The 141,948-nt window shown below is 46.5% G+C and overlaps 4 protein-coding genes across 7 annotated transcripts; 2 read left to right on the forward strand and 2 right to left on the reverse strand.

The window, feature by feature from the left end:
• The first annotated feature begins 2,835 nt into the window (after positions 1-2,835).
• SSU72 (SSU72 homolog, RNA polymerase II CTD phosphatase) lies at positions 2,836-31,693 on the forward strand. The gene is made up of 5 exons (XM_075773604.1): positions 2,836-3,077; positions 10,145-10,288; positions 28,389-28,528; positions 29,916-30,034; positions 31,098-31,693. Exons 1-5 carry the CDS (start codon positions 2,998-3,000, stop codon positions 31,197-31,199), a joined length of 585 nt encoding a protein of 194 aa, XP_075629719.1. The 5' UTR covers positions 2,836-2,997; the 3' UTR covers positions 31,200-31,693.
• A 6,406-nt stretch (positions 31,694-38,099) lies between these two features.
• TMEM240 (transmembrane protein 240) lies at positions 38,100-55,186 on the forward strand. Of its 3 annotated transcripts, none has more exons than XM_075773174.1 (5): positions 38,100-38,310; positions 38,873-39,162; positions 39,388-39,494; positions 51,187-51,395; positions 54,570-55,184. In XM_075773174.1, exons 2-5 carry the CDS (start codon positions 39,106-39,108, stop codon positions 54,716-54,718), a joined length of 522 nt encoding a protein of 173 aa, XP_075629289.1. In that variant the 5' UTR covers positions 38,100-38,310; positions 38,873-39,105; the 3' UTR covers positions 54,719-55,184. The 3 variants fall into 3 exon arrangements, with proteins under 3 accessions (XP_075629289.1, XP_075629290.1, XP_075629288.1); XM_075773175.1 differs by having other exon boundaries at positions 39,353-39,494; positions 54,570-55,183; XM_075773173.1 differs by lacking the exons at positions 38,100-38,310; positions 38,873-39,162 and having other exon boundaries at positions 39,295-39,494; positions 54,570-55,186.
• Positions 55,187-68,316: 13,130 nt separating this feature from the next.
• On the reverse strand, positions 68,317-95,697 carry LOC104633167 (ATPase family AAA domain containing 3A). Its single transcript, XM_075773011.1, has 16 exons — positions 95,404-95,697; positions 94,873-94,949; positions 94,305-94,406; positions 92,699-92,758; positions 92,261-92,330; positions 90,572-90,737; positions 89,793-89,862; positions 85,678-85,833; positions 85,415-85,471; positions 84,374-84,499; positions 83,195-83,319; positions 80,787-80,838; positions 79,810-79,880; positions 76,703-76,870; positions 75,988-76,096; positions 68,317-68,724 (listed from the first exon to the last, which is right to left on the reverse strand). Exons 1-16 carry the CDS (start codon positions 95,636-95,638, stop codon positions 68,545-68,547), a joined length of 1,824 nt encoding a protein of 607 aa, XP_075629126.1. The 5' UTR covers positions 95,639-95,697; the 3' UTR covers positions 68,317-68,544.
• Positions 95,698-97,691: 1,994 nt separating this feature from the next.
• VWA1 (von Willebrand factor A domain containing 1) lies at positions 97,692-118,231 on the reverse strand. 2 transcript variants are annotated; one of them, XM_010300289.2, is made up of 6 exons: positions 117,607-118,231; positions 109,038-109,601; positions 102,926-103,204; positions 101,640-101,912; positions 100,594-100,863; positions 97,692-99,926 (listed from the first exon to the last, which is right to left on the reverse strand). In XM_010300289.2, the coding sequence occupies exons 1-6, from the start codon at positions 117,677-117,679 to the stop codon at positions 99,886-99,888; spliced, it is 1,500 nt and encodes a 499-aa protein (XP_010298591.1). In that variant the 5' UTR covers positions 117,680-118,231; the 3' UTR covers positions 97,692-99,885. The 2 variants fall into 2 exon arrangements, with proteins under 2 accessions (XP_010298591.1, XP_075629052.1); XM_075772937.1 differs by having other exon boundaries at positions 97,692-99,920; positions 117,607-118,208.
• Positions 118,232-141,948: the final 23,717 nt, after the last annotated feature.

The following is a 141,948-nucleotide window of genomic DNA, read 5'->3' on the forward strand; positions in this document are numbered from 1 at the left end:
TTAGTCACTTGAATAGTATTGTTTAGGAATTTGTTTTTTACTTGCAGGCAGTATTGATCTATATGATCCTCTCCATCTCATAAAAATTCTTCATTGTCATTCTCTTTAGGAGCCTAAATCCTACGTAGTTTCTTCTGCTCCCCTTGTATATAACGCTCTTGTGATGTTACAAATTTCCTGTCACAGGAATACATGGCAAATAGCTCGACCTGCTGTGTGTGGTCTTGATGGCAATTTGTCTGGCCTGCTAGAATCATGACACTAATTTGGTATAGTGTAACTAAATTTGTTTCGCTTGTCATCTACTCCATTGTAATTGCTCCAGACGGGACTGAGATGGCACTTTTAAACTCAAAGGGTATGGTTGACACAGGAGTGGAAGAAGAGGGCTAGTGCATATGGTGCTCTGCCCATAGGCAGCCGTAGCAGTAGACATACCATCTGTCTTAGGCCGCTTTTGCAATCCAATTTGGGTGATGATTCAGAAGATTGCAGTTAGTTAGATACAAAATTTTCATATAAAATGGTGGTTAGCAGAAATTTTCTGTGAGAGGGGAGAATTCAGAATACCTGAAGTGAAGCACTTAAATGGAGTATCCCCCTAAAGATGAAACTTACAGAACAATAAAAACTTTCCCTTCCTGATAATTGTGCAGTGCCATCAAACAAATAACCCCAGGGGCCCCACACCAGCTGCAACCTGGTATTAACAAATCTAAATCTTTATTGCCTTCCCCACCTGTGGCCTGTGCACTCCTGATATGAATCATCTCAGTGCTAGAGGGAAACTCATCCGACTTCATGGCCAGAGCTCTTGGGGTTTCTGAGGTCTATGTGGAGTGATGACATAAGCGACTATCTTAAGAACATACTGGGGATTTAGACAGCAGCTCCCACATGATAATCAAGAAGTTTTTAATTACACCACTAGTTGTTTCATCTTGTATTCAGTGCAAGGTAGAAAGAAGATGAGGCCCCAGACGCCATTTTCGTATAGTTCCAAATTTCCTAAGTACTTTTTAAGACCCCATCCTGTAAAATATGCATTGTCCAATGGCTATATTGAATTCAGCAAGAATGTAAGAAAGATGCTTGTTCCCTTGGCAGGAAGCACTTAGCATCTTGATGGATCCATTTAACTTGCATCCATTTTAATATCAAATTGATTTTGTCACAGGATTGCTCTCAGGTCACAGTTCATAGCAGGCAGTCTATAAGAAATTCATTCTGTCTGAGTCCAGATAAATAGAGCTAGAGGGCTATGAGAAAAAGTCATTTCCAAGCATTTATCCTGCCTGTGATGCAGCTCAGGGCCTATGCAACTAAATCTGGCACAAAGTAGCATCAATTTTAGTAATGAGCATTCTTTCAACATTTCAGAATTGTCAGGAGCTGGGGAGCAGGTGTCTGCTTAATACGATCTCTCTTGTTACCACTATTCCCTTCCCTCCAATTGTGTTAATCATGGTGGCACCGAACAGCTTCTCAGCTCTGCTCTCGGCCCTGGACCTGCTAAGGGTGGGATCCGTGATGAGATGGACCAGACGTGTGCTTAGAGCCATTGTCATGGTCTCGAGTTTTAACACAGACAACTTTTGTACTTGGGAGTCTATGCACATTCAAACGGGAATTGGTTCCCTTTGTGTTCTGCACTGATGGAAAAAATGTCATTGTACACTCCAAGAGAGAAGCTTCCACCTCGCCAATGTCCTCTCACTGCTCTAAAAGGACCTTCTCTGGAGTGAAGGAGGAAACCTCTATGTCCTGTTGAAGCCTCGGTTTCTTATCTCTCCTGTCTCATTTCTCAAGCACTGAAGAGTACTGGAGTCAGCTGAAAGAGCACAAGTAAACCGAGGTGGAAAAGCACAATGATATGGAAAGGGGAAAAGATTATGAAAGCCTCAGACAAAATTGGAATTGGTCCCGGCTGAGCAAGGAGTGCCATTATAATTTTGACCTGTATGCAAGCAAAACAATTCTGAAATCAGTGCATTTGACCAGTGAGTGGGTACATAAATAACTCTTGGTTTTGGCCACTCTTATTTGAACAGTTCTCAGTAAAAGCATGGGAGTTTACTCCTAAAATGCAGAATTCCATGACTAAGCATAACAGAAAGCTTATGTCTGCCTCATCTTCACGACAGAGTCCTCAGCACAGAGTGTTCTGGGCACAGACGTGGAAACAGGATTGATCCCCGGTGTCAGACCCAATTTACTTCTTCTCAGGGGTGATTCAGCTCTCCACCCGAACGCTGCTCCTCCAGATCCATGGCCCAGCTCAGTGGACCCACTGCAACATTTGGCTGCCACCTACTGCCGAGAAAGAAAAGCAGCCAGAAGACTCTGCTTTTCAGGAAAAAAGTGATTGCCTTGAATCACATTCTTCTGAAAACGAGCTAATGGAGTCCGTGGCTTACATTGCCAGGCAAATGGGAATTATATGGAAGTATGAAAAAATGTTTCCATATGAAGTATGGAAATAGGGCATATTTGGGAAGAAGAGGGGAAGATCCAAGACAGTACATGGTAAATTTGGAGTAATTTCTTTCTGGATGTTGGAAAATTGCGGTCAGGGGCGGTCAGGGACTCGGCGGCCCAGGCCGCCCGTGAGCCCCGCGAAGCCGGTTCCGCGGCGCAGCAGAGAGGGTCAGGGTCGCCGCGCTCTGGGGACCGGCCTCTCTCCAGGCGAGAGCAGCCCGGGGCAGAGCGGCGCGGGGGAGCAGCCTGCGGAACCGGGCCCTCCGCTCGGCCGCCACTCCGGCTCTATGGTTGGCGGCGCGCTGTCTCCGCCGCTCCGCCTCCCTCTCGATGGTAGGCGGTGGCCTCCGCCCCCTGACGCCCGCTCCGCCGTTGGCCGCGGCGGGGCGGCGCGGCCCTGGTGACACGTCCCGGCACCGCCCGCTGCCGGGCTCCCGCCGCCATTTTGTGCGAGCCGCGGCCGGGGCTGAGAGGGTTTCGGAGTCGCGGGGAGGGAGCTGGGCTCTTCCCTGCGCCGCCATGCCTTCCTCGCCGCTCCGCGTGGCCGTGGTGTGCTCCAGCAACCAGAACCGCAGCATGGAGGCGCACAACATCCTCAGGTAACCAGGGCCTGCCCGCCCCCCTTCCTTCCTCCGGCCGCCAGCGGCGCGGCCTAGCCCGGCCCGCCGCCGTCGGGCCTCTCGAGTGCGTCCTAGGCCCTGGCGGCCGCCTTCCGTCGAGGGCCGCTCCTCCGGACCGCATCAGGGCCGCTTCCTTGGCTGCTGTAGCGCGAACGCTGGCTGCCGCGCCTGCCCTGGAGCTGGGCTGTCAAGGCAGCGGGGCGCCGTGCCGGCTGCGGTCCGAGGCCGCGCTCGGGGCCCGTGCCTGTCCCTGTTAGGCCCACGGGCTTGGGGACTTCATCCTGTCTCCTCCGGACTCTGCTCCAGGCTGGTTTCGCCGGAGTGGCCGGTGCGGTGGGGTCTGCTCCACCGTCGCTGGCGGGCCTCCGGATCCAGTGCTGCAAAACACGAGCTGGTGAATTCGACAGGCGCGGAACAGCTGCGGTGTATCTGAAAACTTAAATGCTCTTTTTATATATATATATATTTTTTTTTTTTTCCCCCCCTTTAATGCATCTGAAGACTGGATCTGCCCTGTGCACTGAAAGGGAACCTTTTCCTATTCCAGAAAAACTGGATGAAGTGTTTGGTTCAGAATATTAAATGTGTTTGGGATTATGAGGGTTCATCTATTTAGCTACAAGTATTTTCAGTTTGGCTGAATTCACAAGGGGAGATGGGAGACTGGGGATGGACTGACGGACAGGAGAGACCTCATCTGCCTGAAATCATGTTTGAGTCTTCCTTGTGCACTGCAGGAACATGATAAAGGCTTTTTTTGTTGTTGTTACGCAAAGTAACATTCACATTAAAATACACATACTGCTAGCACAGTAAGTCAAACAACTATGTGTAAATTGTATGCTACATTTAAATAAAAACAACAGCCTTTAAAGGGATAGATAATAGAAGCATCTGGTCTGGCAGCCATCTTACTGTGAGCAGCACATGATGATGCTTTTAGTGCTTAAACTTGGCATCAGATGTTACCAGTAGCTGCCTGGGGGGGAAGAATGCCGGTTTTCTGCTAATAATACTGGAACTGAGTTTAATTTAAGAAATCTGAGTACTAAGAACAAAGTTAAATTCACTTCTAATATCTAGCCTTTTTCTTCCTCTCTCTTTTTGCAGAAGAAACAAATCACTTCCGGTGTGACTGATGTTCTTCTGGCAAATGTGGCAGGGAAATGTTTTTTAAAAGTCTCTTCTCCCTTAAGATTTTAATTAAAAGATTAACAAAATGTATATGTTTGGAATATGTTTATTTTCAGCAGCATCCTGTGTAATTATAGCAAGAATAGCATAAATGGCAAAACAGAGATGAATTGCTGATGCTGTTCTGAAGAAATAACTAGTCCCCGCAATGAGAGCGGTCATTTGCCAGTAAACTTCAGGAAAATATTTGCATTGGCTCAGCGCCAGTCTGCTTTACCAGTTCAGGGTAATGTTTTGCTGTATGTTGTGCTGCACTTTCAAAGAACATGATTAAAAGAGGAAGAAGAGTTAGGAACAAATTGAGGTATTATGAAACTGTAAAGTATTTTGTGAAAGGGTTACAAGACTTTAAAGGATGCACATTCTACAGAACTGCAAGTGGCTGAAAACAATCTGGAATGAAACCTTCAGTTTGAACATCTTAATAAACATTCATAAACAATGCTTTATAATGTGTAGCCTAAGGTCTTGTATAAATATTTTAGGCTTTTTTTTAATATTTATGCTAGGAAATGTGTTTGAAATTAACATTTTTGATTGTTTGTCTTATATTTGATAAGTCTTTTAGATTTTTGTAATGCTGCCAGTCAGTGTTTCAGGATTAACTTCTATAGTCTATTCAGTGTTTTAATGAATTACAGGTTTTAGTTAAGCCAATTTTTTCATGTGGCGTTTTTATCAGTAACTTTGTTTATTCCATTCTTAAATTTGTAGAGAAAAATACCTATTGGTATGGCAAGCTTATTTTACTTTTCATATGTTAGGCCTATCTAGTGCCTACTAAAAATTGAACTGAATTGTATGCATCTTCCTTTTAAAGCAAAAACGATCTTGCAGAAATGTCTGAATTTTAACTTCTGATGTATTTGTAAGACATAAAATTTAGCCCTCTACATATAACATCTAGGTGAAATGTCCAGTTTACCTGGTACACTTTTTTTGGAAGTACCTGCAATCCATCACTTCTTGCTTTTGTTTCTTCTTTGCAGCTTATCCTTTTTAATACATGAAATTATAAAGTATTTTAAACAGGCTTGATTTAACATATTAATGTACTTACATGTTGGAACATCCTGGTGTTCTCTCTTTTACACTCAGAAAAGCAAAATTGTAATACATGCTTTCTTCTCACACTTCAGCAATTTGGGGGTGGTGGTAGTGTGTGTTTGGGTTTATTTTTTATTCTTTAAACTTAATGCATCAGATAATAAGAGGTCCTTTTAAATTGCAGTGGTTCATTCCAGAAGGGTTTGCAATGAGTCTCGCTTGCCAACCTGAATTTCTCATTCATCCTTCCTGTACTTGATATCTCTGTGCTGCCACTTGTGCCTCTGGAAAACAAATTATGCATCAGGTCCCTTTTGTATCTGAATAATCAATCTTACCAGTTTCTGGTGTAATCTTGGTTCAGTACAGTTTCCATTTGCTTTGTAGTGTGCTTGCATATTTTCTAACTAACCAGATTTTAAACATTGTGTTCTAATCTTCCAACAGAAGTCAGACTGAAGGTCTCTTAAAGTTTGTTAATAGAATAGTTACCATCACCGTAGGGATATTGTGAGATATTAAAGCAAAGGGAAAAGAGGAAGAGCAATAAGGACTGTGTGGAAAGACATAATCCTTCCTTAAAAGCTGTCAAACTGGGTGTCCATCTGTAACCAGTCCCTCAGTCAAATCTTACTCATCCTACTTTTTTTTTTTTTGCTTTTACAAATATTATTTGTGTATAGATCTTTTTTTTTCTTTTTTGCGCCATAGAGTATGCAGACTTAGGTCATGGTTCTCCTTCACACATAGAAGAGGAAGGTGGAAGTGTAATGCTTCTCTTATTACCAAACTTCATTATACAGCAACATCAACACTTCCGTTTGTGTATATTTATTTGGTAGTACACTGATGGCCTTTAAAAGGAAGTTATAGTTTCAAATTCTCCCAGCATATAGGAGGTATTCTGGTAACTTTGTATTTTCAGGCTCTTAGAATGTAAATACCCTGCCTCAGTCTCCTGAGTTCAGGGTCTGTGTTACTGCTGATAATGAAAACTTGTAGGATGCTGATACACACCTAAGCTATGTACATATATGTTCTTTTGTTTTAGAAAACTCAGTATGTTAAGAAGTTACCATGGATGCGAGATCTTAGTGGCAGTAACAGATTTAAATATTGAAACCCTAGTATCTGAAACTTAAATTTCATATTGATGTTATGATTTGTAGTTCAACAATGACCATGTCAGAGAACTTAAGTCGCACCCTCGCGGTTTACGTAAGTCGCTAGTCACAGCTTCTCTACTGTCGTTATCTGTCAGCAGCTAAATGCAACGAGGTATTGAAATTTGTATTGCTTAATTTAAGAAATTTTAATAAACCCTCAAGAAGAAGGAAATGTTTTAACTTTTTTATATTAAAGCACACTCATTTACAGCTTATCAGTGATAATGCAAATTACAACAAGTTGTTAAGTTTTAAAGATTTTGGAATCAAAATTAGTTAACAATGCTTGTGTTCCTGCTCTTTAACAGTGTGGGGGTTTTTGTGGGGGTGGCTTGGTTTTGTGTGTGTCTGGTTTTTGGGTTTTTTTTAATACTGATTGACAGGCATAAGATATTTTCAAGATGGTCTACAAGGGGAGCACTGTTGCTAGTTATTTTCCTGCTACATGGTGTGGAAGGGGATATATTAAAATTAGTGGTTTGTCCCTGAAAATCTTTACTACTACCAGCTGCAGTTGTACTGCAGAATTTATTGCATTTGCTTTAATGTTCAGTAATACTTAATACTGGCCATTGTAAGAAGAGAAGCTGTACTCTTATGACCTTACAGTAAGCTGAAAAATACATTCATGTAATAAGCATGTGTGAGATCCCAAAATAACAATGAAATAGAAGAAAGGTGTAGATAAAAGTTCATGTCTCCATCTGCATGGATCAATATTACTTCTCCTCTCAGTGCTTGAAACAGAGTGGTAACAACTGTCATGTGTTAGTGCTTTGTTAGTGTAGTCCCATGTTGATCTCTGCTTTCAGCAGCAGTTGTGTCCCAGATGAGAAGTAGTATTTGCAGTGAGCTCTGAGATTCTTTGGAGGGAAATGCAGTGACTGTTTTCAGGTTCTGCAATTAGAGGTCTATAAACTCATGGGCACATGATTAGTGTATGTAGTGATTGTAATGAGCTTTGGACGTAAACAGAGGTGAGCGTTCTTGCTGAAAATGAGATGCGTATACTGGCTTATATTTGTACTTAGTATATTGATAGTTTACATACATTAGTCTTAATAGTATTAATAGAAACAGCTTCCTGAAATTTCACAACGCTTACAGGTCTGTTAATGTTTAAGCTTCACATTTTTAGAGATCAGTGCTAGGATAGTATATTAGTGTCTCTTACCCTTTACTGTTTATGGTAAAGTTGAAGCTCATTATTTTCCATCTTCTGAGTAGTTTTACTAGGCTGAGAACAAATACTAGCTATACGTGGTCTTGTAGAAAATGTTCACTGTTAAAAGGCTGTGTCACATTACAACAAATACTTGATGACTCACTAAACTAGATCTGTCCAGCTGTTCAATAAAAGCAGGCTCTGTTGAATAGTGATTCTGTGCAGCCATTCTTCCCTCTCCCCATCCCCCAATTCTTGCAAAAAATATGTTGCAACACTTTCAGAATATTTCATAACAGTACAGCTGGTGCATAAATAGTGTAAAAGCTGTACCCTGGCAACTGCCAGTGTCAAAGCATGAAATTCCACGTGAGAAATGCGTATTCTGGCTTTTCAAGAAAGTAATTTTCAATGGGTCGTGTGCATTAATAAGAGTCACAAATTTTTGATGTGTGGAACTTCAGATGAAGATTTCTGTTTAGCTTTCTATGAGATCATGCAAACTTCAAGGACATTTCTTACAGTTGGAGATGGGCTTCTTAATGTGTGTGACCCAAGCAGACATATTTCAAAAAATTAAAAGTTAGGAGGAAAGCATAGAAGAAAATACTTTTCCATCATAACATTACTGCTTTGCAGTAATGTGGGAGAGAAAGAAAGAAGACAGAAAGTGCAAGGTGCCAAAGCCCACTATTTCTCAGTTGGTATTGAAATTCTTAGCAAAAATAGCTTCAGGTGGTAGATGCAGAAAGGAAGGAAGAAGGGTGAGACACCTGGAAGAAGGATCAATTTGAAACATTAGTATTTTAGCACTGCAGTTTCTTCTATATGTGTTGTGGCTCTCTTCACGTCCAGTAGAAGCAGTAGAATAAAAACTCAGATCTGGAAGTATTGCAGGGGAAATAAACTAAATGTAACTGGTGCAGTTATGAGTCACTGTTAATGTGATGATGGGCTGGGAGGGGGAAGGAATTGCACTTTTTTCCACTTATATCCGTTTTCAGTCATTAGTCCTGCAGAAAGAAGAAAAAAAATCATCATGTATCCTGTCTGTTTACAGAAATAGGAACCTATAAATAGTTGCTCAAAGAAAAAATGTAGTGAAGCAAGAAAAGATAAATTAAAGGAAATAATGCTATTGATAGTTGCATAGCAGTGTTTGAGCTTGGGGCAAAGCTTGATCACAGTTAGTGTCGGCGTAGAAGCTTTTTGGATAACTTCAAAAACACCATTTGAAGGCAAACATGCAATTTGAATTGGTGTGTCTTCTACTGAATATCCTTGCTATCCTGTATGTGAAGACCAAGGAGTCGAGATGTGACTTGTCTGTTGCTCAAAATGTGTAGTTGGGACTCTTTACACTGGTTCCCAGTCTCCTGTTTGCTCTTCTCAGCAGAAGGCTTTCCAACTTTTTTATTTTGTGGGGAGAGGGAGGTGGTTTGCTTGCTTTTTGTTTTAACATTGTTCTCTCTATTCAGTCTTTGAAATCATTGAAGCTGAAAGTGTGGGTCCTTTAAAAAAAAAAAAAAATTAAGCTGTGGTCTTCACCTGTTTCAGTTAGATTGTCATTATAAAGGAAAATGTTTTGGCATTCTGGACAATAACGACAGTATTTTACCATGTAACTTTGTCCATTACACCACCAGAAAACAGTCTCTCTTTGGTCCTGTTAATCAACAAATGTAATGTTTCTTAATATTACTGGAAGATTTGTTGAGATTCAGGTAGGTGTGTTTAGGTTAATCAGAACATTTTTGACATTACCCCTCAAGACAAGCAGGTTCCTGCCTCTTTTTTTAATTATAATTATTAAACAGGTAGTTGTTCATGAGAATGGAATGAAGCTATCCCTGGCTTACCCAAGAATTTTAGGTGCCAGCCAGCAGAATACGTGCCCCATTTCTGTAAAGGTAGTTACACAGTATGTTTTTCAGTCCACTTGAGAAGTGCCAGGCAGACAAGTGTTTGTACTAGGCTAATGAAATTACACTAGAGGTAGTTTTGGCAACACAGTGAGGGGCATAGTCTAGTTAGCCCAGCAACATTAGCAGAATACATAAGCATTGATCAGTTGCTATTGTTACTTACTTTCTTATATCAAGACAAAACCATCTTTGCTTATACTGTATTGTCCAAGAGTGAATATGGAACGCATGCTTGTTGCAAATCCAAGATGCTTGAAAGCACAAAAGAAATATGCAAAATGCTCCCTACCATAATTCTAAGAAAATACCTATATTTTATATGATGCTCCTTTAGAAATGGTGTATGAGTGTCAGTTATAACTGTGAGGAAGTATGCACGTTGGGTATGCTTGGCAACTTAGTCGATAAGAGTTGTCCAACTGTTTAGTTGTGATTTGGCTGATTGCTAAGAGGTGTTTTTAAAATTCGGTATGTGTTCTTCAGCACTTTGATATTTAAAGTTCATCCAATCTAATTGCCTTTCCCCCCCCTTTCCCCTCTGTCTTTCAGCAAACGAGGATTCAGCGTCCGATCCTTTGGAACAGGGACTCATGTGAAACTGCCAGGACCAGCACCGGACAAGCCGAATGTTTATGATTTCAAAACAACATATGATCAGATGTACAATGATCTGCTTAGGAAAGACAAAGAACTGTATCCCTGTGGCATGGCCTTTTTAAAAAAATCCAATATGGTTCATCAAAGGTGTAATTCATTATTTGGCATTATGCATTAGGAATACATAGTTGCTTGACCAGCAATCTTAAAATGTTTTAGGTTTATAGGAGGTTTTTTTACAATGGGCCTCTAATGCTCCCTTGTAAATTGCTATTGAGTTACAATGCACGCATTCAAAAAGCTCTTTTGTAGTATGTTAACGTGTTTAACTCTTGAATGAAAGCATATTAATATTATGACAGATTGTCCGTTACCTCCATGCACTGTGGCTCATATTTTCTCAGTGCAAAGACTGTCCTGATATCGGATATGCGAAGAGCGACCACCTCGACATTAATGTTGTATTTAGCTCAGACAAACTGACAGGTAAGGTTTACAGTATACTTTCTCTGGGAGAGAGGATATCTTTCATTAAAGAGTTCACCCTTCTCACTGAGAATTTCTTGATACCTGATTTGATCTGTGCACCGAAAAAAACCTCCACTCCTATAGTATATTATAAATCGTAGAATCATTTAGGTTGGAAAAGACCTTTAAGATCATCGAGTCCAGCTGTAAAAGAATGGACATAGGAGAGCCTGATAACATGTTTAACCCTGGAGAGCAGAGTTGATTGAGGTTATGCACACTACTTAAAACCATAACTGGGGTCAGACTGCATGATTTTAAAACATCTTAAATTAAAAGTCAACTTTAAATATGTTTTTAAGAATACCCACAAACCTATAAAATTGGGATACTCATTCTAGATATTCTTTTCTCAACAAGGGATCTGATTTTTATTTAATGTTAAATATGAAAGAGAAAACTTAACCTAAATAAGGAATTCAGTATATGCTGAATTTCTGCTTGAAAGATAGAGGACCCTTTAGAGTGAAGTATCCCAGAAATGAGTCTTGGTAATTCAATAGAGTAGTCTTTGCACGTTTTAGTGGTATAAGGTTTTTTCCAAAAATCTTGGGAATGGCCGTCTGAAGATCCAACAGGAATGTTACCATAGTTTAAATGTCTTCATTGTCTTCAAACAGCCCAGTTTTCTTGAATCTTTTGGAAAAAATTCAGATAAGACTGAACACATTGTCAGAGACTAGAAAACTTGGAACATGGTAGAAACTAGTTCAAACTGTTACCCAAGGAGTTAGCAAACTCAATAACTTTTTGAAAGATAGCTCTGCAGTTGCACAGATTATATTATGGCTTACTACTACTCAGCAAATTCTTTGTTGTATTTGCTGACCAGAAATAATAAATTTGAGCTCCCTGACACCCCAAGAGTGGCGCTTCTTTTGCATTGGGGATTGAAAGACTTGTTAAGAAGGGCTGGGCTGTTTGATTAAAGCTATACAGCACCATGAGGACTCATTAAACATTGGAGTACCTTTCTGCATGGTGTTCCACACAAATGGTATCCCTTGTCAGGGGTTTTGGTTTCCTAATATCTAGTTAGAGGTCCTTTTTTTTAAAAAAAAAAAAAAAAGGGTGTAGTCTTAATGAATCACACATGTGATGTGCTGGGGGTTTTTTTGTATCCCTCTGCCTAGAGAGAAAAGGAAAATCTTGCAACCCCATCTTAATGAGGTATGCCATATCTTGATTAAAAAAAAATGTTTTGAAAGAAAATTATTTGCATTGAGAAATAATTTTAACAAGCACTTACGACTTGTGATTTTCCTTGTTGCGTTCTTCATTGCTGCTGCTATACTGATTATGGCACTACTTTAAGATAAAACCAACAGAAAGCCTACCTCGTCCCCCCATTCAGCATACTTTGGAGTTCATTTTGGTTCTGCTCCCTGCTGGAGATGGCTGCTGTGTGGCCCAAATGTATTTGCAGTGTTACAGTTAAACCTTTTCTCAAGATAAAGCAAGTTCAAACAATAGCCATTGCAAGGGAAATAGAGCAAGAACAAGTTACCTCTACATCTTTGCATTTTTGATTCTTAGCTATTAGAAGTTAAGGTGTTCAGAGTAAGCATTGTCAGTGCAGAAAGCCACTCCATTTCCAGAAATGGGTTTTGAGGGTAAAGACTTTCAACTGAAACCAGACCTACTCTTGTCAGAGCTGTGGAGTAGTTTTTTGTGAACCAGGGTCATGTGGGCTCTCAGGTTTTTTTGGGTGAACATTACTACATAGAGGTCATGGGTATGCAAACATTACCTGCTGAGGGGTGGGAGGGCCTGCTCTTCTGATTGGCTTTGAGTGTAATTGGTATGGAAAAGCAAAAGAAGGTGTGGTTCTTCAAATGATTTAGCTGCTTGTTCTGTTTCCCAGCCTTGCTTTCATCAGCTAAACGGAGATGACTGTCATCTGTAGCCTTTCCATGGGGTTTGAAATAGTGTATCTTGGTGACAACTGTCTGCTTGTTCCCCTATTCCAGTGATGGCACACAGGAAGTTTGAGTGCTCAGCAGTCAGTATAGCCTTACTTAGATGCGGTGTCCTTCCTCCAGTTCTGTATGCCAGCAGGGGTCCAAAGCGTTACACTAGATACTCAGTGAAATTGTGGCTGTAAGGGACTTGGAACGTTTTCTGTTTGGCAGCCAAGTAAATGACCCCTTTTCCAGAAAGCAGTAGTCTCAAACAGAAATGTGCTTCTGCAGTGGCGGACATCGGTCAGAGCAAGGTTGAAAATGTGTTAGAGTGAAATGATCCATTGAAACTCTCTTACTCACTTGTGGAAGGGAGGGAGAACTATCAAAAACCTACTCTGCAGAGACTAAAAGCACCTTCATTGCAGTTAATTAGTGAAATACAGAGCACAAGCTCACATACCTTGAAGGCATATGTTGAATTTCAGAAGCATAAGGATTAATGGAGCCAGGCGCACAGATTCAGTTAAGTAGGTGGTTACAGTATATCTAAAATGGAAGTACTTCAAAGCTTTTTAAGATGTAGTAGTTAAAATTATAGTTAAAGTATGTATCCACATCTACTACTGCACTTTTAGAATATTGCATTTAAATTCCTTGAGTCCCAATAGAGGACTGCAACAAAACCATTTAAGGCTGTTCTGAATGTGGCTTTTGGTTGTTTTTTAAAATATTGCCCTATTTTTTCTAGGAGAACAGTAGAGGGTTCTACTAGTAATCTGTAGGAGACATGACCGATGCGGGGCTGTACATGTATAGTATAGATACACTACCTTGTTGTATTTGCATGTGTAACCAGACCTCTCAAAGATATTCCACTATGATTGCTCACACCTTACAACTGTGTGAAGGTGTTTAAGGACTTAGTTCTAATTATATGATGGTGACTTTAAAGATGAAACAAAAGTAGAAAAAAAACCTGGTGACCCCTGCCTTCAAGTGAACGCAAAAAACTAATCAAGGATGAAACTTTCTAAACGCCAATTTAAATGTTCAGCAGCAATTGCTTTTATGCCCAGGGATAGGAACTGGTCAAATGGAAATTTGACCAGAATTCTGCAGCAGTAGATCCTGTGTTCTTTATCAGTATTAACTAACTCCATGATTGAATGTTTCTTTCCTTTCCCAACATTGTGACCCTCAGATGGAAGATACCTAATAATTTCCATAGATAGGGGGTTTTTTAGTAGGATTTCTAGGCAGCCTACCTCTACTCTGCAAGCTTGGCCTACTCTGTTTCCTACTTCTTTTACCTTGTATTTTACTTTGACCTGCCCTCTAAGTGTAGATAGGATTCCAGCTTTAGCTCCATAGTTTTATGATGATATAAAACTGGGGGGGGGGGAGGGCACACAGAACATGTCCTCAAGAAGTTACTAAAGGTGTACTTCAGGCAGAAAGGGAAATGTTTTTGAAATTAAGGGGAAAAACTGGCTTGGTACATCTCAGAGAAGGACATAAGGATTATTTTCTGTCAAAAAAAAAAATAGTAGTGATAATCTAGGTGATTGGTATCTAGGGTTTTTTATCTGTGAACTCCATATTTAAGCTAGATGGCCATATGGTACTTTTTGTGCTATTGCTGATGTGGTGGTGGTTTTTGGTTTTGGTTTTTTGTTTTTTGTTTTTTAATAGTACCTTTCGCATTCAGAACAAGTGGAAACAGTTTCTTCTGCCATATACAGACCACTTTGCCAGTAAATATTCATAGCATTATGGTCTCCCCATAGCTGACGTTTATCCCTGATTTATCCCCCAGTCTCCTATCTGCCTGAGATGATGTGCTCTATTAACTGGTAAGATGCATTGTGGTAGAACATCAGTAAAGGAAAATGTGGTGGCTTTGGAGCAAGTGTAGGCTCAAGGGACTATGTATAGCAGTTCCAGAATTGAAGTGGGGAGCAGGGCGGGGCGGAGAATCAGAAGCAGGTTCTGACCTGCACAAGATCTTCACAGGGTCTAGATGAACAAAACTAAAATCTTCTCTTTCCCTACAGAAGATGAGGAAGGTCAACAGAAGTATATTGTTGAACTAAATTTGCTTCATTGTATAACTGTGTAGGAGGAGAAAGACGCTGTGCCTTTTCCAGAACTTTTCAGTCTCGCTTGAGACACCGTCTCCTGTGGCCGTGAAGAAGGATAAACGCAAAGAGGATTGGGACTAGCTGAGAAGAGGGGGCATACAGAAGCAGTGAGGTTGTATTGAGGATTATTTTTTTCTGTCTTTGTAGGTGATCAAGAAGGAGGTGCTGAAGTCTTAGTTGAGCATCTCTGCAGTTAGGCTATTCTCCCAGGAAAAACTGCATTTCCTGTCTTGGAGTTGAGCTTAGCTTCATGGGACAGTACAATTTGAGTATTAATAGTCATCTCTTCCAGAAGATTTCTTCTGCTTTCTTCCTCTCCTTAACACTGGTATGGGGAGAAAGAAAAGTTGAGTGTGTCTCAACTGTAGTAGAAGGTTACTTGGTATCAGCCACAGAATTGATAAGCTGATTGCTGAAATATTGCATATACATTGTAATGTGAGTGCATTGCTGGATTCTGCTTGAGGCAAGAAATAGAATTGCATGTCAGACCAAGATCAGACTATCCTACAAGTCAATAAGAAGTCATTCTCTATTCAGTCTGAAGGGTAGAGTCAATAAGCAATCAATATTTTTAAACTGGGGACTAAAACTGAAAAGGAATTTTCATAACACACCTCCTAATAAACTAAAATTCTCTAAGTATACAGCTAGTCCAGGATTACATCTACCACCTTTTCCCAGTTAGGTGTAGCATGTATTATAAGGATAGTAGTGTCTGGTTGTTACAGCCTTGGGTTTAGTTTTTTAGAATTCCTGGGTTCATGTAGTCAGGTTCTTGAGAATTCTTGCTCTTGAACTGATCAGTTTGCTCTAATATATCTTCTTAACATTGGAGTAAGCTGATGGGGAGTAAAGTGTGAAGCCAGTTACTAAGTAGTGGGTTTATTCCATTTTCTTAGCCTGGTAAGTAACAGAACAGATATAAGGATTTCGATTTCTGACATAGTTAATCTAAAGCATAAACCAGACTTTTCTGCACTTCAGATCTCTTAAATTGTTTGATTACGTAAGACCTTCCTTCAGCTGGGCTTAGACTTTCATTTTCTTGAGGGGGGTATAGTATCAAATAATAGCTTGGATCTTGCTGCTTAGTTGTGCTTTCCCACTTTCAAGAAGTGGCTTATGATACTCATACCCAGATGATTCATGGCCTGAGCTGATGACCGTGCAGGCATTGATGGGGAAAAGCTGTTGGAAGAAATGTTGGCGGTGACAGGAATATCTTGTTCTAAACCACTTCCCCAGTTTCTTTTGAATACCATTTGTTCACTGCAGAAACTTCTGCCACCTGTAACAAAGCTCTGGGATCCATGATACTAGTATACATGACAGTAGTAATTCCTGACACTTCTCGATCACTGAATTGCCCAAATACATGGGGCCTTTATATTGGACCACTTTACTGGAGGCCGTACAAAGCAACCTTGAGTTGCTTAATGGGGAAAGTTTCCACTGCATGGATGGGCAGGAGGACTAGTGAGATCTGCAGAGCATCTGCACCCTGCTTGTTGGGGCCATATAGCTCAATCTTGAGGAGTAACTTAATCAAATTCCACTTCAGGTAAGCTCTTCATGCTTGTATTTATCTTACCTTTTCATTTGGTTTTTTCATGGATTTTTGAATCGATAAACAGTTAGCTTCTGTTCTGAGCTGTTGTTCCAGTGGTCCAGTTTATCTCTCTAAACGACTTTGGAATGTTTTATTTTAGGTGTGTTTGGGGTTTTGTGGGTGGTGGTTAGTTGTTGGGTGTTTTTTTTTTTGAAGCCTGACCTTGCAAAAGCTAAAAATGGTTGAAATCATGGCCTGCTGCATGTTGGTGGCCAAACTTCTTTTGAATGCAGTGCATCAAAAGTCTTTGTTTCTTTCTTTCTTAACATGTCTTTCAAAGTACTTTAATACTCCTAGAAATTGAGGGAAGGGATGAGGATGCAAAGCAGTGTTTAAACTGGATTTTGAACAGTCTTCTAAGAGGCACATTTCTGTGAATCTGTATGCTTCCAGCCATAAGCTGAATTCCAATCCCTTTTTCTCCATGAAGGATCATGAGACCGAAACACTTCACAGAATCTCAGGCCTTTCAAAGACAGCAGTTTTCGGTACTTTTTAGTTTGGCTTCTGATCAGACTGCCATTAATCTTAGTTTCATTCATATTAAAAATGGAATAGTAAAAATTGTTAAGAAATACATAAACTGTAGAAATGTATATTATTTAAATATCATTTCCTCTGCATTTGAACTTCTGGGCTACAGTAGAAACTACAGACTCCAGTCTAATATTAAATGTTTTTCAGCATCTAAAGCATCCTCTGCCATCCTGTCTGTCTTCTAGGTAGTCTTTGGAAGATTTATTTCCTTAACCAAGGTGAGTCCTGAACACATTCTCTAAAGAATTCTGACTAAAGGATCCTGTCTGAGGCTGGTAACTATTGTAAAATCCATTTAGAATTTGAGTGATTTCACTGACTCCGTTTCAGTCATAACGTATCAACTCTTGTGAATGAACACATACGTTTGAATCTTTAAGTGTCTTTAAAAGGTCATTCTGGGCAGTAAAGGTGACTCTTGGATCTGAGACTTCACATATTTGAACGGACGTTAAAAATACGGCTACTTGAATGTCTAGCCAAAATATGTCCCTGCCATCTGCTGGCTTCCTGAAAGCACCATGCACAATTAGCATTGCTTAAATATGTTTTGCTGCATAAGCGGATCATAATGCATTGGCTCTGTTGTTTGAGATGCAGCATGGGAAGCTTTCCTAAGTAGTGTTAGCAGTAAATGCAGCAAGACATTCATATTGTTTGCTCTTTGCACAGCTGACTTCCTAGCATGGGCTTTCTTGGTTTATAGACTATCATCTTTGTAAGGGACTTTATACAAGGGTAAGTAAAAAAATTTGCTGCTTCCGCTCTTGGGTGTTGGCTTAAATCCCACTCAGTCCTGTTGTAATCTGTAGTTGATAAAACTTAAAAGCGGTCTGCAGCATAAAAATGAACGTAGCTACGTTTAGTCCTAGTTTGGCAATTTCATCCCAGCTTTGAATGAGGGGAGAGAAGTGACAGTGGACTACTGTTTCTTGCCTTGAAGAGGTTACCTCAGATTAACACAAAACTACTTCTGTGCCAATGTAAGGTGTGCTTATACATTATTTTTTTTCCCTATATTGATTCCAAAACAACTTCCACCTTCAGGGTAGTGAGTATGATTTCTTCCACTAGCATTAGTTGCAACACAGTAAAACCTCTGTGCCTGACTTCTGGGATGTTTATGCCATTTTTCTGGGATATGCCGAAAGATCATGAAAACGTTTAACAGATGGACCAAAGGCATAGTTCCACGCAAAGTTAGCAGATACATGTTTCCCCTTCTTGTTCTTTGCTCTTATGTTTGTAACTAAAGATACGGATTTTTTTTGCCAGAGCATTTTATCTTGCACGGTTTTCTGCTTAAACTTTTTGTGTGCAGTATTAGTGGCATGCTTGCCACCTTTTAAAAGCGTAGAGCTTTTAGGTGTAAATCACATTTCTTTCCATCTGGGCAAAGCTCGCGTTCTCTTGCTACCAGTATTGCTTCTTGCTGAAGTTCCAAGTTAAGCAACTCTAATTGAATCCTGTAGAATCATAGCTTCTACTTTTATTAAAGCATCTAGAAACTTGCAGCAAAACCAACAGCTTAAGTTATAGAAGATAGCTTTGAAAAATACTACTGTGAAGAAAGAAATCTGATTTAGTTTACTGGGAAGAAATAAATTTTCATAGTTCTAACAATTTTGATGCTTTTGAGTTTAGAGTGATCATGTTCATGTAACACAAACCTTTTAGCACTTGGGTATGGAAGAGCAAGTGAAAGTTTGATGCTTCATTTTTGTTTAATGACTGATCTTAAAAAAATTTCAGTACAAGTCATAGAAATTGGGTGAACTGTGTTGAATTTTTCTGATAATCTGTATCTGAGATTGATTATATGTCACCTACTTCCATGAAGCATTTTGAAAACTCACTTCTGTGTAGCTTGCCCCATGTCCACATAGTATGGCATAGAACATCTTTCAGCTGCTTAGAGGAGCATTTTGAAAACTTCTAGCAGATAGAAATGAAAGATTGTTTGGAAACCTTGGATGCATTTGGAAACACGATCAGTAACCTGCATCTTGATAGAAGGAAGATCAGAAAAATGTGAAAGGTAAGAGAAATCTGAGTAATGTGGCCATTGTACCATTTTCCGCTGGTCATACTCCTCCTGCTCTTAGAGTATACAAGAGTGCATGCAGGCATGTGCTTTGAGCATTGGTGGAATTACTCAGATCGCAGTGTTTTGTGAAGAATAGCGTATATCCTTCTACGTATTTCAAATATAATTGTTTTGGCACTTGGGGATCCAAGTGCCAGATTTCCTCAGCTAGAGTAAATATAGCAAGATTTCAGCAATGGACTAACATAAAGAAGTATTTAGCAGTGCAAATTAGATGTCTAGCATGGGAATGGCAGGAGAGGTGTGTGCCAGTTTCTTGATTTCCATCTCAGTAGAAACAAGTTGGCTGACCAATTGTACTTATAAAATCCCACTCAATATGGAGAATAGTTTCTGGTGTGGAATTCTTGTTGGAAGATCTTGTTCATGTATGCTGCTAGTGTACATGCAAGAAGTGTCTGAAGGGCTTTATATCCCAGATGGAGCTCAATCAGCCCTGAGAAATTCATGTACGTGAGAGCTCTTTTCCAAAAAACTCTGCAATAAATTTCTGAAAGTCAGCAAAAGCGAGAATCAAATAGAAATATGTATTTAGGCACTTACCTTTCCTGAATGTGACGCTGCTACTTTATGGGATACTTATTTTTGACTGATTTGATACAAAGTAGTGAAAGTAGTGTTAAAATTGGAAGTAGTATTAATTACTGAAGCCTTTGTTTTCAGGATGTGTGAAAGAAATTCTGACTGTCTTGCTGCCATACACTTCTAACTGGCAGAGCATAGATACCATTTCAGGAAGAACCCCCAAAGTGATTTAAGTACTGTGTTTTCAGGAGACAGTGAGTTGGGTTGGGGGTAAGGGAGAGAAGGGGTTCTAGCTTTGTTGCTGCCAAGTGACCGACTTGGAAATCTTCAGTATCTTTAGAATTTAATGCGAGCATCGAGATATACTAACAATGAGAGTGCGAAGGGCTTGTTTACCCAAGGCACACAAATTGTGTGTATGTAAGCTTTGCAAAATTGGTTGTTAATCAGACTGTGGATTAACCACATTCCTCTGTTCTTCAGTATCCTGTTTGTTGTGTTGTGCTAAGGAATGTTTGCTGCAGACCTCATCCGGCGTGTTTCTTGCTCTGCATGCTGCTGTTTAAAAGTGGTCCTGCTGTCTTTATGAATGTGTTCTCAGGTTTCCCAGATGTGTTAAATGAAATGGCTTAATTGATTTAAGCTTTGTAATACTTGTGTTTTGCTTTATCTGAATTACCCTATCCAGCTATAACTTTATTTAGTTGAAAATTACTTCTGATTTCTACAGTACAAAGCAGCGACAACAATGGAAAACAATTTGAAAACAGTTGTTGCAGACTCTGTTTCTCTGAGACGTTAAATGGACAGACCTCTCTCCTCACAGCTACCTCAAAGTACTTCCCCCCCCACCCAATCCTACATTTGCTGCTCATCTTCTGAAATCTGGCACTTGTTTCTAAGCCCAAGAAGAGCATCCAAAAGTAATGTGTGACACTCATAAATCCTCTTGTGATTCCCTCTTGCTTGCCTACTGGTCCTGAGAATGGTTTCTGTATTCCTTTGTTACATGTCCATGTCACTTACCGGACTTAATATTAGTTGGAGCTATCTTGGCCAGTGACCAAGATTCTGTGGATTCCAGCAATCAAAATCAAACTCCTCTTGAAGCACACACTTGGATGAAGTGCAAAGTCAACTGTTCGATGGCATAGTCAAAAATGCCGTATCTTTGAAGTTATCTTGTTGGGCTCTGTCTCTGGTATGTCTGTGATAGCCCCTTCTCCAACTCTTTGGCATTGGACTGTGCTCTTGCTCCCTTTCTTTTCCCCTTTGACAGCTTGTATCTGCCCAGTTTCATCCTCAAATACAGTTTCAGGTGTTCAGCACCAACAAGTCATTGTCTGGCACTTGAGCTCTAGGCGTCTTGCAGTGATGTGTGGGTGTGTAGCCCTCAGCTTTAGGGCTCAGCCAGGCTTGAGGAAATGAACATGGCTAGTGTGGTGTTATGTTTGGACCAACTACTGCGAGGATGCTCAGTTGAATTTTATCTATGCAGCATGTAGCTTAGAAATGCTACGTAGTTGTCCTTAGCAATGAAAAACAAGTGACGTTTCAGTTCTTTGCAAGTCATTAATGCAGGCACAAATGTTATCAGAAATGTTACTTAAATTAGTATTTTTGTGACATTTTGGGATGGCATATTCTCGGGGTTAACACTGTAAGTTACGCAGTGCCACAGAAGACTTGTGAACAAGCTCTGGTTAGTACTAAAACCACACAATTTCAATGACAAATGAAAGGCAATTTGCACTCTGGATGTGGAATGTAGGCAGTTCTTGCAATCATAATCACAGTTGCTTGGAAAGTAGAATTTGTAGTGCTGGTGCCCGTTTTCAGTCGTTTATTCCCCGTAAAAGGAAATGATTCTGAAGGTGGAAGAAGGTTGGGCAGTCTCACCCCACGCACACGCTTCCTTTCATGAAATGTCTAGTTCCTAGGCATTTTGCCTAGCAGGGTTTAACACAACATATCTTATGTTTATAATATATATACTAATAAATAAATTAAGATGATACGGAAGAGACCTCCAAATGCCATTTGTACTAGTGTGAGAAGTATTCTGCTCTGCTGTATTTTCACAAAGAAGAATTGCAGTATTTGAGTATGATGACAGCTGCACCAAAATGAATAATCAGCACGTCAGATTTGTTTGAAGACGTAGAAGCTTTGGGTGCCAGCCATTACTTAAAATGTTTTTTCCTAAAAAGCATGTATACATTTTAGCAAATGTAGTTTGCCCAATTATGTTTAATAAATTGATCTCTAGTAGATTTTAGATGACTATGTAATTAGTTTATATACCCCAAAACTTCCAGCTCAAATCACTTGTGGGTTTCAGTTTCACCTGGGAGTTAAAAATGAAACTTACTGAATACTTTAATGAGTAAGAGATCGTTTTTCTCTTATACAGGATTTTAACTTAAGTAGGTCAATATATTGGTATATAAATTGTATAAGGTAACATTTATCTAAGTTTAGTAATCTGCAGACTACTCATCTTGATGGGACCTGGTTGGATGCCCTTATGCCAAGAGGAGAGAAAGAGATATTTTAGATAATTTTTCTACCTTCTGTGAAAAAAAAAAAAAAAAAAAAAAAAGAGCAGCTAGGCCACAGATATGCCAGATTTGTTTCCACCATCAAGGAAGACTTTCTACCTTGATGACCTTAGATGTAAATGTTTACATACAGCCTTCTAAACCTGCATGGTGGAATGAATCTGAATTTCTTCTTAAGGTATGAAAAATACTTCTGAAAGTAAATTGCCTATGTGCAGTGATTGCCATAGCTAAAATGCAGCTCTGTAAGCAATAGTGGTAAGAAATTAAAACAAAGAAGCCTTTGTCTTAAAATGCAGCATCATATGCTGAACCATGTCAGTGTAAAGGAGTAGGCATGAAATTTAGTTTTGTTGCTTGCATTTCTTACGTGGTGCTTGGTATCCAGGTGATGTTTTACAAGTTCTGAAATACACAGTCTTTTATAAATATGCAACTTAGATGACCTAAGATGATGGTCATTTCTGTCTACTCATTCCTGAATATCAAGCCCTGCTGAATTCTGATTGCAGTTGGACACTGAGCTCTGCAAAACAATGATTTAGTGGGAAACACAACTCACCTGGCTATGTCCAACTCTGATTTTAGTCCATCCTTTTTCCCTGAATTTCTCATTCGGAATTTTGCAGTCTTGTATCTCAAAACTGAGATGGTAGGTGGGGGCCCCATGATCCTAGCTACTGGGAGAGAAACCTCACCATTAACTAGATTTATTCCCAATGAAGTTAATAGCTATTTTTGATTCCTACTGCTCTGGGAAAAGAAGCGGGGATCTTGTACTCTGACAGGTCTGAATGTGTCTGCTGTTGTGCAGTGTACCTCTTTCAACCTTTAACTGTCTGATCTTGGGATTTATCAAAGCCTCCTGGTTTTTTCTTTGCTAATCTGTTACTTTTTGTCAACCTCAAGTACAGGTTCTCTAAACATAATCCATAATAATCTCTGTGCAGGCTAGTTGCTTTCTGTACCCTGTATCTTGCCATATGCTTTGTGCCCTAACAAGAGTATCTGTTTTTATTTAATGCAAATAAAACTTGGTTTTCTTGCGTAAATTCCTATTAGCTTGTTTGGTGATAAAAATACTCCAGTTGCAGCCAGTACTTTATCTATTTCTGAGCTTGCTTTCTTTTGCTGTCCTCTTACACTTCTACTTGAGAAGCGTATTCAACATAAAACCTTGATGTCTGAAAGTGGCAGAAGGTCTAAGGCTGGGTTGGGTGTGACAGACACATAGAGAGGACTTCATACTGGATGGGAGGGGGGCAGAATTCTTGTTGATGGAAAGTCAAATCTGATGCATTTGGCTATTGTTTTAATGCAGATTATTTAGTACTCTTCCAGGTGCTGGCAGTCCACTTTAATATTGATGTATTGAGGGAATTAGTTTCAAGGTGTAGTTCTTCAGGGAATACACCCCATTTTATCCAGGAGCTATTAAAAAACCCCAAAACTGTCTATCCCTGCAGAGAAACTCCGTGTTGCTTTTCTACTAGATTCTGCTCTTTAGTGTGAAGAGAATGCCTAGACTCCCTTGAATTCTTCCTAGACAGATTTACAAGTTGTTCTAAAGACCATCTTAGTTTCCTAAAAAGTTGGCTTCTGAAATAGAACTTGGAATAACGGCTGTTCCCAAATATGGCTATGGAATGAGTGTATTGTTCACAGACATGGATGGGGAGATAGCGCTAACATTTAAGTCATTAAAAAAATTAATTATACTGTGAGTGGTTTTTGTCTAACTGTATGAGCATATCCAATACAACTTTAACAGCTGAAAAAAATACAGACCAGACCCTGGAAAACCTAATTAGGAGAGATTCTAAATGTACTAGAGTATGTGCTTGAGTGTTTGGGGTTTTTTTTCCAATTAATTTTCATAGTACCTGAATGGAATAATGTGTAGCATCCATAGGAGAAATTTTTATTGTCGTCATTGTTCTAAGTCTGCCTATCGCTTCTTTTTAACACGGTTACCCAGCTGACCTCTGACAGAGACAATCATCCTGCGATGTTAAGGGGCTGACTAATGTCAAAAAAAGCAGCTACTTGCATTTAATTTTTTTTCCCCTAGATTTTTTTTCTTAGTGAATTTCCAGCAATAGTTCTCATGAAATTATAGCCAGAAATATCTTTCAGGTTTGTAAGGATCCAATTTCCTAACAAAACCAGCAATCTACATTTTATTGAATTTCATAGTCTGGTAACCACCAAATCTTTGTCGCTCTATTCAGCTACACAAGAAACACTATCAGCAAAGCAGGAAGTTGGATATTGGTGAAAGCAATGCAATCGTTAGGGTTATCTTCCACTGTGGGAGTGGTGCATATGGTCATTGAAAAATAGTGTTCTGGGGTAGGGAAAACTTAATTTTTTTAAATTTTAGCCTCATTGTAGCCTTTATGACATACAGGGCAGGTTTGGGGAGATGAGAGCAAGAAATTAATCATTATCAATGTGTGAAGATAATAATGACAATATATTGAACAAGAAAACACTTCTGCTTCTCAGGATTATCTGCGTTATTTTATAGCCGTTCTCCCCTATGCCAGTTTCACTTCAAAAAAGCTCCTGTTCACAGTTTTTACCAAGACTTACTCATATCTTGCAAAGTGGACCTATTAAACAGATGCTTCAGTGCAGCGGTGGAAGATGGGTAAAACCAGCAAACAGACTTTCAGTTCTGTAAAACTTCTGAATATTACTAGTGTTTGGGGAGAATACTTTATACAGTATTAAATTGCAGTTGCTTTCAGTAGAGACTTTTGGAGAGGACTTGACAAACTCAGAAACATTTTGGTATTTTAGAACTTTTAAACTGTCCGGGAGGAGGGGGAAGGCAGTTAGAGAGGATACTGCGGATCATTGCTATTTTCTTTGTTATTGTTGCACCGATTGACTTCCTGTGTCCATCCTTTTGTCACATAATATTGGCCAGAGGTTTTGAAGTTTGAAGTGCCCAGTTCAAAGCAAACGTTCACATGAAAGGACATCAGCAAAAGCAAACACTGTATGTGTGAGAGGGAGGAGAGAATGCGTCAGTATTACTTGCTGATCTTCAGGCAGTTGGTAGAATCGGCTGGTTCTTGCCTAGTGATCGAGATTTCTGAACAAAACCAGACGGATCGCTTGTGGGCTGTTAGGTACTGTCACTGCTGGCTGGGCTGCGCTGAGGGAGGCGGGAGGAGACTGCTGGCTGGGCTGTGTGCATCTTTCAATTAGTGCTCACAGGGAAAAGTTCTTCTTGGGCCCTGGCAGTGAACAAACTACCGATGAGCTGGTTAGAGGGGTGAGGGATGGGTAGCCCTGTGTGTTGGGCAGAGACGGCAAGTGGATGCTAAAAGGCATTTCTAGTGTCTGGCATTTTAAATTTGGGTAGCATAAGCTATAAAAACTTTAGGGGTTTAATCTAAACACACAAGTCGTGGGTTTTTTTTTTAAAATACATATGTATCTTCATCACATATGTTATGGGATATCCTCATGTACAGGGAGAGAATGCACAGTCAGTAACAATAGAAATAGCTGGGTATAGCTGTCTCCATAAGAACGAACATCGATGCTGTGTCTATTGGAAAAACTCAACTTGTATTGCAACATCTCCTTTTTATATCAAGTCTTTCCATTACTGAGTTGTCATGCGTAATTTCATTCCATTGTAGATCTCTTTAGCATAGTTATTCCAATAAAGGTGATACCTAATTTGGACTCACGGTAAAAATGCAGCAGATTTACTATACCAATAGTTTGCAGTAGGTGAAGGCCTCTTAGATGTGTGCGTGTTGTGTTGACTTTCTGAGCATGGTAGCATTAAGAAGGCTGCTGTGGCCAGACCACAGCGCTGAAAGCCAGGTGAAAATTCTGTGGGTACCTTCTGAAGTGACTGCTGTAATGAAAGAGCAGAGATGCATAGGATAGGGAGCATGGAGTTGAAATGTGTTAGAAGAAAAGCAAAGTCTGACTTAAATGATCCAACATCTGGCAGTATGGTGGAAACCATTAATGAAGTTGTAGTATCTTTGCATTTGCCTGAGCTCACGGAGAGAAAGAAGCTGGGTTATGATTACGCGTTGAAAATAATCATGCAGATCACATCCCCCTGCTTGCTGAAAGGATGGTATGCTGGTTTTTTTCCGGGTGAAAGAGATTTCAGACAACCAGATATGAAGGTGTCATGAATCTTAACTGCTTATTTCAGTCTCCTTTTATAGGCAGATGGACCCTTGGAAAAAAAATAGCTGTAAGTTGGCAGCAGAAAGCTCGACTGTGTGAAGCAGAAAGCTTGACTGTGTGGGTTTTTTGAATATGCCTAATTCTGTCTCCAAGCTCAGTCAGGAGAGCTAGGGGACAGATGCCAGCAACATTTTATCCTAGAAAGGGAAAAAAAAGAACCCAAAAAAGTGTGTGGGATGTTGTGGATTTTTTTTTTCCTTGAACCTGCATGATGTAGAAATGAGGACTACAGAGCCCAAAAGGGCTAACCCTTCTAATTGAACAAAGCAATGCAGCCAGATGTTTAAAGTATTTGGAAAATGGCTGTCGCAGTCATTTTCATGCTTTGCAAATAACCAGAGGTCTGAAATGGCTACACGGAAGTGGATTTTTTTCCAAGCATGACAAACCCGAGGAGAGTTTACAGGGATGCTGGGAGGAAGCAGTGGTTGCTGGTGTACAAGAGCTGCTTGTGAGATAGCTCTGGGCTATAAAAGACAGTTCTTTCATTATACAGGGAGAAATCTTTCGGGAAAGAAAAATGGTAAAAGGCTTGGGAGTGACCTGAAGAAAAGAAATGCAGTAGTAGCCAGTTGGCTGGGAGAGAATTGACACCATATTTGTGATAAAAAAGTATCATTCAGTTTGTGATTCAAAATCAGAAAATTTCTTAAGTAGTTAGATGATGTAGACACATAAGAGAACTGAACATATCTTCCATATACAGTAGACTTCTAGGTAGAAAGATGAGTTGAATTTTTAATATAGTTTAAACACTTGAAAGACTGAAAAGCTTTGGAGGCTGTTTGCTTGAAAACTGTCCAAGAACGCTTTGAAACGTACAGATCAGCAGCGGTGGGTCTGGCTACGTAGGGCAGTAGAACTTGGAATACCAGAGGGCAACTGCAAAAAGGTAGGCAGAAAGCAGCTGGCCTTTGTTACAAAAGGTTAGGACTGTTCTCTGAAAAGAATTAAGATACTTGCTAGGTATGTATATGATGTTTTCAACAAGGACATAAGTCAAGATGACCTCTTACATACTTGCTACTGAAGATGGAATTTTTTTTGCTCAGAATCCTTCTGTTATCTCAAGAAATTATACACCGTTAGCCTTACTGCTATTTTAATTTAAAAATACGTACTTGGATGGCTAAAAGTACTGCTGCTTCAAAGCAAGGAAGAGATGCCTCAGTTTCAAGCCTTTCTTAATTCAGACCTTTCCTGATATTCCTAATTTACCCATAAAACTTTGCCTTCGGAGGGAGTTTGGTTTTAGTCAAGTGTGCGGATTTATGTGACAGTCAACCTTGGTGTGCTCCTAATGAAACTGCATATCCCAGAAGGCTGAGAAGACAGTGGGATGAGTGAATCCTGTCTGAAAGGGGGATACAGGATGTAAATTTGAGCCTCAAGGTTACAGCACCAGCATAAATATAGCTACCCAGCAGCATAACGGATTCCTTTCGCACAGTGACTGAAGTTCTGACAGGCATAAAGTCAGTGTTTTTTCTTCATTCCCATTTATATAGCTTGGCTATTTTTAAAGGATGATGCTTCAGTGATTTATTTCGTTTTCTTTGGAAGTTCAGTTGCGTAAACCCGAGGCCCGAGCGGGGCTTCATGCAGATGCGCGGGTGACACTAGAAGCGCCATGTAATTGACTTTCAAGAGAGAGGCCCCTGGAGCGAGGGGCAGTGACTTCAGTGAATGTAGGACATTCTGCTCACGCAAACAGCTAAGTCTGTGTGTTCTAAGCATTATGGATATAAAAATAGTTGTCCAAGAAAAATTGTCCTTCTGAGTAACTCGGCTCTTCTGAGGGCCTTTTAAAGCTGTCTCTGCCATTGTATTAACGACAGCGACAGGCCTCTGAAAACCAGAAAGTGCATGAATTACCCTGATCGGGGATCGTGCTGCCACCTTAGGAGTCTGTTTGGTGGTCACTGATCTTTATATTTGCAAACAGGAAGGATCTTATTTTAAAGACACAGTGATAATTTAACTTGTGCTGGTCATTTGCTCAAAACCACGACTTTTCTTAAAGTAAAGGTACTTAACTCAAGTGACTTCAGATACACACAGAATGGGATTTTACACATGTTGGACAGAAATAAGAGAATCAAGCCACGACCAGAAAGATTCCAGAACTGCAAAGATGTTTTTGATTTGATCCTAACGTGTGAAGAAAGAGTCTATGATCAAGTAGTAGAAGGTAAGGACCTTGAACTGATATGCCAAGTTAACTTTGAGTGCTTTTTTTTTTTTTTTTTCCCCCTTCCCCCTCAAGTTCTTCACAAATCTGGAAACGTCTCTGTCTCCTCTGACTACCACTGCTGGAACACCAGCAGGGACAAGAGCTCACAGTCCATTGGCGTAGACTTTATGTACCAGAGAAGTGATGGCTGAATGCTTATTTCTAAAACATGCTGGTGTTGGCAGCTACACAGAATGTGTCTGTATAGCAATTTTAAGGGCTTACGTAAGGAAATAGCAAGCATTTGGAGAAACTCAAATACACGTTTGGTTTGAAAATGCTCATGGATCTAGAAAACTAGCAGGTCGTATGTGATGAGCGTTTTTTCACCCTGGGTTGATGGAGAAACAAAGTCCAAACTGTCTTCCTTATGCAACTTGTCTTCCACAGAGAAGGGAAGGGTTCCTGTGCCCTACCAAGCAGTTTATCCACAACAAATACCACCAGTACAGGTGGAGAAACTCTTCTTGAGCACGGTTAACACTCTGCAAATGCGCTAGGACTTCATCCTTAAATGAGTCAGTGAGATAAGCCAGAAGAATCTCAGTTGGGGATTGGGTTCTGCATGAACACAATCCAGCAAGCTTGGTGTGAACTCAGTGGAAGTCCTGGGGTTTCAGCAATGACTCAGGGTTCTCCACCCAGGAGCTCTCCCTGGAAATGCTGGATTCAGGCTTATGTGAGGTTTAAGGTGTTTCCTTTACCTTGAAAGACCAGCCTCCTGCATTAGTATCATACAGATAATTTAAAAGGCTGCTGCCTTGCCTTTTCAGTCCTCAGTGGTCATGTCACGAGCAGTACAGAACATGATACGTTTGGGCTTCTGCAAGCGGAGCAATTAGTGTTCCGAATCTTAAGTGTTTGAAATGTATTGGTAAGTTCTGAGAGCAGCTGCCCTGGTACTTGAATGGATCTTCAGCATGTCTTGCATAGAAAGCAGCTTTCCTGCTGATGTGCAGGTGAGTATCCTGAGGAAGGGAGGTGAAGAGCAACCGCTTGCTAGTTTTCCAGTTGTGCATCTCTCTAACTTCATGGTAATGCCCTTCATAATTGACCAGTGAAAGGAAGAAGGCCTGAGGAACTTTTCTTGAGCAGGGCAAATAAACTGTCATGACCCTTCCACAAAACTTTACTCTTTTGTCTCCAAAATCCATCTCTCATTTTTTAAATAAGAGGGACTATTGTTTAAGACAATATTAAATAAGCAATTTTCTAAAAACAAATTTGGAAAAGGCAGAGGTGGACAATGTATATGTATTTTTAAAAATCTTACCAATACTCTGTGTAAAATATGATACCATTCCACCCAAAGTTTTGCTGTTATGTGTGTTTTGTTTTCAACTAGATTTAAATTCCAGAGAGCAGGAGACATGTCAGCCAGTACATGTGATCAATGTGGACATTCAGGATAACCACGAGGAGGCAACCCTGGGTGCTTTCCTTATCTGTGAGCTCTGCCAGTGTGTAAGTAGAGGCCTCATTGCCTATGGATACCTTGGATCCAGCTGACTGCCCCGGGGTTGGGGTTTGCTTAGTGCTACTTAAAGGTGCTACATGGTGCAAAAGTTGTTTTAAGTCAAGAGAGGTTTTAAGTTTCCAAATTCTTGTGGTTGTTTTCGGAGCTGTTGTGCAAACAGAGGAATTGTAACAGAGTTCATGGTTCCCGAAGTGGAGACTCTGTGTGTGCGTTCGAAACCAGTGCGTTGATGGCTTACGTGTCATGCGCAGTGCTCTGCAATACTGCTTTTCCATTACACGTGTCGAGCCCATGCTCAAAACACTGTTTATGGCAAAACCATCCGTTTCAAAAGCAGTTGTAATAGGGGGGATTTAAACATCAGCGTTGCATTCTGGATCACGATATACTTGAAAAACATCCTACGTAGGTGTATTTCATAGTTCCACCTTGTTGTGTGTGTGATGTGGAAATAAAACCTGGTGCCTTCTGTCATCCGCATTTGGGGGCCCGAGCGCTTGAAGTAAGACTGAAATAAGCTGTGCTCAGAACAGCCGACGTAACTGTCGAGAACAGAGAAAGGATCTGTGTCCTTTTACAGCGTGCAAGTTGATGAGTTCACCTAGTCCAGTGTGGTAACAGGCTTTTTTTTTTTTTTTTTTTTTGGTACTCTAGCCTGTGAGATCTATTCTGGTCTTAAATCCTTTCCCCGATTCAAAAAGCCTGAGAGGGTTCAAGGACTTGAAACTTTAGCCATCTGTTCGGTGTGCTTGTAACTATTCTGAAGCTTCCATTTGTTATCTAGTGAGGATGGATGTTGCCTACTCAACAAAGTACTAGTGAAGTGCCAGTTCAGTGGGTTGGAGAGGGAAGGATATGCAGGTAACCGTGATGCGGAAGATGCATACGTTTGGGAATGCTGGGAATCGCAATAAAGCACCCAGGGCTGCGCTATTTGGTACAGCCTGCTGGTTTAGATTTCACAGTGAGCCAAAAGCATTGAATTGTTACAGTTTGCTAAACTACATCATACCCTTGGAGTCTGGTTGCTTAGTATTTTTTCTCTTCTAGATACAGCACACAGAAGACATGGAAAATGAAATAGATGAGCTGTTACAGGAATTTGAAGAGAAAAGTGGAAGGACTTTTCTTCATACTGTCTGCTTTTATTAAAGCACATCTGTCTCTTAGGCCTTAATACAGATGAGGGAAGCATGTGTTTAAAGTTCTGATTATACTGTATTTTCCTGGAAAATGAATATTGATCTTTTTTGTTTAAAAACTCTTTTTCAGTGTCTTTTTGTTTTGTTTCAGGTATTCTGTCACAGGTAGGCAGAGATACTGGTGGGGCTTGTACATATGAGATGATTAAAAGTATACACAAAGGCCACCTATTTAAAAATGAAAATCAAGATTTCCTTTAAATCCTACTTTAATTATTACAAGTAGGTTTTTAATTATAAAGAGAATGTTTCTTGAATATAAGTTTATAATGTATTTTTCCAGCTTACAAATTTATTTTATTTCAGTTGTGCTTTTTTTTTTATTTTAATGTGACAGAATGGCTGAACCACGTGAGGATATGAATGGAACAATGAAAAACGAGTATCTGTATATTATTAGATATAAAGTTGGAAGCATCCAATAAAAATGAAAAAACCCTGTAAGTTTGTCTCTCTTCAAAATAGAAGCTAAGCGAGCGTGACTGAAGTAGCACAGGAATGCTCATTCACCCTAAGTGTCTTGGGGAGGGTAGTGACAGCAAGATGATCTTGGTAGGCATCAAAAGACCTGAACCATGTCCCTTGTTCAGAGAGGACAGCTGTGGGTTTGGGCAGCTCATAAGGACGTTTGGTCCTGTGTTGAACTAGGGTGAACTGCTTTCTGTGCATGAATTAGGGCACCACCGGGAAATCTTTTGGGGTCTCAATTGCTTTTGAGTTATCGTGTAAGATTAATAGGACTGAGGCTGTAACCACAGCAGTCACAGCCAGTTGTATATGGATGGGGAGAAATGGAAAACTCCACTGTCAATGGAAATGGTTTAAAGCTTTTTTTTTTAACTGAAGTGTCTTTTGAATAGAAGCATTCTCCTCCCATACAGCAATAATCAACACACTTGTCACAGCTCCAAATCCAGAAACTGAGTATGTATACAAACAGAGCAAAAGCTCAGACTTCTCTTTGTTCAAACTGGTAAGAGTTAAAAGTGAAAACAAAGCAAATTATTAGACATTCAGAATGTGAATGGTAAAGTGCTGCTGCTTGCAGGCAAGAGAAGATCTTAAAAGTTGTTTTGTAAAGGAACTTGTAAACGGTTTGGAGCAAATGAGGTCTGTGTGCTCTTTCATAGTTGGATATGTGAGGACAGCATTTTAAATACCATGTTAAAAGTGAAGTAGCATGAAATGGGGTTTGAGCTCCTGGCTTCTCTCTCATTCTGTCACTGACCTCTGACAGCTGACATGAATCACCTAATTTTCCTCACCTTTAATCATTTTGCACATGCAGGAAGTCAGTGCTGAGTACCTTCTCTCAGCTGAGGGCAACGTTACCCATCTATGCAGACAACTTTGGCTGTGTATGTAGAATGTCATATGGCAATGCTACTTAACCTCTTGCAGCGAACACCCGTGCATATATTAAAAGGCATCTGCTCCACGCCTCAGAACTGCAAGTCCACGTCTGAAAATACTTCTTTGCAGTTGCAAATTTTTGAAGTCTGTTGTCAGGCCCCTCTCTCTACTCCTGCGATGGGGGAGTTGGCTGTGGTTTCAGCTGCCTTGTGGGAGAACTTAGACCTCTGCCAGCTCAATCTGTGTCCTGGATGGTGTCCAAATGGGTCACTGCATCACACTCGGGTCCCAGGAATGTTTAATATCCCTGAATTACCTGTGCTGTTTTTTCTTGTCTGTTAAAAATACTTAAAGCAAAAATTTTGTGCAGAACGAAGGAATAGATGAGAACAATTAGGGGATGGGGAGTTCAAGCAGCAGCTGTGATAAGGTTTGCAGGGCGTATGTCTTCCGATTGGCTTGTCCTGTCCCATTTTGTTTCTGGAGACTCCGTATTTGAAGGATTTCATTCAGCCTCCTCATCTCTGCTCATGTGTCTGATACCATTGCTTGTTACCATGGGGATATTTACAGCCAAAGATGATGCTGTGAGGACTGAACTGCTTTAGTCGATCTCTTTAAAAGGCATTTCAAGCAAGCACAGTACCGAGTATTTTGAGCAGATTTCCTTCCCTATACAGTATCAGTACCAAGTCTACTCTGTGCCAAGGTGAAACTTGGAGAGTGTTTGAAAATGTTTTCTGCTTTCACTGTAATTCATCCTAAACGGAGTTCTCTGTTATTTTACAGAAAAGCAGTAAAAACCCAAACAGGATTTTTTTTAACCCATGCTTTGTGTGTATGTGGAGATTTACAGAAATGTCCTTTTATTGTGTAAAGATTATACTTTTCATGCGCATAATTGGCAGAGAATTCTGGTTGCTGTAGTGCTAAGAGTGGATTCATTAGTAGAACTTCAGTTCACTGTATCTCTTCAACTGAAACAAGAAGCCTTTTGGTCTGAAAACATGATATAGTATACAGGATGTCACAGAGCTGTTCTTTCCATCCTAAACATTCTGTCCAAAAGCAAAAGCAACCCTGGGAGTTGATCATTTGTAAGTTTATTTACCAGTGTGCAGAAGGATATTTGGATGGATGGATGGATGACTTACCTGGCTGGACAGAGTATTCTAAATGATCCACAGTCTGGTTCAAAGTAGTCAAATTTTTGTGGTCTGTGTCTTTTTAAGTCCAGTAGTTGGTCATCTTCCTATATAATGAAGGAAAGCAATGAAGAGTGAAGACCTTGTGAACACAGACTGTAAGTATTCAGAATTTGGCTGTGGTGGGAGATTTCCGCTGTAAATGAAAGTTCTCCGCTCTCTCGGCTGTTCTCCCAGTTTCCGTAAGGCCAGCAGAGGTGGTTTTAAAATGCAGGTTCCTCCCAGAGGTTTCCCCCCCACTTCCTAACTGCAGTGATTATGTTTTGTCAGCATTTCTCTCACTTTTTTTTTTTACTTTCTACAAAAGGCCATATTGATTAAAGAATAGTATCTATTGACGTGTGTTTATAAGGTTTTGCTCTCTTGCTGCCGTGAAGTTGATGCTGCCTCCTGTGTGGGCAGATCTTTGCCGAGAACTTCCTGAGGTTTCCATCCGTCACGTCTCAGCCCTCTGCAGATCCCATCCATAAGGCACAGAGCAGTGGAGCCCTGTTCACTTCTAGCTTGCGGTCTGTTTTTCTTTCACACAAGTCACTTTTGTGTCTGTTTTCTGTGTTTCTTGTCTTGCTTAAGACTTTCATAAAATTCTTTGTGAGAGACATCAGCATGTCTTTTGAATGTAAATAAAAACTGGTGATGAGAGCGCAATGCGTTTTCTCCCCTCTGCTCTGCTGGTGGCTTATCCCTGAAGTTCTCTGCTTGTTGGCTTCCTTCGCTTGCCTATGGGGCTCAGCGCTCAAAGTGCCGCAGATAATGCGATCAGACTGCATATGGTGGAAAAGAGCATTCTTCTCTAGGTTTGATATTGCTGGATCTGACTGTGCGAAGATCAATGATCCTAGCTAGATTTCCCCAATGCAGCAGCCTAACGAATGTGTTGCTAGGCAGATTATCCAGCGTCAACTTCTGTTTCTCGTACGTGTAGGAGCTTAGGAGAAGGTATCGATAAAGACAAACACAAATGCTTGTACCAGCACAGGAACCGTGAAAAGAAGAGGGGAATAAAACCCGGTGGAGTATAGGGAGGGTATGGGACAGCTGAGTGGGCTCTTGTGGAAGAGAAAAAGTTAAAAAGGATAAATGAGAGAATTGTTATGTTTAGTTGTTAGATTCTTCGATAAATTCTGACTTGTGTGAACACCGTGGAACACTCACTAGCTGAGGTCTCTGCTCCCCTCAGGAGGAAAGCGGAGGGAGTCAGTTCCTGTGAATCTGGCTTGTGATAATATTCCCCCCCGGAGCTGCATGCTGAGAGGGCGAACCCCCCTGAGGTGGTTCCCATGCAGAGATCTCTGCTCTTTTTTGTCATCTTAGCCAGTATTGCTGGGCTTTAAAAGATATTATAGAACGAGGGAAGGATACGTTCACTGTATGCCCTCCGGTGCTGTGAACTAATGGAGGCCGGATGACAGTACCGGGCCATGCAGCAGCGTTGGGTTAAACAAGGGAAGAGGCCAGCGGTCGCTTGATGAGGGATTAGCCAAAATGCCGCTGAGACCTGGTACTGCGGTCTTGGCTGCGTGAGGATGGTGGTGCCAGTACAACGTGAGGCTTGAAGCTGAACAGGAGCTGTAGGTACTGCGGATGCTTGTTTTCAAAATCAGTTCTAGCAATATTAAAGTAATTAGGAACAAGTTTATCAAACCCACTGTAAACTGTGGTGGTGGCAACTGGAAACTGTCTAAGCACCTGTTAGCACCTACATTAAAAAGACGGTCTTCACTCATACAAGTATAATGTCACTTTGCTCAAACGCAGACGGACCCTCCGTCTTTTCATTCGATGGAAGTCACTAGAGAAACTCTTCTTGGCCTTATTTCCCCGAGACACGCGGGTGAAAGGCCAGACTGGCTGCACGCCGTGCATGGCCTCGGGTTGTTCTTGGGTCTGTGAGCAGCCAAGAGTTCAATGTGTTCAGCGCACTGAGTGGGACAGAAATGGCGGTGACGGTTTGTTTCTGCAAGAACAGGCGGTTTGGGTTTTGGCCCAGGTTTGTCTCCTGTCTGATCCCTGCCGTGGCTGCGCAGAACTCCTTGTCCCCGCCGTGAGCTGCTGTGGAGAGCTGCTTCTCGAAAAACTCGGCGAGTCTGTAGCAAGGCTAGGGAGCAAACCTAGATGTTGTGGGGTCAGGAGGATGGGACGAGACAAGCCAAGTCTGGACATGTTGAAAATGGGCCAGCAAGAACAATGAGAAAACCCGTTTGACCGACGCGCTGCAGTAAAGCAAACGTGAGATGTTCCTCGCTGCAGAATGGCAGGTGTCACTTGGTACCCCTGCCAACTGAAGGAGGATGAAATGGAGAGAGGAGAAGGAATTTCTAATATAATTCAGTGCCACAGAAGATCGTTGACTCAAGGGTTCTGCGTGCCGACTGGATTAAATAAAGACTGTGATAATTTCATGACTGCTACCCGCATTTGCAGCCCTGGGAGCCTGTCAGATTTAGTGAGTCCCGTGCTCCGGGCAGTGCCAGTGGGTGCAAGGAAGGATTCCCCTACGCTGGCACCCTTCTGCCCAGACTAGGCTGAAGTTTGTTACCTGTCAGGCAGCTGTACTGCACTATGGCCACAGGCGGGAGGTAAAGGGCACTGGGTGCAACCGGGACTGCAGCGTACACCGAGCAAAACCATCAGAACAGCGATGTTTGGAATCCCCATCAGCAAGGGCTTTTGCTCCAAAAAGGCGAGAAGGGAAGACGGCTCCTGCGGAGTTACGCTGAGAAACCCGGCTTATACCTGAGCCAATGGCAAAATCCTTCCTTCGGCTGAGAGCTGACCCAGCCTAGTTTGTGGGCACGGCTGGGAGGTCAGGAACGCTGGCTGATGGCCAGGCACAACTTCAGTTACACAAAATTCCCTGAGACTTTTCTTCAAATTGCCTGTTCTCTCCTGTGATTTTTATTTGGCTGTTACTTTAAAAATGTGTATGTTTTCTACAACTAGCAGAGCAAGTAGCTGCGTTATCTCTGCGTTACTCTTACTGAGGTCTGCACAGAGATGGTAGAAACCATCTCCTAGCTGAAGAAGAAGTGAAAGCAGCTCGGGGCAGAGGGCTGTTGAGGAGGGAACCCTGATGTGTTGGGCAGGATCGTGACAAAAGGCGCCTTCCCAGCCTTGCTGCTCTTTTGCACGAAGTGCCTGGCTTATCAAATGTTTCATGGGTGTGGTTTAATTTAAAAAAAAAAAAAAAAAATCTGCAATGCAATCTGTGCTCTAATTTGAGGACACCATTTAGTGATTTTAATTGTGTGACAGTATTTTGGTATTTTCAATACCCAGTAGTAGGTTAATGACTGCTCCTTGAAGAATGGAGTTTATATAACACAAGTCATTACATAAGGAGGCTGATTGTGGCCTGAGGAACAGAAGGAAAACAAATAGACAAGAATGCAAAACCCAGAACAAGCAAACTCTGCTTTGATGGCCCTGAGAAGCCTAAGAAATAAATAATAATTGGGTTCCAGCAAGGTGAAACTAACCTTAAGGAAGGCTGAGGACTTGGAGGCGACAGCACTGCACGACACGACACGGCACAACAACCGTGGAGCTACGTGCTGCCATGCATTTCCCACGTGGTGGCTGTAATCTGTTCATCCAGATCGCACGGTTTGCATCAAAATGAACGACAAACGATGAGCTAGCAAGCAAAAAGTTATTGGCTGGTCGCTTTTTATTTTTGTTTTTCCCAGAAGCTCCTAAACATGGCCTGAGTCGGACGGACCAAATAGCAGGGTGAAATAAAACCGTGGGAGAACCTGGAGCACGACCTTTTGCTCGGACCTTAGATCTCAGGTTTGGTAGATGGGACAAAGTCGTACGGGGTAATTTTATTTCTGTCACAAAAGCGAGCGCATCTCCTGTGTACGCATCACCCCAGCTTTCCTTAGGGGGCCACGTCCGGGGGAGATACTTGGCAGAGGTGGGAGTCGCTCCCAGCTCTGCTGCCAGCGGGCTCGAAGAAGGACCGGGCGCCCACAGCCGCCTTCGGGTGCCCTTCGGGCATCTCCCCCGAGCCAGGAGGGCCCGGGCCGAGCTGGGGCGAAGGGCTGCAGACCCCCCCAGCAGGGCCGTCGCTCTCGGAGCGGGCAGCAGCCGGCGGAGGGAGGCGCCGTGGGAAGCGCCGGGGGCGCGGCGGAGTTCGGGGCTCCGGTGCCACCCGCCGCGGGCTGTGCCCGTGCCCCCGCACCCCCGGCCGCGGCCCCCCCCCAACACCACACACACACCCCCCCCCCCCCCCGCCCCCCCGGGCCCGCACACCCCCCCGGCCCGCCGTCCCTCCGGGATGCGAGGAGGAGGACGGGGCAGACCCCGGGCGGGAGGAAGGGCGGGGTGAGGACGGCGTGTGGGACTCAAAATGCGGCCAAGCGCCGCTGCCGGGGCTTCGCTCGGGAAAAGCGTGCGGCGGCGAGGCGGGGGGAAGCCCCGCAAGGGCAGGTCCGCAGAGCTGTCGCTGCTGCTGTCGCTCGCAATGAGCCGCTCTCGGAGCAGCGCCTCCCCACGTAGGTAAATGCCCGGGGTGGGGAGGGGGCGGCCGGCTCTGCCTGGGCGCATCTCCCCGCTGCATCCCGCATCCCTCCCCCGTGCGGAGCCGGCGGCGCGGAGCCACCCGGGCCCGGGAGGGGCTGGGCCGGGGGCTTCCAGCACGGAGCCGAGCAGCGGGGACACGCGGCCCCGAGCCGGGAGGGTTTGTGGGGTTTTGGGGAGGGGGTGGGCGGTTTGGGGTTTAGGATTTTTTTTTTTAAATTTTTTTTTTTTAAACCGATCGGGAGGGGGGGTGATTTTTGGGGAGGGTCGGGGAAGAAGATGCAATGAGGCTCCCCCGGACTGGGTGATTTTTGCAGCCTGCCTCCTCCTCCTCCCCCGGCCTCCCCCCCGGTTTTGGCTGGCTCGCTTTCCAGTTGCTGCATGAAGGGCTGTGCTTGTGGCGGTGTGTGCCCGCTCCCGGAGACGTGGCGCACCTCCCTCGGCTGAGGCCGGGGAGAGGCCGGGGGAAGGGGAATTTTTTTTTTTTTTATTATTATTATTATTTTTTATTTTTCTATTTTACCTGTCACGTTTGTCCTAGAAAAATAAAAAAATAAAACGGGCAGGGCGAGGGAGCCCGAGGCATCCCCGGCACGGGGGAGTGCGTGTGTGTGTGCGGGGGGCGCCCCGCCGCCCCGCCGCCCCCCGCCGCACCGCAGCGTGCGGGCACCGAGCGCGATGCGCCCCGGGCTGAGCTCTGCGGAATAGCGCGGCCGCCGCTCGCCGTCCGCGGGCTGGGGGCGGACGGACCCGACCGCTGGCAATTCCCTATTGATGTCCATGAATGCAAACACCATGATTTTCATGATCCTGGGCGCCTCTATCGTTATGGTAAGAGATTTTGCTTATTTCCCTCCCCTCCACCCCCCCCCACCGCACCGTCCCTCAGCCCGTGCACCTCTGTGTGTATGCGTGTGTGTGCATGTGCGTGTGCCCCATTAAACACCAAAGATTATTTTCTTTATGACTGCTTCAGTCTTTGGCAATCAAACTAGAGTCAATGTTTTATTCCATCATCCAGAGTTGACCAGATGCCTTGGTTATGGGCTCTTACAGGCAATAGCTTGCTTGATGGACATGAATGCGTTGTTGGACAGATTTCACAATTACATCTTGCCGCATCTGAGAGGGGAAGACCGAGTTTGTCACTGCAACTGTGGCAGGTAAGTTACCTGCATAAGCTCTGTCTCACCTGTCCCCCCCAGCCCCTTCCCACCTCCTCTCACTGGAAAGGCACAGCGAGGTGGTGGCCAGCGGCACAGTGCCTGCTGGCTGGACTACCATGTTTGCATTCTGGCTGTGTCTCACCTTCCTCAGCAGCTCCTGCGTGAACACAGGGTTTGGGGTGGTTTTTTTTTCTTGTTTTTCCGGAAGAGGAGTTTTCTGTGGACCTGGAAGTCCATTTTCCTTTGTGTGCATGCTTGTGTATAGGCATCTGCGAGCCCTGGGAAAGTGAGTAACTTTGATTTAAACGCTTGTCATTTTGCCTTTGTTGTCACTGGGCTGCGTTGCTCCTCAGGGGGTTTGTGGGCTGGGTGTTGCAGTTGGCGGTCGTGTGGCTGAAACAGCGGAGAACCCAGAGGATCTGTGGCCAGGAAGGAGTGTTGCTGTCTAGGACAGCGTCACTTTGAGGCTTTGTAACTTCGATCAGTTTTTAATTCTCTGTGGCTTTTCTCCTGAGAGTTGGAACGATGCTGGACAAAGCACACCGAGGTAGCAGGTCTGTGTTTTGTGGAACATTTAGTAAGCTGAGAGTGTCGGGGAGGATTCTATGCCAGGAGCAATGCCTTTGCTGTGAGCAAGTTTATGACTGGACAAATACCTGCCTCTCGCCATGGCTGTTTGGCAACGCTTAATTCTCCTAAACGTCGCGCTTCTGATGTCGCGTGTAATCGCTGAGGTGCTCGGCTTGTAACTGGGCTTTGGCTGCTCTCTGCGTTAGAGCTTTGAGGGGGTGCTTTTCTCTCTTCTCCATGGGACTGTTGTCGGCCCTCCTGACCCTGCGCTCCTGGAGGCCTCCTTGTCCTCCTGTGCCTGGTCACTCACTGCCTGCTGGAGAGGTTCTTGTCTGGGGAGGGGGGAGTAAAGCAGCATGAGGCTGTGCCAGCTAAAGGACATGCTGAGGGAGCCCTCCCCTGCCACATCCAACATTGAGATTGAGCTCTACTCCTCTTTGAGCTGCCTCTGGAGCCAGCTGCATCCTGTCTCCCGGGCGTCACATCCCTCTGGTGTCCCTGGTGTGGAAGCTAAGCCGAAACTGGGATGTGCACAGCGTAACGAAGGGAAACGGCTTTGCCCTTCCACTCTGCTTCATTCACAGAATGAAGGTGATCATCACCTTTCTCTCCACGGTTCCTCCTCAGACTCCTGTGGCAGAACAGCAAAGAAGGTACCAGCAGCACCTCGCGGGCCAAACGCAGCCAGGCCCTGAGCGATCTCGTAAGCGGCCCCTAAATACCCGGCTCCCTGGGCACCTCTGTGTTAAGGTCAATCGCGAAGACTCTGGGCAAGAAATGTCCACAGAGTCTTTGATTTTCTTTGGCAGGGATTGGCTTTTTCTTAGGCAATTTTTTGGAGTCTTCTTGATGTTTTTCACTAGTTTAAGAGTTTTTCTCTGCCTCTTCAACCAATTTTTTCTTTCTACTTGTCGCAGCTGTGTTCAGTGGTGGTGAAAATTGACTGCTGGTAATAGACTTTAACATCCTCTGAAGTGACTGAGAAGCATCAGGTCTCACTGGTGGTGTTGGCAGAGGGTCCCTTCTGCCCAAGTCTGAGAAGGTGGCAGGGGCACCCCTCTCTCCTCTGACTGCATGTCTGCAGAGATGCTGCCGAGGCAGATAAATTAGCCATGGCACTCTCCCCAGACACAGTTAGGTCATTTCTTAGAAAGTGAGAAAAACAGCTTCCAAACTGTCAAGCATGGATCTGAGGGGAGGCAAAAAGTGCAAGTTTACCAGTTGCCTTAGGTATGCAGAAGCAATGGCTCTTGCCACCAGAAATAGCATACCAGTCCCCGCTCCCGGGCACGGGCATGGGTCTCAACATGTTCCTGCTCTGATGTGGGAGACACCTGCACAAGGCATCCCCGTGCTATGGGACTTTGTGTGGCCTCATGCCATTTGGTGCGTGATCCTCACCCGCTCTCTGCGAGCCCTGACCTGCTGCCCGAATCCGAGTTCTCTGATTTAAAAGGCATGTGATGCTGAATGTGCCTTGTCCTTGTTGTCAGCTGTCCAAGTGCTCTGGGAGCACCTAGCACGAGCCAGAAGCAGTTCTGCCTTGCACTAAGCAAGGATGCATCCTGTGAGCAGTGGTACCAGAAATTGAGAAAGGATTCTTAATTTCCCAATAACCAAAGGGAGCCCTTGGAGGAGGGAACTGGCTGCAGTTCAGTGTGTTGCAGGGAGGAATGGGGAAAATGAGTAAATGTTGCAGAAATGGAAGGGAAGGAGGAATTGGAATAAATGAAGATTGGTGTGAAACAGGCTGAGCTGCTGCGATTACTGTTTTTCCCTCCTGCACTAGCCTAGGTTGTAGTGTCAGTCACACCAACTAATTCATTCAGAAATGTTTTCCTTCCACTCTGTGTCCTTCCTCAGCGTCCCAGAGTGGGCCCCTTCCCCAGGAATGGTCTACCACGTCTCAGCCCCCCAGGCTGGACTGTGAGTACCTGGCCTCGGGCATCCCGTGTAGTGCAGGACGTGCTCTCCGGAAGGAATCGGAATCTGCGCTGAGTTATGGCAGCGTGAGGGGCTGGGAACTGTTGCCTTGCTGCTGTTGTGGACAGTGAGGGCTGACGCTCGGTGTGTCTCACGCCAGCTGAAGCCAGGCGTGCCAGGGGATTTGGGGCTCTCTGCTCTGCCTCTTCCAGGCCTCTGTGTCCCACCTCGTCGCTCAAGGCTCCAGGGAAAAAGCCCAGACTTCAGCTCTTGGCTGTCCCTGCCGCTCTTTGATGCTAGCGTGCCCTTCCCAGACTGGGAAGACTGTGGGCAGCCCTGGCCGTTCGGCTCCTGGCTCAGACCGCAGCAGGCGAGGGGGCCAGAGGCAGACGTGTGCCATTAGTGCGTCTGCAGCCCGGACCTCCGCTCGCTTGGCAGTGGGATGGGGGCCTGGCTGTGTTTCCAGCTCCATCTCCTCACTTCTTTCCATCCACGCTTTCTGCTCCCTGGGGAGGGGCGGCTGGGACACCGTGAGTGTCCCTCCAGTGCTGGTCTCAGGCAGCAGCACGAGCCATCCCCAGGGGTGCCCCGGCTCTGCCCGCGTTTCGGTGGCTCTGGGCTCATTAGAGCCGCCTGGGTGCATGGCCAGCAGGGCAGACTGGTCCGGCTGTCTCCTCAAAGAGCTCTTTGGGTTGCGTGGAGGCTGTGGCTGTGGTGTCTCCTCAGGGGCAGCAATGTGTCTTTCCCTGGACCCTGCCTGTTCCCCTCTCCATGGGGGACCAGGCCTAGCAAGAAGGTCCCAGGACAAAGCGCTAGCTCATGGCACCCTGCCCACTTCTTCCTGAAATGCCCTCTGCCAGCCCTTGCCTTGCAGAGAGGGCCTCATTTCCTGCAGCCGGGGACTATACTTTGTTTTTTTCCCCATGTTCCTGAGCCCTCAGTGCGTTAGCAATGACTGGGGAGAGTCACTGCGGTCAAGACACTTGGGGAAGAAAACCAGCCCCATCTTCAGGCGCGGCTGAACGCTGGACTCTTGGCACTGCTGGGGCTGATCCCCACCCTCGCTGCGCACATCCCTGGGGGATCACGGTCACTGGGGCTATTTGAGGCTGAAGCTGTTGCTTGTCACTTGATGCCAGAAGCAGGGTAGCAATTTGGTGAGGCAAGAGTGACCTCGCTATGCTGGGCCCTGGCAGGTGCTTTTCGGGTCTGTGATGTCAGAAGGGAGTTGTGGCCTCTTGCTGGACACTGGAGAACTGAGAGGGTGCTTCAGAAGGCTGTGCTGTGCAAAGTGTTCGGTGACTGCCTGTGGCGGCAGGGACTGGACCCCATGGCTGACCGGCCGTGTGTGCTGTCTGGAGTAGCACACACAAGCTGCCCTTCCCTCCCACCCCAAGAAACACGTGGTCAAGGCTGACGCATATTTGCGGTCTGTGAAGTGGCAACGTTCACCGAGCCACTCTTTGCAGTTCGAGTGAGCCTGGGCCGGACGGTGCCTTTGCCATAGGAGCAGTCCTGCTCTGAGAGCTGAGACAGCCAGCGCTCTGGGCTGTGAGTGGGAGCAGATGTCCTTATCTGTGCAGGTGGGGTGTCGCTGTTAGGCTGGACTGGGGCTTTCCCGCTCGGCTGCCCTCCTGCCAGCGCTAGAACCAGGGAGGGCAAAGCTGCCAGAACCGCTGAGGCCAGTCAAAGGGCGTCTACAGCTGCTCGGTGGGAGAACAGTCCTGCCCGGTCCTTGGGAAGGGAAGCTGCTGTCGTGATGGTGCATGGAGAACATCAGCAGAGACCCAGGGCTGGCCCTGGCACCTGGTGCTGATGCTGAGCCTGCACAGACACGCCTGGTGCGACAGGGACTGGTCCTCTCTCAACATCTGCCTTCTTGCTGGAGGGAGAAGGGGTGACAGCCACATTTACACTCCCGCGGGCTCCTGCGGATGCCATGCAGGAATGTGCCTGCTAAAGCAGATCCCTGGGGAAGCTTGGCACTCTCTGTCCTCAGCATGTGGAGATACTCAGCCTGCCCAAGTCACCGTGTTGGGCCCTGCTTGCGTGCGGGCAGCCCAGCCCCTCTGGTCCTACCTCCTTGGGATGTACCTATTCCCAGGAAAGAGCAGGGCTATGGAGGACCGGAGGACTGCGGAAGCGTAGCGCTGCCCCAGTCCGAATGTCTCTGTCCCAGCCAGTAAAGGGTCCTCTCTGGAAGCAGAGAGCTGGCAGCAGATCAGGAGCTGGGTGATGTCATGCAAAGGAAAAACACCAAAGGGCGTCTGTGGAGACAGGGTGAATTGGAGAGAACAGATGACACCTGCATGGAGCAAGAACCCGTCGAAACAGCCTGGGGGGCTTGGAAATTCCCTGAATGGGAAAGGACAGGGACCTCAGGAGCTCTGGCACATATTCTCCTTGCCACTGACCTTCTGAGTGACCTTGGGTGAATCATTCCCTCCCAGGCAAAGTCTTCCCCCGTGAGCAGGGTTAGAAAGGACTGAGAGGGCTGTCAGCCCTACCTGAACACCAACACCCAGCAGCAGAGCTGGGGGGGATGGCCAGCCCTCAGGTCAGGTCTTCCTGTCCGAGGGATACTTCAGCCCTGCTCTCTCTAGGCTCTGATCCAGGAGCTAAAGTCTCAGGGCAAGGCTATGCTGGACCTCTCCAGAGCAAGTGGTGTGCATGGAGACCCTGCGGCGCGGTGGGCTGCTTCCCAGGAGGGTGGCTGGGCACAGGGTGGAAATGTGTGAGGTGGCTGCTGGCTGGGGCTCTGCCCGGATGCTGGGGTCACTGGTGCTGCCAGGGAGGATGGCCGGTGGTGCTGGAGCAGTGTCGTCTTGTGGCAGCATGGGCTCGAATAATGCTGCTCACTGGGCTGCGTGCGTGAGGGGCCAAATGCTGCCCGCCACACTCAGAGACCGGCCAACGCTTGTCCCGGGCTAGCCACGCTGCGTCAGGAGGTACACGGAGGGTACATTTTTGCTCTGTTTCCTCCTTTCCCAGCCACTCCGGAAAAGTCATTAAACCTCTCTGTCCCCAGATCCTCTGCGGATGTGCCGGGGGTGCTCCTTGCCTCGTGCTGGAGACCACCAGGCCTTTCTTGGGCTTCTGGAAGCTGCTGCAGTGCGAAGGGTCCCGGGAAGGTGTTCTCACCTGTGCAGTGGTGCCACCCACACTGGTCTGCAGACGGGCTTTGCTGGCGATGGCTCTGAGAGGCAGCGGGCTGGTTGGCGTGTTTTGGGAGAGGCTGCAAGGTCAGACAGGGGTGCAGGACAGGGAGGCTCGTTCCCTCTCTCTAGCTCTGCTCGGGGCACGCCGTGGTGGCTCTGCCTGGGGGCTGGCCAGCGAGGCAGGACGAGCCACGTTCCCCCAAATCCTGCTGCAGCTGGAGGTGGGGAATGGGGGCAGTCCATCCAGGTTGTGACAGCAGCAGCACGAGCCTGGGAGATGTGACATGTCTGCTACCGACTGACACCTGCCCAGGAGGGAGCCAAGCTGAGCCAGAGCATCAGCGTGCCACGTGCCCAGCGGAGGGGGGAGAAGTGGAAAGTGTAGAGGCGGTGACGGGCTCTTTGCATTTAAAACGACAGATCAGCGGCGCGTTTTTAAAGGCTCCCGTGCTGTGCTTTGGCTGCAGCAGCCAGCACACGCGCAAGGTCACTGGAAGGGACAATAGCGCTTTGGGCAGCTCGGTAGTGAAACTTCCCAGCCATGCCGGCCAAGGTTCTGCTCCAGCCCGCTGCACTGCTTGCCCTGGGAGGGAGGAGAGGAGGTCTTCCCCCTTTCTCACAAAGACTGGGAAAGGGGACGGGGATGCTACAGCTCAAGCACACGTGCTCAGACACAAACACTGTGCTCCCTTTGTCCGGCAGCTTCAGTTTCTCACCTGAGCCGGGTGCTGTCTAGCTGGGGACGGATCAGCAAATCCAGTCTCTCTCTTGCTTCAGGATTCAGGAGCTGGCAATCGGCAGACCCTCCTGCTTTCCGTGGTGTTTCTGGCTAGAAGTGTGGTTACGTTTCTTTTCCGATAATTACATCTGCTTCCTGTGGAAGCTCCTTCACATCGAGGGTGGCCATGGCTGCTAGGTGCAGCTGAAAGTGCATGGCACATGAGGGGAAGTGGCGCATGAGTAACCTGGTAGGAATAATTTGACCCGGATCTGTTACAACAACTGATACCAGTGTGAACTGCCCAGGAATTGGCCCTCAGGTTATTTGGTACATCTTTTTCTTGTAAAGAAACATGGTCAGGACATGGGTTTACCTTCTGAGGACCACGTGTACTTTGTCGCAGCTCTCTCACAGCTGAGGGTGCTGCGAACGGCAGAGGCCTCACACCCCACGGCAGGCGTCTGGCTGCTGGCTAAGGTGATGGAAGGCTGAAGGAGGTTTTTTTTGTCTCTTCTCAAAGGTCTTTGGTTAGTGAAAGAGGCACTGGCTGGAGGGTTATGTCAGCCCCTGGACGCCCACGTTTCTGAAAACAAGGTTTGGCCAAAAGCATCTGCTCTGAGGAGCTGCCCTGCCCGAACCGCGTCTCCAGCACTGTCTGCCCTCCCTGGGAGGGCACTGGTATGGAGCCGGCGGTGGCTTGCTGCACCCACAGCACGCTCAGCTTAGAGGTGATACGTTTCCTCATCGGATCCAGCCCCCAGAGCCATCCAGGCCACGTTCCAGTTTCAAATTCCCTTGATATGTGGTGGGGACCCCGGACCTTTGTGCACTATTAATAATATTCTTTGCTGATGTGCCGGTGTCTCTGAATCGCTCCTGTACCATCCCCAAGGACTTGAGCTGCAACAGAAAACTTCTGGGGGGGTCTGCTCCTGTTCTCCTCCCCATCTCAGTGGCACCACTCAATCCTGTTAAGCCGAAATAAAGCATAAAAATCCGCGCAGCCCAGCTCTCCCAACTGTTGCGCTAGGAGGAAAAATTCATCTTCCCTGAGCCTTGCTAAACCCTTTCCAGAAAACTCTGCAGAGTAGAAACCGAGCACTAGCATCTCCACTGCATGGAACTACTCGGGTAACTTAGGGTTCCCAAAACCCACGTGGAAGGTAGCACTGCAGGGCCTTGAGTGCTTTCCTGGCATGCTTTAGTGACAGGAGGCTTTTCTTTCAAGGAAATTTGCACCTGGGATCCATATTTGATGTTATTTGATGTTGATATATATATTTGGCAAGTTATTAACTTGCCAAATCCAGATAGGTCAGAGCTTTTTCTCTCTGTTGAATTTTCCCTCCCATGAATCACCTTCGGACTTCTTGGTGGCTCACCATACAACAGGACTAACTCCTTTCTCCCCGGGGCACAATTGTCCCGCAGCACTTCAGGCTGTACCGGCAAAGGGCAGGCACAGGGATACTGTGAGGACCAAATCCCACCTTATGGAATGCTGGAAGCCAATGGTGACTTTATGCGCCCGGCCCCAGCCCATGCATGAACAGAAGAAAGGGTCAACCAGCCATCCTTTCCTGGAGCTTCCTCCCACCGTTATCTGTCTGAGATGTGCCTTATGGCGCATGGGTACACAGAGATGTTGGTGCAGCCACGTTAGAGATACTGGGTTGAAAAGTGTTGTTGCCAACATCAGTTGCGAGCCAGGGCAGGTTATGATATCTGTTGGCCCCACTCCATCCGTAGCCTCTAGATGTAAATGACCTACAGACCTAGACTCATCGTGCTGGGGAGCCTGGAGAAGAGAAGGCTCAGAGGGATCTTATCAATGTATATAAATACATGAAGGGAGGATGTAAAGAAGGCAGAGCCAGGCTCTTTGCGCTGATGCCCAGTGACAGGACCAGGGGCAGTGGGCACAGACTGAAGCACAGGAGGTTCTGGTTGAACATCAGGAAACACTTTCTCACTGTGAGGGTGACCAAGCACTGCGACAGGTTGTCCAGAGAGGTTGTGGTTTCCCTCTTGGTGATATTTAAAAGCCGTCTGAACATGGTCCTGGGCAGCTGGCGCTGGGTGGCCCTGCTCAAGCAGGGGGTTGGACCAGATGACCTCCAGATGTCCTTTCTGACCTCAATGATTCTGTGATTTTATGGAAGCTACAGGGCAGAAACAGGGACTTCACCTCTGACTCTGGACTCTGAAATCATTGGGCTTTGGGGACAGTCCCCTGCACATGGAGAGGGAGCTGCAAACTCGAAAGGAGTGTCAGACCCTTACTGCTGCCCCCGAGGTGCTGTTCAGCCCAGTGATGACCAAAGGAAGGGAGGAGAGCTGGAGGAGATCCCACTGCAGTGTGCAGAGTCAGCCTGTGCTGAGGAGAGGGACGAGGCAAGGAAGAGGTGACTGTGTCCCTTCCCTCCGTGCCTTGCAAGCAGAGAACAAGAGCTGTGAAGCAAGCAGATGTATGGTAAGAAAAAAAAATTCTTGTGAAGCACATGAGAGGAGTGCCATGCGTGGAGAGGCTTTAGACAGCCCTGTGGGTTGTGACACCACAATGCAGAGGAGATATACATGCCAGCTCCTGCCGAGGCACCCAAGTTCTTGATCATTTCGAGGAGTCTAGGTTTCTGGAGGTGTTTGTGGACACAGCCCTTAGGCTGTTTCTGTACTCCTAGAAGCAAAAGGGAGTAGGTTAAGGACCAGCCAGGTATCCCTGGTAGTGGCTGGGGAAGCATGGCACATGGGAGGTACGTGTGAGCCTTGCCTTTTCCCCTTCTGCAAAGCTGCTTGGCTGTGTTTGTGAAATTAATGGGAGGCCTCCCATTCATGAATAAAGTTCCCTTTTTGGGACCCTCCCTCTCACACCCTCTGTCCCCTAGATTTTCCCTAGCCAGATGAGGGGAAAAAAAAAAACACCAAACCCTCTGGTTACAAACCAACCAGCAAAAGGAGGCATGAGCAGCGCCTGCCCTTAGCCTCAGAGGTCACTTTGAGCTGCCACCAGAGCATCTCATGTCTGCCCCTGCCCCAGTCTGGTCCCTAGTACTGGGGCCTTTGCTGAATGCACATGGAGAGCGGTACTAGACAGGAGGAGCATGGCTAGGTGGGCTTCCCATCCACGCAGCCTTTTCCACCCCCCCCCCCCCAATGCCGTGGCACCAGGTTGTACACCAGCCCTCCATGCCTTGATCTGCAGGAGCTGGTGCCTCTGGTGCAGGTGGCCTCCATTAAGTCATTGCTGAGATTAGGGCTGTTTTCAGTAGGTTCCTTTGAGTGGAGGTTTGTTTGTGTAAATATTTGGACGTTTCTCAGGCATGATTATTGAGCAACCTGCACCTCATGCATATTCAGAGGCCTCCAGCGAGATCCTCCTCTCCTGCATGTGGGAGCAGGGCTGGGTCCATGGCTGTGGGAGGGATGTGAGCGTAGGTGATGCTGGTGGGGGTGGCGGTGGGCAATGCTGGGGAGAGCCCGTGCAACTGTGCCCTGGCCTTGAGCTGGGAGCACTGGTGATGCATCTGTGCTGCACTGCCAGGACTGTTGTGGTGGTTTGGTGCATGTAACCTTGGCAGCGCTGGCAGGCGCGTGGGGCTGCGGAGTGCACCTCGCTGTGGCCGGCCGTTCCTGGGCTCCTGGCAGCGGTGGCAGCACCTGCCCAAGCAGTGCCTGCCTCTAAATCAGGCAGCGGGAGGAGGCAGGATGGCTAAGCACAGAGCCTGGGCAGCCTCATGGTGCCTGGCTGCTCTCAGGAGGGGTTAAGAGCCATGTAAAGCAGAGGCAGAAGCTCCAGAGCAGCTTGTTTCCAGTTTTGCTTTGCATCCCGCATCCCCCGTCTGCTGGGATCCTCCCATCCCAGACGCTCAGCTCACCTGTCACAGCAGGTCCCCCCCCCATTCAGCCCCCACAAACCCTCCTTACTTTTTCTACTCTACAACTCCCTCACTCCATCCTTGCCATTTTCCTTCCTTTCCCGAGTTACCAGGGTCTCTCAAGCCATTCAGCATCATCCCAAGTTTGGGCTCTACCCTCTCACTGCACAAACGAACCCAAGCGCCCTTCTGGCATGAGGCGCGGGGCCAGCCTCTCCAGAACCCCCCGGGAGAGACGTAAGCCTCTGAAAGCTCCAGAGCCCATGCTTTCCCTCCCTGCTGCGTGCCACCGTGCGTGTTGGCAGGCAGGGCATCTGCTGCGCTTCTGTGCTGCGCTGCTTGGGGACGGCACCAGACCGGTGGGTTTTTGTGGAGACTGGCTACAGTGCAAGGTCAGGCCAGACCTCTGGCCTTGTCCCCAGCAAGCGGTGACCGGTGGGATGAGACGGGAGCGGGCTGCAGGGTGCTGGCAGATTCTGCACCCGGAGGGTCAGGCTGGGAGCCCTTCCTGAGCCAGAAGAGCTGCAGGAGGGAGCGGGGTGGTTCAGCTGCAGGTGCCATTAACCCCAGGCGGTGTTCAGGGCACCAAGGGCAGGCTTGCCGGCTGCTCCTGTGCCGAGAGAGGGTTCTTGCTGTCTGCTACAGGCAGTAATTGCTGCCTGTTCCTTGAGGAGGCTGGGGGAGACGCCGCATGCCAAACCACCCCAGTCACGCAGTGAGAGAACCTGAGACGGTCTTAGAGCTTGCGTGACTTTTCCAGGAGTGATACGCTGCGGGGTCTCTGCCATCTGCTGTCTGAGGATGAATTCAAGGCAGGCGTTCAAGTGCTTCCTCCATGGCCGTAAACATGCTCTGCTCTAATATGCGAAAGATGTGAATGTCACTTCACTCCGAGCGCTGGGACAGAAAGCCAAACAGCACACCTCTGGAGAGGTGCCACGAAGCTGCTGGCGCTGGCAGTGCTGCACAGCAGAGGACTTTTCCAGCTCCTGCGAGGCAGGACGGTATGGTCGCACTCGCAGGGCTACACAGCTGCGCTCTCAGACCGTGTGTGCTCACAGGAGCAAAGTGTTCCTGACCTCTGCCCGCAGACATGCCCTTTACATCTCTGGGGGGTGACCGCTCCAACCTCATGTTGTCCTTAATATTATCTTCCGTTTTACAGACGATGAACTTGGGCACAGAGAGCCTGTGTCAGGAATGCGCCGCGACTTCCAGGCACGGGTTCAGGTTTCTGTACTTTTCTCCCTCGCTCTCTGCCAATTCCTCTGCTGACATAAGCACAAAAAGCCCAGACAGCACTTCTGCTCCCAGGGATGTTGGGCGAAACTTGACGGAATGGTGTTAAACCAGCCCCTGGCCACAAGAGCAGGCGCTGGATGGAAAAACGTGCTCCGCTCTTCTCCACTGATGCTTTTCCCTGTTTCTGTTCCCTGCAACAGGCATCATGTCCATTATGTTATTCCATATGACGGGGATCAGTCAGTGGTGGACTCCTCGGAGAATTACTTTGTGACTGACAATGTAACCAAGCAAGAGATTGATCTGATGCTGGGACTTTTGCTGGGCTTTTGTATAAGCTGGTTTCTGGTGTGGATGGATGGGGTTCTCCATTACGCGGTGCGAGCCTGGAGAACTAGCCGACGGTATGGTAAGTGCAGCCTCATGGGCTCCCTTCTCGTTCCTCATCCCTTGCCCTGTCCTCTGAGGCTGGTGGAGAGGGAGGAGGTGACCGGCGTCGCAGCATTTGGTCCACGTGGATTTGGCAGAGGGCTGACCAGCCGCATCCCGGCCCTCTTTCCGCAAACAGGGATGTTTATGTGGAAATAGCTGGCTGAGGATCCCAGCCTTGAGGGCTCTGCTTTGGAAAGTGTGAAGTATGTGTCGGTGCAAAGGGGTGTTTGATGGAAAGCAACATGTTTACCCGTAGGCAGGCTGGCAGATGGTGGTTGTATGTCTGCACATGTGGGCAGAATATTTTCAGGCCAGACAAAACTTCCCTGAAATCTGGATTTTTCTGTGCATATAATTTGCAGCCAGGCACATGCTTATGGAGTGCAGCCTCTTGTTGTTTGTATAAACTCGTGACAATGTGATGACAATGACAGACATTTCTGTGTTGTGTCAGGGATGCATCAGCTGAGGTTTCCCCATCCACTTTGCTGTTCCAGATGTGTCAAATTTTTTTCAGTAGTGACATCAGCCCCACAGGGAGAAGCATTAGCTATGCTGGTTAGTCTTTGGACCAGTTAGCTCAGCATCCTGAACTAACATCCTGAGAAGGACCGACAGACGCTCCTTCAGAGGCTCGCTCTGCCCCTCTTTGTCCTCTCAGCACGGACATCCCATGGACTTTAATTGTTGGAGGGGGAAAAAAGACAGAAAAACTGTTAAAACAGTGAATGACTTGAAATTCCATAATGGCATACCCACAAATCTCAGTCTCTCTAACTGTGACTGATGGTGTCTGCTAAATGACAACTCAGAGGAAAAGGAGGGTGAGCAAGAGAAAGATTTATCTGTAAACCTGTAAGAAATTCTAATTAGCGAAGTGGACTATCTCTTTCTAAAAACTCAGATCAAAATGATATTAATTTCTCATTAGTCTTCCCAAATCCTCAGCAGCCTGCTTGAGCAGTTTCCGACTCAGGACTCTCTTGAGGCTGTGTTGCTGTCATTTCCCAAGCAGAAGGCTAATTGTCAGAGTTTCCAGCGAGACCTAAGGTACGGAGCCAATCTTGAGGCTGTGACACCTGTTTTTGATCAGACCACCTGTGGCTGTGATCTCATCAGTGCTCATGAAGTCAGCAGGGCTGGCAAGCGCTGTCCTTGGGTGAGATGCTACAGTGAGTACAGCAATAGTGTTCTTCTGAGCTGCTGCCTTTTGTTATGGAGCGGTGAGCTACAGACGTGGTATCGCCATCTAACCTACCTTCTTGTGAGTGGATACTGTGTGGATTTTTATTTTTAGTAATTTAGTAATTTAAGTAATTAATTTAGTATTTAAGCAGAACAAATTTTTTTCTTTCCTTTTTTTTTTTTCTGAAAACTACAACTTTTCAGAAAATGAGCACATTCTTACTTTGCACCCAGCTTTTCCTTCCCTTAGCAGCCCCATGGGCAGTGCCCCTTTCATGATGCAGAAGGCTGACACCCCCCTGGCCTGAGACGTTGTCTCTTCGTGCCACCTTAGCGGTGTTGCACCAGCCACACGGGACCAGTCTGCTCTTAAACCAGGTTGGTTGTTCCACAGCTGTGTCCTTCACCGGTCCTGGCTCTGTTAGCAACCCTGTGTCCTCACAGTCAAATGTGTGACAGAAGAGCCCCTGGAAGCCCCCCACATCTAATCCATAGGTGAGGTTCCCAGTGCAATGGGACATGATGTCTCTTTCCAGGAAAGGTTTTGACGTGCCTTAACTGTGCTGTCCAAAGAGAAACCGGTGTGCTTGGGTGCCGTGCTGAGTACACTTCACTAAAGACAGGCTGAAAAAAAGTCTCTGGGGAATTTGGAGCAAAATAATGAATGTTGAGCTTTTAGGTATTTCCTATTCATTCAAATCAACTATGCAAATCTAGTCATTTTAAAGGCAGAAAGGATACCTAGTTCTTTGTTGAACGAGTACCTAAGCTAAAATTTCCTTCTAAAGAAAGAAATGGTGCCTGTGACTAGGAGAGATAGGGGTAGGGGTAATACAAAGTACCGTACTGGTACAGAGTGCGGAGCCCTCCCTGAAATACATGAGTGCCACTTAGCAGTGACTCAATGTCACATTGCAGCCTGATCAGCTTAAATTTTGGTCTATTAGAATAACCTATAGCTCCTTCCTGATGGAAGAGATTTCTTAAAATAGAAAATATTCTATAGAAACTCAGACATCAGATTGCACTTCATAGTAGCTGCAGTAATGGTCAGAGCAGTCACGTACCACCTCACCCGAGCTGCAGTAGTTCAACTTTATACAATCTATTGTTCTCTGGGACTTTCAAATTCTCCTTTGTGGGGTTGGGCTATGTGTAGTTCTCGGTGGAATGACCCAAAACTCATGAAACTGAATGGCAGCTGAAATATTGCTATAGGGAAAGGTTCATGGGCTGAGACCCGAAACACTGGATAAAAAAAATGACGTTGTGCAGCCTGCGTTGGCTGTGGGGCAGAGAGGGGTTTGTGCTGATGTTGGGTGAAAGTGGCCGATGTTTCAGAAGCCAGAAGAAAGGACCAGGGTTGACCAGGGCTGATACGCACGCAGCGGCGTGGTGCCGCTGTTTCCCCGGCAGCTTGGTCCCCAGAGCAGCTCCCGGCCAGCTGCAGGGATTAGCAGGGATCAGTGGGAGGTTACCGCCTCTGGCGAGCCTTGCCACACTGTCAGCCTGGCATTCGCAGAGTGAGTAAGGCGCAAAGAGGGCTGGAGGATAGGGCTCGTCACGAGGAGTGTGTGTCCTACTAAGAGCAGAAAGCTGGAGTTTGCCTCTTGTAACTCCCACCCCCGCTGTCATAGTCCGGCGCACCCGTCTGTGCCGCTCTTGAAACAAGCCGTTCCTACAGCAGATCATGTCTGAGGGGTGGGCGCGTGTCGGTTGTGGTCAGGGCACGGGCTGGTGCAAGGCCGGGAGAGGAGCGGGCGGTGCTCTGGCTACAGCCCAGGAACCATGTCCAGATGGGGAACAAGCATGGGCTGAAGGGAAGCGTCAAGGATGGCCTTGCCAAGGCCGTCACTAGGGCCTGGTTTCTGTGGGGCAGGCCAGGACCAGGGCTAGGCAAGGCAGGAGAACATGGGTCTCACCATTCCTGTAATATCTCATCTTCCTTCTCCTTTCTGCCTTGCAGACAATTCCTGGTCTTGGATTCCAAAATTTTGTAACTTAAAGGAGTTCAGAAAACGTCATCACAGGCAGTACGAGGAGGCGACTGGGAACATGGTGCACATCAAACAGAAGCTGTACCATAATGGGCACCCCAGCCCACGGCACCTCTGAGGAATGCCTTCCCCTCCAGAGACTGCAGTGAGGTTTTAAAAAGGACTTTGCTTTTCTTCCAGGGGAACAGCTACTAGTTTCCTCCTCTGTGGAAGCCAGCCGAGGACACAATTTTACTTATCCATCCCGTGTGTCCCTGTGGCACACCACAATGCACAACTAAGCCAGTCCTGGATGCTACGCAGCCAAGACATTGCACTGTGTTCCACATTTTATTGTCAGACTTGTGTATATATGTAAAAAGCAGACAAACAAACAAAAAGAAGAGAGATTTACATTATACTTTCACCTCCCTTTTCCTGGCATTCACGGCTGTCCTGCACATCGAGCTGCCCTCCGGGGAATGTTGGCCAAGGGTATGGAGGTGGGACAACATGAGGAAGACGCAGAGTTTCTCATCCAAGAGCTCAATCCCCCCGTTTCTTTGCTCCTTTGGCTTGGTTTTGCTCTGCTCTGTTCCTTCCATTGCTAGAATGGCTTGGCTGGTCACAGGTTTGGATGGGGACAGCTGCCAGCTGGTTGTGAAGGCACAGTGTCCCTTTTGCTTTGGTTCATGGTTTTGGGAGTTGCTGTGGGGGAAGGAAGTCCTGGGAAGATATAACTGATTGTTCTTTGCAGTACTATACACTGAAACCTGCCTTAAGCAATCCAAGAAATCTTAGTGCCAGGGGAACAGTACTGTAAGGTATCGGTCCGTTTAACAGGGCTGGTGCTGCCTGGTTTACGCCACTTTTCTACCGGTGGTAGCTTGCTGGTGTCAGTGCTGCCGTTCTTCACTAACGCTAGAGAGGAGTTGCTCCTGATACACGGGGAGAAGTGTATCGAGTTGAATGGTGATAGATCTGACTTGCACCCTGATCATACCCCTCTGCTGCATAAACACACCCTCCCTTACGTGGGAGGAAAGGAGCTGCTCCCCCCCTCCTTTTCGAGGGTGAGCCTGAGGGCCTGTTGAATCCCACCCTGGAAACACCGACAATGCAGTGAGCGGGACCTGCTGACAGTCCCGCTTTTCCTGCGCACAAACAGCCACTTCTTGTGTTACTGCTCCGAGCTGAAACGGCACTTACGCAGCAGGTTGGGCTTGGCTTGAGGAACATGGCAAGACGTGGGCCTGAAGCCAAACTCATCTAGCATCAAATGTCCCAGTAATGGGTTGAATCAAAGTACGAGGATGCTCTAACATGGTTTTGCCTTTGCTTCCCCTGGCTACAGCTTAGGTGCGGGTTTCAAGGTAGCCATCAAGTTTCTGAAACCAACCTCCACATCCAGACACCTCCTTCACTTCCAGAGTTGCCTGAAGGAGTTGCTAAAGCGCAGTGGCATCTGGTTCCTGTAGCAGTCATGTTCTGCCGGGGGAGAGAAGCAGTGTGCCCGGACGGCGTTGCTTTCGCACACGCTGGGCAGCAGTCAGCAGCAGCCCTGCTGTCTGCAGTGGGAAGGCAGAGAATTTTATTGAGAGGAACAAGGGAGGGACACACTAGCCTCAAGAATTTAAGGTGGTAGCCCTGAATCCAAATCATTTCCCCTTCATTCATCATTTTGTATTGAGTGGGCTTGTGCTTAAATGGGGAAAACATCCAGAACAAAAGGATGATGAATATTACCAGAAACTGCAGTTTTCCTCTATGGGTTCCTTGACTCTGTCAACGGCCTCCTGTTGTCTGACTGCAGTGTCTGGGGAGGGAAAAGGACACCATGACTCCCTGCTCTTCTCCTCCCTGCTTCAGCTGTGTCTTGTTGGGTTTTTTTTTCATTGTGTCCTACGCCCAGGATCAGTTCAGTTATTTACAAGCCCCAAAGCCGGCCAAAAGCCAAACGTACCTGTTTCTGTGCCGTTCCTACCTTCGCTATCCCCTAGTGCCTCTTGTTTTGGAGCCCCAGTTTCTGTCTGGGCCTAAACAGTTGCCTGGTCTATACCTACATCTGTCTGCTTGACTGTCTGTCATTCAGGATGTCCTCTGGTTGTAATGTCTGCAGCCACCTGTTAGTATCTAAAGAATGACTTTCCCTTGAGCAGCTCCTTTCCTTGCAACTTCCCTCACTGTATGAGCTTCGTGCGTTTGACCACATGGGCTCATCCTCAAGTGGCATAAGATGCTCACTTCAATGGAGTGTTACTCGTACAGCGCCAGATGAGAACCGGCCAAACAGCTGCTCTGTTTGCCCTTGTGCGATGGCACGTGCTCAGCGGACAGCGAAGAATAGGTACTGTATCTTAAACAGGTACATGTCCTAGACGTGTCTTCAGATAGGACAACATTTTGCAGGGGAGAAAATTCCATCACGATAAGGACAAATACTGAGTCTCTGGAACTAGTTATGGGGGGAAAAAAGCACTTTAAATAGTCTTTCCACTTGGAGTCTCTCACAAGAGAGACTTAAGGCAGCGACCTAAACTCAGACTGAATTGGCAGTCTGGTTCTGCTCTGCTCTAGCAACTGACCTGAGCTGAAATCTCATTAAATATGAAACTTATAACTGGAAAGAATGAAGTGATGGCTCACGCTGATAAGTCTGATCCATACCAGAATTTCAGAAGAAAATGAGGCTCTGGAAGAGGGAAAAAGTATAATCCTACATGGTACATATTCCCAATGTTTAAGAACAGACTTTTTTTTTTTTTAATCTGCTGTGTCTGCAGCTATTACCTGGTGAGCCTATCTCTTGTTTACACTTAGTCAAAAAATAAAACAAAAAATACTCTCAGCGCAATTAAATTTCCTGGGAGTAATTCACTGGTCTTAAACCCAAGGAAACCAGAAACACCCTCACAGAGCAAGGTTTGTCCCAGCACACGCTAAAGCAAGGGGATTAATCCTGATTCTCATCCTTAATAAATAAGGGGCAAAGTTCCTTCCCATGCAGTAAGGGCAGGTCCTCTTCCTGACCCGAGAGATCTGGTGCATCTTCTGGGCAGGCGTGATTCCAACCAGCCAGCTTCACGGAGACACGAGGTCAGATGCCTGGTGCGAGGCGCCTTTTTCCTCTGAGTCTAGGAAGAGTCTAGATTGGACCCTGCGTAGCAGAGATCAGAACATGCCTGTTGCTGGGACCAGGTAACCTTACACACCAAGTAAGGCTGCAGCGGTGAGAACTCCTGCACGGGAGCAGTCCAGGTCCCATGTGGCATCTACCCCGTGGTGGTGTGCAGAAGATGTCTCCATGGTGTCTGCCATGTCTCCTCTTTGGGGAACGAGATGACAAGCCCCCACAGAGGAGCAGGCGGTAAAAGAGGCGGCTGTGTTTTGAGTATCGCAGAATCCCAGTACCGGCGTTGTCTTGCCCCCAGTAGCACCCGCTCTCTCTCTGCTTGACATCAGCACTCTTGTCCCTATCCCCCTCGGCTGATCCTGCTCGAGGTGTGAGCCTTACCAACAATGTCTGACTTTGTGGTCTCTTGTTCCTCTGTCCGAGTGAGGTTGCTACTGTTGCTCGCAGCTCAGTTGTCTGTGAAGTCTGCCTTTGCACTGTTGTCTTCTCCTGTGCGCGTGTTCGTTTTGCTTTTGTCTGGTCGTGGGGGTGTTTTCTCCTTGTTTAATTGTCTGAGATGTACTAGTGTTGACTTGTTTGTTGTTCTCTTGCCTCTGATCCAGTCTTCACACACACACACACAAAAAAAAAAACCCTAAACAAAAAAACCCCGCAGATCGAAACAACAGCAACAAAACCCAAACCCAGCAACAACCCCAAAGAAAACGGGTTCAGCTGGGAGAAAGGGACTTTGGCATCGGGGAGTTGACACAACAAGGTCAGCGCTAGGCGAGATGCTGGGCAGAACCTGGGGAAGAGAAAACGTGGAGTTGCAAAGCTCGCAGCTGGCAGCTGTGTCTGTAACGGCAGCTCTGTAGGGACAAAGGAGTGGGAAGTGTGCACCATGTCTTAGCACTCATCCGCCAGATGCTTTGAGGGAGGCTTCTGCAGAAATACACAGTGGGGGGAATTTTGTGCCGCTCGAGAGAGGTTATTTTTAGAGCAGAGACAGAGCTTAAAACCGTAGTGCCAATTCTCCAGAGCTGGGATTGGCACTGGCAACATTCTCCCGCATTTTTGGTGTGAGGAGCCTAGGTTTGGCTGCCTGCACACCAAATGGGTGCGTGCTGGTGGTTGGGATCTCTTGCAAAGGAGCGGTGTGGAAAGAGAGAACAGCCGAGGCTTGTGAAATCCATTGCATCGACCAGTAACTCCTTTTTAAATTCAAGCAGCCACTTACCAGCTCTGCTGAATAAACCCCTTGCCCCTGAAGGTAGCTAACCCCATTTTATGCCGACCTTCTTTCCATTCTTACCATCTTCTTTCTTCTCAAGAGAGCCACACATTGAAGAGCAGGCCTGTCAAGCTGGTTGTCTCTTCTGCTTTGCTTCCTATCTGACATCTGTCGTTCCACCGCATTCGGTGGGTCACAAGAGGATGGGCATGGGGAAGGAAGAAGCGACAGGAGACCAAGTTCACCGTAGGCATAAGAAGTGCCATGCCAGGGAGGGGCTGCACATTGCTTCAGGAATGAGAGGAAAGGAAGAGCCAAAGCCACTACACATGGGATTTCAGGTGTAGTCCAGAGTAGATCCCAGTACCATGCATGCCTTCTTTGGCCTGCTGCTCTGACACAGTAAGGATGCTGTCCGTTTGAGGAACAGTTTGGGAAGGTGTCTCCTGTGATACCAGCCATCCATCCACCATGCCCTCTTACTGCTCAGCTAGCCCTTGAGCCAGCCAGGGACACATCAACTAGCCCGTCCTGGCTGAAGTATCTGGCAGGACCTATCAATAAACAGTGAAAGACCAGAAGAGAGCCCAGAATGCATGTCCCAGGCATTCATGGCATGGTGGGGTGGGTTTAGTTACTCTCACTGCTACGCTCTACCTCATTTTCCAGTTGCACTCAGCTAGGAGAAGAGAAGCCCTGATAAAAAGGGATGCTAAAACGAGCCACTAAGATGATTAAGGGACTGAGGCATCTCTTCTATGAGGAAAGGCTGAGCGAGCTGGGACTATTCAGCCTAGAGAAGAGAAAGCTCAGGGAGATCAATGTACAGAAATACCTGAAGGAAGGGTGCAAAGAAGATGGAGCCAGGCTCCTTTCAGTGGTGTCCAGTGACAGGACCAGAGGCAGTGGGCACAAACTGAAACACAGGACATTCTGTTGAACATCAGGAAACACTTTTTCACTGTGAGGGTGACCAAGCACTGGGACAGGTTGCTAGAGAAGTTGTGAAGTCTCCATCCTTGGAGACAGTCAAAAGCCAACTGAACATGGTCTTGGGCAGCCTGCTCTAGGTGGCTGTGCTTGAGAAAGGGGGTTGGACCAGATGAACTCCAGAGGCCTCTTCCAACCTCAACCATTCTGTGAAAAAGCAAGCCATGCAAATTGTGTCAGGTGAGCTGAAGCCCACTAGCTTTGCAAGAGACCATCAGTTGATACTTCAAGACCGCAGCAGGCAGTGCAAACACAAACATCAATAGCCTTTGCTTACCTTGGACAAGGTCTAGGTGAGCCCAGGCAGGAGAAAACCTCTGGATGTAAGGGAATAGAAGTACTTCTGTTACTAGAGCATACAGTATAAATAGAAAGATGTTTGAATTAAACACTTTGCAACCTGGATACACTGGTGAAACAGATGTGTGCTTCAGTGACAGGCAATGGGACGTAGAGTTGGGGACAGACAGGGCGTTACCTGTTAGGCAGGGACACAGGACTGCTGGTTCTACCTTCGGATGGAGTGAAGATGTCCTCTTAGGCCAGCCCAGCTCACTGTGGTGCCCAGGAGAGCATGGAGAAGCAAGTGAACTTACTGCAGAAAAAAAAATAACAAATAAAAACGCCTACAACCTCTGTGCACGTGGGCTGTTGGGGCAAGAGAGGAACAGAGGAGTGGGGCAACGCGGGCAGGCGTGAGGAGGAGCTCTACAGTGAGTCTGGGCTGCCAGTTCGCTGCATCCTGGCTAGGGTCTCCGGATACCCTTCCAGTTTTGTGTGTGTACGTGTGTCAGTGTGTCTGCGCGTTTCTATCCGTGTGTGTCATCACGTGCTCACTGCATGGAGCCTGTTCCTCTTCTTTAGTACCTCCCATTCATTTGCACTCGTTTCTTTTCCAATGGGGTTGCCAGCTTTAGTCCCCTCTTCAGGCTGATCCCTGGGATTTCCACGGAGGGGTGACGCTGGGAGGACGGCTCCATCCTGCGAGGCACTAAGCACCCTCAGCTCACGATGACTAAGGCAGTGGAAACCCTTGCAGGACAGAGCACACAGTTTAGGAAGATTTTTTTCAACAGTGCTCTGCAGTGAGAATACGAGAACAAAACTTGGAGTGCCGTTTTCCTTGATCGTTAATCCTTCTTTTCTTTTTCTTCTGCACTCAAACCAATTTTGCATGCATCAGACAGGAAGAGGTACAACACACATTGATACTAACAGAGAGAGAGAGAGAGATTATACTCTGCTCTGAGTCTAATCATAGAATAATCTCTACTGTGGTTGAAAAGCAATAATGGCTAATTTTTTTATTAAATACACTTGCACGGGCAAATGTCACCTACAGTTTGTGTTCTCCAGCGGCCGTGCTGGGAGCGGTGACGATGCTGTGCTGAAGCTAAGGGGAGCAGCTGAAGGCCGCAGAGAGCTTGGGGGTGGGGGAGGCAATAGAAAAAGCACACTGTGATTTTATTTGGGTCAATGAGTGAGTGTATTTCAGCCATTCCTTCCCTTTCAATAATATGTTTGTATAATAGATAACCGGTTCAGCTCCTGAAACTAAGCCCATCCTTTGCTGTTTGTCAGTAAAATAGTTTTTTGCATGTTTTGCATCTGAGTGTTTTTTCCAACTCTTTGAACCGAAAGATACTCCTGGGGCGCGAGGCCGGAGGCTTGCCAGGGGCACTGCAGAGTAGCGGGTCCCCAGTTTAAGAGAGGAAGAGGTACAGGCATGACTCGAATGGTGTGGGAGAAAGCTGTGCCCAGCTGTGATCTATGAAGGAGGGCTGTGCAATTTCCCCCAGGTTATGTGACATCACAGGACGCTGTCCCAGATTTTAGCCTGCTTGTCTCCCACTCACTGGGAACAGAGAAAAGCTCTAAGGTCCAAAACTGATTTAAAAAGAAGATAAATATTTTACTGTTAAAACCAAATTCTGCGTGCAAGCTACCTCCAGAGAGGAGCGTGGTCCTCTCTTGCCCATTGCCTGCAAGGGCGAGCAGGAAAGGCAGGGTGCGGGAAACGCGGGGCTTTGGCAGGGACGGGGAGAGCCGTGCTCGCCTCCCGTTCTAGCAGAACCGAAATCTGCCACCGTGAACCAGCCCTTTAACATTCTTCATTCTGCTCTCTTCTCTCCTGGAACAGGACCACTCATACACAAACAGAGCAAGTCTGACACTGAGTGGGACTTCAGTCCTTATGCGCAAAGATGCTGATGCACGAGTTGTTTCACAAGTCTGGGCAAATCTGGGCACATCTTACTGAGGCTTGGTGGAGACACTACTTGAAAGCAGAGCAGCAATTAAAAAACCCCAACACCCAAGCAAAGAAACCCCCACAACAAGAATAAAACCCACAGCAGCAGGAGAGAGAGGAAAAAAAGCCACCCAGGCAGCAAGGCAGGGAGCTGTTTTCATGGAACTGACTGATAGTTGCAGGTGCTGGCATCTCAAATTATGTCTGGGGGTAATAAACGGCCAGCAGAGACAGATGATCTGACTTCTGTTGAGGTGAGAACAATTAGAGATAGAGCAAGAGCTGGAGGACTGCCTGGGGACTCTGAGCTGCCCACATGCTGCTCCCCTTTGCGCATCTTAGAAAATAATAATGTCATGTAGCCTGGTAATGCTGCTAGAGCTTCATTCCAGGAGATGTCATATATCAGAAGATATCACCAATATTTGGTAAGGCTGTGCTGCCTTGAGGAATCAGGGGAAAGAGAAGGAAAACCAGCCAGCAAGGATACACTGTCCCAGGTCATTCAAAGCAAGATCTGACCAATACCTGTCCTTTACCAGGCACCCAGTCTCTGCTGTGGGTGCTCAGTAGGAAAAGATGATGGGTAAAGCAGCCTGGTGGCACTTGCTGAGTATCCAGTTGATTGAAGTCCTTTGGTTCCTCTTCCATTGCAGCTCAGATGGGCAAACTTTGCCTTATCCCAGTGCCTGCGTGGTTGATGTTTGCGGGAGAGATGCTGGCTGAATCACAAGGTCCAGCAGAGGAATCTGTGAAAGCACTGACTCAGGGATGCACATCATGAATGGCCGGGAGGTTGCAAGAGGAGCAGGGTGGAGAGGTAACCATTGGAGAAAGGCTTTTACTAATGTCATTTTTGACTTGTGAAACTCTTGTGGGACAGCTGACCTACAACTAGCCCTCAAACTGGATCCTAAGTCCTTGATCCCCAAGTCATGCAGTCACACAGCCGTGCTGCCTCTCAAGATACCCCAGGACCATATCTGCATTGTCTGCCAGAAGCTGACGCACTACAACACCCCCTCTGTGCAGTAATCCCTACTCTTGTTGCGGTCACGCTGTCTTCCAGCTCTTCACTTGCAGATGGGTTTGCTATGTACGACCTCCCGTGTTTCCTTTGGTTCCTTCTGTGGTGCTTGTGCTGTGGCCTCAAAGCTGCACTGGCACCAAAGGGCTGTGCGTGACTAAGGTGGGCCCAAGAGAGGACAACCCCTGGCACAGAAGGTGCAGACCTGGCAGGTTGCACACCAGATGAACACAGAGACAAGCTACCCACAGGAATTTGCAAACTCTGGCGTGTTTTTGTCAGGATGCCCCAACAGATCCCTATTACTTACATCCACGTGCCAACAGCACTCAGTCGCTGGCTGCAGAAGATGGGCTGCCTTCCATGGGCAAAGAACCTCCTGGAGCAGCAAGGCTTCCCAGGGCAGGCCGGTCACTGGCATTACAGGCTGGACAAATTAGTCAGATTTGCTACTTTTTAGAAAAAAAATATATAGGGAGAATAATAGGAAGTTGCAATAAAATGGAAACAGCCACAGACAATGCATTTCAAAAAGAATCTGAGTTTCTTCTCCATTCAAAACACGAACACAGGTTAGCAGGGAAATACTTCCTGGGGAGAATCCCGTCTCCCCTCAGTCCTCTAGCACGGGACGTGCACCGGTGAGAGTGCGCAGCGCTCACAGCCTTGTACTTGCACAATGGAACTTTCCTCCCAGCGTATCACATTCAAAAGTAAACACTTCAATGGATGGCAACTGAGAATGGATGACCACGTTGTAAATCTGTCTTCCAGCTGCAACGCTGAAGCACAGAGAAGGCGTTTCAGCCGGCAGTGGCAAAGACGGGGAGTGATGGATTGCTTGCTAATCCATCTGCTCTTAGATTTGTTCTCCAATACATAATACTATTTTAATAAAGCGCTATTAGCTCATAACTCACTGTCATGGAGAGGAGATAATCTCAGCCTGGGGTTGCCATCCTATACCCCTGCACGGAGTGTTAACAAATAGCTAGCTGGGTGCCACCTCCACAGGGACATCATTCGTCCTGCGAGTTGACAGCAAACCAACCTTACTGATGATGCTGGTAGAGGTGACAGAGGCCCTGCATTTAAATCTTTGATGAGGCAGGAGTTGAACAATGACAGGTGACTTTTTTTTTCTCCTTTCCTGTTGCATTGCACATGAGCAGCAGCAGCAGCGACGGGAACCGGCACAGCTATTCAGCGGGCAGGAGGGCATGAAATCACCTAGCTGGTGGCTAGTAGTGACACGCATAGCAAGAGGGACAAGGAATATCTTTTCAAAGGCAGGATTTAGAGAGCTGGTAGCAATAGTGCCTGGGACGCATCGAGAGAGCTGGCTTCATCAGCCCATGGCACATGATGTGAAGGAAAGAAGAGTGGTGTGCAAGCGTGAGGAATGAAGAACCTTATTTCCTGTGGAAATAAAAAAAAAAATGAAGTGTCAACACTGAGAAAAGCAGCACTTTCAAGCCTGATGGCTGTGGTTCCTGACTGCGCTAGGACTGACCAGACGCAGATCTGCAGAGTGCATCAGCTACCCATGTTCCCAGCGTTCCCCATGCCACAAACCAGAACACAAGGATGTTGAGCTCAAACAATGGGATTATTTGGCTGGAACCTACCCCACCAGTTTCCAAAACACTGTCAGGAAAGAACAAACGGCATCACCTTGTACAAGCAGAAGCCCATGCCACTCTTTCAGTGCAGTGGGAAGAGATGAAAACAACTGAGTTTTCAGCAAAACAAGCTGTCCACACCACCTTTGCCACTCCTTACCCACCTTACCTGACAGATGTAGCACCCCAAGCCTCCTCAAACCTCTTGAATCAGGCTCATCTCCAGCTTTTCTGTTCCATCTCCTCAGTGTTTCCCAGCCTAGATGCCACCTCCCTCTCTTCTTCACAGGTGGGAAGACATCCATCATTCAGCAAGAGTTTGATAAATGATGTATTCGTACTATTGGACTGGGTGCAACCAGTCCTTCTCCTGCTACCAAGGGTAGAAGTCATTGTGGACTTTCAGGCATGGTATTAATAGGGATCTCTCAGAAGGGGACTGGGGGACTTGCCTGCTCTGCCCAGAGCCACAAGCTTCTCTAGAAAGGATGATGAGAACTCACTGCAAATTTCAGACACATAGATGCTGTCACAACCTACCAGGTAGGGGTTGTGGAGGGGGATTGTGAACAGAGAGAAGAAAACAAGCGAGCCTTGAAGCGCTCCACTCCCGGGATTTCAGCTAGCAACAGGGTTTCACAAGAGCCTTGCACCACATTGCTAACAAAGCATGAAGAGCACAGATGTGCAAAGCTCTGAGCAGCTGACTGCTTGAGGATATTTGAGGGTGGAGGGACATTGAGACACATAGGACAAGTTCTGTAAATTAAAGAGCCCTGCTCCTACTATGGAGTACATAAATGTCCCTACTTATCTCTTATCTATTTTAAAGGAAAATAAACTAAAGAACAGGACTTCATTTAGTAGAGAGCGCATCATCTTCCGGGCTGCCCAAGAAGGGGAAAGAACTTTGCCCCTCGGGATACAAGCAGCACCAGCTAATGAGTCACGTCAGAACATCTCAGTACACCCCAGCAACGCCAAGGCATCCACGTGTTCTCAAAAGCACCCGTGTGTGTCTTCAAGACAGACAGTCCTTTCCATCCGTATGAAGCCCATACAGCAAAGCTCAGGTAAGGACTAGCGGCATCCATCGTTAAGAGTGGTCGTTAAAAGCCCTTAAAAGCTCACTGAGAAGTACTCCTGTTCTCAGGCAAACCTGAGAACCCTTGGGTTAGCCTACGCTTCCTGCCGTCTTCCCTGTACCAGCAAAAGGCTACTTCTAGCTCATTGTTCTCCCGCCGCAATTAATCCCTGCCGCACAGCACAGAAGCGCGGAGTGTAGCTGCGTTACAAGCACCGTGCTCCCTCTGCTTCCATGGAGGGACCTGATGCAATCTGAAGGAGGAATCGCACGGAACAGCTGAGACAGCAACTGCTGTGCCTTTCACACAGCCTTACAGCAGGACTCTCTTCCCAGCTATCCGTATCAGCAAAAGCACAGTCAGACAGCATAAGGACAAGACAGAGTACCTTCCCCCTCCCCCAGCTCCTTTTGTGCTGCCTGGGGATGATCGCAGAAGAGAGGAGAAGTATTGAAGGTGTATGTCACAATTCAGAGATTTTAATCACACAATATCACTGCTCCCTCACACACTTCATTAGCAAGGGTTTTTTGGCAGAGGGTGGCTCTGCTTAGCTCCCATCTCTTGGGGCTTAACAGAAATATAATTCTAGTAAAATCTTAACAGGAAAGGGAAAGCCTAGAATAGCTAATCCTCTAGTAAAATCAGTGGACTAAAGGACAACTACACCTAGGCTGAGGGAAGGAAAAAAAAAACCAGTATTCCAGTTTATTTCAGTCTTTCAGAACATAAAGCATGCAGTTTCAGTTTATACAATGATTCCTCCTTTTCCCCTCCAGCATGCTTCCCACAGCCACGTACCCTGCAACAAGTGTAAGTGGGGCATGCAAGTCTGGGCACACACTGCTGCTGTGGGACACCTGTCCTCAAAGGAGCAGCTTCTAAAACGCACCTTCAAAACCTCCCGTGGCATCCAGGGGAAAATATCAGAGACTCTTTTGAGAGAAGATGGCAGCCCAAGACAGCCAAAGCTTGCAGCCTCAAGAAGTATTTCTTTTCTGGTGTCCCACAAGGCTGCCTGTTCTGAGGACCCTGGTGACCAGCCCTGTTCTGCTCCCATGCTCACAAGCTCTTGTCAGAGTGCATCTCCCAAAGCTCACTAACAGCCACCAGCAAAATGGACAAAGTAGAGATTCCTGTCAGCTCCTGTCAGAGGAGAACATCTCAGCAAGGTACTCAAGGGCAGATTTAGGTCAGACAAATGTGCTTGCATAGTGTAGTTACAGAAGGGGACTTGGAGCAGAGCACCAAGTTCAAATCCAGTTCAAACTCGGGGAAAAAAAAAAGAAAAAACCACAACCAAATTTTCTGACCTCTTATATGCATACAGAACAAATGTCATCTGATTGAGACAGGCTTGTGTTCATGACTTGACAATGGCACATTTCTCAACTGTTCCACAAACAGAGCAAAAGACTCTGCAGCAAGAGCAGCTTGATGGCAGCAGCCAGCAGCAAACAAGCCCCCCTCATACCTCTCTCTCTTCAGACCTTGCTGGACACCTGTATGGCAGACAGACTTACTGAGCCTTGCCTACGCACCTCCTTAAAGAGAGCACTGAGGTACTGGGGGGCAAAAATATCTATGGCTGCTCTAAGAGCAGCTGCAGCCACAAATACCTGGCTGGAGAAAGCAAAGGAAGCATTGTGGGCTGTACAGTCAGAACAGACACATCAGATCCTGGGAAGCAGCGGTTCCTGCTGCAGCTCAGCAGTGTCTGAAGGGCCACCTAGCACCCTGCGCAGTGCTTTCACTTGCTCCACTGCAGTTCAAATAACCTTTTGTGATCCAGGGAGTGTGTGCAGTTATTCTACGCTGCTACAGCGGAGGGCAATAAAAGCTCTCGTGCTTGGAACACTTAGCGCTTCAGCAAGGCATTGTCACGATCCAGAACTTTTAGTCCCTTGCAGTGTACGACTGTTGACTGGCTCTACAACCATCCTCCAGGAGACCCAAACATAGAGAAGACAAAAGCCAGCAGCCAGGCACCAGCAGGTGTAGTCACAAAGAGAGTCCCAGTGCTTATCAGCCAACCCACCGCATAGCAGTAACTTATCCTAAGTGTTGACTCCAGTTTAACCAGGTGCAGCTGGGAACCACACCTAATACACCTCTGTAACACAAACTCTACCCTGAGTCTGTGAAAGGGTGACAAGAAGAGAACAAGGAGCGATGCCATACAGAGACGTGAGGAAGGAGGAATGTCATGGGCAGGATCCATGGAACAAAGATGAGAAATCACTCTGCTGGAGCTTAAACCCTGTGAAGTTAAATATATGAGAGTAGCAGGCTTGGACAGGGGAACCCAGGGCCATGTCACTGGGACACCCCAGAACAGTGTCGAATGGCTGAAAAGGATTTGGAGTTCAGGCCTTTCTAGCAGGACAGGCCATACAGAGTAACACAGTCAATGGTGTTTCAGCAAGGGGGTCCTTTAATACAGTTGCTTCTGCCTTAAACCAATTTTTTCTGGTGCACTCTAAAAACATGAAATCAAAGGCAGACTGAGGCAGTACCCCCTCCCTTGCACCAATGGACACATTTCTCTCAACACATGATTCCATCAAACATTGCCCAAAAGACCCTCCCAGCGTTCTACCCTGCCCACTTCCCCACACATGCTGGTCTGAAGCCTGCAGACTTCTCACACTGGTGTTCCTTTGGGGAAAGGCAGGAGCAGGTTTCTGCCAGCCCCTTTGCTTGCTTCAGCACCCTCTGTTTTCAGCCACTCCATCTTCTGTTTATGTTGCTGCACAGCATCAGCTACCCGGGCATCGATCATGGCCTCTGTAAGGACACCGTCCTCTGACGCGTAAGCTGCAGCCTGGAGAGGCAAAGGCAGGAGAGACATAAGTTAGTGATGGCAATTCCCAGGATCAGTGAAGATCTGAGACTGGTCCCTCTCTTTTGTTTTTTTTTCTCCATGCAGGTTTGCCCCCACACTACCTAGCACAACACCCAGTCTTGTTCTAAGTCAGTGGTGGTACCCAGAGCCATCTGGCATATCACCATCGGAAAGGTTTTCCTTGATGCAGCTGTACCAGGGACTGAAACACATCAACTGCCCAAGCACAGAGAAACATTCACAGCTACACAGAAGTCTCTGTCTCTGAGCTACTAACAAGCACCTCTGCCTACCTGCCTTTGGATTGCCTGGGAGGCAAGATCTTAGCATTTGGAAGAGACAAGGCTGCAGGTTCATAATGCTGAACATAGCCAGTATGGTCAGGCTGCAGTCATACTTGGCTTGTTTACATTTCCTCCCCTGCTTTAAAAGCGCTGCACATATGAAGCCAATAAGGTAAAGAGTAATAGGTGCATATGGTGATTGAATTACTCCACCCAAGACAACACAAAGTGTTTTAAACGCTTACACAGGAGAACTAACATCAGTGCTAGGATGAATATGGGCAATGTGGCACCTCTAAAATGGTATCTGACATGCCCTAATCTTGCTTTCCTCGTGCTTTCTGCTAGGAATCTCCCCTGCATCACTTCTGTGCTGTGGCAGCTCCCACACCATACTCATCTGCCCGTGGGACCTTCCCTTTTCTCCCCCTACCATTCACACCCCAACTCCTGTCTCTCCAATTCTGTTTGGTAAATTAACACTTGGTCCTCTTGCTGCTTCAAGAGGCAGTACAAATTTGATCATAGATCCTTGCAGAAAGGTTCGAAAACTACTGACATCCTTGCCAAACAGCCCACAAGATTTCCAGCGGCGGCTTAGGGGAAACAGGACTGTGTGCCATTTCCCTTCAGCTGCAGCAAAAGGATTGTCACTTTTGTCCAAAGGTGCAGGACAGCTAGGACTCCACGGATGGACATTTTGCAGATGACAACACAAGCAGCCATAGCCTCCAAGGAAGGGAAGGATGCTTATGCTGTTAGCTGCACCCATCTCCAAGGTAACAAAGCAACTCCAAGCTACAGATTTCTAAATCTGGTTATTCCCTATGCAAGTGCTCCTGTACTGTGGTTCCTTGTACAGCTACGCCAGCGAGGGAGCTTGACAGGGACCCCCTCAGGGTGGGACCCCCTCCAGCTTCTCACATCCATGCTGCCTGCCCCAAATAGCCTGGAACTTCTGTCCACATCTCTCTCCTTCCACAGAGCTATCACATCACGGATTGTCACATAATGATCCTTCTGCCTTCAGGGCGTTCCCCAGGATCACAGTTAGGAATATAAACTTTGGCTTTCATGACAGGTTGAAGTGTGCTTCTAAGGTGTTACATACAGGCTCCATAAATCATTAACAGTGCAAAACATCAATTATACCAAGCAACGACGCTTACTGCAAAAGCACCACAAAAAGAATTTAGTGTGACCATTTTATGCACCCACTGTCCAGTGACGTAGATGGGAGAGAAGACAAACCCCAGATTAAGCTGTTGCACTCCTAGTATCACCACAGTGCTACCTAGCCCAGTACAGCAGGTTATACCTGCCTATTAGATTACTGCTACCTCGCTGCAGGAGGAATAGTTATTTCAAGAAATGATCAAAAGGTGACCCAAGTTGGTTTTCAGCCTCCTCTAGTCTGCTTTCCAGCCCCTTACTTGGCAGTTCTTTTTTGGGAACTGGTTAGAGGTCTCACTGCACAAATCACATTAACCACAGAGCTGGCAGGCGCTGGTTTTTACTGCAAGAAACATCAAAACAGATCCTTCCCTGTGCAAAACCTCTGTAATCCTTCCTTAAGGCAGAAATGACAAGTTAGGCTAATGCTCATACTTCAAGTTAGGAGCAAACACCGGCCACAGGCAAGGAGTGCAGAGAAATAGGTTTGCAAATAGAGAATTCACTTGCATAAAGGCACTCTGTATTCAAGAACAGAGCAGGAGGCATCCTGAACACAAGAAGTTACTTGTGTTACTTCCCACAAACAGCAGAAGAGCGCTGTTTCCAGAACCTGCCTCCTGCCGCAAATGTTTAATACATGTATCACAACATGCCTTGTCTTCTCTCAGCACTGTCAGAGGGGCATGGTGGAAAGGTTCTGTTCAGTTGAAGTATCCTCTCTGACTCATCCCCATAATCCACCCCATAACCCACCCACCCCCTTTTAATTTTTTTTTTCTTTCCCAGGACATGACTGGGCACTTAAAGCTAAAAGAAGCTGGCACCCTTTTGTCAATGCAGCCCTCCAGCCAGGAGGATCTGGTGTTTTAAAATGGAGTAAGTGCTTTCCTGGAATGTATGTTATATGCCTCCACAGAACAGAGAGGATGTCTTCCCTTCCTCCCTGCCTCTGCATAGACCATAAATTCAACTGTGGAAACTCCTGCAAAGCTGTGCAGTTCACGCTCTGTTGATTTTCTCAATGACTTTCTATTTATAGAAAGCCTCAGGCCCTAGCTGTCAAGAAAGCAAATGGGAGAAGCAGCTGTCCCTTCTGGGAGTAGCTTGCACACACACAAAAATGGTACTGTGCCTCATTTATATTCATACCTCTGCCTTCTGCATGGATAAATTTTAACCCATTTTCTCCATTGCAACTATTCATGTTTTATAACTCAAATCCAGTAATGATATAATCTGAAAATAAAGTATCTGGGGGGGAAGTAGAGGGATGGAGCACAGATGACAAGTCCAGCCTAGATGACCTAATGTTTCATTTCAGCTAAGAACCATGCTTTATTTTAACTTGGGCAAACTAATCAGCATCCTTTGGATCACATTTATAATAAAAAAAACCTGCTCAAACCCCCCCCCCCCCCCCCCCCCAAAACACACAAGTGTGTACACACCCTCCCCCCCCCCCCCCATTTACTTATAATATCCTTCAGCTCAGACCACTATAGAAACATTAAATGCTTCCCATAACTCGGTCAGGCAGATGTTTTTGTTTTCTTTTTTTTTTAAATTTTTTAAATATAAACAAGGTTCAGGGAGCAAAAAGGGATTCATGTCAGTAGTACAAAAGGCAAGGAAATGACAGGAAGCTCACCTCTATCATTAACACTGGGACATAAAACTCCCAGGAATTCTCTTGAAGTGTTGCCAAGACAATTTTCCAGAGATTATGGCTTGGAATAGTGAAAGGTTGCTTTTTTAACATTTTATCTAAAGCATATCAATGGGTTTAAGTACAGGGCACAGAACTAGAAAGTCTGCACATTACTATAAACAGATCTGAAGGGAATTTTTAAGTGTGTACATGCATCTAATCCATGCTATATTCATAAAGGATTAGATATGGGGAATGGAAAAGCACAAGAACAAAAGGGAATTCTCAGTCTTCTGCAGAAGAGATTAAAATGGATTTCTAGCATGCAGACTATTAACTATGCCAGATAGCAATATTTTTCCCATTGCTAGAGGTTATACCCTCTGCTTTTCTGCATCTTATTGTTTCTGTTTGGTAAATTCAGGATAAACTGAGCCAGGCTGAAACAAGAGTGAACTACAACTTGACATAAATGACAGCCAATCAATTTTAAACCCAGCTTATAGCAGAATCAAGCCTATGAAAGCTGCAGTTACTGCTCAGGCTTTAACTGAGATGTTTTTGTCAAAAGCAATATTGACAGAACACTCCAAAAGTATCTTCATGGGAAATGGCTGCGAGGCCACGGGACAGCAGAGGGGCCGTATGCTGCTGTTCTAGGTCACTCTGGGTAAGAGCCGGTAGCTATATTGTTTTCTCCTACTACTACTACTTCAGAACTTCACTTTTCCCTGAACCATCTCGGGTTCAGTTCTGGCCATGAGGGATGACCCCAGGCAAGCTAAGAAGAGCTGATAAGGATCCTAGCATCTCAAAACTCCATCAAGTCCCTGCCCATTTCCTCCAGCACTTCTGCAGATTCCGGAATGGAAGCAGTAGCAGCAATGCAGATTCCTCACTGCCTTTCCTAGCACTAACTGTGCTCCATGGATGATTTGATTAGGTTTCATCACATAGAGGTTAGGACTAGAATTGCAAGCAACAAGGCTTCAGTCAGCTTGAGATAGTAGGACAGACACTATAGATTAAGCCTGCCATTCTGGTCTCTCTACATTCATCTCTGCTGTCCAGACACTGGTTGAGGTTTTGTTGTAAGACATGTCTACAGAGGTATAATGCATGCAGACAGCAACACTGCAAATGACTGTTGGAGGAATAAACTAATTAAGAAAAATATATATACAAAGCTGAGGTGAATTAAGTGACAGGCACGTTGCAATTAAGCCTACACTTGGAGGATTAGCTCCAAGTCACACCAGGACACAACGCAAAATAGCTGAAAACAAAAGGCAAACAAAACGTTCCCATCCAGCTCTTTCTCCAGCATTCACAACCAGCAGTTTTCACGAGGGCTCTGTGCTGTAATCTTCCTCAGAATAGGTCAATTGAATTTATTTATTAAACAAAGACCTTAGGCATACTGCATTTCAGCAGCTGTTGTGATGAGCCTATCTAGAAAAATGTTGGAAGCTTAAATGTCTCGAGACATAGTTGTTTAAAGTCTGCTTTGAGGACTTCTAAAGAGCACTAGGCTCACGACATCTGCTGTTTACCAGCTCCCTGAGGTGTTACTAAGATCAGAAACAGAACTGTTAAGAACGATACCTTGTTTTTCCCTTTTTTGGCTCTTCCTGCCCTTCATCTTCTCAACTTGTACATCATCTCAAATTCTTCCTGCCTGTGTTGTTAACTTGACATAATGCTTTGGGTGGAGCAACTACAAGTAGGGAACTGAGTGAGAAGTCCAGACGTTCACCTTAGAATCATGGAAGAGGCTCCCTAAATGCTCAAGTTAAGCCCTTTTGTAGCTTCCTTATAGCTCCCCACATCCAAGGCGGACAAAATTGTAGCACTATGTACCAGCTTTGAAAACTGATTAAAATTCAAGTGTGCGTTCATAAGGTGCTGCTTGCATCAGGTTATTTTCCACATCAGCCATCTTTGGCATGCAGCATCTTGAATCAAAAGTTAGTGATACAGGAGTTTAAAAGATCAACAGTTTAAGAGTTAACAGTCCTATCTGTAATATATAACCACCTTACAGCTGTTGCATTCAGCTGAGGAAAGTCTGAAAAACATTTTCTTGAGCCAGTTATGTTGGTTCACGTAGTCCCTACCTAACCTGATCCACACCCTCAGATGTGCCAGGACAACAGCGTAGCTATGCAGCTAACTTGTCTCGCCAAGCTATTTTTAGTTCTGATCAGCTCCCTGACCCAGTTCATAGTACAGACACACAAAGGGGTGAAACAGCACAATGGAAAGGATAGCAGAAAGGCAGGAATACGAGGCAGGACTAACACTGCCAGAAACACTTGTCAAACTGCAGCCTTAATCCTTCCCTGATAGGAGAGAGCACTGTATCAGCTACAAAGCTACCCATAATGAGCTACCTGTTAGCACCGACCCAGGCCCCAAAATACTGATACCATTCCAGAGATCAACTTTGGTTAAGAGCACTTAAAACACCTGCTTACAGAGAGGCTTTTAACCACAGCTACTTAAGTGCAATAGTTCTGGAGCTATGAGGTACATTTTAAAAAGTGACTGGGGCAACAACACTAAGGAATTAGTCACCTCCTCCACCCTTCCTTTCCTTCAAGATCACTTAAAGGATAAATGATAAAAGCTGAGGTCATTCCCAGGGAGTAATGACAAGCTAGGAAATCAGGGGTGATAAAAAGCAAAGCTGATAAAAAACAACGATCATTTATCACAATTTTTTTATTACAGGAAATGCCTGGCAGCAAAGCCTTTCACATACATGGGTAAGGGGGTTCTCTCCTAAATGAAGAGAAATAAAGAAATTCTATGACATTTAGTGGTCTGCTTTCTCTCCCACATCACCATCACTCAGTTTAAGAGAAACACCCTAGGGCTTTATCCTGGGTTTCAAAGTCAGAAGCCCACAAAAAGAATAGCTGTACTTGGAAAAAGTAAAGCCACAATCTACTGCAAAAGGCAGAATGGCCCCAGAGTCTGGTCTTCAAGCTGTCAGCTTGCCAGAATGGTGTCTGGACACATACTAATTGGACACCATGGCAGTCCACCTAAAAGCCATCATGATGCACTACCTCTCTCCAACTCTCAAGTACTTGTCAAGCGTCTTGCTAAACTTCTTGACTGAGCTGGTAACAATACTGATCTGGTATGTTTTCAGGCAGCTAGAGAACAGAAATGAATTGAAAATAAAGCTTTATATACATTTTCAGATGACAGCACACATTCTGAAATATGTTTCAGTGATACAAAATTCACATCATGAAGTTATCCAGCTGTACGCTAACATACAAACAATAAAATAGGGACCAACAGCACTCAAATGGCTGCTTTGGACCTCAGCTCATGACTACTGCAGTTAATGTATTAGAAAGGATAAATACTTTCTGTACCTTAAAGGATGGACAAGCAGTAATAGGAGGAATGAAATGGACAAACTTTATAAAACATTTGTGAACTGCTAAACTAACTAAATAAATAATAAAATAGGTTTTTTTACTACACCCGAAAGGAAGCTGACATTAGTAAGTTACATGACATACAATTTGGAGCATATTCCTTAAATTGATATTAGTGAGTTAGTTTATAAAAATACACAATCCAGTAAGAAACTGGAAGCTGTGACAAAGCAGGGTGAAAGCCTGATTAAAAAAAAAATAAAAAAAGAGTGCTTAAGGTTGTTGACCATGTGAACAATTGCACTCAAAGTGATTGCATTTCTTATTTCTATATAGATTCCATGCATATAGAAGTACCCAGTCTTTTCAGCTCCATTTTCCAGTTAGCTGGAAAACTAACATACCTATGGGCCACAACATTAGGCATCCTCTACTGAGCTTCTTGGGCTGGAACATTAGTTATGGCCAGCATGATTTGCCCAAACCCATTCTTAAATCACTTGCTTTACTTAAATTCAGTCAGGGATTTCCCATTAGTGATTATAAAAACTGTTCCTATTTATGAGATGAGGAATTATACTGACATTCGGACATCCACCCTAGAGCTACCGTACTACCATAGAGACATAATGAAACTTCCAAAGCGAGACAAGATCTGAGAGTCCACCATCAAACACTCAAGCCTTCCAGAAAGGGAAAACGAACCAAGAAGCCTAGTGATAAAAGCCCTACCTACCTGCCATGCCACAGCAAGCTGAGAGATCTCTCGGCCAGACATGCCCTCTGTCAACCTGGCAATCTCAGAGCACTTTTTCCCATAGTCAAACTGGGCCAGCTTCAAACGCCTGAAAAGCGGAAGAACAGGGATTAGTTTACATGTCAGGACATATATTAGTCACACGACAGGACAGGAGGGTGAGGGAGTCAGAGGTAGGCTTTGTAAAGAGCAACACTTACAGTGAAATCAAAGATCAGATCGGATCAATCTCTGTAGAAAGATCCAGCCTAAGTACAGAAGTTGTTCTCCTGGGCCCAGAAAGCCCGATTTTGTGGCACAAAGAAACGTGTGTACCTGGATTAAGACCAAAAAAGTGCAAGACTGCACAGCACACAAGGAAATGAGTCACTTGGTCTGATTTGTCTCTGTTAGGTCAAGCAAAGACAAGTGCTTGGACATGAGGAGTTCCAACAGTGTTCCTACTTGCATTACTGACTCCAGTGCAGCAACTGGTGGTCTAAATTTTAAGGGCACAACAAAGCACGGCATGAAATTCTAGGATGGCACCTCACCCTGTAACAGGATAGCAAGAGGCATCTCTCCAACTCTTCTCTGCACTACTTGTTTAAAGTGGTTTTATAGATAGTGTAACAGAATACACAGAAAAGGAGATGAAGAAAAGACAAAAAAAAGAGAATCCTATAGGGTGGGAGAGTTCTGCACAGATACTCACTGTTTACCCTCTGTGGCTGGCTTCAAGACATGTCTATCAAAATACATTCTCACAAGACGCTCCCGTTCTTCTAGCTGGGGCAGATCAAAGTTCACCATTTCATCTATTCGGTCATTGATAGCCCAATCAAATTGCTCAGGCTGGTTGCTTGCTAAAACAAGCATAAACCTGCAAGTATGAAACAAGAGAGGAAAGACTGAAAAACCCACAACAATAAAAATCAATGAACCAGTCTGAACATTGGGAACTGTCATGGTCAGTATCAAAGACATTTCATCACCTGACAAGTCTGAAGATTCCTTAGAAATAGCATCTCAAGGGACACACTAAAATGCAGTGCAGTTTAAGCTACTTAGAACTGAAATATGTTTAACTCGGTACTTGGCCTTCCAACATCAGCCTTCCCCAGTCTGTCCTTGCCATAGAAACCTCATTTATCACTTCACCTATAATCTCCCTCAAGTTAGGAATATCACAAATATTTAGCAAGAGTGCAGCCTCCCAGAGACCTCTAAATCTGAAACCTTGGAACAAGGCTGGACAACACAGAGAGATGTTTTCTGGCATGTATGTATCTCCAGTTTAAATCCCAGTTTGGGAACTGACTTCAAGCTGCTAACTGCACAGCACCCTAGAATCATGAGGGGCTGCCTTAGTCCTGCTCTGAAGGTATGGATGGCTGCCAAACTGAAAGCCAACAGCATTACTGAAACCTTAGCCAGCTCAGCGAGGTGCAGAGCAGTGAATGGACTCATCCTGGCCAAGAAATAAGGGAGCGTACCACTGCTGGGTCTGTGTGTGTGAAGCTCATCCTTCAGCAGCTGATAAAAGCTGACTTACTTTCAGGCAAGTCTGACAACATGTTCCTGCTACCAAGTCTAACGTGTGCAGAAAGGGGCATTCACAATGAATACCATAAAACAAAAGTGGTTTGTTTTACTGAGCTTTGCTCCATGGCACAGATGTGCCAGCTTCCAGGTCCTGCTCTCTCCTCCTGCATTTTGAAGCCAAAAGCCTTTTCTTTTGATCTGTAATGATGCTTCTTCCCCATGCCAATTCTGCTTTAATTGATGTTACCAGCTTAATAGTGCATTATAATTTGAAATGGGCTTTTAACCACAGCTATTGGAATATTGACATTCTTGCAGGCTATTTAAATCCTAGTCTACAGGGGGCTGTGTTCTTTGCTGTCATTTCTGACAATAACTTCGCCAACCCAAGAACCACACAGGCATGAAACCCTTTTCTACCAACAAGAACTTCCCTCAAACCCCTGCAGAAACACAGCTTGGATAAAGGATTGACACGCAACCTGCTATTCAGGCCTTGCTCATTTCTATTGTGAAAACAGTACAAATGAGCAAGAGATGCAGGCACAGTCAGCTATCCAGCAATAAGATGCAGAAAGTTCTTTGGGAAGTTTAAGCCAGCAATTCACAGTACTTAATACTTAGTTATGTTGGTGACAATTCACTGGTAAAGTAACAGTACTCCTCAGGGTCTCACCAAAACAGCTAGATTTACACGCGCTATTAGACTTATTCAAGTGAACTCCCATTCATGGATACAGGACTCCTCATTGCCCAAAGCAGCAATAAGGCTGTTCAGAAGTAAAAAGCAGCGCATGAATCACAAGGACATGTTCAGTCTCCTAGAATGGCTCACAGTTTAAATTAGGGTTGAAATCAACATCTGGCAAAATGACAGCGAAGTGTTTTGAGTGGAGGCATAGCACCCACCGCCACACAAGCACACCCAGAGCTCTGCTAAGGCAATTTAACATCAGGGGAAAGAACCGTCTCCTTACCACCCCCTGCCAGTCACTGGCTTGCAGTGCAATTATAAATCTCAAAAACATAACTTTGCTAGATCCACAGCAATTAGTCATTACAAGTCAGAGAAGGACCATTTCCAAGAAAAAGGGGGAACTATTTAAACCTAAAACATACAAACTATTATTCTTAAAAGTTCTGCAGTTCTACCTAAACATCTTTATCATCTTTGCAGGCACGAGGCAAAATACATTTCTAGTGATCACCTAGGAGCTTGGAGTATCTACAGTTTTCACCTTGAAAGTGAAGTTTAACAAGCAAGTAAAGTTCACGCATACAAAAAAAAAAAAATAATCAAAGATTATTTGAAAAAGGTCGAGGAAAGGTTGCCTCTTATGAGAGCCAGGAAATGGCTCTTGTTAAACTAAGCAGTGCTCTGCAGTAAGTGAACATTCATGTGACACAGTGAGCATGGAAGGATTGGCAATGAAATTCACACCCGTGCACACTTCTGTCAAGTCAGCCCTATTTAGCAAATCTATTAGCAGCCATGAAGGAAACAGCTCTGGGATTCCTACATTTATGTGCAACGTTGCACACAGACATACTGAGCAGACAGCTTATGCAAAAGAAATGGGGTCAGATTTAAACTCATCTGCCTCAAAGTTTCAAATCCACCCCCACTGCACACATATGCACAGCATGGAAAGAGGCCACTGAAGCACTGGAGAGGAACAGCAGCTCAAACAGGCACCAGCTGAAGCATTTTTGAAGAGATTATGAAACATCCAGCCACTATCAACCTGCATTCTCTCTTGTGATATTGATTTTCACGGGCCAAATACTGTTCTTGTTTACACAACAGTAACTGATCAAGAAAAAGAATGTACTCATTAAGACAATCAAGATGTTCAAATACCACCCCTGTTTCAGGAAAGAATTTCCCTGCAGTGCTGGAAGGGAGCCAGACACAGTACCGATGACATATGAAAGGGAACTGCTCACCACCACGTACCATATGGAGGGGAAATGTTGTCCTGAAAGGCAGTTCAAGAGCCCTTTTGCACATCTGCTAGTGTGGGCCAAACAAACACCCTTTTTACAAGCACTGATCTCTACCCTGTGTACAGCCCTTCCGAGTTCTAATTTCCAGGTCCCAGGAAAAGATAAAGGAGGAGCAACCTACATTCAGTATATAAACTGAAAAAGGGATATTCTACGTAGATTTTTTCCAAGTCCTTCGTAGCACAGATCATGCGTTTCCAACTTTGATTTGCACATCACAGACCCTCTACAGACTTTCAACTGCTATAAGGGCTGAAACTGGATACTTACTTGTTGCTGTGCTGCCCTGTTCTGTGCAGGAATGCATTTAAAGTTGCTCTGAGATCTTCACTGATTTTCTCCTGCAAAGATGAAAAGCAAAGGAAGATCAACTGCTTGGGGACCTAAGACAGGTCACAGCTTTAAGCAGCATTATTGACAAAATTATTTCTATTATTGTCAAGTATTTGCATTACAGCAGAATCCAAAGCACTGTAATACTTTGGAAAAAAGGATCAATTTATATACCCAGACAAAAGGTTACAAATTAAAAGCTTCCAGGAGAGAGATTAAATATTTACCCACAGTCATTCAGTGATTCTTGTGATTTCAAACCCAAGGCTCTAACCAATGGCCCAGGTGGTTCGCCCTACTGACCACTATTTGAGTTGGGAAGTCCAATAAAATACTTAAAGAAGCCATAGCAAAGATTTCACTTACACATTCAAAGTAATCTTCTGGGGATAGCTCTTTTAAATAGACCATTTGGGTTCAAATAGCACATCCAGATTCAACGTACAATATGCTGACTTACTTTGAAAATGTAAATCATTTGTATGGGGGAAGATGCTAGTGTAGCTTTGTTAACATAGGGAAAAGCAGTTCTGATATGAAAACCTCCCAAGATAAATATCTGTTGGGACAAAACCAAACCCTGCAGGGTACCAGCTCTGCAGCGTGAACAATCTTATCTTGTTTTCAAGATACGCCTCTTTCTTTCCTACTACCCAGTCACCTGCAAAACCTCCAAAAAGATGATGTCGCCCATCTTTTGCAGGGAGGAATTCTCAAGTCAGTCTTGAGATGCTCATTCATTCAGCTGCAAGACACTAATTTCTTGTCTCTGCATCACTTAATTAGGCAAGAGGTAAGGCACCTGCCAGTTTTAATCTTTTGCCTGTTGAAGCTATCTAATCAGGTTAAACAAGAAGGCTGTTGGCTGGCTAACTACAGCATACATAGATAACAGACCCACAGAAAGTACTTACTGTTGCCCTCTTCCGCAGAAATGCATCCGCTTCGTCCACAAACAGCAAGAGGCTGTAAAAGGAAAGCACTACACAGTAACAGGAGACAGGTAAGTGAGGCTCAAATGGCTCAAGGATTCTCCTGTCCCACCACCAGGCACCCATAACTGTGACCACGTGTAAGCTCAAAGGATTACACAAGCAAATTCAATTCTCAGCTAAGCTACAGCAACATTTCCACTGCATGCGCTTGGCCCATCCCAACAGTTAGGAAAGATGCATTGGCTTAAGATACCTTAGGCCATAAATTTGACTCCAGGCCTCTGGAGTTTTGTTTCTTGCTGTTCAGAAGCAGACTGAACAGAAGCAATTCTAGGGCACGCGACCTTAACCTTCTCCAGATTTTTAAATACAGATGGGACTTTTCATGGGCATGGTTTGGCAATGGGCTTGTATGTAGCAGCGCTGGTATGTTATTGCCAAGTTGGAGTAGATCTTTGAAATTTGGACCTGGCTCCCCAAGTATATGCAAGAGTGCTTATTTTAGCATGCCCTCCTATTTAGAGAAATGCGTGCAAGGGTACAAGACAGGTAAGCAAGCATACAAGAATCTTGATGACAATGGCATCTTCCTGCCATTTTTATTCCTTATACTATTCTGAAAACCTGAAACCAGAGTACTCCCCTGCACCTTGCTTTGCTATTTTGTTGGGTTTTTCCTTTCCAAACCACACTAGCAATAATGTAATGGTTTTCCTACCTGTGGAGAAGTGAATTAATAAAGTCAATGAATAATTCACAAAAATAAATTCACTTATAACCCAAGGGTAGTGCTCTTCCCCAGAGACAGAGCGTATAAAGATGTTTATCAATAACAGAACCAAGTTGCTCATAAAGCTGTCACAGCTTGTATTACCTTCTTGCCTAGCTTCAAAACCAGCTTTCTTTCAAGGGATTTCAGGGCCTATTAACATCTTTTACTCAACTCCAGTTTTTCTGAAAATATTCTCAGCTACAGTCTCTGCAGAGAAGTGTCTTTTATCACAACAGCTTTCAACTAATAAAGGCAACACAGTACTAACAGCTAATATTGTTGGATATCCAGAATAAAATCTGCTTAAATACCTGAATGTTACTGGAGGTTAGAATATTAATCTATATGGAGACATATAAGCTTTGATCACGACTTTCATAAGATGACTATCTTAAGTGTATGAAGTTCAAATGCACAGAAGTTTTTAATCAGGACAGAGAATAAACTCGGACCCAGGCAGCGCTGTGAAAGAACTCTTTAGTGGAAGCATCCAGCAGTCTTCATCCAATTGAGTATCCTCACATCTCTTCCAGCTTCCTTTTCTAAGCTCACTTAACTTCCTACACCTTTCCCTCTATAAGCTTCTCCTATCCTGAGGAGCTAAAGAGTTTAAATCCTCAGGACATTTACTCTGCAAGTTTTTGGTGGTTTTTGTTTGTTTGTTGGTTTGTTTTGTTTTTAAAGAGGAAATAGAAACATTTAGATGATGAATGCAACAAGGATTAAAACAGACACTGCAGATAATGTCCATCTACAGCAATCAGAGAACACATAAATCACTGGTTAGCCACATTTACAGAAGATCTGCAATCAAAACAGCACCAAAAACCCAAACTGACACCCACTGCAAGTTGTCTATTGAATTTTAATATCCTGGCTGGAAAAGCAACTTTTTAGCTACCTCTGGACTGCAAAAAAATCCATCTACACTAGTAAGAAAAAATTAACTACATACTCTTACAAAATCAGGGAGTCAAGGTCTAGCCTCAACAGGAATGCTTTTCTGCAGAGAAAAGTTTGCTTTTAAAGATGACTGAACAAGCACAGCAGTTTGTGACTTTTACACCTAGCTGACAACAATGCCTTTAGCCTCTTATTTCTTGTATTTCACTACTACTGCTTGAGACACAAAAGTAAACAAGATGCCAGATCCAAACACTATCATAGTCTAAAATCTGAACAATTGCAACAGGGAACATAATATCTAGAGAGTGTAAACACCTGGTTTGCACCTCTGCTGAGTCTTCTAATTACTGTCAAAAAACTGATCACTCTGAAAGACATGTGTCCCAGCCTTCAAGTGGGCAATCTCTCTCCACCTGCCTGGTGAGATCAGCAAAGAGTCAAGCTATGACTGAGCTGGAAAATCTGAAGTAAACAAGAAGGGTTTGAGGGAGCAGAAGAGCAAAAGCTTTCAGCCTTTCAAATATTACCAAGCAGCAAGAATTCACCCATTCTAGGAAAACTTTAAGAGATGCTATGCCTGGTCAGTGTTACCTCATCTGTGCAAGAGTATCATTCAATAAGTAACAGATTAAGGGCCTGAACTACATCATTGCAGCATGTTTCTTTAAGCAAGAAACCAAATTCAGGATCCAGAGGAACCTCTACTTACCCTCTCCTACTGGTGTTTGCCCAGTCAAAGAGTTTATGCATGGCAGTAACTCCTTCCCGCCCCATGGGGGCAACATCGCCACCCGTCATGATGGCATAATCCATGCCTGAATGCACAGCTAATTTCTGGAAGGAAGCAAAAAGTAGTGAGTTAAGCACTCTCTTTCATTACAAGTCCACAGAAGATGAGGAGGGAAATAAAAGTAGTTTAGTCCTATCAGCATGATTATTTGTAGAGAGTACATACGCTCTTAGAGAATACTTCTTTAGTCACTATGGGGCAGCTTTTAGCATTGATCTGAATGGGAATGAAAGATGGAAGATTAGTCTTACGGCAACGCACAAAAATTTTAATGCTAGAAGGCACTGCCGCAGGTGCTTAGACCTTCATCTTTAACTTGTGTATTGTTTATTTCTTCCACTGTTTTTGTCATGGTCTAGTTTATAACTTCTGTGCAGCAGAACAGGATTCTGTTCTCTACTAGATGCTTAACTAATACAACTCAAATTAAATTTTATTCATTTAAAAAAAAATTAAAAGCCTGGAATTAAATAGTCAGTGAACCCAATGAATATTCAGACAAAATAACAGAATTTTCCCTTTGTGCTTTAAAGCCTGCCCCAATTTATTGGTCTGGTGACTAGTAAGCGAAGGGTTTTGCTGAAGCTCCTGGGCATGCTGGAAATATCTCCCTTAAGTCTGCAGGTAAAACCAAAAATAACCTCTATGATTTTTTGCTAGGGTCAAACCCTGACTCGAATCCATGCAAAACCACCCTGGTAGCGCATACGCACAGTGAAGCCATACCTATCTCTTTTTTGCTCTGGGATTAGTAAGCGACAGCAGGAAAGACCCTATTTAGACAAGTACATAAAATTAAGAGAGGTGGAAATGAGACAGCAGGCCGGTGTTGCAATTTCACAAGTCACAGTTGTCAAGTGCCTTTTCCAGATGGAAGGGCTCTGCTGCCTACGCTTAGCACAAGAATCCAAGTCATTGTACTAATTTAGAGTCGAAGCAGGCTGGGTGTCCTTTCCTGCCTTCCCAACAGAGACACAAGAACACAAAGTTTATGTGATACTACAGCAATAGATGTCAGACTACAGAGAGTGCTTAGACCATGAAGTTTTCTGAGCACCCTGCAACATGCAGGTTGTCAGAATCTTGGCAGGGTTTTACCTTGGCAAAGAGCGTCTTTCCAGTGCCAGGGGGACCGTACATAAGAATATTCCTGTACAGGCTTTTGTTCTTTTTTGTATTTCTTGTTGCTATAGCAATGTCTCTCACACGTGCTTCTAACTGTGGCTGCAAGAAAAGGGTTAAACTTAAGGAACAGAAAGTACCAAGGGACTTGCATCTATCAGCTTCACAGATCAGCACCAGCAAGTAGGCAGCACTCCTACAATCTCAAGCTTTTAAACTCTAACTTTGGCTGCTTATTACTTCAGACCAGGGTCATCTCCCCTTCTATATCAGGATTTACTCAAGGTTCCGTCCACTTGGCTACAATTCTTTTTATAAGAAAAAGCAGCAGTGCAGGAAGCAGTGCAGTAAGTACTAGAAGAACTGATAACACCTAAATATTCACTTCCTATTGGATGCCCTGGGAGGGATACGTCAAAACGTAAGCAACTCTTTGCAGTATCAATTCTTTCATATAAGTCAAACATTCACGTTCATACTTATCCCTCCATTTGTAGAGATACTGGGAGAAAGCTGTTTCTGCAGGAGTACTTTCTCTCAGCAGCCTCAGAAAGTACTTAAATTTGCCTAATATCCAGGAATAAAATTCAGAAGCAAATATACAGAAGCAGCCCTAATTAGCAAGTTAAGAACCAGTCACAAGATGGGCAAATGTATAATGCTTCTTTGGCTTTTTGGCGTACAAAGAGATCTAGGTTCAGTAATCTTTAACAGATTAGATGAGACAAGTGGAACTCTATATATTAACAGGCTGACTACAGAGGAAAAACTGCAGCAGGGCAGGAACTGAACTAAGACTTCCAACTGCTTTGCACAGAGGAAAAAAAGGTTAATAGAGTACTTAATGCATGTCACACTGAACATAGGAGCTTATTTACGGTCTCAGTGCCCCAAGGGTGCCATGTCTCCAGAATTACTGGAATTACAGCTTTTGAAGTGAGTGTAAGGAAACAGCCTTTCTTATTTAGATTCCAAAGTCATCCTTCACAGACCAAGACAGCAAAATAGAGTACTCACACTAAGAACAACTCCTTCAAGGGCATCCTGGGCCTTGCTGGTAAGACGCTTACCAACCTAGAGAGGACGAATTCAATTACTGAGATGTAGAAATTAAGCACAGTTTTGACAACTCACCTGAAGAAGAGGTCATATAAAATGACAGTGAGCTCAGCCCACCTATGCTAACTCCTTATAGCACATTTATTCACAGGTCCAAGGACACAAAAGCAGTTTTGCATTCTCATGACTGAGTGCAACACAAAAGCAAAGCTAAACTTTACCTTGATAGGATGCTTCAGTGCCTCCAGTACAGTAATGCGCGAGGTTTCTCTCACCAGGGAAGGTTTGCCCAAACGTGCTTCTAGGTATCGCCCTGCTACTGCCGTGGCATTCTTGGCAGAGTAAACACCCACTGCCAACAGGGTTAGGCCTGCCACCTGCAAAGGAAAGAGGGAAGGATTAGGGAAAACACTCGGCAAGGCAATGCTATTGTGTGTGGCATGCCCTGCAGTGGGGAATTAAGATTTAGGACAAATGCTGACCAACAGGGGTTTATTTTTGGTAAGATGCTTTATCCCTGTTCAGACAGTCAGGCGCTCACACTCCCTATCCATGGGCCATTTAGTGCTCTTGCATCTTGCAGTGTGAAAGGCAGAGGAAGGAAAAGTAATGCATATATGTCATGTATCCAGAAGTATGTACTCTCTGCTCAAAATGCGTGTGGCTTTTCAGACCTTTAAGTAGAGTATGTTTTAAGACAAATATCTACCAGGCTTTGCTACAAACTGAAGGTATAAGCATCCTAAGAGAAAACAGTATCTCCCATAATGCTGAAGCTTTAGCTTCCAGTGTTATGAACAAAAGCACATTGGGAAAGTGGTGTGGTTTGGGGACTTTTTTTCAGGTATTCTGTGCATGCAGTTAAGAATAAGCCCATATCAACCAGGTGCTGTCTGCCAGACTACACCTCACCACACAAGAAAATGTATGCTGAATTAAAGATGCCAAGAAAAAAAATCTGAATTGTGACTGCCACCAAGGCAGTACACAATAGGGAACAAAAAAGATTAGTTAGAGTACACCTGCTGAAAGTGAACAGTCATGCCAGACCCAACACAACAGGAAAACAGGTACTCGAGAGGAGCTTCAGAGGCAAAACCACCACGGGAATTACTATCACTGCATTAGACTGTTCTTTCACAAACTGCAGAACACAAGACATCCCCATCAATTTGTCAGTGAAGCAGAAAGACTCCAGACTTCTCTGTGGTTTACAGCTACTGCTTGGTTCAGTACTACATTGGCTCATACGAAATCAAGAGCCCCGCAGGCAGCTTCTTCCACCATAGCTAGCTGTCAGAATAGACAAGGAGCTGTGCTGACAATGCTAAAGACACTCCAGGAGGTTGCCAAGAATAACATTTCAGGACAGGATTTAAAGGCAAGACTTTACAGAAATCTTTAGCACGTATAGGACTGTTTCCTTAATTCTCAGAAACTGATAGCACTGATAACTTTTATAAATTTTTTTATAAAACTTTACTTAAGGTGCACAAACACAAGCCTCCAGTTCCATCTGTTTGTACATATGCAAACAAATCAGTTGATTTACCAAAAGTTCTATTCACCTGAAAATACAAGAGAACGAGGGGTATTACTTTTAAACTGAGGTGTTTGGGAAGAGGCCAACTGTTCCACACAGTTCTGAGTGCAAGTAATCAGTTGTGTTCAGCTTACAGCTAGATGCCAATAATTCCTATCAGAGCAAGCCCAGATAGACAAAAGAGCAAGCTGCAGCAATTGCTTTTAAAGCAAGCAGACTTTTACTGCAAGTACAAAACAAGGTCAAAAGCCTCAAGGATAACAAGGATGGCATTGTTCAATAAACCATGAGACACCATCTGTTCAGTTTCTCTCTGCTTAAATGTGCGACATCACCTTTGCTTTGGATGGAAACATGAATGGTTCAGAACTGCAAGTTTTAAGATGCAAAGAATATGACAACCTCCACACCTGATTCATGTCAGTTTACAGGGATTTTAGAACACGAAAGAGACTCCACCTTTTCAGCAGCCTCCCTCTAAAAACAAGGTACCATGACAAATGATCTCATGCACTCTTACACCACCTGCTTTAGCAGCATTCAGTACTAAGCAGAGTCACAGGTTGATACCTCAGATCCATCCAGGCAGAGATAAGCTTTTCAGACTTTTGGACTTCACTGATGTGCACGTTAAAAGATACAGAGAAATACAGCTTTTAGACTGACAGCTATCTATCAGAACAGGAAAATTACTCAAATCACATTCACAGAAGAACCCAATTACTACGCTAACTCCACAAATCAGTCTGATTACAGCGCCTATCTGTTTATCATGAAGTATCTAGCAAAGGAATCAATCTGACTGATAAGCAAAGCTAATTCCACTAAAAAAAACCATCAATAAACCCAAAAAACTTTGAACAGAACCTTTGGGTTGCATGGATGGGAAGAGGTAGGAAAAGAGCAGCCCTTACAGTAGGCAGGAAGAGCTGAAAATCCAGGTCTAAATTAGAGGAACCCTAAAATAACTGGCTAATTCTTACCTTATAGTCATTTTTCAAAGCAACAGAATATATGACTTCCAGCTGTGTTATCTCGTTTCCAAAAATATGTGATTTTTTTTTTCAAGCTAAACGTCCCAAATTCACAAGACAAGAGCTTGTCAGAAGCAAAAATGACCATAATGCAGGTAACTGGTATCTGGGTCAAGATAATATGCAGCTAAAAGCACCAAGCACTAATCTGCAAAAGGCTCTGAATACTGCAGGCATTCCAGGTACAGCCTACAGATTACAAAAGGATCCACTAAAAGCATGTCTTGTTCTCCCCAGTGCACTCAAAGTTCCTTTTGTATCAGCCTGTGTGTATAAAACCGGAGGGTGGAGCAGATGGTGGTGACTGACTTAAAGCAAAATGTTCATTTTAACAAGCCATACTACTAAAAATATATTTTCACTGTAATGTTTTGTTGTAAGTAGTGGACTGAGAAACAACTCTATGTCCATAAAAAGCCACTGCCACACTCTTTTGTCCTGCAAAAAGATGCTGGGTTTTAATCAATTTATTTAGCACACACAACAGTTCTCCAAGTACTCTCTAGGCTACATCAAAATTAGATTTAAAGTTGTGAGATAAGCAGCAAAGTGAGTTTTAGATCATGTCCTGCAAGGTCTGGAAGTTCCAGAGACTAGGAGTGCTCCTTTATAGATCAAAATTGTACCCTCAGATTCTCTGATCACAGAGTGCTGACAGTCTGCTATTCACGCAGGATGAGAATAGCAGGCAAGTTCTTGGCAGCTAACTTGGTGGGAAGAAATTGCAGCTCAGAAACAGAATGCATGCAAAACAGGAATACTGAAGGATTCCTCTGTGGCCTTCAAATCATGTACCTTAATATATAAAGCACAAAGCAAACTAAACTTTCACGATGCATCTCTTACTATTTTGTGGGAGAGTGTTCTCAAATATTTTACTGTTAGGGGTACACAATCAAAAAAATTTTGAGACCACTGGTTTAGAGGGAACAAATCCCTTCTGTGTCCATCAGATCAGCTCTCACATATCTCCAATATACTTTCCCTAATATCCTAAAAAGACATTTCTAGTTTGTAGGTTAACTGCAAACATACAAAAGACATTGGGGGTGGCGGGAAGTGGAGATTAGATCTTTGTTCCCAAAACCCACCACTGGCAAAGAAGTCCTGTAACAGCAGCATTAAACGTTTCCTAATGCTCTGTTCACCTATAAACATTTATAGACATTCATGCATCATGAAAATACAATGAACATCAATCATTACAAAGCTGAATGAAAACTTGTAGGCTCAGACCCCATTCTAACAAAAACTGTATTCAAGATCTCAAAGAAAAAATCTGCAGTTATCTCTAATTGGCTATTAGATAAAACCCCTACTCCCCTACACACACACGAGACAGCAAATTCTAGAACATTCTGGGGAAAAAAAGCCCCACAAAATAATCTGTGAAAAAGATTCATCTACTTTTTTCATGGAAACTGCATCTATTACTTTTAATAGCTGGCAAACTTTCAGGCAACACGTTTGTAAAGGTGATGGTGCCTCTAAAGATGAGACAATTATACACTATTGATCAGAGCCAGACTCTTATGTGACCAATGAGAAATGAATTATCTACACAGAGAAGACGAGAATTAATTTGAATGAAAATCTGAAGCACAGTATCTCCTTAAATGAGGACTGCAGAGAGCACTAAGTGAGCAGCAAATTCCCACCATGGTTTGCAGTTTATAAACATATCAGAGCAAGGAGTTAGTTTACCAGACATTTACAGACAGACTTTTCTGGAAGTTATCAATACATGTCACAGTCTTACCGTGGCTGTAACTTTATCCCAGTCTGTTACAAAAGCACGGAATCCTTCCCCGAAGAGCATCCCAGCTGTCCTATGGTAAGCAAACAGCAAAGCAAGCAGAAGAGAAAGGGATATCAAAGACTGAATTGAAACAACTTACAAGACAACTTTATAATGATCTTCTTCAGAACCAGCCAAAGCTAACTGAGGGCTCACCTGGGAACCGAAACATGAACAAGCATGGCAAATACATTTATAATCATCTGATGTCTACACCTGATCCGGGATTAAATCCAGAAAAGCATTTGGCATTAAGATGATATCACTTTCTTTAATACATTATTGGTGCTGAACTGTAATAAAAGGTATTTAATTCCAAAGCTTTTTTTATTCAAAAATCTCAAAGGACTTAAAATTAACACATTACAAATCTAAATGTAATTTGGAGATAGACTATTTTATACCTTTATGGCATCTGTTCAGAAACTGAAAGAACTCAGAGAGTTTTCAGAGTAACTGAATCTCAATCTTAGTGAGGAAGGCTTGAAGCAATCTGGTAGAAAAATTGTATAAAATTCACAAATCTATAAATAGTCTCTTTGGTTCACATTCAGATCCCAATGTAGCAAGACAAGTGAAAGAGAGGGTTTTCTTTAATACAATTCCTGTTGGTCAGAGTACAAAAGTGTACAAACTAACTTCTGAGATTGCTTAGAGGAATAAACAGCAAGGTGTCCTACATAAGAGAAATCTGCAAAAGCAGCAAGGCAACCCATGCCCTTCTCCTGGCTTGCACATACTTGAGGGACTCTAACACTGTTTGGCGATGTTCAGCAGCTTTTAAGCGGATCTGCTCCCGAATGATGTCTGCGTTCTCCCGCTCAGCCTTGGCACGGGCTCTCGCTTCTGCCTCAACACGCAGCATTTCATTCTTATGCCGCAGCTCCATCTCTCGCTCTACAGTAGCTTTGGAAAAAAAAAGAGAGAAGAGGACAATCTTTTGGGCTGGCTTAATCCCAGGGAGCAGGCAAGTGAAAGAGATGCATTGCTTCATCCTGGCATCACAACAGCGGTGTGTGGTTGCATAGCAGCAGACTTCAAGATCTTAATACCCTCCCACCCTCCCCCAAAAGGCAGCCAACCAGTACAATATTACAGAAAACAGCCAAGGAATTTTCCCTCTCTGCTCAGAGAGATCACATACCAAATAGGTGGCCTTCTCCAGATGGCACAGTGCAAGACAATAATCATCCCTCAGTTCTGGAAGTTCATTACCACAAAAATTGATCAGGGCAAACTTTAGTCAGAGATGAGCTAGACAATAAAGGATAAAGCAGCAGGGAGGGAAAACCCCGCAGTGCTAGGCACTGCTGCTGCTCATCAACATCATTTCAGAGAGGAAGTGTGACGCATTACAGACAACGAAGGTCAACCCCGGGCAAGTAACTACACACAGTATAACATACACTGCTTCTAAGGAAGAGAAGCAAAACTGAGTTGCCTGTAAAATGCTGTCCCGAACAGGATTTTGGAAGCTCTCTTCTTTCAGACACTCAGAATTGTGACAGACACACTAAGATTGACGTGAATGGAGGATGAATGAGAAACCTAAGAATAACCCAGGAGATGAGATGAGGACTTCACAGCCAGCACCCTCTATCTTCTGTGTCACTGGACCACCCAGCTATTTGATAATTGATACTCATCTTGATGCCTGAATGCTGGACAGGCTACCTTGACATTCATACCTTGGTGCCTCTGAGTAGGTGGATACCACAAGAATAAAATCACCTTCTCCTACAGGGTTTCACCATTGAGCTCTGTTACACGGTTGCTACACTTCTTCCCTCAAAGATACCGGCAAACACTGAAAGCACACTAGATGGTAGCAAGGAGCAGACAAGATAGCAGTCCACCTCTGTGCGCAGAGCAAACCAGCTTTCCAGTCCCTTTTGGTCACACACAAATTGCCTTACGTTTCTAAGACTTGGGCCCTAGTGGAGTCCCACTGGAGTTCTGCAAACTCAGTGATTCTGGTAATTCCACAACGAAAAGAAACTAAGCAAGATTCAGACTAAAACGTCATTACTGAGCTTTTATTTTCTACAGGAAACAGTGAACGGAGACTAGGTGACACAGATTCAACCGTTCCTCCCAGGAGCTATTTTGTTTCTCTTCCCTCCTGAAAACTGGTTCTATTTTAGATTGTCTCAGTATAAAAATCAGAATTTCAGGAGATGCTGACAGTTCATTGGGAAATCCAAGTACCACAGGGCAGATGTTTAGGAGTATAGCCACTTCTAAAACTAATCTTGGAAGCAATTGGTAGTTGAAGTACTACTAGGATTCACCCATTACTTGCCCATATGACATTAACACATCAGTTTAATGGGAGCATCAACCAATACGGACAGGGAGTCAAAGGTCAGTACAGATAACTCATCTGCCTACCCATTCTCTTGCTAGCTAAAGAAAAATTACTAGCTTACCACGCCTCATGGCTTCCTGCTTCTGTACAGATTCTTCCTGCTTCCTCAGATTCTCTTCATTAACAAGTTGCTACAGGCAGACATGACAACAGAAGATGCATTAAAGTTGTAAGGACTCTGTCAAGTAGGTATTTGTGTAAGCTTAAGCACTACAAATGTCTTCAAGAAGCTTGTACTTAGGTTGAAGTGCATTCTTCCTCTCCCCATCTCCCAGATTCATACTCTTAATCCCACGCTCCTAGCTGCTTTGTCCTAATTCCTCACCTTTGATTTGCCTGGCCAGCACTGTTGATGCCAAGCAAATAGTACAGATGAGAGCAACCGTGGCTAGCATCAGCCACCTGGCCAACAGGATAGGGCACAGTTCCAGATCACCACTTTGACCTAAGAAAGCTACGACACAGTTCCCAGGTGGGTTACAGAAGGAAGCTATCATACCTGCTGTCGCATCTGTTCATCATAGCGCTGCCTTGCCAATTTGTCCTGGTATTGGGCTCGCTTCAAGAAAAAAAAAAAAAAAAAGGAGTATTCAGAATATAAAGATTAGGCATTTAAGAGTGAGACCCTAGTCCTGAGGGCAATGAGGTTTGGAAAAAAAACCAAACCAAAAACAAAACAAAACAGAAAATAATCTCAGGTTTGAATATGAACAGGGCAAAGTTTGGGGCAAAATATCTTCAGCCAGCACCAAAAACTCCTCTATGCTGAGAAATCTATATAGTCTGACTTCATTTTAAGGTATCACAGATATAAAAACAACGATCAAGTGTTCTTTGGACCAGAAAAGGAGACTTACTTTACTAGGAAAAGCATGATTTTCATGTTCTAAAACACATTACCTGGACTGGTGATTGCAAGCAATAGAACTGTCAAGATATGCTACCTGTCAGATGAGCTATGTTTCTGATTAATTTTCTTGTTCCTCATTAAGTTATCTCATTGATTTTCCACTGCAACTAGCAAATAAACCCGTGTCATCTACACTCAACTGAAAGCGTTCAGAGGGTCCATATCCATCAGCAAAGAGGACTCTGTACAAGGGATGATATTCTTCTCTATTCCAAATACACAGACAGCAGAACAGCTTGCAAGTTATCTCCTCAACAACTGTACAGCATGGCACTTCAAAGTAAATCATGAGCAAGTTTGCTTTGACTTCAAATGATGCCCTGTGAACTGCAAGAGTTCAAGAGCTAACTCATGAACAGAGCAGACTGTGAAGCCTGCTTCCTGAGCCAGCCCCGTTCAAAGTCCAAACTCTGACAGAATAAAAAGCAACATGTGCCAAATGAGCAGTTTTAGCTGTCTACCCAAGATAGGTTATCAATTAGAATTGATCAATCCCCTGATTTCCTGTGCTCTCAAAGTACAATGTCACCACATGTGAGCTATTAGCATAAAAGCTAGCTAGTATTTCCCTGATTTCAGTATTATTGCCACTTCAGTAACTCATGCTAAAACGTACCAGAAGGCACCAACGTTGCTCACAACGCAGCCTCCGGTAACTTTCAGATTTGCATCACTTCTCCTCTTAGGGTATTTTTTCCCTATCTAAAAGATCAAACTTGGAAGAAACAGGGCTGCAGGCTACTTAAGACTGAAATCCAAATAACTTAAGAGACATTTCACTGTCCAGGCTAACACATATACTTGATAAGCCAGTAGTCTTCAACCTTTTAATTCCATCAGCTGCTAGACACAAAAAAGCGTATCTCAGCGTGTTCAACAACACTTCCCTGAAAGTTCCTTTAGGAAACTTTCAAAGGGCACACAATAAGAACAACTGCTACTACTGGTCCCTTTGGATGGTCAAGAATTTGGTAAGAAAAGTTCAAGACGACCAAGCTGCATGCACCTATAAATCAAGTTCAACATTACAAAGCCAGGGTAGAAGACGGGCTGTCTGTGAACTGCCTCATATCTATTGCTGCCCATGACCCCCTTCCCCCCGCCCCCTAAAAGGGGCAATTAATGCATTGTTGCCTTTTCCATAAAGGACACAAACAAGGTCTCCCACCACTTGGCTTCCCCCTCATTCCCTTACGGCTTGATGTTGTTTAGTTTCTTCACTGAGTGTTTTCCGTCTCTCTTCTGCTTGTACCCGTATCTGCTCATTCTTCAGTTGTTCTATGGCAGCTTCATACTCCTATTGAGATAAAGAGATAACCATCACAAACAAGCTCAATATGTCATCCTATAGAAAAATACTAGTGACAATTACGTGCCAAGAAATCCATCTATAACCAGAGCGATACCCTGCAAAGCTCACCAACGACACAAGAAAGCTAAAATATAACCAGAAAACTTTACAGTTCTCTGCAGAAACCCCCTGTCGTTCCTTAAAAATGGTGGTGATATTCCAGCATTTACAAGATCACTCAGGACATGCAAGTTTTAAACAAAGCCATAAAATACATCCAAGAATAGACCAAATCAGCTTGCGCTTCACCTTCCAGAATTATTTTTTTTTTAGAGGCAAAAACCTATGATTTGCTGAAGCACAACAAAAAAACCAACTTAGTACCCTCTGCAGATGTCTAGAAAATGAGACTTTGACTCACAGCCCCCACAAACCTGGCAGTTGCCCAAGACAGGCTGGCTGTTCAACGTACCTTAAGTTTTGTTTGCTGTTCCAGCTGCAAGGTCTGCTCTTGCATCTGGGCAAGACTAAGGGCATCTTTCGCATGGCCTGAAAGGACAGTGGGAAGAGGTTATCAGCAGTACAAAGGTCTTTTCTCAAGTAAGAAAACGCTCAGTCTATTCAATGCAGCCTGGCGCTGAGACTGTCTAGCGCACGGCTCTGAAGCCGTACGTTCAGCCCTCCCTCGGAAATCTCCTCACACACTTCACACCTGTGAAGTCAACAGGTTCACCCTGCTGAGAAAGGTGCTCCAGGACCTTCCTCTCCCTTCGCAGGCCCCGCAGGAGGCGCTCAGAGGAAACCAATGACCCGGAGGGCCGACCTCGGGGCCCTACAGGCCGCCGGGTCCCTGGCAAGGAGCAGCGGCCCCGGGCGAGCACTGCGAGAGCCCGAGGCTGCCCCGGCCCGGCCCGGCCCGGCGGGCACACACGCTCCGCACAAGGCGGGACCTGACAGGACGCGAGGCACCGACCCCCCTCCCGGGCCCCGGCCCCTCACGCACGGGACGCGTCCAGCTCCCGCGCCGCCTTGGCCGCCCGCTCCAGGCCCGTGGGGTCGAAGTTGCTCCATTTGTCCTTGGGCTGTTGGCGGTCCCCGGTACCACCGCCCCCCCCCGCCGTGCCGCCGCCGCCGCCGCCGCCCGGGACTGGCGGGAGGGAGAGTCCGGCCCCGCCCGGAGCCGCGTCCCCGCCGCCCGCGGGGGTCGCGCCGCGATTCAGCCCGAAGAGCCACGACATGACGCCGCCGGCAGCACGCGCTCACGCGGAGGACGCGCCGCTCCCCGCGCGCGTGCGCGAAGGCAGTGGGGACGGCCTCCCATTGGGCCGGGCAGCGGTCGCACGAAGCGCGTCACCCGCGAGACGCCTCACCTCTGTCACGCGGCGCAGGATACGTCTTCTGATTGACGGAACGACGAGGCGGGCCCGGGCAGCGGGTGGAATTCGATTGGGTGTGGAGTAGGTGAATGGGCGGGACCGTTGGGGTGGGGACGGAGAGCGGAGAAGGACAAAGTAGGGCGGAGGCGCTCCTCCCTAGCAACGGGAGTGCGGTGGCGTTGCTAAGGGGAGCGCTGGGATAAAATAAACCGCTGTGCTTATGCTCGCTGGAGAGGTGTGCGTCACTGACGAACCTGCGCGTAATCACCTCGCTCGTAACGTGAGAGACGACGTGAGAGCCGTTAGGAGAGGGAAGTAGAGGGAAAAAGATGGAAAGGTGCCCACAGGTAACACCCTGCAGCCTGGAATGGCGTCACGCGTGGAATGTGGCCTAGAGCCGCTTCACGGTTTGGAAGCAGGACAGCGGCAGTCATGCAGGTGTCCTTTTTCTTTAAATGTTCATGTTTCTTCCCAAACGCACACTTGAGTCTCCCAAAAAGTTCCGGCAGAACACTTGGGGTTTCTATCAGACCAGTCTTTTTTTTTTTCTTTTTTTTTTTTTACCTGGCAGATTTGTTGCTTGTTCTAAAAGTCAGCGTTGGCTCCGCAGTGTGATTCCATAGTGCCAGACATACATTTTGGAAAACCAATACGGTGGCAAAGTAGTTAGTGACTGTTACAAGGTAATATCCCAAGCACTCCATCCTATTCCTCAAAATAAGTAATCATATTTCATCTGCAGTTTTCTCAATTTTTTAAATTTTCCATCTTGGGTCAAAGAATATCTATTGAAAGTTTAATAAAGATTTGATTGCAGTGCTGCTTAGCACAAAAGGAAAGAGATGAGCACTACACAAACCTCTATAATTGCACCCGTGGGCTGTTTTCTGAGCTCATTGCGCTGTCGCGTTTCACTTGTGCAGTCAGCAGTAGCCAAGTGCAGATATAACCTCCATGTTGCCTTGAGAAATTAGCTAGTGCATCCTAATTATGGCTGTACTTTGACATCTCAGCAAGCTTAGGATTACGCCGGGGAAGGCTGCAAGTAGTGCACGCTTAAGAGCAAGTTTCTTCCAAGTGAACGCAAACACCCCAGCAAAATTCTGGAATTGGGGAAATACGCTGTTTTCCTTCAGAAAACCATTAAGCATCTACCTAGATAACAGCTGAGTGGGATAATGACTCCAGTTCCTGACAGATCAGCACCTTCCTGGAAGGTTATGTTCAGAAAACCCAGGGAGTCTTGATACAGGACAGTAGGCAACTTTTATCTTACTGGAGAACACGGGAACTCACACTAGCAACTCCAAGTTAAATATTTAATAATAGCCAACACCACGTGCATCAGAAGGTGCAAGAACCCTAAAGAAAACCTGGGAACAGCTCGTCTACAAATGAAGCTCTTTATAGTCCCCTCCCCCAGAACTTAGCTCCCACTGTGAGCGCTCCTGGTTTGTGCTCTCATCCTATACAGGTGTTTGGGTGTCATAGCCATTATATCCATACAGACAAGATGCTTAAATAGCCCTAGAAATCATTAGGCTTTAGGGAAAAAAAAATCCAAACGTTCAGTTTAACTTACCTGTCCAACTTAGAATTTTCATGTTCACAGGTACTACCAGGGATTTAAGGGACATTTACTTTTTGGCTCCTTGTAAAACAATTCTTACTGAAGCTGAGACATTATTGAGACTGATAGATTTCTACTTATATATTTCTGACACATTTTTTTTGGACGGTAGGGATAAAGTTCCATGTAAACCAGACTATGAAGTCATGGTGGAATGCTTACTTTCCAGTCATTTAAAATCGAGACAAATACCAGCTTTTCAACCCATACCTCTCATTAGAACAAAAGCTACACTTCGCAGATTTGCCCTTATTGCCATCAAGAACACAACGATCATTCAATAGCTCTTGTATTATGTATTTAATTGTCTTCAAACGAATGCATTACAATTGGGGGGTGTGTGACACGTTAATGTATTAGTAAACTATGCAGGGAGTTGTGCAAAATTAATTTCTGTCCTACAGCAAGAATGAACATTATCTTATTGCGTGAGAGATTCTAGAGGCTTTATCTTCCCCTCAGCACAGAGTCTCCATTCAGATTAACGAGTCACAAATGCACATTCCAAAGGAAAACACAAATCATATGAAATCTTCTTATCGAGTTAATGAATGACTCGCCTCCCTCCGATCCCTTCCTCCTGTACAAGATGACAGCCCAAGGCAAATGCTCCATGAACCTCGACATGACGGATTCAGCACGCAGGAGACAAGGTAAGTGACAAAGTTCCTCTCGGCTCCAAAAGGAGCTGTTTTAAGAGATCCATAAGCAGAGCTAACGGAGGGTTTGCAGGATGGAGTGACACTGCGTGGGGGCTCCCCAACATACAGCACAGCTTTAAAAAAAAGTTCCACATGTAGGACAAATAAGCAATAAATTTAAAATAGAGCAAGCGTTACTGAGGGAAGGTGTTCCCACTGATGCTGGTTTTTGTTACTAGAGAAGTATATACATTTCTTTACAGCCCTAAGCCCTGAATTTTTGAACCATGCTGCTCCAATGACTTTGTCACTAGGTATTAAAATTGTAAATTTTTTTTCATCTCCCATTTCAAAAGAGTAGCTTAGTGACAGCAAATTCAAGCCAGATTTACTCCTCTGCCCTAAAAACCTGATTTTTAAGCGTAGCTCAAGCTTAGTGCTGGGTGGAAGCCCAGGATAAGACAGTAAAGATGTGCTAGGTGTTTTCGGAGTGCAGAGGATAAAGCCTGGAATGATAGTGCTGGAAACATTGTCCATAATTAGTCACAGAACAGGCTAATTAATCTCCATACAGCTACTCCGACAGCAAGACTCACATCCAATTTGGTGAAGCTGATGGCGTGTATTTGAATGAGAAACAAAAATAACTGCTTTAGATGGTCTTGCTCTCTGGCTTTTCTTGACTCACTGCTGCTCCTTGAGCTCAGCTCAGGGCTGAGAGCTCTAGAGTAACCTGGTGGGGAAGGAAATTCCCAAATTTTTGAGTTTCCTGCTCTTTCAGATTGATACCCAAGGCAAATGACTTGGGGGAACTGAACTCTTCAAAGTCCAGCTGGGATTTGTATGTCATTGCAGCAGATGGGTTTAACACCAGTGCCAGAGGGAGAGTGGAACAGTGTTGATGAGACTCAAGAATTCAGCAGGCAGACAGTGAGCAAACTTTTCTGCTAGAGCACTCTGACAGCACTCATCAGCCCTGGCATGGCATCGCCCTATCGTTCCGTTTCTCAGAGTTCACCGACCAAGCTCTGCCATAAACCAAAGACCACCTGGGAACACTAAACTGTCCGTGCACTTTATAAAAGGCAGGATGTCTTTTATAAAGTGTGTCCATGTCCTGACCAAAGGCCAGGTGGGTTAACAACCTCTTTTCTTCCTCCTAGAAATCCTGGTGGCTTTGACCCAATCTCCTCTGCATACTGTACACTTTTGTATTATGTTATTCTTCTTTCTCCTAATGCTTTTCCTTCCATCCATCCTTCCATGCTAATCTTTTGGGATGCCTAATTTGAGCTACCTGTCAAGTAGACTGGATGAGTTGGAGGAAAGCTGCTCTTTGTCAAGTGTATCAGTTTCAATGGCCGTTGACAACAAGAACGGATTTGGCCACGTGTAATCCTTCTCTGAGTGCAGGTGCCTACAATGAAAGGCCAGTGCAGTAAACAGCTGAGTCTTGAACATGCTCATAAGCTGCAAAAATAAAACTGTATCAACATTTAATAAATAGAGAACAGGCAGTAAGCAAGCAATAGTGAGGATTCATCACTTTGCCCATTGTTTGTTATTTGTCAGGCCTATTTATATAAAAGAGGGTACAGATTTGGGATCTATTGGTCAGATTGGTTGTTCCACCCAGCCAAGCCAAACCTTTAAGCTTCAGGAGAACTTAGCTGAGGACAACTTTTAGGCTTAACAACCAGGACACCTCAACAGACAGCGCAGGCTGGGAGATGATCTGTGAGCTTTCTGGTTTCTTCCCCTGACCCCTCCTTTTTGCCGAAGTCTTTGTCCAAGCAAGATTCCTTGCTCTGCGGGGAATCACTTCACTCCAGAGTCTGTCATGCTCTCTGTCTGTGCTTATATTCTTGGGCTTCTGTAGCTGGGAAAAACACAAAAAGTATAATGTCAGCTTTATCCACCCATTCTCCAACTCAGACTGAGTCCGAGATCTCATCCCTGTGGTCATCTTCACTATCACCCCAGCCTCTTGCTGGGAAAAAGGCTGTGCTGCTGCACTGTCACACAGCTTTTTAGCTCTTACTTCACTTCAGCCTAAAAATCCCTTTGTGTTTCATGACAGTAAGTGGCTTCTGGGTAGCGGAAGGAGGAAAACAGATGTGTTGTGCCTCAGTAGCTGTGTTTAATAGTTAGCTTGTCCCTGCCACGTTGAAAAGCGAAGGGTAGCCAAGAGTCCAAATGACTTTTAAACAGCACTTCCAATGCCCATGCCAGCTTTTAGCAGTCTTCCCGCCCTTGTTATCCCAAAGTAGTTGCAGCAGTCTCCACTGTACACGTTTTCTCCTGCCTGCAAACATAATGCCACTAGGAGGAGTACTGTTCTTAAAAATGAGGGGAAGAGCCCATCTTCGGACAGTACCTTGTGGGCTGGTAGCTGTGATGAAGCCCTGTTGGCAAGGTAGCTGATGAGCACAGAGTATTTCAGCCATGAGGGCTCCTCCGTGTTGGATCTCCAGCACCTCAGTGCCCTTCAGGACACTTTCCCTTGGCTAAAATGCCCCAGGATTCTGCCTTGCACCCCAGCTCACCTGGCTGCATGTGCACCATGCGGCATAGCCTTTTGCCTGGCTGGTTCTTGTACATGGGCTTCACACAGACTTTGTTAGTGGTGCCTGAAGCCAGGTCTGTGAGGAGCACGCTGTGGATCTGCGGCGAAACGCTGATGACAGATGAAGGGCCAGTTTGCCGCCGGCATCTGACTCTGTAACCGAGGACTTTCCCATCGGCGGCATCCCAGGAGGCTTTCAGGGTGTTGGGGCCCATGTCCTCAAAGCGAAGGTGCCTCACTTTGGAGCCCTCTGGAGAAAGAAGAGTCATGTTACTGTGGGCCATTTGTATGGAGTGGTCCTTACCGCCTAGCTCTCTGTTCCTCCTGAGGGGATTGCTGAGAAGGGGTTGCCAGCCACCCAGCCTGGTCTTTTTCTGTTGCAGAGATGCAACAGCCCATCTCTACCTCTCTGCACTGGAGGAGCTCAGCCTAATCAGTCCTTAACTTGGTACCAGCACAAAATACTTTTGTTGGCACTGTTAGGTGCTGGCTGGCCACCTCCCATACCCTCAGCTGCTGTCGTTCTCTCAGCTCCTCATTCCTGAGTCCTGGTAAGAGCTAGATTTTTGCCTCCTGCATTATCTTCACAGGTACCTCGTCAGAGCAGAAGCTTCTGCTGATGAAATTGCCACCCCGCTGATGTTAAATCACACCAAAGCACAGACACTGAGGACATGGGAAGGAAAGGCAGTTTTCTTTTTCTTTAGGGAGATTCAGGGATCTCCAAGCCTGCTCTGCTTGTGACTACACTAGCAGCTTGGCAGTACACACCCTGGAATAGCAGTCATATTGTGCTTGTCTGATTTTCTTCCAGCCCTGTGCCTTATACATCTGCTACATGCTAATGCCATATCCTGTGCTGTTCATCACAAGCTGCGGCTCTCCCCTCCTCTCATCCCTCCCCAGTAACCGGGCTGAGTTCTCTGGCTTCACCTAGGGGCAGATGATCTGTGCGAGGAAACAGGCACACTTCAGAGACGCCTTGTGCCCATGCTGTTTCCTATCAGCAGCGTGCTGCTCGCTCACCTTCCTGAGTGCACGCTTTAGCTGACAGGGATCTCTCCTTTCCCGATTTGTAGGTTGCAGTCACTGTCACTAGATAGGTCGTATTGGGTGTCAGATTCTCCACCACAGTGCTGTTATGCTTGCCATCCACCTCCAGCAGCTTCGCTGAGTTCCCAGGGAGCGGTCCGTACAGGATCTGATAGCCGATCACGCTGTCCAGTGTAGGAGCCCAACTAACGTGGAAGCTGTGTGGCCCAGACTCTGAGATGAGAACCTGGGCTGGGCTTATTTCCTCTGAAAGCAATGTAAAAAGAGGTGAATGAGTATGTAATTCAAGGCATAATAATGCTGTCAGAGGAGCATAATTGACCTGCACCTTATTTGGGTTCCAGGGGGTGGAAGAAAATCCATCCAGCAAGTGGATGTTGATAGTCATCCAAGTCAGCACAACCCAGCTCAGCCCTAAGAAAATGGTTCCTCTACCTGTGCAGCATAAAGTGGGCAAAACTACTCAGCCAAAACTGTTCCTGCATGCAGTAAGTTAATATTAGATGCAAGTTCATCTCGTCTTTATCACCCCTGCTCAGATTTTCAGTGTGTGACTTTTTTGCATGTTGCTATCCAGCGTAAATCTGAGTTGTTTTTCTGGCCCAAATGACTAGTCTGCGGAGAGGGGCTGGCTTCTGCTCTGAGTGCTCCTCCGCTCCTTCCCTCTTACACAGGGATTCCCCAGCAGTGGATGCACCTGCCCGGAGAAGCAGCATGTGCCTACTTCACGAGCATTACTCTCCCCTAGCTGCACCTGCAGCCTCAGGTAGGAGAGACAGGGATCTCCGGCTTCCTATAACTGCTGCTCAAGCTGCAGTAACCCACACAAGGCAGTGCTGCTTCTGCCTGACCATCATACTAGGATAGTGAGTAAGTATGTGCAGCAGCCTGTGCTTTATCCCCCATGGGCTCTACATCTCAGCCCTGTTAAATACTTGCAAGCTGCAGCTCCTGTCCTCTCCCAGGGCAGTGGGCTCTGCTTTCCTCCAGATTCATAGATTTTTAATGTTGGAAGGGAATGTTATGACCATCAGACCTGATCCCCTGTTCCAGGTAGTCCAGAACTTCTGTAAGGAAGGAGGTGCCAGCGTAAAGAAGCCATCACCTCATTATGTTCTGTCCTGACCATAACCATCTGCCTCCTCCGATCAGACCGTGAGGCTGCGGGATGCAGACCAAGGGCTGGCCTGGTTGTTTTATATATGTGAGGCTCAGCACAGTGGAGAATTCCCCCTTGGTCACGATTGTGCATATTTTACCTGCCAGTGTAGTAACCCTTGTTGTCTGCGGAGGGAAGTAGTGGACGTTGGATTCAGGAATGAGTGCCACCTCATAAGTAGTTTCTGGTGCAAGGTTGCTTAGCATGATGCTAGTGTGAGCCCCAGACACTTGCTTTGTCCTCTTCCTTGCTAGATCATCTGTTGGGGCATACTCTAGCGTGTAGTAGCCAGTTTCTTGGGAGAGGAGCTTGGGCCACATCAGACGGAAGCTGCTTGAGGTGATATCCACCGCATGGAGGCGATTTGCTTGGATAACATCTGGAAGAGAAACAGTAGCAAGAAATCTCTACTGACATTAATACACAGAACGTGGTGGCACATCTGAAATACAGGCCCTTCTGGATGGGAGATGTAGCCTACAGCAACACTGGATGACAGCTGAAATCATCTGGGTGCAGCTGTGCCCCTTCATGGCAGTTCTGTGAACCAGACCTACTTTGAAAGGTTGAGGAGCACAAAACTAAATCCTTGAAGCCAAACATAAAGCTAAAAAAATGTAAACCACGTTTCAACTGAAGCAGCAATGTTGGGGTTTTCACACCACTCCCACCTCTTGGAGAAGACCCTCTCGCTGAACAGAACTTGCAGAGGAAATGCCTATGTCTCCAACCGCCATGAGGTGGCATTTTGGCTAAAGCAATTGCTCAGGTATGTCTGTGCACAGCAGGCTTCCGCTCAAGAACACTACTGCACCCTGCCTCCTAGGCACGTCCAGCCTCAAAACGGTTTGCCACAAGCCTCCAGGTTCATCTACAAAGCCCCAGCTTTCCCTCCCCATTCTCTCTGCCTTGTCCTCTGCGCTAAGGCCAAACGATGCTGGTGATCTGCTGTGAGAGAGACGCCTGGCACAGCAGGAACCGTGCCCCTGCCCGCCCAAGCCTGCCTTGTGCCAGCAAGAATTAATCTGGAGAAGTCCAGCAAGTTCTGGGCAGCTGCTAGTGCCCAACAGATGTGCGGTAGTTACTGTGCCTGGCCAAACAGGCAGATTCCCACGCTCAGCAAGGCGGTACCACATACGCAACGTGGCAAGCAGCACTGGCACTGCCTGTGACAGAATTTGGGCATCCAGGTTCTGAAACTCTTGCGGTCAGCTCCTCCAGAGCTCCCTGTGGAAATCACCTCCTAGTGAAACCAAACCACTGAATTTTGTCACGTATATGAAGCAGCCCAGAGTGTGAGGAAATACATTTCTCCCTGCTCTCTGCCTGTACCCAGTGGCCAGGAAGAAGGGGCAGCAACTGGGGACTGTCCAGCATTTGCTGAGCCGGCCGCATTCATCGCAGCTGAAGTCACTCCCTGCAGTGTTTCACAGAGCTCCATTGTTTTGTGACATTCAACATTCAGAGCCACTCTTGTGCTATCTCGCCTCTCTCTCCCCCTGCACAGAGGCTTCTCTTCAAGGCTTGTGCTACCTTTGAATTCTAGACCCCAAATGCCAGACACGAATACCTCTTCTGACGTTCTGCAGCTCCTCCAGCTTCCTCTGCTACTTGACCCTTCCAACATGCGTGGTCTCCTGAGCCCATCTTGGGCAGAATTCCACTATTCTCTGATCTTCCAGAGGGGCAGAAACACAGAAGACTTTGTTTCTAGCTCCTTGGAAGTGGCATACAAAGACATAAGGATGCTTTTTTTTAAAAGAAAAGTATTTTTAAAAGCACCCTGAATCTTAAAGCAGTGCATTTGCTCTGCACGGTGTCACTCCTGAAACCTTATGATAGTACCCTCCAGCTCTAGCTTCAATACTTCCCAGGGTACCGTAACTAGCACTGGCTGCCCACTGCGCACAGGTAACGGGAGGCACAAAAGTCTGCCCAGAGCTGCAAGAGAGCCGGGGGTAACCTTGCACTCTCCAGCCCGCCCTCTAACTGGGATATTAGCTCTTCCCCTCCGAGCGGCTCCCAGTCCCTGCCAACCTTCCCCGTACCAAATAAAGCAGCCTCAGTTTTTCCTCTGAGCTGTTCTTTGGCTCTCCCAGGCAGGCAGGAACATTTCCCTTCCCCGTGCCCTGCCTGCTCCCGTCCCCGCACGCTGCCAGCCTGCCGCACTCCACCCCGTCGGAGTTTGGAGGAGGCGGAGGGTGGGAGGCAGCGTGACGGGGCCCGGGGCACTGCACCCTTCTGTGAGCCCCACAAACACCAGTGGCCAAGCCACAAAGGAACAGAGGAAAGGCTTCGGTGCCAAAAGCCCTGCCAAAAGCTCTGGGAATGGAAATAAGTGAGGATGGAGGCAGGGCCCAGGGACGATGAGTTAAAACGGGCAGATTAAAGGGTGCAACACCTGAGGGACACGCTGCAGGAAGCCCACAGAAAATGGCTCTGCCCCTCGTTGCCAGATTACAGATGCCTTGAGCACGTAAAGAAGGCAATAAACCCCAGAAAACAGATGCCCATGGTAAGCCTCACAGCCCCTCCTTGTTCCCAGAGGGAAGCAACGTGTTAATCTCTTGTATTAAACCAAGGCAGTGCCTTCCTAGCAACAGACACCGCTTGTGACACGCTTGCCTTCCACCTCCTGGTGACTTGAAACACCGTTTCACAGTCACAAGTTTGCTGGCACCCCGTGAACACTGGCGAGGTCACGATTAGACTCGGAGGAATGCTGCTACTCATGATGTGTTTCAGAAACGCAGTCAGGCAGCAGCAGAACCTGTTCTAGCCCTGGGTACACGATCCCCTCTCTGCAGAAGCTTCAGCTAGGACTTGGAACAAATCGCTTCTGCTTTGTGGCTCTATGTCCCTACATTGATGTGGATGGGAGGAGGGTTCTGACTCTAGGAGGGGGCATCACACTTCACCGTTACCAGGGTGGACGTGCAAGGTCTGAAATCACTCCCCGTGGTCGCCCAGTTACATCCAGTGCTAAATGAGAATGTCAGAGGACTCTAAGCTCAAACCTTTCGCTGCAGCTGAAGTCATCCAGAACCTTGTTTCAGATCAGAAATGTGTTGCCCTGCATGTGCACGGGAAGTGGCTGATGTTTTGTGACTGCTGGGCAGGTGGGCTCCTGCAGAACTTGGCTCAGAAGATGGTGCCGAAGGATGAAACAAGTCAGCGGTTGTCAGTTCAACCGTCTGAGTAAAGAGCAAGTGATGTCATCTCAAAGGAATGCCTTGGTTTCACAGTATTTGAAGGTCCTTCCCCAGAAAGAGAGCACCAAATGCCATATATGGGCACATTATATATAAGATGCAATGGAAGAAGCCTGAGCTAGAGTCCTCTCTCCTTCACACCAGGAAAGGCAGAGGTATTTGCCACGAGCCAGCTGTGGCCGTGGCCATAGCCTGGCTGGATGGGAACTGTAGCCTGCTGCATTCTGCGGACTCATTTTGTCAGGACCATGTGCCGAGGAAAAAGAGGGGGAGCGCACGTACGCATCCATCCACGGTCCCTGTCTCACACCCTTCTGCATAGCAGCATTACTGGGAACTATTTCAGGTCCACCATGTCTAAGCAGCAGCTCATCTTCTCTGCTCTGTGACACAGCCAGGCTTCTCAAAAAGGGAACTGAGGCAGAGGCATCACATCCCTTGGCCTCAACAGAGCCTGTAGCGGGATAGAAATACAGTTCGGAAGAGTAAGGCACCTTCCTTTTGTCTCCCTGTCCAAGTAGTGGCGTCTTGGACTGAAAACCAAGTTGTTGTGAACTCCAGGCTCAGCCCTAACAGTTTGTTATATTATTTGTCTGCTCAGATCTCTGATCAAATTTCTGAAGGCAAAGAAAATGCTTCTTAACTGAGCAACCCCCACGTAAAGGTGTCTACCTTCGTACAGTGAGGTACAGCTGCAGAGATTGAACTTGTCCATGGAGGGTTCTCAGCCTACCTGAGACAACAGCAACTTGGTACCCAGGGACCATTGTGTCGGAGTATCTGTGGAGCAGGCATGAAACACCCCACTCCTGGATAGGAGGTGGAGGGAGGTGAGCAACTCTTGACAAAGCTTGTTTGTGCACCTACAAAAGGCTTTTAAAAAACAGTAGCAAGAGATGAAGGTAAGATAGCAGTGATAATGAAACCAGCCTGGGCCATTCCAGAGTTGGAAAGGCGTAATTTCTGCCTGCCAAGGATCCTGCCTGTCCCTGCTGTTCCAGGGGCCAGAAGCAGGAGGGGTGGTGATGAGGGCTGCCTCCTCCAGGCAGGTAAGAGTGGACATACGTGGCTTTATTAAGGCTAACTCTGGTGATGTTACCAATGTCTGGTATTTTGCTTAAAACACCAGCCCTTGCATTCATGTGGGAATCTCACCTTCCATTAAAATTCCAGACTAGTAACTTTTAGACCTGGTGGGTGCAGAATGCTGCACTTAGGCACAGTGGAGTATTTATTACCCTTTGCAGACCTTATGACCTTCAAGACAATCTTGTGCTGCAAGGATATGCAGGTGATTTCTCATTTTGGGATGCTATTTTATACCATCTGGATTCAGGATGCACTAGAAGCTGAAACAGCCACTTGAAACGAAATATCTGGGGGTCTGGGTGGCATCTGGTACAGTAGAAGGACTCCTGGTACGGCTCCATACTTGTACAGGAGAGAGGTGGATGATTGAAGGAGAACATAGTCCCTCTGTGTGATTTGTTAAATGACCATAGTTGGAAATAGGAAGAAATTGCTACATACCGCCAATTCTGTGGAAAGGGTTACTTGGAGACTCCAAAGCCAGCTCTAACCATAGCAGAAGCCAAATGAGGAATTAAAACAGGATTTCCAATGGAGAGAGAACCTCTAGAAAATTAATGGAAAGTCTGCAAAGTCATAGTAACTCGCTCAGCTTTCCAAACAAATCCAGAGGCATCTGGGAGGCTGAAGCAAAACCCCTGCCTTGCAATCACAGGCACTCCCACCGTGATGGCGAATATTCAAGAGCTACAAAAAGAACATGCATTGTGCAGTGCAGCATGCAGATTAGCATGAGACATTCCTCTTGGCTTCCAAATGCCTGTCTCCTGGCCCAGATTATGGCTTTGGGTCTCCTCAGACCCTTTCCTGGATGCTTTAAAAAACAGGACTGCTGAAAAATCAAATCTGCTGTCTGTTCCTGCTCTCTGCACAGCAACCGCCACAACCACGCTAGCAACAAAGAGGTAGCAGTTGGCCTGCTAAGCCTAACAAGTTAGGGCTGGGATTTTCTTCCAAGGGCTGTGCTAGCCAAGTCGGGCTATAGATCTGGTGGATGCAGAACACGTTACAACAGGGGATTTATGGAATAAAAACATTCCTCTCCTACAGTCTTAATGCTGACAGCAACCACCATCCTTAATTGCTCTTGGTAATTGAACAACAACCGCCAGCCACTTGTAGGCACGAGTTAGATATCTCGGTGTGTGCCAGCCACTGTGCCTGCACACGATGGTGTATAGGACGTCAGATCTGCTCTAGAGAAGAGTTTGAGGGAGCTGACATGACCAAACCCTTCCCAGGCATACACATCCCATTTTGTGTATTCAGCGTGCTCAACGCATTTGTGTCCTCCGCCTCCATCAGCTGGCACATAGTCAGACAGCATTTTAGAGGGGGGAAAAAAAAAAATCACCCTGAATGTGAAAATCAAATTCAAGAGGCTTAGGTACCTTGCTGCCAGTCAGCAGCCTCCTACTGTAGTTAAATCACTGCCTGTTTGGGAAGCCTTTGGTTAACAATTAACCTGTGCAGGTGGGAGCTTTTTCATGCCACACTGGAGTTGTATGGATGTCTGTGACCTGCGTGATTCATTTCAGAGTCTTGTGGGTTTTTAAGTAATCCAGATAATATGCTGCCTGAGCCTCCTTCCTGCATTAACAAGGGAACAACTCATTACAAACACAAGTTCAGCTCACTAATAAGTTTGCAGAAGGGAATTTGTCCCAGTCAGTCATGGGACCTCCCAAGGGGAGTAGAGATATTTGTCTCAGACCTCCTAAAAGCCTTGGATTATACTCGGACCTAAAGCATTGAGGACAAAGCACCTCAGTTTGCAAGGGCAGGCGCTGTGGGTCAGAAGAACCGTTGGGTTCAGGGGATTCTCACACTACCTGCCCTGCAGAGAAAGGCTCTAACTCATATTCAGCCCCGTTGCAAACTCCCAGTGACCACAACCCAGCCCCACTGTACCTAGGATAGCGTCTCGAAGCTCCTTTGTGATGATGGGTAGGTCATCAACATCCACAAAGTGCAGGTGCTTCTCAGGAGGCTGGCTGGCAGCAGCAGAGAGTTCCAGGTAATTCCCCCGTCCAGTGCTGACAATGAAGACTGTTACTCCCATGTCCTTCAGGAGCTGCATGGGTTCAGAGATGTCATCAGTGGAGAAACCATCTGTCACCCAAACCAGCACCTTGGGCACATCTGGCCGGGCACCAGCTTCATCACTGAAGAACTTCTCCTTGGCATAGGAAAGTGCTTTGCCTGTGTTGGTGTCGCCCATGAGCTGCTGAGTGTCCCGGATGGCTTGTTGCAGAGTCCCACTAGACAGGTACCGGTCAAAAGGGAACTCCATAGTGGGTGTAGTGCTGATGTGGATGATGCTGGTCTGGACATCTTTGGGGCCAAAGGTGAAAGGTTGCACGAGGTCCCACATGAATTCCTTGACCCTGGAAAACTCATAGTAGGAGACGCTGCCAGAGCTGTCCAGCAAGAAGAGGAGGTCTCCCTCCGAATTGGAAACAGGCAGCTGGGGACCTAGCAGGGGAAGAGAGAGGGAGCTGCGTTAGTGAAATGGTATGAACCCATCCCTGCACAGGCATCTGCTAGGAAAGCTTGGTTATCTTGTGCCAAATCTCTGAATTCAGTGAGAATTTTGCTGGGTAGAGACCCAGCTGAATAGCAGGATTGTGACCTGTGTCAGACTACTTGTCTCCCACTGCTTTCTTGGGGTTCAGTCTCACTTTGGGATGTCACAGCTGCTCAGCCTGATCTAGGTCCTGCCCGGGAGGGTCACTGTAAGGAGAGAGGCCAAAGCACGGCAGCAGCACTGGAAAGAGCTCTTGGAGGCACTGCAGGACAGCAGCCTAGTGCGGATCTGCCCGGTGACAGGACCCTCGCAGCAGCACACTTCAAACACACCACCTACCCCACAGGGTTTCACACTGGCCAAGAGAGTAAGAGACGTGCAAAGGAACAGTTGGAGCATCTCAGTGACACAGCAGCAGCAGCCACCCTGAGCACCGGTGGCATGCTTGGTCCATCGCTGTGAACAATGGCACAATATCCGAGCACCCAAGCGTTGCAGCTGCCATACTCCACGTACTTCGGTCGGCTGAGACGACAACAGAGACTCACAGTAAACAGAGTCAGCGCGTCTCAGCCCTGCTGCGTGCAGCTTGCCCTCTGGCTCTTGGCAAAGGCCAACACTGCAGACCAGTTTGGCCTTTTGGAGCTCCCTCCTTTTACATGTTCTGCACCTCACCTAGATCAATCATCATTCAACAGATGCATCTCACCTAGCTGCTTTGGTGAGCTCTCCAGGAGCAAGGAGAGGAGCTCCCGCTGCCCTCATTGGCTCCCTGCTCTCCAGGCTTCATTGCCAAATCTGTTTTAAAGTCACGTTTTACCCATTTGCAAAGATAAAAACGACAGTGAGGAGGAACAGTATTTACTTTTCCTCCTTTCCATTCACATGCACGATCCCTACTGTTCAAGGAGCTCCTCGGATGGCCAGAACAGACCTCGTGTCTCTCAGAGGAAAAAGGCCAGTCATGGGAGAGGAGACACAGGCCAAAATACTGAAAAACTGTGATGAAATATGCCTGAATTCAGCCTAGTGCCTGACTCCCGAGAAAATACAGCTCCTCATGGAATGAGGGCAGGATGAATGCCTGATACTCCTCTCGTCCAAATTCAGCCAAGATACAGAACAGATGGGAACAGAAAATGTCATTGCAGCAGCAAAGGGAAGTAATTTCCCGGGATACTAATCACACCTCCTCATTCTTAAGTCCTGCACAAGGACAGGGGGCTGGAACAGATCAGGGAGCCAACACAGGCAGGGTAGAAGAGATGCCCCGGACCTGGCACCGCAGGAGCCATGGGAGCTCTGGCTCCTGAGCACACCTAGCACTTCCACACTACGCTACACAGGATCTGCAAGCACTACACAGACTTACAAAACCTCATTACAGTCTTTCCAGGCACATGTTATTAAGCCATTACAGATAAACTGAAAGTCCAGGGCAGCAGAAAGAGGCAGGAGCTTTGGCACAGGTATCAGGGTAGAGGCAAAAGTACAACCCACAAGTCCTGGATGCTGCTCTCTCTGCTGCAGAAAAAAATGCCTCTGAGCTACATCATCTTGCTCTGACACCTCTTATTACACAACACCAGGCTGATCCTGAGCACTTTCTGCTCCAAGCTAGAGGTGGACACGTTCCAGGAGCTGGGAACATTCCTCACCAGCCTGAGCCAGCAGGTCAGTCGTGCCCCGTGCCAGGGAGTAGCCTCTGCCATCCAGAGCTGCTGCTCTGGGCTAACGCGCAGCAGTCCCAGAGAAAGCAGCAAACTGCTGATTCCAAGAAAGAGGGCAACTGCCAAGGTCAAGAACAACTTTTGATAACCTGGGATAACTTACAGGTTGATCCCATCTTATGACAATGGCAGTGCCTGGAAGAAAAATGATCTGTATTTGGAAAAGAAAGAAATGATAAAGAAACTTGATGAGAAAAACTGCTGTGTCTGCTCTCCCAGGAGAGGTGGCTGTTTCTCAGAACTGGCTGCCTCTTGGTTCAAAGGCTACGGTCCACACAAGACTGGCAGAAAGCTCCCTGATTTATACGACCGTTGGCAGGAAAGTCTGGAATGGAGGGACTCCTCCCTAGATCACTTTTTAAAAGCTAGCCTAATTTGATGTTCTCTTGCTCTTCTGAATACATACTGACCTCCTTTCCCAGACAGTCTCAGGAGCAGCACCTCTCTGGAACAAGATGTCTGGGAAAGGGCTGCACAGACCCATTTGTGCAGAAGAACACTGTGCATCAGGAAGAACACACTTCTGAGGGTGTGGCCTGGAGTCCCCATCCATTTGACCCATTTTCTTACAATTTCAACTAAATCACTGTGTGGGAAGCACAAACACATAAGGAACCCTCCTTCTACCACTCTTGGAGCTTTGGAGATTTACAATAGCTGGAATACCAATAATGAATTTGGAATTCTTTTAACCACCACCCTGCTTTCTGACAGCTTTTGAAGTGCAAGAAGGGCGACCAGACATTCCTGCCTGCCCATTTGGGCTCCTCTATCAATGAAGGGATCAGGAACATGGGGTCCCCAAGCAGTGTGGGCTCTGGAGCACAGATGGACTCGGCGCAGCACACAGTGACTGAGTGCTGGAGCCATGTGTGGGAGCCAAAACCACAAGGCAGTAGACAGCTGAATGGAAAGGCTTCTGTAAAATTAATTGCTCCAAGGAGACAACTCATGCAAACAGTTTTCCCCCTGCAGAAAGCCATGTCAAGGCAGGCCCAGAAACAGCAACGAGCCTTGCAGAGACGAGCAGGGGGTTGCTAAGCTCCCACTGGGGCACTACTCCAACAGGCAGATATGAGATGGCAAAATCAAGAGGAGGGAAAGGAGCAGGGCAGGGGAACAGTGAGTGGGTACAAGGGGTCTATTACATGTCCTGCCAGTGAAACCTGATGGCCTGAGCACAGAAGAGATCATGAACTAGCAAGAGCACAGCCATTCAGGGTACAACGCAAGGGGCTCAAGGAGGAAAACAGAAGGTGGAGAAGTGGTTCAAGCTTGAGCCACAGGGGACTTGATCCTCTCTGCCCAGTCTTCATTTGAACAGATTTTACCCGGCTATTTATTTCCCTCACTGGGTACTGTTCGGATGCCTGCCTGTGCAACTAGGGCATGAGCGCCTGGGTCTGTCCCGCGGCAGGAGTGTTCACATCTGTGTGCTCAGGAACATCAGGGGAGGTACGTTGGAGAAAGGGCCAGGTGTGCTGGGAATGCCCACAGGATGGGGGACAGAAGTGACATGTCTGAGTCAGGACCACACTTACTGCGTGTGTTACAGTATAGGTGTGCACCAGAAGAGAGCCAGAGTGCATGCACGCATGGTCTGTAAACATGCAAATATGCTGCCCACAGGTCACTGTGCTGCTACAGAGACCAAGGCAGCACAAGAACCACTCTCCTGTAGTTGGCGCTGGCTGAGAGGGCAGAGGCACACCAGATCCATGATGAAAAAATAGGAGAAATCAGGTGGAGCCTTCAGAAATGGAGAACATCAAAATTACTTGGAGGTGACTAAGGAAGAGATGCTAGGAGGAGGCAAGAGTGAGACCTGCAATCTACGTGGTTACAACCCATTCTGCATGACCCAGCACGACTCAGTCCCGTGGTGCAGACACCACCCCCACCCCCCGAAACTTGGCATTCAGAGTTTCATTTTCAGCTGAGCAGGGGGGGTGGGGGGAAGTGAAGCCCAGTAAGCTTTCCTGCATGCCCATAGCAACGTGCCATTTCATCACCACATCACACAGTAGAGCTGAACCTGTGACCTGCCGGTCACTGCCACTGGTTCCTAGAGCTCCCAACCTCCTAACGGCACTCCAGCAGGGCAGAGCAACGAGGACTTCGTTTAGAGCTGCTGGCTGCATGAAGCAAGTCAAACACATGTAGTGGCAGCTCTGTGCTTTCCCCTCCACTGGAAGAAGTACAAGCCACTTACTTGGCTGGCAAGCCACAGGGAGAGATCTCAGCAACATGATTGCCTCCTCCCAAGGGGAACTCATTGTTTCTCTCTCTTCCCTCTGCTCCTCACCAGTTTGAGTAGCGTCACTCATTTACTGAATGTTGCAACAACAGCTGTGGAAGTTTCTGACCCTGGTAGGGCAGGGATCAATGGCCAAAGGACATTGCTTACAAGTGGTAAACAAGGTCACATGCACTAGCACTCTACCAAGGGAATTCGGCATGCACCACAAGGTAGCAGATGCAAGCAAAATCCCACTACTGCCAGAACTACCTGCACAGGGGAACAGATGGGTGAAAACCAGCATGGAACACCTGCTTGAAAGAGAAGAACATCAAAGGGGAGTGACGAGCCAAGCCCCTGTCGAATTGCACTCTTGACCATACCCTACAGCTCTGGCACACCAAGAGAGTTGGGCATAATGTTAACATCCCTTAAGCATTGGTTTGACCCATCATACACTGCTGGAAATAGCTGTGTCAATTAGGAGGCTCTGCAGGAAGAGCTACAGCTTGACACCGCTATGTTCTGCCTGGAGGACAGAAACCATTGGTTAACAACAATTGGGTAACAAAAGCAACAGTTATAGTGGTGGGCAGGTATATATTTTGGAGCTAAAGGGATTGTCTGTGGGTGGAGCAGAAGGTTAATCCTTCATACAGGCAAATACCATCACAGTTACCTCTACTTAACACTCAGCCCTGCATAAGATGGAAGCAAATTCATAGAATCCCAGACTGGTTTGGGTTGGAAAGGACCGCAAAGCCCATCCAGTGCCACCCCTGCCATGGGCAGGGACACCCTCCACTAGCCCAGGTTGCCCAAAGCCTCATCCAACCTGGCCTTGACCACTGCCAGGGAGCCAGGGGCAGCCACAGCTTCTCTGGGCACCCTGTGCCAGGGCCTCAGCACCCTCATAGGGAAGAATTTTTTCCTAATATCTCATCTAAATCTCCCCTCCTTCAGCTTAAGGCCATTCCCCCTTGTCTGGACACTCCATCATCCTTCCCTTCAGGTTTAGGTTTTCAATTCCCTCATCTTTCTTCCTGTTCTTTGTCCCTCATCCAATATAAACATGCCATCCGTGCCAGAGGTGGGGCTGTGGAGATTCGTTACCAGTAAATCCCCGTGTTACGCAAGCGGCTGCTGTTTTCAAGCAGTTTCCTTGCTTTACAGCAAAAGACGATCGGCTGTTTGGCAGGATGCCAAATAAAGATTTCCTCACTTTCAGTGGTACTCAGAGAAGGGACGTCCATTAGCACCCCCCTGCCTCCTGAACCGTCAGGCCTTTGCTTCCGAAGAGCTGAGGAGTAGCTCTGCAGACCTCGTGCCATTGCTGCTCCGGTGCTCTACTTCAGTCTAGGGATGCACGGTGAACACGTGGCAGTAGCCTGTTGTCACGCTCCAGCTGATACCAGTAGACACAGATCAGTCATCAAAAACACAAAGAAGTGTTTTTGAAGGGATCGATATGGGAGCAAAATGGCACCGTGGAGTCACAGTGCTGATATTTAAATGCTTGGCTTTTCCAGGAGAAAAACAGCTGGTCAGACTTTCCTGTCTTACACTGAGATGCTGACAGGAGACATCCGCTTCAAGAGTTCCCTGCACTCTCAGCTGGGACCTGAACACATGCCTGATTTACATGGGACTTGGAACTTGTAGAGCATAAAGGATTTAATGGCCAAAAAAGATCATGTCCTGTCTGAGTTAACTATGTTTTAACTTCCATGCTTGTCTTCCCTTCTCAGGGTCTGGTCGTGCAAGGAAAAAAGTTCTACTATGAGTGGAGCCAGGTTTGGAGGCTGAAGAACGCAGCCTCTGCTTCCCTGGGGCCCCTTGGGATCACAGTGAGAGGCAGGAGGAGAAAGGTACCACCTCTCCCAGAAAGAGAGGTATCCACCAAGCCAGCCAGGAGGTGTTTTACCCTTAAAACCATGTCAAAGAGAGGCCTGTACCATGGGAGATGGCTAGATCACCTGCCTATTTAAGGAGCTGAGCCCCACCAAGCAAAATACACTTGTGTGACTAAAAGCACAAACTGCCTGTGCAGGTTCCAGCTCGTCCGTGCCCCAAATTACAGGCTGTGGGTTGAGAAACGGCCCTTCAGACAAATTCCTCTGGCGGGAAGGAAGTTGGGTTACCATCTCTTACGATCTTTTCAGGAGTTTCACTATCTCTGCTGTTTTGCTTAGAGCCTCAGGAGTCCTGAAATCATGGAATTACGCCAGACACTGAGCTGTGTTTCAGAGATCAGTAAGTGCAGAGCCCTCTACAAAGTGCCTATGGACGGGCCACGTCGTTATTTCTCACCTGCTGCACCCACAAGGACAGTAACATCCCCATCATTTTCTGCTGATGCTAGTCCAGAGTAACCAGGTAACGACAACCTAAGTTTCATTTATCGAAGCGCAATCTATCAAATGGTTGTACTTTACACTGACGCAGAGATCTGAATCTGGACCTAAAGAGGAAAGGGGGGGAACATCATGCGATGCTCTGCCTTGACTTTGTGCCTTGGTGCCGTATGTCAATAGCCCTTGCCCTGAAAAAGCTAATCATTCCTGAGCACGTAGAAACTCCACTGGCCATCCAGTAGCTTCCTCACTTTGCTCACTGCAGGTGAGGAAAAAAAGCCACAATCATTCACATTCAGTCGAGTCCCTAGGAAACAGAGTTATGAACCTGCATCCCTACCTCTCGGACAGTTCCTCTCATTGTGTCATCGTGGCACACCACCATAGCAGCTCCAGACAAGAGCTAGCCCATGTCCAGGAGCCCTGCCAGACTGGCTGCTTGCTCAAGGTTGCTTTAGGGAGCACCTGGGAGGAGCCGAGGGGGCCCCCACATCAAAGCTGCTGGGGAACGGGCACCTTGCCGACCAGCAGGTTCATTTCCTCTAAGGGCGCTTGCCGTTGTGCAAGTCAAAGCACGGCAATGACACAACCCATACACCTTTGCCCCTGGAGCAAGGCGCAATCCTTCTAGAAAGCCACGGCTTGCTTTTTCACATGCTCTGAAGGTCTGAGCATTGATTTTAGCCCGGGCTGGGGAACCGCCACGTACAGTCCCATGGCAGCGGAAATGCATGACAATACAGATGCAGCAGCACCGTTTCTGAAAGGGCGTGTGTCACTGAGGGACGGAATCCAGTACCCTGTAAGGGGATCTGAGCAATAGTCACAGTCCGGTCTGCATGCCAGAAGCAGAATCAGACTGCAGCAGTCGGGGCTGCTGCCCGAGTCGGAGGACCTCCTGTCCAGAGAGACAAAAGGTTCACTTCTCCTTTCACACATTTCCCAGGTGCAGTGAAAACCAGATGCAGCCAGCAGTAGCCCTGCAGTCAAAGAACAGAACCTTTTTCTGCTTGTGAACACAAGGCAGAACAAAAGTCATTGCATCAGCTTAGCCATCACGATGTGGGTTAAGTCTGCTGCCCAGCACCGCAGAAACCAGAAACGAGACGTTTATCTCCTCCGCGTACCTTTCCCTGCTGTCAGTTCTGCGAGACTGACCCACAACCATTTTCCCTGAACGGTACCCCAGAGAAAAAGCCTCTTAAAAAGGAAATACAGCAATTGAATTACAGAGATTAGCAAGAGAACAACAGAACAGAAAGAGTACCCCATCGCTGGTTTTACTTCCCTTAACCGATGTGCCTCAGTACATAGGTAACAGTGACAGTCAGGACTTTTACCATATGATTGCATTAAACTCCGCAAGTTGCTGAAGCAGTTTCCTTTCTGCTACTGGAAACAAGCAAGGTAAAATTTCTTTCTAATATGGCAATTTAAAAAAAGCTTTATGGGGTTTGGGTTTTTTTGTCCTTGTGCCAGCAAAGTAACATACAAGTATAACTGTACACCTAAAGCAGCAATATAACTTCAGCTTTTATTCTGAAAAGGGTTTTATGAGAAGCTCTAAGGACCAGGAGGTATTAAATGGGAGAAAATAGTAAGGGAACGCCTCGCCTTTTCAGGCACTCACCTCTCTCAGGTGTGTTCTGTCCCACAGCAAACTGCAGCCACAGACCAAGAGAAAGCACTGTCTTGGCCAACATAGCAAAGTCTGGTCCTGGGCAAACTACCTTAAATCCAAAAGCTCGGCTCTGTGAAGGCAGATGAAAGGCTTAAGATCAGTCATATTACGTGCAAGGATCCACCAGATCCCAGAGCGTCACTTTTATGCTGCTCATGCCTTGAGATCCGACTGCTTCTTTATGTGTGTTTTGCTGGGCTGTGGTGTAAGCTCTGGCTCCTGTAGGCAATTTTCCTTCCCCCCCCTCACTCCTTTTAAAGCCATAAATCCATCTTGACAGGAATAGCTGGAGGAGAGGCACAAACAGCACCCCTGCTGCTGTTCCTCTCCCAAGTTAAACTTGCCCCGGGAGTGTGGATTCAATTGCAGGCAGCCTGCGCGCAGCTGGGCTGGTTTGAAAAATATATCCCTATAGATAAAACTTTGGCCCTGCAAGACGCTGGCAGCAGTCCAACTACCAGAGAGGGGGAAAAAAAAAAAAGAAAAAAAAAGCTCAAAGAAATCCAAAACTGCTCTGCTCTGGAATGAACTAGAAGAAGGAAAAACACGTATATAGAGGAAAGAAAAAGTAGAAAGGCTGGGGAGCATGCCCTGCCCTGGGAATATTGGCTAATCTGCTGGGAGGAGGCAGGCTGAGCGTTCCCCCAGGTCCTAGCGCTACCCAACGGTGTCCCTGCCCCTGTGCTGCCCCACGGAGCCGGACACGAGGGGGACAAACAAACGCGATGCCTCACCGCTTCACCCTGGAGAAGAAGTCGGCAAGAGACGCGGAGCCTGCGGCGAGCAACCGCTGCCGAGGTGCGGAGCGTCAGCCGGGCAGAGGAGGGCACGAAGCGATCTTCTCTGGTGCAGCTGGTACGTGCAACAGCCTGCTACGTGCCCAGTGGTTATCTCCGTCCAGTGTGGCATTAAATACATTCTCAAGTCTGTGACTTCTGAGTCAAAGGGGACTCACAAGCTGAAGATAAACCCGTGACAAATATCTTACTGGATGGAGGGGCAGAAGAGTTTGGCAGAGAGCACGTACCAAAGAACCCGGGTTCAGCCTTTGCTGGCGTGCAGCTTCTCTATTTCCCCTGTATGCAGGAGAGTTTCAAAAAACCAGACCAAACCCAGTCTCTCATGGCTGTCCTGCTGACCATCTATCTGCTTTTGGGTCCTGCTCATCAGGTAGAGATGACAACAGTCCCTTTCCCTTTTTTCACTTTAGGTTGTAACATGTGCTACTTCTGGACAGATCCAAGATGTTACTAGTGGAGAAAAGCTTGAAAGTTACACCAAATTATGAAAAGACCAATCGATTGTCATCTCCCTTAACATGGGGAGTGACCAACAAGACAGGGTAAAGGGTAGCAAAGGAGGAACATTTAGAAGCCTGAGGGATTTCCTGAAACTGGTGAGCGGTATTTCCTCCAATTTGATTTTCTCTCTCCTGGACACTGTAAAAAAAGTATGCAGGAGTTAGGAGCCAAGGAGCTGTGCAGGGTGGAAAACAGGTTGTGTCCAAACTCAAAGTCAGAACAGGCCCAGGAAGTCAGATCCAATTGAGAAAGCACGGATTCAGTCAGCCAGGTAAACGTCCTGGGCACTTGTCTGTGCGTCTCCCCGCCCCCAGTTTGGTACCCAGCTGCATCACGAAGGAGCTGTGCAGTATCAGGCTGTATGAATCCTCAGTCCCACGCAGCGTAACCCTGTTTGAGTGACAGCCTTGCCCACTGATTCATACAGGCTGGAATAAGCATTATCCTGGGTACCCAAGAGAATTAGATACCCCTGTTCTCACACCCAGAGCACGTAACTTGTGAGATCCCCTCAAAGATGGCATCTGGATCCTGGTGCAATAGTAATGGTGACCAAATACTGCAGCTAGTTGGTTTCCTGACACAACCAGGGTTTCTTAATGTTACAGCCCACTGAAATAAGTCTGGATATTAGCTGCTGAGTTGTGTCAGGTCATAGGTACTGTGGGCTTGATCATCACCTCTTGAAATCAAGAGCAGACTTTTTCCTCTGACCCAGCGTGGTTTGGGCCTCCCCATGTCAGAGTTGTGCTTATTTAACAGCGCTCATGTTGAAGTCGGTAGGAAGTACGGGTACTCTAGCAGTGAAGCTGTCAGTCTTTAGTCTCATTTGGCAAGCAAGCTTCCAGGGAAAAAATACATAGGAAGGAAAATCACACCACGGTCTAATTCACCGATCTGAACAAATTCATCGATTCTCGTTGCACAGATTCACATTCAATTCAGCTGCTGATGTATTGACTGTTGTGGCAGCTAAGAAGGCAAAAGCCTTTCCAAACCACTGCTGAGCGAAGTACTTGTTCAGTCACATCCTTATTCTCTGCTGGTGAGCATCCTCCTTGGCTCTTCTCACGCTAGTTGTATTCCAGATCTGGGATGTGGAAGGGATGGAGGAAGCAAGTATTGCCCCATTGCAAACCATCTGCTTCTCATCAACTAACCCAGACATCTGCTCCTGTCCTGTCCTCCTCCTGCCCCATTGCCCAGTGACCTGTTCGGAGAAAGTCGCTGCAGAGACGGTGGGATAGAACGGCCGTGGGTCTGGTTCCCAGGGCTCACAGTTGCATGTCCAGACCCCCTTGACTAGGGCTGGTGGGTATGTGGAGATGATTTCCTTCCATTACTCACTTCCCAAGGAAGTCTTTCCACGGAAGGGTTGCTCATCTTGGAATAATTCCCTTTTTTGTTGGTTTATCAATGTAAATGCCATTCAGTCTCACACCCTGCAGCCTGGAGAGATTTCAGCCTTTATCTCCCTGCAAGTCCTGCTGGGATAGGTGGAAGCAGGAAAAAACAGCCTGGGAAATAATTAGATCTTACACAATTTCATCTTATTTTTAACTTTACTGTAATTGACAGATCCTGTTTCCAGTAAGACTAGTGCATGTACATGCTGAGTCTTTCCTAGCTGCATCCTGCACTGTGAAGCCAGCAGTATCGCTCCGGATTTGTTCCTGTTTAAACAGGATCAGAATCTGGCTGCAGATCTCAGCTTAGGCTCGGCTCCCTGTCACTGCCAAGCTCGTGTTCTCCACTTGTCGTGGACTTGACTGAAATTCACTCAGGATAAGTGAATATTTCATCTTACCACGCCAAGTTACAGAACAGCTCAGGAACAGTTAACAAATGTAAAAAGAAAAATAAAAAAGAAAAACAAAACCCACCACCAACCAATCTACTGTATTTTGATTGTGATATTACCGAGCCTCAGACACGTACACATGTACGTTGTGCAAACCTGCAGCACCACACTTCAGCGTTCTGCACATGGGAAGGCTCTGGCGGCGTGCAGCAGCTGCCGTGACATTCTGGGGATGTAAACAATACACAATTTCTGAAGAGATGCAATATCCTCTCTGAGACAAATTACCACAGCTGGAACAAACAGGCTTTTGGGAACACAGCCTTTTTTTTCAGCTCTACATAAAAGATTTTGTTTGGAGGGACTCTCTATATATGGCAATTTGGAAATTCCCCATTTGGAAAGGAAGCAAAGCAGCTCTGCAGCGCTGGAAGGACGACATGGGTAAGAGCTCCCTGTTGAAGTCCAGGGGAGGCTCGTGCAGCCCAGCGCGGGTGGGCAGTTACCCAAGGTGCCAGTAACCCAACTTGACTGCATGCACCAGGGTCTTGGGCTGAAAGGCAAGACCTCTGCCAGCTCATGCTGAGACACCAGCTCGATTCTGACGCAGATGATGTTGGTGATTCAGCTGCTATCCACAATATTCACAGCCGACTCCAGGTTTTCCTCCAAACACTGACCACGCGTGGCTCACCTGACTGTCCCACTTCACTTTTAAACAGGTTGCATGGCTTGGAGGGCATGAACTTGAACTCCACTGACTCCAGAAATGCCATTCTGACTTACAGCAGAGAAGATCAAGCCCTGTGTTGCCAGTTCTCAGTTAACAGTGTGTCATGCAGTCTCCAGCCTCAAGTCAGCTCTTATTTTTGTTTGACTTGGAAGACAAGCTACAAAAATAGACATGTTTACTCCTTGCATTCACCAGTTTTATTTTTTCCTCAGAAGTTGTCCAGTGACTAAGAATGACTCCACAGTGAGGTAAGGTCTAGCTTATCGATGATCTCTGTCATACCGAAGCACCCTAAAAAGCCACCCAGCACAAAAATACAGCCCAGAAGAGAACTTAGTCCTTCTGACAGGCCACAAGACAACCTTCAGCTCCTTTGGACACCCAGAGCAAACCAGCCTCAGCACACGATGCTCCATACCTGCTGTCTTGTGATTCCAGACCCGCATTGAATCTGTGTGTAATTTTATTGCAGAGAAATAATACCAGACAAAAAGGACACAGCAATTAATGCTGCTGCCAATTTATCCTGAGAATTAGCATCTGTTAGATAACTGAGTTGGGAGGAACAGTTTGCTGAGCAGGATGCCAGAGTTAGAATCCTGGGGACAGGTCTGAGGTCAATAGTGTCTCCTCACTGCAGCTCATCCATGCCAGGTCGCACCAGCTGTGCACTTGGCATCTCTTGGGACTGAATCCCATTTGTCTGGTCCCTTTCTGCCTTTCTTGTGCACATTTTCATCTATGGTTTGGTTCTGCTGATATTCTAGACAACTGTAGCAACTCACGAGGTCTTTGCAATGGCATTTAGAAAGAGCATCACAGAGCGACTGAAAAGGCACACATTTGTTTGAGTCATACCATAGCACTTTGGGAATGGAAGAACATTTATAAATGAAATGCCTTTTCACTTATGAAGGGCCATTTTTTCCACTTTTCAGTGAGATGATGTAGTGGCTGTCAGTGCTGGAATATGTGAGCAAGCTGCTGAAGAACATCTTGATGAAAAGAGCATCTTGGCTGCAAGCAAGTTTTATAGCTAGGTGTGGGGGGTTGACCCCAGCCAGCAGCAAAGCATCCACCAGCAGCAAGAAAATCGTGAGTCAGAGTAAAACCACATGCACAAGCAAAGCAAAATAAGGAACTTATTCACTACTTTGCATCAGCAAACAGATGTTTAGCCACTTCCTAGAAATCAGGGCCTATACACAGTAAAAGTTACTTGGAAAGACAAACGCTATAACCCCCGAAGTCCCCACTTCCCCACACTTTTATTGCTGAGTACCTCATATGTTCAGGAGTATCCCTGTTGTGAATTCAGGCCAGCTGTCCCAGCTGCATCCCTCCCAACTTCTTGCACACTCCCATCGTACTCAGTGGAGGGGGTAGCAGGTGTAGATGGAAGAAGAAAGCCTCAACAGTGTGCGAGCCCAGCTTGGCAATAGCCAAAACACTGGTGCGTTATCAATGCTGTTTAAGTCACAAATCCAAAACGCAGCACCATACAGGCTGCTGTGACAAAAATTAACTCCATTTCAGCCAGACCCAAGGGCAAATCATGTGAACTGCCAAGTGCAATAAAAACCATACACAGGATGTTGAAGCAATAAGAGGCTCTATAAGAGCGATGCCTCTGCTCCCTTTTCCTTGCAGCCCTCAGGAGCTGGATTCCTAGGTGTCAGGCAAGAAGCGCAGAACTTCAGATGCTATAACAGAAGTAGTTCAGCAAGATGACTGTCTTCAAAGCAAGTCCAGTGTCCAGAGGGACTGTCTCATGGTTTAACCCCAGCCAGCACCACACAGCTGCTTGCTCACTCGTTTCTCCCCAGGGTAGGGGAGAGAATCCAAAGGGTAAAAGTGAGAATACTCATGGGTTAAGATAAAGACAGTTTACTAGGTAAAGCAGAAGCCATGCACACAAGCAAAGCAAACCAAGGAATTCATTCATCGCTTCCCATCAGCGGGCAGGTGTTCAGCCATCGCCAGGAAAGGAGGCTCCATCACACCTAAGGGTTACCTGGGAAGATAAACCACCGTAACCCCAAGCATCCCCCTCACCACCCCTGTTCCTTCTTCCCCCAGCTTTATATTGCTGGGCACGATGTCATATGGTATGCAATATCCCTTTGCTCAGTTGGGGTCAGCTGTGTCCCCTCCCAACTTCTTGTGCACCCCCAGCCCCCTCGCTGCAATGTGAGGAGCAGAAAAGGCCTTGCCTCTGTGTAAGCACTGCTCAGCACTAACACACCCTTGTTACTATCAACACCATTTTCAGCACAAATCCAAGACACAGCACCATACCAGCTACTAGGAAGAAAGTTAATTCTATCCCAGCCAAAACCAGGACAGACTGGGAAAGGGCTAGACTTGACCCTCCTCTGTCCATCCAGTCACCTGCCCAGGACCAGAATGCTCCGAGTGCTCTAACTGCCTCAAAAGTGGGCTGATGACAGCATTGGCAAGGCAGTCCCACAAGGCTGGTCATAATGCTACACGTATAGCAAGAGCTGTTGGTGTTTGATCACGTTTAGCGGCTACGTGCAAGACCCAGAGGGAACAAAGTAGGACTGGAAGTAAGAGACGGGGTCAGCTTCGGCTGGTAGGTCCTGGTGCTGCTGCATTGCTTGAGGGCTGAGGCAGGGTTGGGACTCTGCAAACTCCACCACCTGTTGGAGTTGTCCCAGCATGGTTTGTGGAGCTAAGCTGCTGCTATCAAGCCAGCTTCCATCACCAGTTAGTAAAATCACCCCAGTCCTGAGAAAGCATCCCCTAAATGAGTAGACCATTCCATCCCATAATTATGCTGTAGGGCATACAGGAAACATGTTTTAATGCTATAATGCTCCTATTGTCTTCAGAACAACTGGCCCAGAGCTAACAGCAGCTGCAGCTTCTTTCACATTTGTAAAGGCATTTACAGTCCTTTAAGTAAAAACTGCAGTGATGGACTGGTATGGGGCTTCGCACTGATGTTTTTGAGCCAGCCGTAAGACCAGACTTGACTGCTGTTAAGAGCTAATACATACAGTTTCATTACGAGCTGAAAGGGATGAGTAGGGAAAACAGAGCTCTGCACGCAGCAGCCCTGACTCAGCCATGTTTACGCCACGGCTGCGCAGCAGCCTGACTTTCTGAACTACGGCTGGGCCAGTTTTGTTTACAAGCTCACAAAATTACACAGAGTTCAACCAGCTTCTTCCTTTCACCTTGCCTCTGGGTTCCAAAGTGTTTTAAATTTGTAGGAACGAATGAGATCATTTGCAGAGTTTCAGGAGCAGGTCAAAGAGCAACCTGATACGGGGTGGGGGGGGAATAGCAGGAGGGCTGGATGCCAGCAGAGCGGAGCTGGAGCACTCAGCCCTGACTCCGCCACAGCCCAGGCTCGCTTACCCATCCGAATTCAGGGTACCTCAGGACAAGAGATTTCATTTTCTCCTTGCTCCTGCCTGGAACTGTTGTAATTCCTTTGACCTTTCATAACTTCTCGCAGCCAGGGTAGGCTGCTCCACAGAGATATGTAGTAGTGAAGAGGTAAAACAAGAGAAACAGCACATGGCTCATTGCTCATTCAGGGGCTCCTAGATTTATCCTTTTGTCAGGCAGGTCAGAAATAGCTAACATCTCTGGCCCTGTCTCTCCCAGTTACTGTAGAGGCCCCTCTCTTGGGTGCAGCAGGCTGAATTAATAACTGTTGGGTTGTCATAGCACATCCTCATCCTCCACCCCATGGCCCAGAGATGCTACTGGCTGTCCACATGCATCACCTTCCCTGCCAAGGAAGAGCTGACAGAGCTCTTTGCTTCACTGCTTCAGCCCTGTGCTTTCAGCCCAGGACTAGAAGAGCAGGATAGGAAATGCTAACCTTTCAAATAGGTAGGACGCAGGCTCAGCCATCCTTGTGTGTACGAAAGCCAGAGAGTCCCCTAAAATACACACTGTGCAGTGATCACAACCCCAACGTTAGTGTTAGGGGAGGAGGACACAGGTACGTAAAAACCAATTGAATTCTGGAGTTTGAGTCTTTACAAGAACTGTGTTCTCAATCCCTGCTTTGCAACCACAATGTTGCCATAATTGAGTAGAAGTTACACATACAGAACTTACTCCAGAGCGCCAAGAACTGCAAAGGAGCGAGGCTTCAAACCTGGGTGGGCTCATGGCAATCCCTAGCAGAGACCCACCGGGTCCGTAGGGCCAGAATCTCTTTCCAAACACCAGAAAACTTGATTATAAGCTTCAGAGCTGCCCAGTCACACAGAGGATTTCTGGGAAGAGTGGCCAGAGATTCCTATATCCTTGCTGAACCAGCTTGTCCATGCAGCTCACGCTGCTTCCTTGGACTTAGCTGTGCCCATGAGCCTAATGGCTCTGAAGAGGGAGGGGACCTTTTGTGTTTATCCCCAAAAAACCATGGGCATTAAGAAACAAAAATGGGGAAACTCCTGGGGGAGAAGTTACGGTATTCCCTCCTGAGCTGCAAAGTCTGGCAGGACAGCGCACCGTCAGCCTAAGATCAGGGTGGAGAGCCCCAGCCGTGCTGCAGCCAAACCAGAAGGTTACGCTGCAGCTTTGCAGTGGACACCGATCCCACCACAGGCTCTGCTCCAAAGCACTCTTAACACCGGGCTTCAGCAGGAAGGAAGACTCTGAAGGGTTTCCCCTGGAAGCGCCTTTCATTCCAGATCTGACAGTAAGCGGTCCCCAGAGACTATAGCACCCTTCACATTAATGTGAAATCTGTTCTTTTCCCAAAGGCAGACTGTGCTGCAGCCCTTCGGTCAAATCCAAAGCAGGATCCTTGCCAATGGGACATACCGGACAGCAAATTGACTAAAACACAAACAGGATTTGTGGCTGCTTGTACAGGAGTGTTTCCAGTTTACTGGGTCAGACTCTGCTTTGCGTGTGGAATCAGAACCTGGGAGTCTCTAGCAGAGATTCTCTAAGACTTCTGACTCCTGCCTCATTTCCTTCACAAGAGAGGATTTTACTGCATCTTTCCCAGCTGGACCCAGACTGTAATCTCACTTTGCTTGCCAGGAACCAGAGCAGCTCTGAAAATTGGACCCACTTCTACACAGTACAAATGAGGTCTAGATGCAGCAGTCAATTTTTAACCAAAGGCTATTCTTTTGAGTGGATGAATTTCTTTATTTCTTGACTTTTATCCCCTATGTATCCCATAAGGAAAGCCCAGACAATTGGGAAAAGCCAAATTTAAGAGAACCTCTTTAGAGCCAGGTTTCCTGAGGAATTTCCAGCTACAGAATAAGCTGCTATTTCCCATTGGACAGCAAGTTCTCAGCCTCTCTCAATAACTGTAGTCTCTTTACATGTCAGCCTGAGAGAGAAAAGACAATTTTGAGCAGCCTGCAGGCACGCACACACACCAGAGCAAGACATGGCAAAGAAAACACTCTGCATGCGTGCAAAGGAAACTCATGCATTGGGACAGTCTTCTGGGCTTGTTTGTCCGCAGGGTGTCCAAGGGAGGAGCCAGTCAAGAAACAACCAGGCTGGATTGTCATCTGCTTTGCTTATTTCAGCTCCTGTACCCAATTTCTTTCAATCGCAGCAGTAATTGTTAAGACAGTTTTACAGCCTAATACGCCAGGCAGCTCTGCAGGCTCTGACAGGCTGCTAGGTGGTTTTTTGAAGGTTCAAGTTAACTCTGTCATGACTTACAGCAGCTTACTTGGACAACAGTGCTGTTCCATCCATCTCTGGCTCACATTTCAACCGGTGGCAATTGATGGTTGCCTCAGGAGAGGCTATCAGGGCAGGAGCCCCCCCCTCACAAGCTCATGCCCTGGTGCTACAACTCATTCATGATAGAGAGTAGAGCAGCACAGGATAGTTTCTGTTCCTATCAGGAAAGTGGCTGTATTTCAGGTGTGCTCTATTTTTAGAGGCTCATCTAAATCTCACCAGGCTCTGCTGAGCTCTTAGCTTGGTGGGTGGGGGGGAAGCAGGCAGAGACATTGATGAATGGACCTCTGAGCAGGCATCAGACCTGCATCCAGTCACAACAGGAAAGGGAAGCGCTATGTGGCTTCTGAGTTCCTATCAGGAGAGACCGCCTGGCCCCCACTTCAGGCACAGCTGCACGAGTGCTGGCCAAGCTATGCTCCCTGCTCACAGCCTGGGATTCAGAAGAGGATGAGGCTGATTTTCCATCAGCCTCAATACCCAGGTGACAGTTAATGCCTCTCCACTCCCAGCTCTGCAGGCCCCTTTCTCTGATGGAGGCAGGAGCGCAGAGGTACCAATCTTCTTATTTTTACCCTCATGCCAGCAGCCTTTAGACTAGTCAGGCTTAGTTTCAGAATAAGCGTAGTCTGAAAACTGGCATGCTGGGATGGAACAGGTTCAGCACTGGTGTGTCTACAGCAGAGGAGCACAACTGGACCAGTGTGGGACAGGGATTTCCCGAGTCCTGCTGGAGAGGTCATTTCTCTGGTCCAGGCTGCCAGAGAGGAACTGACCTTCAGTTTTAGGGAGGAGAACTAGGCTGCCTCTAAGGTAGGCTTTGCTGAGGCTCGCTTCTCATCTGAAACTTTTCACCCCCTCGCAGTAATAAGGCAAAAAACATCTGAGTAGGAACAAAGCTTCAAGCACAAAAAAAACAATCACTTTTTGTCTGAACCCAGCAAGGCAGCTGGGGAGCGAGTGGGAGGGAAGGGAATGACTCCCTGCGCTGTCAGCAGGGCTCCTCCAGCCCAGCTGACCTTGGCTGGCTCACTCCATGCTCCTGTAACACTTGGAAACTTGTCCCTCCGTGCTGGTTAGCGTCAGAGTGAGGGTTTTCTCTCCAGCCTCCACACCAGCCCCTGAAAGCCCGTGGTTTATGACTGTTCTCCTCGCATATGCCCTGCCTCTCCTTTTCACAGGAGATAGCACGGGACAAGCTCCAAGTCAGATCAGAGTTTCTCCTCCGAGACACTGATTCTTCATTTTCCACATGTTCAGCATGGTCTAGAGATGTAAGATGCCTTGTGGATCCACAAGCCACAGACAGGATGAGACAATCAACGTGCTGCCCAACACAGCAAATGCTGGAGAAACGTACTACCTTCTGTCATGTTAAAACCAACACCGAGCAGGTGGACATCAGAGTTAAAGCATAAAGCCACACAACAGGCTACCACATTTTCCAACCCCATCACCATCTCCCACAGTCTTTCCACATGGGAGTCTGGCTTTTTGGACACAAAAGAGCAGAGCCAGGATGGCTTCTGGAGCAGAGGAAGACACTTGCAAGCTCAGGAGGAAAAGCATGCAGAGCAGCACACACTCCATCCCTGGGCAAGGCTGCTGCTCCCCACACAAACCAATGATCCGGAGCTGTCAAGTGTCTCGCATGTCCTTCTTCTGCCATCACAGACTCAGTCTGAGGTCAGTCATTTTATCAATTAAAAGGGTGGAGGGGGGTTGCTGGGAATTCCAAGGACTGCAGAGGAGGCTTCCTACTGCAGGCTGAAGGTAAGCTTGCTGCAGAGAGTCAGGGACCAATTCCACCATGGGCCATCTGATGTAGGCAGAAACCAAACTGCATCTGATGTGGGTGGCTGATAGGTCTGTATTATTCAACTTGAACTCATTACTGGCAAAAGCCATACTGAGATCTGAGAGGGCAGGGCAAACTTGCTGGAATCTAGAAGTAATGGCAGGGACTCTTCCTACCATCAGGAAGCTGCTGTTTACAGTTGAAAGAAGGCAGGTGGGACACGGGGTCCTAGATGAGAAATCCTGTTGCATAAACAAGCCTGAAGAAGCAGAGGGTTCTGCTAGGAAGTGCTATGCCTGACAGCTATCCTTTCCTGATTGGAAATCCTGCCAGCCTTACACTCCTCCCACATCAGACTAGGGAAATAGTTGCAATTCCAGAAGCCCAATAAAGAAAGAGGTGACTTGATGCATGCAAAGCAATCAAAACAATTCCCGTCTATTTTGGGGATAAGAGACTTTTGTTCTAGAGCTGGGTGCTGTAACGCCTGACCCAGCGATGAAAGAATGAGAGCAAAAAAATATTCCCCCGCAAACAAGTTATAACATTACGACAGAAATATCCTCTCTGCTCTCCACCCTGCCATGGAGGCACAGGCTCCCTCTGCAGCGATGAATTCGTTTCTTCAGTCAAGAAAGAAGAGACAGGTGATGTGAACACAGAGCCCCATCCAGACATCCACCGATGGAAGCATCACACACTTTCTCTCTCTGCAAAGGTTTAACAGCCAAGCAGGCTCTATCCTTAGTCTTTCAGCTCTCACACCCAGGCCTGGTCTCTGCTCTTCTGCTTCCCACAGCAAAGATGGTCAGCACAGAGGGCTACTCCATGGGGTTTTTCGGAATAATCTCCATAAGGCACCAGTCCTGTGCATAGATCAATGCATGCTTAATTGAAGGGCAGAGGATAACTGTCGTTGTTCACTAGTTTTCTTATGACTCTGGGAAGCTTGTAAACACTTGGGCATCAAGTGTGCTGGAAGAACTAGAATTGGGAGTGCAATCCATGACAGTGGAGTACTTCACCAAGCTCACTGCTCTCAGAAATGCCAATAATTTATTTACATTTCCAGGGCTTTCTATTTTAATTTTTCATATTGGTAGGATTACCCAGCCCTAGTCACACCCCTTACTTCTATAATTAGATCTTGCACATAGTCAACTTTAACAGCAAGTGACCCAAAGCTCTGCAACTAGATAGCATTATCTCCCATGCCTTGAAACTGGGACATGGAGAACTAGAAAAATGCTGCAGATATTTCTCACTAGATTAGTCAGTGAGCCACCCCAAATTACCCTGAAATAAGTGTACTTGTCTTAGCAGTCTCCCTGGGTGAACACTGACTCGCTCCTTTAGCCTTTTCAAATAAATACACCCTACCTTCTACTCCATCACCTGGTCAAGTTACCTAAGAACCACCACTGTCAATCTTCTTTACAAGGTAATTCTTACCCACATCTCTTTCAGATTCATCAAGTAGCACTAAGTAACAGATTTATGATGACATCTGAATCTGTGACTACACTTCTCAGTTCCCTACCAGGGGAGGAAAGGGAAATCAAGTAAGAAGCATTGCTCAGGTTGGAAAGGAATTGAAGCCCATTGTGGGGTTTCTAAACAGGTTAGCCTTGTGGAATTCTGCCACTGCAGTGAATTCCTAGAGAATGGTCCTAGAACCCACCCAAAAAAGTGACAGGTCACTGGGAATGCCACTAAACATTCAGAGAAACAGCTAACACAGACCCACAACTCTATACAGGCTTATACTCAAATCCTGGTCTCTACTGAAAATGAAAATGTGCAGTTCCAGCCATTCCTCCCCTTCCCAGCTGCAGTACTGACCCAAGAAAGCAATGAAGTAATACTTACCAGTCTCACTCCTAGCTCTCAGAAGATGAGGCTAACCAAAGCTGCATATATAGGGAGGGGATACGGGGCAGAAGAAAGGGAGGAAGTAATCACCCTTAGGTACGTTCAGCTGAACACCTCAGGTGGTGGTCCTGCTGCTCAAGAGAAGTGGCAGGGAAGCTTTGTTTAAATCGGGCTGCCGTAAGCGTGTGGCCTGCCGTGATTGCTCGTCCCGCTTGCGTGTCTATCATGCAGAGGAAGTCTGGCAGATCCTGTTTAGCAGAGTTCTCCCACACATGGGGCTTTTGCTGCCTCTGCACCGCTTCCTGGCACCTGTCGGGGACGTTGCTGTGCTGCTGCTGGCCCCATCAAAGGCACTCAGGAGTCACTTAGAGCTTCTCTTTTCGTGTGCTCTGCCTCTTTCCTGATCTCTCTGACTGATAGGTTCTTGAGGGGCCATTGCAAGCTTGTCAGGAATGGAGATGATGCGTGAAACATGATGGAGAGGTGTCACGGAGGGGTAAACAGGAAAAACAGATGCAGCGTTCACTCATCTCTCCTGGGCCTTCGGGTTAGTCTATGGCTAGACACACTTTGCCCCTGTTTCCATCAGCCTTTGCTAGCTGGAGAACCCAGAAAAAATGCAGTTTTTCACCCCTGTAGGTTAGACCTCTGACCCTAACCGGAATCAAACATTTTCCAGGATTTTAGATCTAAAAGCAGACACCCAGTTTTAGTGCAGCGATTCCTGGACTCCTTCTTGTTACAGTTGTTCGTTAATCAGTGATGACAAGACTTTCCTCTGTTATACAGTTTTGGAAGGAGCATGAAAGCTGGAGACTGAGCCTCTGCCATGTATGCTGCAGGAAGTATCCCAAATCCTTCTGTAGGAGATATAACCTTGTTAAAGAAGATGCCATCAGGAATGCAAATACAGCTATGTCCTATTGTAGACCTAAGGTACCTTGCACGTGAGTGGTCTCAAGCCCAAGCAGAAAGTTTTTCATTTCTGGTTGTGAATGATCTAGACAGTGGGAGGAACTCCAACTCTGACCTCATGAAAGTGTCTTGTGCCAGAGAAGTACTTGGCCAAGCTTTGGAGAGAATTATTTTTATATTTTTTTTCTGTCTCCAGAATGTTCGTGGGGTTTTGCTGAACAGCCATATCCAGCAGGATTGACAGTGAGATGGTGCATCTGCTCTGAACAGCCGCTGCCCTGGGGTACAGATGGTTACACAGGAGAACAACCTCTCTGGTCCGTGTGAGGCTCAGGCTGGATTGCTTTCTTCTATCCTTCTAGTCATTCTTGGGACAAGAAAGGGCACTTGCTGGTCTCTAGGTTTTCCTTCCAACCACTGTTAGTGGGAGTCTGTGAGTCACTGTGAAATGGTCCAGAAGGTATCTTTATTGCTCCATAGTACAAAGAAGTGTTTCCTCCTGGAAATGGAGTTGTTCAGTGTGTGATAATAGCCGCTGAAGTGCCAGCATCCACCCCAGGACATTTCCCCATTCGCAGTGGCAAGAGAACCTGCTACTGCAGCACTCGGCAGTTTTTGTTGATTGCAAAGCACTCAGCAAGCTGCAAAATACTGATTCCAGACGAGACTGCAGTGTACGATATCCTTCTGCTACCAACACCAACAGCCCATAAAGAGAGGTGGTTGGGGGCACCAATATTGTTGCCTTGGGATTTGACCTTTATTTAAGCCCACAAATCCAATGGAAATAATCCCTTTTTTGCACCAAACCCCTGTATTGAAAAGCTGGCGGCTATCCTGGGATGAGGCTTAACTTTCCATCATTGACAACCATGACCCAAAGCACACTTTCTGGTGGAAATGAGGGAATTCTGCTACTACCACTTTTGTACTCCAAGAAATCCCAAACAGTATTTTTCCATCTCGCGTGTAATGACAAACTCTGTTCTCAATCACTGCTGTCTTGATGAGAGAACCCCAAAGGTGCATCACACCCTTTGGCTACCACGTTTGTGTGGCTAAAATTACGGCAAGGAGCAACAAGAAGTTAAATGATCAAGGCAAGCACCAAAAAGCCCCGTCAACATAAGGCCCTTGATCAGAGAAGCCAAGCAGTGGAGGTGAGTTCCACCCACAGCACCTTCGCAAATCTCACAGAAACCTGGTTTGCCAAGCGCTAACAGGAATGGTCTGCCCATGTCGACAGGCAGGCACGGGGCCATGCCTAGCTTCCAAGAACGAAATAGAAAAATAACAGTTATCCACACCCTTATTCAGCTCCTTAATTGCAACAAGGCAGAAGGGGTTTCTGTCTTACCACTGCTCACTCTATTTACGTAGGATGTGGAGATATGGAGTATTGCATTATTGATCAGAAGTAAATCAGAAGGCTGAATGAACTCTTTCCCTGTAACCCGAACTAAAAACCTCTTGTGGTCTGAAGAAGTCCGACTGATTGATTTCCTCTCTATGCTGCTTTTTTTCCTCTGGATTTTGAAGTATCTGGAGTCCAGTTGTGACTAGAAAGCAAACGCCAGAGTATCACAAGCTGAGTGCTTGCCTGGTGCATTTGGCTCAGATGGAGTCAGGAAGCAACAGCAAATTCAATGCAGGTCTGTATCCAGCAGCATTGTGAAGCAGCTTGTGCCTGCAAGAAAAGCGGTCTTTGTAAAAGCATCCGTCCCCAAAAGTGGACACAATCCCACCCTCCCTGTCCATGGGTTAGACCTCACCAGGGGAAAGGCAGTGTGAGAAAGGGAAGCCGTCTCCAAGAAGAAATAAGAGCTATCCAAAAGTAGTTTGCAGAAAACTGGTCCCATCTCTTCCCACCTCCCCAAGTACTGTTGTGGTAAAGCCCGAGTCTCTAGCAGAAAGCCGGTCCCTGAACGCGCTGCATGGCTGAGCGTGTTTCAAGAGATAAGGATGTTTATTTTCCAGCTGGACTCAGCGAATGCTTGTTCCTTTGAAACAGTGAGTGCTGCGTGAGCGGAGGGACTCTGTTTACATCTCAGCAGCAGAGGTAGCTTTTGCAGATGATTTAGGAAGGCTAAGGCACCCAGGGTGGCTGAGAAGGTGGGACTCAATGCGAGGGCTGGTGGCCAGCGTGGGACCACGGTCACCACAGCTAAAATAGAAACAAAAAGGCCAAACTCTCCTTGCTACCACTGACCTCAGGGACAGGCTGGGTCACAGCCTGAAGGCTTCCTAAAGTGATCGGTGGGACGGGGCTGAACTAGGCCTCCATGCTCTTTTTCACGGCAAGCATTTCTCCATTGTTTCCGGCACTCCCCTGAAGCTCGGCCGCTGGCCAGCTGCTGTGGCCTCAAGGAAGTTTCCTCTGGGTCCCCCATGGGGCAGACCCCTTACAATCCTCTGTTCCTCACCTGTGAGGTAAAATACTGTTGCAGACCAGGCACTGTATTTTTTACCGGTAACAAATGGGTCATATCAAAACCGTATCCAGAAGTTAGTCATGCTGCTTGAGTGTCTCTCCCTCCATGTACATCCACACACAGAGATCCACCCGCAGCAGGAGGGAGATACACAGCCTCGGAGGAGCCCTCTTTAATGCGCCTGGCACCAAATTTCTAGATAGGGACAGTGTCTTTCAAACCCTTCTGTACCTCTGCTAACATCTGTGGGAACAGGCTATGAACAGCCTACTCTGGAGCACCGGCTCAGCAGGTCTTTCCAAAATGTGCTAAGCAGACCCTGGCCTCAGCATCACAAGTGGTGCTGAAACAGTCCGGATCAGTGAGCAGAAGCTGGTGAAGGAGTTGGGAGGACTTTTCAGGAACGAAGCAGATATTCTTGGCTTTCAGCAACACGATGCTTATGTCTGGGAGGAAGTCTGCTCCCCTGGTTTCTATTTTTACTTCTGCTCATCTCTTTAGGGTCTAGGGCTTGGTTTCCTTAGCTCTATACTCTGTACTTGGGAAACAATGAAAGCAGGCGCAAGCGAAACCGGCGGCATCTGAAAGAAGAGAAGCAAACCAGACAGCACCACTGTTTTCCTGAATGGTTTGTTTGGGGATTTTTTTGCCTTGCCTCTTATCTCTCCCCGAGGTTCACACGAACCATTGAAAACCAGATCCAGCCCTACACATCCTGTCTACTTTGTACCTGCTGGAGGATTGCCCACCAAGTCTCAGGGGGCAGAAGCACGTCAGTATCTTCTGGCTTGACCCAGCAGTCCTTCCCAGCATGGTTCCTTTGACCTTTATGATGCTGAGCCCACCAGTTGTGCCGACAGTGGAACAAATTGCTTCATGCAGAGGTGTCCTGACTTACAAAATAACCCTGGAGACAGGATGTCAAAACAATCTCCAGCGCCTAAAAGGGCTGGGAATGGCTTTTCAGCTTCCCCCCTAAATACCAGTAAGGTAACTTGTGCCAGTAGATCTGGTCAAAGCCCCAGGTTTCCAGAGCCAGACAAGCATATACTGAAATACCGCAGGAAAATAAAAAGGACAACTATGTTTCCCCTTCCTCCTCCCCAAATGTCTGTCATAACAAATGACCTTCAGTGGTATCAAGGGGGGGGCACAGCTGGTCTGTGCCTGTGGGAAATCCTCAGTGGCCGTTAGTTGTATTCTGCTCAGTCTCACGCCCTGGAGGTGCCAGGGATTTGCTAAGCGGCTCGCTAGCAGCAAGGCTTTTATGGATATATTGATCCTAGGTGCAGATTGCTTTCATAGTGACACCCGTTAGAGCCAACTGCATTCCCATCGGATTTTCTGCAGGCAGGGGACTCAGAGCCGGCTCCCTTCACGCTCTTGGCCACCTGCCCTTTCAGTTCCCAAGCTGGGCCAGTCACTTTCTCTTTGCGGTTATCCCTGTGTTATCTAAAACCATCTTCCTTAGGCAGATTCTCACTCCTTTACACTCCCTGGAGAAAGACAAGATAGGTGCAAGGGCTGAGAAGTTGTGGTTATCCCCTTGCACTGATAATCGCATTAGCTGCCAGCCTGCGCAGATGGGCGGAACAGTCGTCATGTTATTGGGATTGCAACACTTCACGAAGGCTTTAACACACTTCAGCAGCCTCCCGCTTGGTGCCGTGCAGATAAAAAAGTGTTGACAAAACAACAGTTTTATCACCCTGGTTTATTAACCCTGCAGCTGAAGAGCAGGAGCAGAACGGTGCTTTCAGGTGAGCAGGAGGAATTAACTTTCCTGTTCAGCGCCACGTCCCTGCTGCCACGGAGCTACAGGCAGAGCCAGCACCTTTGCAAATGCACGCTGGCTGGCTGGGTGGCTGCATACAACTCCTTAAACGCTCACCAGCTGGCACGGCTCACCAGACAACTCAAAGTTAGGATGCTCTTTAAGGGCCAGTGCCCCTTTCAGTAGCTCTCAGTCATCTTACTGAATGCAGAGAATGTCCTGAGTAAACATCCTTTTGCTCCTCCTTGCAGTTGGCTCAGCAAAGAGGAGTTGTTAGGCCTGGGTTCAGGGAGGGAATCCAAGGACAGGTTCCCTGGGCAGCGCTGCCAGCGATTCCTGGCGCACAGCTTCAGATTGCACTTCATTTGGTGTAACTAGCGGAGGTGCTGAGAGCGTCCCTTGTTCTCCCCTCCGTGGTCCTGGTTACGCAGTCCCCGATGCCTCTTTGCTGTGCGGCTGGGGAGGAGCTGGCGTGGAAAGCTGATGGGGATTGAATTGCTCCTGGCATTCAAGTGCACCCACCCAAAGCACGGTCTGGTCTCGACACATTGCAGGCTGTCCTGCTTGCCCACGTCAAGTGCCAGCATTTCCATGAACTCATGTACTGGCAGAGAGGATAAACGAGAAGCAAAACCGTGACAGCAGCAACAACCCTTGCAGCGCTGAACATCTGATGTGGACAATTCACGGCTCTTCTTACCAAGAGTGGCCCTTTTGTTGGTCCGATAAATGTCCCTATTTTTCCCACTGGGAGCAGGCCCCAGTCAGGGCCTGGAGAATGGCATGCAGATCCTTTGCTTGGGTTGCCACCTCACAGCCGGGAGCGTTGCCCAGCCTGCCTCTGCATTGCTCTTTCACGTGGGAATGATGGCAGCCCCCAACAATCTTGCTGCCACAGATCTGTGGGAGTCGAGTTGGTATTCAACTGCAGGACGTGGTTAGGCCAAGGTCAAAGGGAAAGCAATGACGACTGCCTTAGGAGGTGATTGCTGGCCGTTGCAGAAAATGTGTGCATTGTGCCAGGACACACTGATCCTCTTGAGATTTCTTTTGTGAAATGACACTAGTTTCCAGCAATACATCATATATGCCCTCCCCCTTTGCATTTTTCAGCCCTCACCAGCTAAATAGGACCAGGTTTGCCCAAAACGTCAGTGACAGATGCCGTTAACCAGAAATGGCCTTGCCTGGTCAAAAGGGGCTCACCCCAGGATCAGTGCCCAGGTGCACAGTTGGGAGGAGAGCCTGCAAGATGGTGATGCTGAGCCAAGGCTCGAATTGAAACACCGATCCAGTGTTGATGCCACTTCCACCCAATCCCATGGGTTCTCCATCTGGACATAAAACACGATGAAGCCAGTTGTGTATTGCCTTCCCGGCATCCATGGTGCTGGCTGTAGTCACAGGCATCAAACAGCACAGCATCCGGGACCAGCGGTCCCAAATCAGGAGGTCTCACTCTAGTCTGGATGCACCAGAGCACCCTCACATGTTCCAGGCTCAGCCCCACAGCACCATCTTGAGGCCTGGGCACACAGGAGAACACAAGGGAGCTGCTCCTCCAGGCACAGAACCAGCTACATCATGCATTTGCAAACAATATATGAAATTAGGGGAAGTTCCACCCTGGAGAATGACAGACAGCTAAAGGGAGACCAAAAAACCCAGTGGCCAATCCGACTACCCACTTCCAGATGCAAACCCATGAACTGCCATGGTCCTGACTGGCCCAGTCCTGTCTCCTGGCCCCCACATCTGGTGTAGCAGCTCACAAAACCACAGCTCGCGCTCCTCTAGAGTATTGCTGCAAGTCGTCAGCAGAAGGGTTTGTGGCACAGAAGCAGCTAATCTGAAGCTGGGGTGGGGAGGAAGTGTGGGCAGCGTTGCTGTGAGGGACTAATTCGATGTAGTCGGAGGCATTCGTGTACCAGAAACCCAGGTTAAATTGCTGCTTTTATTCTCACCTTTGTCCCTTTTGCACAGCTCCGGCAGGTAACGCCCCAGCCAAGTCCCAGGGGAGGATTCCCAGGACAGGGCTGCAGCCCGGGACCCATTCCACAGGCGCTTACGTACTACGGCGATCAGGTGGCTGAGGGAAGGAGCCCTTGGCAGGCACTCCCTGATTATTCTTTCTTTAATCGCTTCCATTCGTTCTAACCAAATTTTCCAGCAGAGCTGGAAACAATCATCGGTGACTAGTTAGCTCAGTGAAAGAGAAGGGAGGTGGAGGAGGACAATAGAAATTCCTCCAAACACATTCCAGTTACAATTAAGCAGTTAGCAACACAAATACAGAGAGCACAAGAAATTGCCCAGCACATATGTCATTGGGGTTATATTACCATGCAGATCCCTGCCAAATCAGCCTAGAGAGTTATTCACAGAAAACTAAGCACATGGAGTATTGGACTGCCTGTGATGATATTGAGAGCAATGGTCAATCACTTTGCAAGAGACTAGTAACCCTTACTCTTAGGAAGAACTGGGACCCCTCCGGGTGCGAGTGCTTGCAATTCACACTGAATTTGGTTCCCTTTAACGCGTCTTGCTGTGTCCTGGGTGATGGAGGAACTGTCCCAAGAAGCTGCGCAGAGCCCCAGCCCCTTCTCTTCCCTACTCGCCGCACGGCTGTAACTGGGATCCTTCTCACAACCGGAGTCACCGCCGGCACCAACCCCAGAGCTGACCGAGCAGCTCTCGGGAGCGGGCGGGATGCTCAGGCTTCCGTCTGGCTCCCTCCGTAGCACAGGCAGGGCGCAGCCAGGCAGCCACAGCCCTACCCTGGGACCTAACAGTCTGCGTTCAGCTTCCTCTCGTGGTACGTGCAGCAGGTTCCAGCTTCTTTACTGCTAGCCGCCCTCAAAGGAGGAATTTAGCATCCTTCCAAAGAATGTTATGTTGTCCTTGGCTCCAAAAGATCTTCCTTATTTCAGTTCAGCTTGACAGATGGCTCTTGTTTGCACTGCCCGCAGCTGAGGGCTCAATAACTGAAGGCATCAGAGAACCAATACCCAGCTGAAAGCACTGGGAAATGGCTTAACATTTCAGCTAGAATTTTTGCTGGACTCAGAGGCTTCAGCTGGCAAACACAGGGAGGCAGGGAGCTGGTTATTCAGCTCCTGGTTTCCACTGACCTAGAATTTCCCTGTGTTTTGTACAGGTTCTGCATCCCCTTGGGCTGAAGCGTGCCCTCATTTACCTTCTGCGAATCTAGAGTGTTTCCACTGATTTCAGTAATGCCATGCCTGATCTATGCCTGTGTGAGAGAAGAATTTGTTCTTTATCTCAGGAGCATCTGGGCTTATTCATCACTAGTTCTTACACATAGTACAAATCAGAGAAATTCCTTAATAGGCCTATATATTGAGAGAAACTCTTCCTCCTGTTAGCGAAACCTGTTAGCGTTCACTTCTGTCAGATTAACTCCACATATAATCTGTATATAAAGTTTCCATAGACATTTATCCACAGTGATGCTGAGGCCCATGACAAAGTCTGCCCAGGGAAGCGGAGGGCTGGGGTAATCGGCTCCGTGTTGTCAAGTCGGACTGTAACAGCGCTTCCTTGCGAGGAGGAAACTTTCACAAATTAGGACTCGTTCCCTCCCTTGCAGCTATATCGCTCTTTTACCTTCCATGAATCTGGCTCAAAGAAGCTGCCTCATATCATTCGTATTAAGAACATACCCCGCTATGGCTCAAGGTGCTTGGCACCCACTGTCAGCACTTTCAGATCTTTCTGGGTGATTTTCTATACTGGGAATTCACACTCCAGAAATTAAATGCTCCTGCAAATGCTGGTTCATGTCACAAAGCACAGAGTAATGCTTTCAGAATGTCCTTCTGGATGTTTTTCATAGCCTTGAAGAGCTCTTCATGTCTTACCAGGCTGGCCGGTACAGCGGTACCTGTTCTGCTCCCAGGTGATGAAGAACTCTCAAGCTGGTGCTTGTAACCAAGAAGAGAGTTTGCCCTAAGGACAGTGAATGACTTGAGCAGAGCAGGGCAGGGCAGGAGAGCTGTGAGCCCTTCGGCAATGGCTGATTCAAGAGCCTTGTAGCCTCTTATTAGGCCAGATGCATAATCAAAAAGAAAAAAAGGGGAAAAGAAAGGGAACATGAAAATCATGTGAGTGGGACTGGAAGGGACCTCAGGAGACTGCTGCTCAGCCCCAGGAGAAACCCCATGCCACCCACAGACATGTATAATTAGTGCTTTAAAACACTCCTGATCTTTCTAGGCAATTCCACCATCAGCCCACCCTCCCAGCGTACTGAGACTATTGCAGGGCATGAGAGGGTGCTGTCCCTCTGGGCCTGTGCGTCAGTGTCTCAGCCTGTGGCCTCCCTCATGCAAAGCCAGATACAATATTATAGTAGGTGCAGCCACTTTAAAAAGTGCTGCTACTGCACAGCACAGGCTGCAAATACCACTTTTGCCTAAAAATCAACGGTACACGCTCACAGCCCTGCTCATTTACCAGGCTCTCGTGCTATTTTCCCAGGGCTGCCCAGCAGTTAGATACCTGGTGTTTGCCTTGAAGCCTGACTCAAAGCCGGGGATGCTGGCACACGCAGACGTGCGCAGGCGATGAGGAATCCTGTATTGCTATAGCAACGGAGCCCGGGGTGCTGAGCCGGACTGCAGGGCTCTTTCTGAAACCTTCTCTGGGTGAACGGGAGGCACGCAAGCAGCATCAGCACCCCTTAGTTGCATTATTAACGAGAGAGAGGTGAAAGCCTGTAAAAGGCCTCATATATTTTGCTCGGCGGCAAGATTTCGCCCTTGTGTGCATTGGTGTGTGTGGATGGATTTAGGGGTCCAGCACCTGGCCCACTGCATGTGCCCGGCCGTGACACAGGAGCGGACGTGCAACTGCGTCTCTTCCATTCTCCACTTTGCCAGAAGAGCTGCTTCCAGCCCTGGCGCGAAGGACGAAGTCATGATTAAACACCCGCCGCGACGCGGCATCTTTCTAGTGATCTCGTCAGCTTTGGATGTGGACCATTCGGCGATGGCGGAGGAGCAGGGAAGCACAAATGAACGCTGTACTTGACCAAAGCCTTGTTGGGCGGAAATATATTTTAGTGTCCTCTGAGGTACATCAGCACCAGGTTAGTGCTTTGAATCACGGAGAGGATGCTGCAGGGAAATTAAATCCATTCATGGCTGGACTTCAAAAAACCATTAAAATACATTTCTTTCCATCCTCCCTCAGTAGGCTGCCAAGCAGAGCTGTGCTCTGAGCGCTGCACGGGGTTGGGGGCTCGCAGAACAAAGCCCCGTCTGAGAGATGTCAGAAGAGGCAGGCATCGCTCCGTCGCATCCTCTCCCCCGCCATCTGCGGGCACGGTCCCTGCCCGGCACATCGGCCCTGCAGAACGCAGGCTGGCACGGCTGCCCTCAGGATCTGATCCAGGGCTGAGGACATTAAGGATGTCTCTGTACTCTCTACAGGAAATTTAGGATCCAACCAGTTTCACGTCAGAGCTCCGGCACTGCAGCAGCGCGTGGCTGCGCTCCCTGCCCGTGCCAGGAGAGCCCTGAGGTACAGCCAGAACATCAGCTCCGTTCTGCCACAGGGAGGAAACGTGCTTTCAGGCAGATTAATTTTCCCCTTCGTTATTAAAACTCCCCGTAAAGTAAAACACCAAATTAAATCAATTTTTGTTTCATTAGGAAGGCTGTTGTCAATAACTTAATTTCTTCTGCAGAGGCAGCGATGGGACTGGTTCGCGACAATAGCTGCACCATAGCTAGGGTAAAGAAATTTCCCTGTAAAAGCAGTCGGATTAAACGACAGGTGAGCAAAAGGAACAACAGCTCACATCAAATATCTGTGCTCAGTCAGCAAACATTGCCTCCGGGCAAAACCCTGTTATCCTGTAGCACGGTATCTTCTTTTCATGAAACAGAACTTTCTTCTGTTTTCCCTCAGTCCTGGCAGAAACTTGGGCCTA

The sequence above is a fragment of the Balearica regulorum genome, chromosome 21 (genome assembly GCF_011004875.1).
Source record: "Balearica regulorum gibbericeps isolate bBalReg1 chromosome 21, bBalReg1.pri, whole genome shotgun sequence".
Taxonomy (NCBI): Eukaryota; Metazoa; Chordata; class Aves; order Gruiformes; family Gruidae; genus Balearica; species Balearica regulorum.

Bases quoted from the DNA above. Each gene is read 5' to 3' on its own strand.
- SSU72 (XM_075773604.1), top strand. From the start codon at position 2,998: ATGCCTTCCTCGCCGCTCCGCGTGGCCGTGGTGTGCTCCAGCAACCAG. The intron at 10,289-28,388 runs GTATCCCTGTGG...AAGTGACTTCAG, and splicing joins CTTAGGAAAGACAAAGAACT to ATACACACAGAATGGGATTT. The intron at 28,529-29,915 runs GTAAGGACCTTG...GTTTTCAACTAG, and splicing joins CTATGATCAAGTAGTAGAAG to ATTTAAATTCCAGAGAGCAG.
- TMEM240 (XM_075773173.1), top strand. From the start codon at position 39,295: ATGACTGCTTCAGTCTTTGGCAATCAAACTAGAGTCAATGTTTTATTC. The intron at 39,495-51,186 runs GTAAGTTACCTG...TCCCTGCAACAG, and splicing joins TGTCACTGCAACTGTGGCAG to GCATCATGTCCATTATGTTA. The intron at 51,396-54,569 runs GTAAGTGCAGCC...TCTGCCTTGCAG, and splicing joins GAGAACTAGCCGACGGTATG to ACAATTCCTGGTCTTGGATT.
- LOC104633167 (XM_075773011.1), bottom strand. From the start codon at position 95,638: ATGTCGTGGCTCTTCGGGCTGAATCGCGGCGCGACCCCCGCGGGCGGC. The intron at 85,472-85,677 runs GTAAAGTTTAGC...CGTCCTCTCTAG, and splicing joins CACTGAAGCATCCTATCAAG to GTTGGTAAGCGTCTTACCAG. The intron at 84,500-85,414 runs GTGAGTACTCTA...CTTTTCTTGCAG, and splicing joins TTGAAGGAGTTGTTCTTAGT to CCACAGTTAGAAGCACGTGT.
- VWA1 (XM_010300289.2), bottom strand. From the start codon at position 117,679: ATGTTGGCCAAGACAGTGCTTTCTCTTGGTCTGTGGCTGCAGTTTGCT. The intron at 109,602-117,606 runs GTGAGTGCCTGA...TTCCCCTGCTAG, and splicing joins ACAGAACACACCTGAGAGAG to GTCCCCAGCTGCCTGTTTCC. The intron at 103,205-109,037 runs GTACAGTGGGGC...TTTCTCTTCCAG, and splicing joins GCTTCGAGACGCTATCCTAG to ATGTTATCCAAGCAAATCGC.